Source organism: Perognathus longimembris, chromosome 16, assembly GCF_023159225.1.
Source record: "Perognathus longimembris pacificus isolate PPM17 chromosome 16, ASM2315922v1, whole genome shotgun sequence".
NCBI classification, from domain to species: Eukaryota; Metazoa; Chordata; class Mammalia; order Rodentia; family Heteromyidae; genus Perognathus; species Perognathus longimembris.
The window spans coordinates 393009-537187 of record NC_063176.1 but is presented as its reverse complement, the minus strand read 5'-3'; the positions used below and the strand labels follow the sequence as shown (position 1 = coordinate 537187).

The 144179-nt window shown below is 46.7% G+C and overlaps 1 protein-coding gene and 1 long non-coding RNA gene across 2 annotated transcripts; one reads left to right on the top strand and one right to left on the bottom strand.

The window, feature by feature from the left end:
* Positions 1-23063: 23063 nt before the first annotated feature.
* Shroom3 (shroom family member 3) lies at positions 23064-141628 on the top strand. Its single transcript, XM_048364846.1, is given in 11 exon segments — positions 23064-23873; positions 88214-88345; positions 104435-104566; positions 112484-114502; positions 114504-115368; positions 121653-121726; positions 123879-124677; positions 125580-126070; positions 128932-129082; positions 140242-140514; positions 140656-141628. Coding segments are annotated over 11 exon segments (5310 nt in total). The 5' UTR covers positions 23064-23868; the 3' UTR covers positions 141025-141628.
* Positions 68640-70572, bottom strand: LOC125364954. Its single transcript, XR_007213599.1, has 3 exons — positions 70562-70572; positions 69435-69441; positions 68640-69216 (listed from the first exon to the last, which is right to left on the bottom strand). It is a non-coding gene; the product is annotated as an uncharacterized LOC125364954 (long non-coding RNA).
* Positions 141629-144179: the final 2551 nt, after the last annotated feature.

Here is a 144179-nt window from a genome sequence, read left to right as displayed (position 1 = left end):
GATTCTGTGTCTGAGTTTGGGTGAGGTTGTTCTTCCCTAAACGCGAGTGTTCCCTAGGCTTGGAGTCTGAGGTTGGGAGGAGCCAGTTGCAGGTGGGATGCAAATGAGGAGCACGGCTGCCCTTCCGAATCCCAGGTCCTCCCGAGGCCCCTTTGCATTTTACTGCCCCCTCCTGGGAACTGGAGGGGGGAGGGCCTAGGCCCAGTGGAGGGTCCTCACTCCTCGTCCCGGAGGGGGGAGAAGCCCCAGCCACATGCAGATTGTGCTCGCCCAGCCAGGATGTGAGCGCCTGTCTCAAACCCTGCCCCCTCTTCCTTGGGAATGTTCCCGACGCTGGGTCTCCAGTCCTTCTCAGAGATTTGGATGAGAACTTGCCTCCCAAAAACTCTGTTGCTCCAAGTGACTTACCACAGACATGAACTCGTAGTGACGCTAGGGCAGGTCACAGGCCAGACAACGGCGGTGCCGGGTGAGAAGGTGGCCCTCGCGCCCTCCGCGGCAGTGCTGGATTCGAACCCAGCGTGTCTGCCGGAGGGCTTGTGCTTTCTCATTGTGTGTTGGATTTGCCCACAAAATACTTGGTCTCATGCCATTTGTGCAGTGTGTGTGTGTGCGTGTGCGTGTGTGTGTGCGTGTTGCCGGGATGGCACGCTGGCCCTGTTCATACTTCTGATGCGTCCTCACTGTGCTGTGCTGTTGATTTGAAGGGCAAGTCAGCTGGTGTAGCATTCGCCTTTATTGCTTCTGGGAGGGCAGAGAACAGACTGTTGATAGCCAGTGCCCAGCGTGGTGCCTGGTGCTCACAGATACTCAAATATTTGTTGAAAGAGTGGGGAGTGGGGAGCGGGGTGGGGGGTGTTGGATGAGTGGGGTGAAACATGAATAAACAGGCGGAAGGCCATGGAAACATCCCCCATCTCCATCACAGAGACCAAGGTGGGTGCAGAGTACCTGTCACCATGCAAAACCTTTACTCTGCAAAGTTAAAACATGGACACGTTAGATAGAATGGCACTGTTATTCAAAGCAGTGCCACAGTTCCAGCCCAGGTCTTGCTCTTTGAGATTTCACTTAGAAAATCACAGCATGCTGGAAGTAGCACTCCTAAAAAACCCAGATTTCAAGCTAACATCTGCCATGGGACATTTGGGGGAAGCATGGTCCAGGGGGGCTCTTGGCACACCCAGCATCCCACAGACTGTGTGGCTTGGGTTTGGTTCATTGAACCAGCAAGACAGTGTTGTTCCCGGATAAAGAAAGTCTAGGGCTGGCCCATGCCTGGTATTTGTGGAAACATGGGGGATGGGCGGACAACACAAATCACCGAGATCAGCTCAAACAATAAGACGGTTCTGTGAGCAGAGATGAGGGAAGGTTGTGAAATCTGACACGAGGGAGCCCGGAATACCTCAGCCCTGACCTAGTGGCCCAGCTGTGCAGTCTGCAGGCCTGGGTTTGAGCCCCATGTGTGACATGGGACGAAGGCTCTCTGCACCTTCTTTCCAAACTCAAAACTAGGGGCTACCTCAAGCGTCTACTCTGAGGGTGATTGTGGATTAAAATGAGGCCATATCATGGATGAAAGTCAACTCTGCAACGGGTGGGTGGAGATGGGAGAGAGTGAGAGAACAGATGACGATGTAGACAATCAAATGTGCTTATTTCTGGATGTATGTAAAGCTAATCCCGCTGTATATCACCTCCAAGATAACAATAAAGTAAATCGGGAGAAAAAAGGTTTTGGAGCGGGACAGTGGTGCCTCAGGCCTGTAGTCCTAACTACTCAGGAGGCTGAGACCTGAGGATCATGGTTCGAAGCCAGCCCGGGCGGGAAAGTCCATGACTCTTATCTCCAGTTAACCACCAGAAAATCAGAAGTAGCGCTGTGGCTCTAAGTGTAGGGTGCTAGCCTTGAGTGAAAGAGCCCAGGGGCAGCACTCAGGCCTGGAGTTCAAGCCCCATGGCCACTACCACCACCAACAAAAAGCCTTTGTGCAGCTTTGCACAGGACAGTCTGATCAAGCCTTCCTCCTCTCCGAGTCAGGGTTTCCCCCGAGCTCCAGGTCCACCCGCTTCCATGTCTCGCGTGCTGAGATTATAGAAGTGCACTACCACATTCAGCTTTCTATTCTGTTTCTACAAATTATCTGTCTGAGAACTTATTTCCAGAACAGTTAGTTTAAAAAAAAAAACAGCTCTTGGCTATGAAACAATATTGGGCAATATGAAATTGAAATACGTTTGTGGTTTTTGTTAACAACAATATACTTTCCAATAGTAAAAAAAAAAAAAAAAATGCGGTCATATGCCTAAAGCTCCAGGGGTGCTGCTGACTCCGAAGTCCTTGTAATTACTTAGAAAGCAGGCAGGATTCATTTTGTCTCTGGGTCACGTGGCTGCTGGTTTCGGTTTGTTCTGAGCAGGAGTTCCATTGCCTTCCTTGTAGCCTGGTTTGCTGTAAGCCCTGATGCCAAGGTGACATGAATGGCATGGCCATGCTGCCAAGACTCCAAGCTGGCCTGCATTTCCAGGCCATCGTGCCCACAGGGTGCCCTTCATCTTAAGTAAGATAGTGGCTCCAGCGCCAGACATCATGTCCTCACACAGATCCAAGAAATGAAAATAGTCCTGATTCTGTGTGTTTCTTAATCAAATATGAGGGAGGAAAGGGAGGTACAGCTCAGTAGTAGATCACTTGCCTAGCATGCTTGAGACCGTGGGTTGGATCCCAAACACAAGAAGGAATGGAAAAGGAAAAGGAAAAGGGAAGGGAAGGGAAGAAGGGAAGCAAAAGGAAGGGAGAGGAGAGGAAAGGAAAGAAAAGAAAGATAGAGAGGCTGGGAATATAGCCTACTGGCAAGAGTGCTTGCCTCGTATACACAAAGCCCTGGGTTCGATCCCCCAGCACCACATATATAGAAAACGGCCAGAAGGGGCGCTGTGGCTCAAGTGGCAGAGTGCTAGCCTTGAGCAAAAGAAGCCAGGGACAGTGCTCAGGCCTTGAGTCCAAGCCCCAGGACTGGCTAAAAAAAAAAAAAAAAGGAAAGAGAGAGAGGGGAAAGAATGAAAAGGAAAGGAAGGGAGGGAGGGAAGAAGGGAGGAAGGGAAGGAAGCAGGAAAGAAGCAAAGAAGGAAGGAAGAGAAAATAGTGAACACTCTTTCAGTCTCTCCTGCCATGTGCTTGGCTTTGGGCCTGATCTCATGCCTTGGATTGTGGGTTGTGGCTCTACAATCCCGCACCAGCCGTGGGCAGGGCGGTAGATGACAAGGGCTGCTGTAGAACAACCATGATTCATCTCCCGGGGTCAGGGAAGGGCTCACCTTCCTGAGCACACAGACACCTGATACCTCAAAGGAAGCAGGGTGGCACTGGTGAGGGATGGAGAGACATGGCCACTGAATACTTCATCCTAAGGGCTTGTCTTAGATGAACCAGTGTTTCAGCCAGGCAAGCCAGGGACTGTGTGTGGAAATCGATCATTTTCATATTCAGAATCTAAGAGGAAGCAGCACATTCTCTCTCTTTGGAAGTCATCAATCTGGGGTAAGATTAACCCCAGCTCCCCACTTTTGGTTGTTGTCTGTATGCTCCCCTCCTCATACATTGAATTCTATCAATCATAGATAAGTAAGCTATATGGACATGACTTTTACCATGAATAAGTAGACACAAACATACATCTAGATATCATAGGGAGACATGTCTAGAGAGAAAGGCACTCCTCTACCCTGCCTACCTGCTGGGGTAGGGTGCAGGGAGAACCCCACAATCTTTTGCATTCCACGAGGCTTCGCCATCGCAGGCCTGAACACAATTTCATTTCTGTCCACTTGCAGTAAGAGTAATACAATTCTGCCGGGTACACCTCCCCAAGATTCAGGGATCCTCCCGCTTGCTGGGTCTCTGCCATGCCCCCTACAGTCCCGAGGCCTCATCACCTGGCTGACTCAGCCTGGGCCTCAGCTCCAAGTCCTGTGGGTAGCTTTATCGTGAGGGAAGAGCTGGTCGGGCTTCAGCCCTACGGCAGGGCCTTCCTCAAGGTCGTGTTCTGCTAGAACGGATGTAGACCTGGCACACAGACCCCTGTCTGTTACACACACACAGGCAGTGTCTGCCTCAGTCCTTCCTGGGCCTTCTGCAGTTGAAAAGTACAAAGCTTGGTTTCAGATGCACCAGTGCCTTTACTAGGAAGACAAAAATGCAGTGCCTCTATTCCCCTCGGTTGAGTTAAATAGGAAAAGAGAATTCTGGAATAATTAGTGAAAGATCTGAGACATGCCCAGGAGAGCCGAGGGAAGGAAATCTTAAACAAAAAAACAGCATGGTTATCAGGGGCAGGCGAATTTTGTAAGAAAAATCTCATGAAAGTATGTGGCTTAGCATGAATAGCTCTTTAAAAAAATCAGTTTAATGTTTTTGTTATGAAAAACTCCCAACTTTGGTGGATGTAGAGATTTCCACACATGGAATCTGTGGGATGATGGGCATTAAGACACAGCTGAGGGCCGAGTGGAGCAGGGCCAGCAGGAATCTAGTATGGGACAAAGCATTCAGTGACAGGAGGGGACAGGAAGCTGAAATCTAAGATGTTTGTTCTCCTTAATCATAGGTTAATGAAATAATTGCTAAATGAGATCTGGCTTCTAGCTCTTTGAGTAGGGATTATGTAATTTGAGGAAGCTAGCCTCTTGGCCTAATCTCCAAATTGCTGGATAGGGAAGGAAAGGCCCCCATCATACGTGGAGACTGGACTAAGAAAGCAAGAGGCCTCATTCCATTGGTGTTTGGCAGTTAGTCATCTACCACCTGCGCCACAGCACCACTTCTGGGCTTTTCTATATATGCAGTGCTGAGGAATCGAACCCAGGACTTCATGTATACGAGGCGAGCGCTCTGACACTAGGCCATATCCCCAGCCCTGATATAGACCTTTGAATGTCCCAAGCCCCCTTGCCCCTCACTTTGTTTGCAAAGGGTTTTGTTTCTGATAGTGAACTTGCCACGGAATAATGGGTTTGCATCCCAAGTTCACCTATCCCTTGGGGCAGAACACGTCACACTGGAGCCACGTCTGTGAAATCTGGGAAGCTGCCTTCCTCTTGCTGCTGCCTGGAGGGCGCAGCGACAGGCTGGTCACCGCGGGAGAGGCAGGGTTTTAGACCCAGTCAATCCTTGGGGCTGCATGCGCTCAGTGAAAAGTAGGCATCGCATCCTCAAGCGTGAGCCACGGGACCCCAGCTTGGAGTCATTGCTAGTGACGCGGTTATGAGTCATTTTCACCCTTATTTCATTTATTTATTTATTTTTGCCAGTCCTGGGCCTTGGACTCAGGGCCGCAGCACTGTCCCTGGCTTCTTTTTGCTCAAGGCTAGCACTCTGCCACCTGAGCCACAGCGCCACTTCTGGCCGTTTTCTGTATATGTGGTGCTGGGGAATCGAACCCAGGGCCTCATGTATACGAGGCAAGCACTCTACCACTAGGCCATATCCCCAGTCCCTAACAATATATTTTTTGTCTGTGGTTTCAATAACTAGTAGCGCCCAAAGGAAATGTACTGTAAGTGAGGCTTGGTAGTATACACCTGTAATCCCAGCACTCAAGAGGCTGATGTGGTAGGATAATACATTCAAGGACAACCTAGTCTAAGACTGAGTGAGGCCAAGCGGAGATGGGTAGAAGAATGAAAGTGTGGTGGTGGGAGGAAGTGCAGGCAAGAATCCATTGTATATACGATAGAATTGGGAAATAAAAGAGATGGGGCATGTCAAAGTGGGGTGCAAATGTTGAAGTGATGGCACAGACCAAGGTGCGTTGTACATAGGAACTGCTTTGTTAAATGACAAAAAGAAATTAATACATAAGCTCAAATGAAGGGAAGGCAGGGTGGGTGGGTTGGGAGAGGTGGGAGAGAATGTTAAAAGGGTCACACGGATCAGTATTTACTGTATGCATACACTGCTTTGGTAAATGGCAACTCCTGCGTACCACTGCTTAAAGGATAGTAAAGTATACGTTTTGTTATCAAGAAACATGTGGTGACTGTGACTTTGGTCTGTGCTCTGGAATGTCCCGCACAGTCCTGCCAGTGTGTACTGCTTATAGCCATGGCAGGAAACCTGTAAGTATCCCCTTGTATACATTCACAGATTAAGAATGCTTTTATGCTCGTCTGTAACTGAAAATAAACTAGGGTGCTTCTGTCTCGCCTGGAAAAATAAAGCATTCAGGATAAGGAAGTGTTCACAGTAAACCTCAAAGGTGTGGCACTCTCGTTGGTATTGCTGGTGTTGGTGGCGCAGGGGCAGTGCTGGTGTTTGGTGTGGTTGGTTTCTTCCCGTGCTGGGAGCGACCCCAGGCCTCCAGCCACACCTCCAGTCCCAAGCATAAGTATTAGTAGTTTTGACTGTCATGAAATCTTCATAATGCTACTAGGAAAGTCAAACAGAGTAAAAGACCAGAAAAAGTAGCACATCTGTATTTCTGTGCGTCTCAAAATCTATTTTGCCTTGCAGAAAGAAGAAAACATGCTTCAAAATTAGTCAACCCTGGGCTGGGGATATGGCCTAGTGGCAAGAGTGCTTGCCTCGTATACATGAGGCCCTGGGTTCGATTCCCCAGCACCACATATACAGAAAACGGCCAGAAGTGGCGCTGTGGCTCAAGTGGCAGAGTGCTAGCCTTGAGCAAAAAGAAGCCCGGGACAGTGCTCAGGCCCTGAGTCCAAACCCCAGGACTGGCAAAAATAAAAATTAGTCAACCCTAATCTGTTGCAACAAGAGAGAAAGTAGACAGTTCAGCAACAGGAAGGTTTTGAATCAGTGGTTTCCAGATGGAGGATATTGTTCCTGAGGGGACCCCTACAAATGACTGGGTCCTTGTATTGCGCAGGTTTCAAGGTCATGGGCTGACAACTAATGAGAGGAGGTCAGAGGTGTTGGTGAACACCCTACAATGTGCAGGACATCCCCCATGACAAAGCATGATTGAGTCCAGAACGTCAACAGTGCTGGTATGGTAGCATACAGACATAATCCCCGTTGGAAGGATGGCGTGAAGTTGAGGCCACCCTATGTATGTACAGAGACCCAACCAAAATGAAAAGGGGGGCGGGGGAAGAGTCAACAGTGCCAAGCTTGAATCACTGAGTGGAATAAGGGGCGTTGTGGGCAGAGCTGAGGCCCAGTGGTAAGCATGGTCTAGCGTGGGCAAGGCTTTGGTCCCCAGTACTCCCCCTCCCTCCCCCAAAAAGGGAGGAAAAAGCAACAAAGGTGATGACTATCGGTAGTGACATCTTAAGAAGATAGCCTTTCCATTGGTTTCTGAGAAGTGAAATGATTTTCCATGGACTACACAGGGGAAAAAGTCTGCCAAGTGCACTGTGGTCTGGGCAGTTGTTTTTACACATAGGTCTCACTATCAGACAAATCAGGCCATGTGCTCAGAGACTGGGGGTGGAAAAACCCAGGTGGCTCCAGGCCTCCCTTGTCAGCAGGCTGCTCTAGCAGGCTGCAGGCGGCGATGGGTGGGGCTGCGGAGAAGTCCTCCTTCCTTCTCCTTCCCAGCTCTTTCTAGAAGGGAATAACCCCCTCCTGCTGTCGGCCATGGGTGAAGCTGATGGGGCCACTGCAGAATCACTCTATCCTTCCACCCTTCCCCTTGATTTCTCTCACAGGCCATTTAGTGAGTATTTACCGTCCCAGTCCCTGGAAACTCCAGTGCCTGACACGAAAATCCCAAGGTTAAGAGTAGCCAAAAAAGCCAGCTGCAGAGGTGGCTCACGCCTGTCATTCTAGCTGCTCAGGAAGCTGAGATCAAAGGTTCGAAGTCTGAAGCCAGCCCAGGCAGGAACGTCTGTGAGATTTTTATCTCCAGTAAACTACCTCCCCAAAAGCTGCAAGTGGAACTATGGCTCCTGAGGAAGAGCACTAACCTGGGGCAAAAAGAAGCGCCGGGACAGCGCCCAGGCCCTGAGTTCAAGCCCCAGGACCGGCGCGCGCACACACACACACACACACACACACACACACACACACACACACACACACTAGCTAAAATGACCAAGTCTTATCAAAAGTCGCCTAATCTCAATAACAACATGGTGAATTGTTGAGCAAAGGAGTTCTCCCTTAGACTTATTTAGGTATCTATGTCTTGTAGATTAGCTCATACTTTGCTGTGCTTTTAATTGTAATTATTGAAATCAGGAAAAAATAAACAAATTCATAATAAATGCTATAGATTTGTGTTAATTTTCCACCTCAGAAAGCTTTTACTTTATTTCTGAAAGATTTTCCAGGTCTGCAGTTTAGTCATCTTACTAGTGGAATGTATAGAATAATAATAGTTTAAAAAATAGTTGAGGGCTGGGAATATGGCCTAGTGGCAAGAATGCTTGCCTAGCATGCATGAAACCCTGGTTCAATTTCTCAGCACCACACACACAGAATAAAGCCAGAAGTGGCGCTGTGGCTCAAGTGGCAGAGTGCTAGCCTTGAGCAAAGAAGCCAGGGACAGTGCTCAGGCCCTGAGTTCGAGCCCCAGGACTGGGCAAAAATAAAATAAAATAAAAAATTAGTTGAATTAAATAATCCTGTTATTAGGAGAAAAGCACGTAACTTTGATTAATATGTACATGTATCAGCTCTTGGAAGTCTGGTTGGTTAGAATGGAGAGGTTAAGCCACAGGTGCAGTAGTACACACACAGTAGTACACACACAGTAGTACACACACAGTAGTACACACCTGGCATCGCATCACTCCACAGCTGAGGTAAAAGGACATCATTCCAGGCCACTCAGTCAGATTCTCTCTCCAGAATGAAAGAAGAAGTTAGACTTCAGAACTCAGGGCCTTGTTTACTCTCTAGAGGAAGTAGGAAATAAAGGCCTTGGGGTTGTTAGACAGTTTATGGGAGGGCCTGATCAAAGCAGAAAGCAGTTACTGGAATTGGGTGCCGTGTCATCAAACTTTGAAAGAGGCCAGTTTGCCAAAAAATAAAAAAAAACCAACCACAAAAACATAGTCTCACAGAAACCAGCTATAGAACAAGTCCCATTTGCCTGAGCTGGCAGAAAGAAGTCCCTGTGTGCTAATAACCCTGAAAGAAAACACTCAAATTAGTTATGTGTATGCATAAATTTTGCCTTTTTAACACGGTCAATGGAGCAGAAGGCTGGAAACATAGGGTGAAGTAGCAGAAGATAGAGAGAGACAGTATTGGAGTGTGCTGGTGCGTCTCTTCAGCAGTGCCGGGGATCCTCTCGGTAGATGCGTTCCAGTTCATCGTCAAGGTTTTGCTCCTTTAGAAAGGGAATTTAGCTGCCTTTAACTACTTTATCCTGCAGCCAGTGCAGCAGATGTGGGGGCCATAGTCAGACAGATCATAAAAACCACGTTCCTGAATAGCCCATAATTTACCCAAATCATGTAAGCTTGATGAATATTACAAGTAGATGCAGTGGAGATTTATTGCCAAGGTCAGCATTGACTTTTTGCAAGAGGCATAGAGGAAACAACGGATTGTGTGAAGGGGTTTGAGTCCCTCTTGTCTGGGGTGTGAGAAAGCAAGTTGATTTCCACGGTGGTAAAGCTCGTGCATTCTCCGGGACTCCAGCAGAACTCATGGTGTCAAGAAGAGGGGAGAGCTGGGGGTGGACTCCAGCTGGGAGGTGCAAATTTAATGAGTGTGCAAGCTCGGAGATAACCTCACTTGTTCCTGGTGCCTCAGTTTCCTCATCGGAGGCCCAGTGACTGTAATAGGCATAGTATTTTCTCAGAAAGGGACTGTGATGATTAAATGGGCTGCTGCCTAGTGCTCTTCTGGTCACAGTGTGTGAGCAAGGGTCCCAGGAGCCTGCAGCCCGTTCATGTCCCACGCGATCTAAACATGGCTGTTTTCTGTTTGTTTGTTTGTGCTGGTCCTGGGGCTTGAACCCTGAGCTTTTTTGCTCAAGGTTGGCACTCCACCACTTGAGCCACATCTCTATCTCTAGCTTTTTGGTGGTTTCTTGTAGATAAGATTCTCAAGGACTTTGCGTGTGTTGGCTTTGAACCTCACATCACATCCTCACATCTCAGCCTTCTAGGTAGCTAGGATTACTGACATGAGCCACTGGCACCGACTTTCCAAACACCTATGTTTGATAGCCTCATATTCTTTGAGATGGTTATCTTTTTTCTTTCTTTCCTCGGTTGTGGGCCTTGAACTCAGGGCCTGGACGCTGTCCCTGAGCTCTTTCACTCACGGCTAGTGCTCTACTGCTGAGCTATTAGCCCCAGTTCCAGCTTTCTAGTGGTTTATTGGAGATAAGAGTCTCATGGACTTTCCTGTCCAGATAGGCTTTGGAACTGCGGTCCTCAAATCTCAGCCTCCTGAATAGCTAGGATTACAGGTGTGAGCCACCAGTGCCTGGGAGATAGTTACCATTTAAGAACACATACACCAGAACTGACAGGACAGAGGGTTTCTTTTGGAGGGGGAGGTCATGAATACAGTGTATTTGGATCAATTTCACCTCTTTCAACATTTTCACCCATACCTACCAACCCACATCTTCCCTTACTTTTCTTAATTTTTATGTTATATATTGAAAAAAAATTTTTTTATAGCCGCTCCTTTTTTTAAAGCTCCTTTGACCTTCAGTATATCATACCTGGGGTACTGGATGATTGTCCTCTAAAGGATATATATTGGTTATATTTATTTTGGCATGTGGTATTTATTATATTTAGCTTTCTAAAGCAAGATAAAGTCAAAATGCTGTACACAAATAGAGGGAGATGGTTTTATAGCTTTGGCATTGCAGTTCCCTAGAAACATCTCTCACTTGTTCTCCTAAGTAAAGAGACACAATTGCTTTTCAGCCTAACTAGTTAGTTGGTATCTAAATTGCCTATGTGTTATCCCAGTAAACAGAAGAGCCTGACCCAATGATCTCTGCAAGTCTGAATGTCTTTGTTAAAAATGAGAACAGCCATGTTTTCAAATATCAGTATTGATCCCTATGTCTAAAACATTTGAAATCTAGTTACTTAAAGCAATGCAGGAAAAGTAAGGATGTAAAACCAAAAACACAAAAAGTTGCAAGTTTTCGAAGACAAACGTGGTATTGCATTCAAGATAAGCAGTCAGAGGATTCTAGGTTGGGTTGCTAACAAATAAGGAGTTACCTAAATAATTGGCAAAGCTGAGGATTCGTTTCTGTAGAAAGTTTTTTAAAATGTGAACTAGTTGGTCACTCCAGTGCATCTTGTCCCTAAATGTCAAAATCCATTTAATGTGTTTTTCTGGATTGAATTCTTCAAAGCAGATGTGCTGTGATACAGCGCTAAACCAAGCTGATTTGGATTTAAATTGTCTGTGTTTGATTGAGACATGGACGCTTTAAACATAGTGTGCCCTGGCCCTACAAACATCAGGGTGAGGGGCCGTGTGCCAAGCTAGGCCGTCCTGTCCAAGGTGACGCGAAGGATCGCTGACCTCTGTCGGGGTGAACTTTAACTGAAAACATGAGTGAAGAAATCAGGAAGCTGAAAAGTATTTGAGAAACAGGTGATCTCTAGCCCAGCCAGAAGAGTTACTGATTTATTTATGTTGGTGCTGGTCCTGGGGCTTGAACTCGGGGCCTAGGTGCTGTTCTTGGGTGTTTTTGCTCAAGATTAGCACTTTACCAGTTGAGTCAAAGCTCCACTCCTGCCTTTTTGATAGTTAATTGGAGATAAATGTCTCACAGACTTCGCTGCCCAGACTGGCTACAAACCACGATCCTCAAATCTCAGCCTCCTAAGTGGGTAGGATTATAGGCGTGAGCTGTGGCACCTGGACAGAAGAGATGTCTTAAAGTATGGTTCCATTGGTTGGTAGTGGAAGAGAATCGTTCTCAGTACAGACTTTCGTAATGAGCAGCATGAATTGGACAGAGTGGAATTTGTTCAGACATTCTAACCTCTACGCATTCTATTCCATAACCTTAACATGGGCAAGTAGAAGTTATGGTGCCACTAGGTAAGATGTGAACAGCGAATGAAGCAAATGGTAAAGAAATGTCAAATAGAAAAACCATCTAAGACAACAAACACAGCAAGATGGAAAATAGGTTGTCAGCACTACATATCCCAGATCCAAGAAGAAATGAAGAAACAAGATTGAATTTTACATGTGGGAGAAAATTCTAAAAACAACACTTCAATTTCTTTTCAATAATTAAACTGTTAGCTACAGAATCACTCCGATCTCCAAAAAATGAATAAAAGGCATAATAAGATATATATGGGTTTTTTGATGTGTCAACCTATTTTTTAAAATGGCTTCTATCTGTTTATACAAGGGTAGTTCACTGTTATATCTCCACACATATTTACACTGATACCTTATATTTGAAATATACATGTAACCATGCACACACACATTTAGTTTAGTATTCTTGAGACAGAGTCTTCCTATATAGCCCAGGTTGATCTCAAACTTGTGATCCTCCTACCTCAGCCTCCTGAATGCTGGGATTACAGGCCTGTACCACCCTACCTGGCTGAATCAAACCTTTTTCAGGGGTTCCCTTACTAATAACTTAGCTGCTGCTCAGTGTGGTGCAAGTTAATTGCCACAACACCTCAGTTTTCTTGTGTATATAGCAAAGCAGGAGTGCAAATGACTACCTGTAGAGCGAGCTGGGGATATTGATTTCATACATGTTACATCGAAGCACATACATTGTATGGTACTGCGGAGTTGCAGGAGTCCAATAAACGCTCTGGCACTGTGCAAGTAGTAGTAGTTTGGGGTTGATAAACTCTACACTGCTGACAAAATTTGCATAGGTTTACTACTGAATCAGCTTCCTGAGCCTCCATTTCACCATCTGCGGTGGTGGCAGGTACACAGGGATATGGGTTCACGCGTATGCGTTAGCAATGACCTCCTGAATAGAAAACCTGTTAGAAACAAAGGTGCCACTCGGGTACCAGTGACTGCTGTGACTTTGCTCACTTTCAAAGCGCCCGTTGCAACATCTCATCATTTCGTGTTTTATGGGGTGAAAACTGGATCCAACAGTATGTTTTGTGGTCTTCCTGGGTTTGGGAGGTGAACAGGCCAAACTGGAAATCAACAAAGCCAGGAATCTTAAGCCAAGTGTTGGGGAGACTCGTCACTCCCACTCCCCGGGGAATTTATGACCAGTGAGGGTTCTCTAATGAGCACCCAACCAGGGCCTGGCATCTTCTCTTAATTAGTTTGACAGATATCCATTTAAATGTGAAAGGCTTCCCAGGCTTGGGACAGCCGGGAAAGGACTCAGTTCCTTTTGAATCCTAATTGTGTTTTTGTTGTGGTAGCACCCGAGAGTGCTAGTATCTGAAGACAAACACCAGATGCACTTTCTGTTCGTTAGCGCCAGAGCCGCGGAGAGCCACACCAAGTCCCAGGTTGTTCGGGAACTCTGCTGGGCCTGCTTTCTAGGAAGGGTCGATTAAAAAAAAAAATCTTCTCATTACTAATAAAGAATAGAATTTCCTAGCAGGTCTTTGACTATCTAGGTTTACATCAGAATAAGTCACTACTTGGGCATCAGTAACATGAAGTGTGAATCCAAGTTGATGGCTTGACTAAGGGGAGCAATTACTTTATTACAGTATTACAGTGGTTATTGGTTATCCACAGGAATGAGGAACTAGGAGGGCCTCATAGACTCCAGGCCCGTTCCTCCCTCCTTCCCCTCCTCCTCCTCCTCCTCCTCCTCCTCCTCCTCCTCCTCCTCCTCCTCCTCCTCCTCCTCCTCCTCCTCCTCCTCCTCCTCCTCCTCCTCCTCCTTCTCCTCCCCCTCCTCCTCCTCCTTCTCTTCCTCCTCCCCCTCCCCCTCCTCCCCTTCCTCCTCCTCCCCCTCCTCCTCCTCCCCCTCCCCCTCCTCCTCCTCCCCCTCCTCATCCCCCTCCTCCCCCCTCCTCCTCATCCCCCTCCTCCTCATCCCCCTCCTCCCTCCTCCCTCCTCTTCCTTCTCTTCCTCCTCCCCCTCCCCCTCCTCCCCCTCCTCCTCCCCCTCTTCCTCCTCCCCCTCCTCCTCCTCCCCCTCTTCCTCCTCCCCGTCCTCCTCCTCCCCCTCCTCCTCCTCCTCCCTCCTCCCTCCTCCCTCCTCCTCCTCCTCCCCCCTTCTCCTCCTCTTCCTCCTCCCCCTCCTCCTCCTCCCCCTCCCCTCCTCCTCCTCCTCCCCCTCCCCTCCTCCCTCCTCCCCCTCCCCTCCTCCCCCTCCTACTCCCTCCTCCTCCTCCTCCTCCCTCCTCCTCCTCCCTCCTCCTCCTCCTCCCCCTCCCCCTCCCCCCTCCTCTTCTCCTCTCACTCTCTTTCTTTACCTCTTTCTCTTTTTCTTTCCTTTTTTTTTTGTGCTGTTACTGAAACTTGAATCCAGGGCCTCTTGCTCGGGCTTGGCTTTTTCCTCTCGAAGCTGGCACTCAACCACTTGATCCACACCTTCACTTCTGGCTTTTTGCTACTTCATTAGAGATAAGCATCTCAGGGATTTTCTGCCTGGGCAGGCCTTGAACCTCGATCCTCAGATCTCGGCTTCCTGTGTAGCTAGGAATACAGGCATGAACCATCAGCGCCCAGCCATTTTGCTTTATATTTATCATTTACAGAGCAAAGGTTACAGAGCTTTGAAGACCCCCGCACCCCACCCCCACCCCACCCCCCCCTGGAGGAAAGGAAAAGCATTCTTGGCCACAAAAGTTGATTGTACTTTGTCTTCTTTTACAAATGGCAATGAGGGCATCTCTGGCCCCTTGTGAAAGCAGAATCAAAGAAATGTGATGTGGGGGTTGCCCAGCAAAGGAAGCTACCCATTTCCCAGGGCGTTTGCTTGTGTCCCCATTGAGTGATATGCCAGCCAACTCTGAGTTAAATGCTAGCATTTTGTGGTGAGATTTTGTTTGTTCAGCAAAACCACAGCTATTCATTTTTAGCGATTCTGGATTTCCTGAATGGTGGTGGTAGATTTTGGATGTGGTTTTTACTAATCCTTAGCACACTGAGGGTTTTTCTGATTTAAAGATAGAGTTTTGTTTTAGTATTTGTAATCTTTTAATTACTTTCAGGTAGTTGTACAAAGGGGTTACAGCTCAACAGGTCAGTTTATGAGTGCAGTGCATCTTGACCAATGTCACACCTTCCATGGTAAGACAAAGATTGTGGAGCACCCAAAACAAAGCAGAAAATGCAAAATGAAACCAAAGAATAGAATGGTTACTATTTTATGTATTAATATAAAAATTGGGGGCTGGGAATGTAGCCTAGTGGTAGAGTGCTCGCCTTGTATACATGAAACACTGGGTTCGATTCCTCAGCACCACAAATACAGAAAAAGCCGGAAGTGGCGCTGTGGCTCTAGTAGTAGAGTGCTCGCCTTGAGCAAAGAGAAGCCAGGGCTGGAGCTCAGGCCCTGAGTTCAAGCTGCAGGACTGGCAAAAAAAAAAAAAAAAAAAAAAAAAAATGGAGAGCAAACCTCTTCTTTTACAGAAATAATTGCAATCCTTTGTTTTTGTCCATTCACATTTTATATTTACCCCATCCTCTCACTAGCGTGCATTAGTTGTAGAAGGGGGCTTCATTGTAACATTTCTATACATGTGTACATTGTATTCTGATCAACCTCATCCCCTCCATCACGCTCCATTATTCCAGAACAGTGAAACTGTTGAGATTGCTTTATTTTCATACATGCCCATACACGACATCAGCTATATCCACCCGCACTTACCCTCTGCCAGCCCTCCCATGCTTCCCTGGTACCCTTGCCCCACAGACCCTTTTTTACTTTCCTGTCATTTTTTTCCTAGTGTTAACCAACCCCATGAAGGGGTCTTACATGGTGTTCCAGATGTGCATCTGTTCTATTTTGATCAAAATATCCCTCTCCAAATAGTCACCTATCTTGCTGCACGCCTTCAGTGATTCTTGTTTTTGTGTGGGTAGGTATGCTTTCCAGGCCTCCACCCCTTTTTGTTTTCTTTATATTTGGGGTTTTATTTTGCTATCTTGGCATCCCTGAAGAGAATCTGGATCTGGGGGAGGGGTCCTCTTCAAGCCTAACGTCCAGCCTCTCTCCCTCCTCAGAGAGGTCTGGTGCCAAAGGTGAATGGGTGTGGCACTAATGAACAACTCTCCGGACCCCGCTAGGCACGGGAGGAGAAGGAAGGGCAGCGGGAAAGATTCTGGCAGTTGGTGGTGTGGATGTTGCTTCCATTGAAGTTGGCTTGTTTTTGTTCAAAAGAGAAACTGTTGAGATTTAACAACCCTACCCTTTTTTTGTTTGGATAAAAGTCTTGCTTAAAAAGAATTCTAGGGGGCTGGGGATATAGCCTAGTGGCAAGAGTGCCTGCCTCGTATACATGAGGCCCTAGGTTCGATTCCCCAGCACCACATATACAGAAAACGGCCAGAAGCGGCGCTGTGGCTCAAGTGGCAGAGTGCTAGCCTTGAGCGGGAAGAAGCCAGGGACAGTGCTCAGGCCCTGAGTCCAAGGCCCAGGACTGGCCAAAAAAAAAAAAAAAAAAAAGAATTCTAGGATCGTCTTTTTTTCTCTCTCATTAGAATAACTGTAGTTGTGCCCGGTGTTGTGGTTTGTGCCTATAATCCAAGCTGCTTGGGAGGCTAAGATTGGGAGGATTGAAGTTTGAGGCCAGTTCTGGCAGAACAACTTGTGAAAACGCCTTCTCAATTGATAGTTGGGCAAAATGGCATGTGCCTAGCACCCCGGCAAGGGCGGAAAGTAACAAACCCTGGAAGATCAAGGTTCAGACATTTAGCTGGGCAGGAAGCAAGACTATCTCAAAAAGAACCAGTGTAAACTGAAAAACCAAAAACTTATGGCACTGGAATAAATTTAGTATAAAGTAAATGCCAAAAAGGTGCAAAAAGTGGCTGGAGGTGTCCATGGCTTAGCAGTAGAGTACCGGTCTAGCAAGCACAAACCCTTGAGTCAAAACCCCAATAACACCAAAAAAAAGTGTCTAACTTAAAACTCTAAGCCATTTTAAGCATGCAGTTCAGTTTGGGGCAACCAGCTCCACTCTCCATTTCCTGATCTTCAAGATGATTTCTCAAAGCCAGTGTAGCCTCAGTGACCCCATTCCAGTTGACTCTGGGCACCCAGTTTTCCTCACACCCCTTTAATCATGCTCCTTGACATGATTCAAACCCTAGTAACACCAAAGACAGATAAATGAATGAATGAGTAAATAGAAGTCTGTGCCCCTTCCTGTCCTGATTATTTAACTTAGAGAAGTAGAAAGGATTTTTTTAACTTGATGATGAATTGGTTCCCGTGGAATTCAAACAATCTTGCTGTTTTCCTTATTTCTTATCAGGAATACTGATTTTTTTTCCCTGCCAGCAATGGCAGAGGTGAACAGGAGGCAACCCTTTTGTGAATCAGTTTAGCAAAAGAGAATATATGATGGTGATATTGCATCATTCCTGGAACTATATTCTGGGTGCTAATGAGAACCCCAGCTTTTATCTGGGAAAAACCTGTGCTTTCAGATTCCCTCCTTGGTGATTTTCCCTTTGCTCTGGGTGGATGAGAGGTTAAAGTCAAAGTGCCCCAGGGCAGAGGGAAGTTCTTCCCTACTGGCTTCCTGCTGTCCCTGAATTTTTATGCTCAAGGTTAGCACTCTACTACTTGAGCCACAGTTCTACTTCTGTCTTTTTTAGTGGTTAATTGGAGATATGAGTCTCACAAACTTTCCTGCCTAGTCTAGCTTCAAACTGCTATCCTCAGATGGTAATTTGCTGAGTAGATAGGATCACAGGATGAGACCAGTGCCCAGCTCAAACTTTGAGCTTGCATGTAGCTATTTCCATGTCTTGCTTCTCCTAAAGCAGAATGTTCTACTTAAATCTCTGTCCAATTAAGAATATAATATTAGAGCTAGGCACCTGGGATCCTAGCTACTCAGGAGGCTGAGATCTGAGGCAATTCGAAGCCAGCCCAGGCAGAAAAGTCCATGAGACGCTTATCTCCAATAAACCACTCAGAAAAAGCCAGAAGTGGCGCTGTGGCTCAAGTGGTAGAGCACTAGCTTTGAGCACGAAGGCTTAGGGACAGTGCCCCAGGCCCTGAGTTCAAATCCCAGGACTAGCCAAAAAAAAAAAAAAAAAGAATATATTAGATCTAGAACTGTTTAGCCAAACAAGATACAAGTGGAAGTAATGCTCACTCTACAGGAATTCTTAAAGCGCTGTGGGCATTCAAGGGTAACTAATAATGCCCTTTAAGCTGCTAATGAGTTCCAGGACACCATGAGTTGCTAAGTAGCTCCAGAGGCCAGCTTAGTTGGGCTTTAGGTGTTTGCTTTTGTCTGGAGTCCTTGCAGGCTGCATATTTTATACCAATTGCTACTATTAATCTTCCTATCTTGAAAAGAAATTTTGTAGGATAATGTGTGAGTAAGCTCTCCATCTCAGTACAACAAGTATTCAAGATTAATCAATTTAAGGACATAAAAGGTTTCTTTGGACCCACAGATTTGGAGGTTCGGTTATGTTTGGTTGGCCTGGTTTTGGGCCTGTGGTGAGGTTAGGGCCAGCACAGGCAGTGTAACAGAAGTCAGTGGTGGAGCTCGTCCTGTGACAGGGCCACCAAAAAGAGAACGAGGAAGGGACCAGTGTCCTCCTGGTGGGTGGGAGGGCAGTCATGAAAATGGAAAAAAATGGGACTGCAGTGGAAGTCATCCCTTTACCCCAGCTTCACCCTCATCTGACACTTGGTTCCTCTTGTTGCAATGTTCATGGCAAGGGAGAAAGCCCACTCCTCATTCTCATCACAGGGACTGTCGGAGGGGAAGGAGGCCTAGGTGAGCCAGTCCTTTCTCTCACTGGTCCTGTTGTATCTTCAAGCTCACTACTGAGGAAGGAGATCAAAAGCAGCATGAGGGTCAGTTGCAGTAGAACATGTCTGGAATCCCAGCATTTGGGAGGCAGAGACAGGAAGACTGTGAGTTGAAAGCCAGCCTAGACTACTTAGCAAGAGCCTGTTTCAAAAAACAACCCAACCAACCAACCAAACAACAACAACAACAAAAACCCAAAGAATCCATAAGGGCTGAAGGTGTAGCTCAGTAGTAGAACATGTGATTAGCAAGTGTAAGATCCTGGGTTTGAGCCCCAATAATCCCATATGATATCACTTTTGCCCACTAATCCACTCAGTCAAATAATGCGGAAGCTGGAAGGCCAACATCAGTATTTGGCAGATAGAAAACAGATATACTGGTTTTTTTGTTTTTTGTTTTTTTGCCAGTCCTGGGCCTTGGACTCAGGGCCTGAGCACTGTCCCTGGCGTCTTTTTGCTCAAGGCTAGCACTCTGCCACTTGAGCCACAGCGCCGCTTCTGGCCGTTTTCTATATATGTGGTGCTGGGGAATCGAACCCAGGGCTTCATGTATACGAGGCGAGCAATCTTGCCACTGGGCCACATCCCCAGCCCGATATAATGGTTTTTGACAGAATATTTATCTGGCTCATAAACTTAAATGGCCACAGGACCAAGGAAGAAACACAAATGAGTGACCTGAGGCGAGGCACAAAGTCAAAATGGTCCTTAGTTGCAGGTGATTTTTTGGGTTTGTTTTTCTGTTTCCATCTGCAAATGCCTCTTCTTGTCTGCCATTTATTATTTAAGTCCTCTTTTAGGCAAGCAGTCTCAGCATTGTGGAAAGATGCAGACGAGCCCGTACTAAGTGCCAGCGTTCTGTAGCCACAGCTCAGGTGATCGTCTGTCTGGAGCTGGAGTCACCTGAGGACATTGTGCTCAGTCTCCTAATGTCAGTGTCGGCTTTCAGAGATGCTGAGCTGACTTAAGCTGATTGAAAGAAAGCCGGAAGATGCAAGGAAGGATCTCAAGTAAGAATTATTTTATATGCTTCTCTAATCCCAGACCACACATCAGTTTTTTCACCAAAGAAAACTTGCACCATTGAGCTTGGAAGTTATTTATTCATGTATAAGGAAAGTTGAAGGTTTGTTTTTCTCTTCCTCGTTTCTCTTTCCACCTTAGGAGCTGTGTTATATTGTGTGTGTGTGTGCACGCGCGCGCGTGTGCATGCGTGTGCATGCACTCTTGCATGTGAGCACGTGTGTGTGTGCTGGTACTGGGGCTTGAACTCAGGTCCTGGGCAATGTCCTTAGCCTTGGGGGGGCTCACAGGGCTTGGATTCATTGCCTGGGTGCTGTCCCTGAGCTCTTCTGCTCAAGGCTAGCACTGCCGCTGTGAGCCACTTCTGGTTTACTGGTGAGTCTCGTGACCTGTCCTGCCTGGGCTGTCTCTGACCTGTGACCCTCAGGTCTCAGCCTCCTGCATAGCCGGGATGACAGGTGTGGGCCGCCAGCGCCCAGCTTGTCCTGAGCGTTTTTGCTGAAGACTAATGCTCCTTCACTTGAGACGCTTCGCTTTTTCCTGTTTAATTGGAGCGAAGAGTTCCCTGGACTTGCCTGCTTAGGCTGTATTCAGACTTTGATTCTTTGACCTCAGCCTCCTGAGTAGCCAGTCTTACAGACATGGGGCACCAGCCATTGCCAGTGGTTTGGGTGTAGCCTGTTTATTGCGATGAGTGCTCATGGGGCACTCTTCTACTTGAAACCAAAATGATGCTTTTCTTCCCTAAGTGCTTCTTTGTGCATTTGCCATCTTAGAGCTAGCTCCCTCAGAAAGAGCTCGTCTGACCCCACGCTGGTTTGCAGAGCTGTGGCCCCTGCTCTCCCTCCCATGCTATTCCCGGGGCCAAATCTTTTCCTGAATGTCCAGAAAATGGCAACGCTCAGCAAGAGAACATTCTTGAATCCTGAGGCAGGGCGAGAAGCCAGGCCCTGGGTACATTTGTTTTCAGATGAACTGATTCTTATGTCGTAAATATTTAACCATTTGCCATAGTACACCTACCAAAGTTTCTGTTTGCTTTTCAGATCATTCCATTTCTCACAAGCACGTAAACATGCTCACTTGGCAGCACGCTCTTTAACCGAGTATTGATGGATTGTCTTCCAGTAGAATTGGTTTGAGGAGGAGCAGTAAGGGGACGTGGAATTCCTCGAGGAAAGGTGGCTGTCATGAATTCAGCCTATTCGTGAAGAATCATGATGCCAGGGGAAATGTTCACTGGCCCTGTGGACACTTGTGTTGTTTTGCATAGTGGCTTTGCTTAAGTTGCTAGTGGTGAGGGTTCAAAGCCAAGGACGTTTTTCCTTTGAGTTCATGGGTTTGAGTTCAGTGAAGAAGCATTAGCTACAAAGCTACTGGAGAGAGCAGCGCAGCGTGATCTTTTTTTTTTTTTTTTTGGTGGCCAGTCCTGGGCCTTGAACTCAGGGCCTGAGCACTGTCCCTGGCTTCCTTTTGCTCAAGGCTAGCACTCTGCCCCGTGAGCCACAGCGCCACTTCTGGCTGTTTTCTATATATGTAGTGCTGGGGAATTGAACCAAGGGCTTCATGTATACGAGGCAAGCTCTCTTGCCACTAAGCCATATTCCCAGCCCAGCAGCGTGATCTTATCTCTTTAAGGAATACAGCCTTTTGGACCTGTGAGCGAGTCAGGTTTCTGGAAGCCAATTTCTCACCAGGATTTGCTCTCAGACACTAAGAATGTGTTAGACAGAAGATTTTGATTCATAACTCACCTCTGTTTACCCTTTCAGTGATTTGTTTGTTTATTTTAGGGGGAAGAACCCTTATAACACATGCTTTATGCCTTTGGCTTCATTTGTGACTCTACGTTAAGGATAGTTGGTCTTCAAGGAATGGATTCGGTCTTGGCTTTTCCCCTCTCTCCCTTCCTTCCTCCTTCCTGGCTGTCCCCAGTCTGTGGAAAGCAAGATAAGAAGGCCTGGAACACTGACTGGGAGGCTGACCTCTCAGTCCAGCCTGGAGGGATGTCTGGTGACAGTTGGATCCCAAATGACTTGTAAGGTCAAAGACCAGAAGCAGGACTCAGATTGGAAACCTTACCTTGTGCGCCTCACAGTTTATACAGCGTGACCACAGGCTACAAAGCGATTGTCAGAGGGCCCAAGGAAGCCCAGAGCTACATGCAGGGCATCCTGGGCCCGGCCACCCCAGCTTCTTCCAGGGGGTAGCAAGAGGATTCTGTGTTTGCTCATCCAACTGACACAGCATTTCCTTTAAGAAAGATGGTGCTAAAAAGAAAGAAAAGAAAGATGTTGCTTACAAAAATTACTGTTCAATGGAAAGTTCCTACATAAACTTATTTTTTCATAAATTAAACAAACACAATATAGAGCTATTTTCCTTCAAACTGTTTTCTGTCTCTTTCCTATTTAACTTTGAATTTGTACACTCTTGGAATTTAAGTAAGGGATCTTGGCAGAGGTGAGGGAAGAGCTCTATTCCTTGTACGATCTTGGTGTATTACTACTGAGGATGCTGAAGTAACTTCCGTCCCTCCCTCCCTCCTATCCTTCTTCCCTCCCTCCCTTCCTCTCAGTCTTTCTTTCCTTCCTACTTATGATCTTTCCTTCTATCTTGTTTGCTTGATTTTTGCCAGTTCTGGGTCTTGAACTCAGGACCTCCTACTCTTGCTTGACTTTTTTGCTCAAAGCTACCCTCCCCGCCCCCTCTCTTTCTCTCTGTCTGTCTTTCTTTCTTGTCCTGAGTCTTGAACTCAGGGCCTGTGCACTGCCCCTTAAGTTTTTCACCCAAGGCTACTGCTCTACCACTTGAATCACAGCTCTACTTCCAGATTTGGGCTGGTTAATTGGAGATAAGAATGTCACAGGGGGCTGGGGATATGGCCTAGTGGCAAGAGTGCCTGCCTCATATACATGAGGCCCTGGGTTCGATTCCCCAGCACCACATATGCAGAAAACGGCCAGAAGGGGCGCTGTGGCTCAGGTGGCAGAGTGCTAGCCTTGAGCAAAAAGAAGCCAGGGACAGTGCTCAGGCCCTCAGTCCAAACCCCAGGACTGGCCAAAAAAAAAAAAAGAATGTCACAGACTTTCTTGCCCAAGCTGGCTTTGAACTTTGATCTTCAGATTTCAGCTTCCTGACCAGCTTGGATTACAGGCATGAGCCACCCAGACCCAGCTTGAATTTCTTTTCTAAACTGTTCTGTAGAGAAAGTTCAGGCACAGTTTAGAGAAAAAAAATTATTTTTGTCTTGTCTCCAATATGTTAACATATGTAATTCATGTACCTGCATTTTAAATTTAGCTTATCTTAAATTTTCAAACCAAATATTTTTTCAAATACCTAATTATACTAGAGAGAAACTGACCTTCCAAAAGAGTTTGCCAATCACTTCCCAGTCTTCTAAGCCAGAATTACCCAGTATTTTTAAATACATGAATAGAATGATCATAAACCCTTCTCCTTTCCCATTTCTCATTAAGATGCCAGAGTAAAAAAATGATGGCAGGCCCTGCACTGGGGCATCCGGAGTGCGGCCGGTCCCAGGGCACCTGTCTGCAATCTGTCTCGTGCCTGCCTTGGGTCTGTGGCTTTGGCACTGAAGCACCGTTGTCTGTGACAGACGGTGCATTATAGCTCCCGATCGGCCCAGCTGCGGGCTTTGCTCTTTGTCACCTCATTCTTGGGAAGTTTCTGGGTCTCCCAGGAGATGAGGCAGGACCATTTGCTCCAGCCTCTGTGCTGTCAGAAGACCCCAAGTCCTGCTTTGTCCTTCAGGTTTACAGGGTGGGCGTGGACCATGACCACTCCATGTCAAAATAAGAGTCGCTCCATTTTCCTGAGTGTCATTTTTCTAAACAGTGGTTATCCAGGTGCTGGGAAAATTGGGCTGTGCTTCAGAAGTCAAGCGAATTATGAGGACACGTCTGAAATGAACCAGAGGGCCAACATCTGAGCTGAAATGGGGTGAGTGCCTGCGTTGCAGACTTCAGGATCCCTCAGACCCCACTTGACAGATAAGACTTGGCGAGTTTTTAAAACAACCCCCCCCAAAATCTTTGGACGAGATTTGTAATGAATATTAATATTTTTCTGAGTCAAAAGGAATAATAGTAACCAGGTACTGATAACTCATGCCTATAATCCTAGCTACTTAGGAGGCTGAGATCTGAGCAGCGTGCATTTTGTTTGTGGTTCAAAGTCAGCCCAGGCAGAAATATCTGTGAGGTTCTTTTTCTCTATTAAGCAGCAAAAAGCTAGAAGTGGCAGTGTGGCTCAAGTGGTTGAGCCCCAGTCTTGAGTGAAGAAGTCGAGTGAGAGCATGGTACCCCGAGTTCAAGCCCTCATACTGGCACGTGTACACACATAGACACACAAGGAATAATGGATTTATAACGTGTTCCTCATCAACCCCAATATGATACTGTTACATTATTAATGATTAGAATTGAAAAGGAATTAGCAACTCTTGCTTGGTAATTGAGGTACCCTGAATGGTCAGACTCCAAGCTCATGTGGTCCTTGGGGCTGCAGCTGCTGCATTAAAACAGATAATGAGCCTTAGCTTTGCCTTCCCAGGAGACCCAAATGGTATCCAAATGACAGTGGCAGTGCTGTCATAGATGCTGTCAAACATGGTTTAACATTTCCTTGTGAGAACTCACTGGCCTTCAATGTCTTGTTTGGGGTTTTAAATTTTGTCCCTAACCTTAAATAGCGACTTGGTTTTGCAGCTATGCCAGAGTGGATCCTACTAGGTGCTTTTTCTCAAATTTCTTCTAGTTCAGAAGGTAAACCCAGGAGCCTCCAGAGGGCGCCCTCAGCAGGATGCACATGTAGTTTAAGACTATACTATGTCTACATGTATATGTATACATATAGTCTATTATACGTAGTCCATATAAACTATATGTAGACTACCTATGTAGTTTGTATTGTTTATACAGTGTAGTCTTAGACTAGGACTCTAGACAGAACTGTCGTCTTTCTTCTTAGACACAATCCAGCAGTCCTTTCTTTAGAGACTTGTGGCTGAATCAGTTCTAATTTTGTAAGAAACTGCAGTTTCAGGACTTGTGGACATGCCAGTGAATACCCAATAGAGATTCTATCCAGTAAAGTATTCTCTAGTGTTTGTAGTAGGATCAGGATGAGGAAAGTAATAAGGATTTAAGGAAAACGTTTCAAACTCTCTGGAAGCCAGCTGCTGAAGGAAACCAGTCATCTCCCAACATTGCACAAAGCCTGTGATGTTAAATAGGTGAAGACAAGCCTTGGGACAAGGAGGTGAGGAGGGAGGAGGTAGCTTTGGGAACTCCACTTAAAGGAATGAATGGCCTGTGCAAAGGCCCTAAAGCAGGTTTGGAAGACTAAGAAGACCTCCCCCCACCTCCACACGTACAGCTGGGGCTGAGTAAGAGGACAGAACACAGCCAGTCAGGTCCAAGACCCCCATCCCAGCCAAGTAAGAAAGAGCAGATCCTAGCGGGTCTTGCAGAGACTTGTAACCACTAGCTTTAATGCTGAGTCGATGAGGTTATACAGCCAAGTTTTGAGCAAAGAATTGACATCGTTTACCCATGTTTTGGGAGAATCACGGGCACTGGAAAGACTGGAGGTGGGAGGCAAGGGTGGAAAGGCGTTCCCACGAGGATGCCGTAGCAGTGATGGCGACAAGATGGCGGCACCCTGGGCCTGGATCTTGGCAGTGGAGATGCTGTTGGGCTCTGGTTTGAAGCCACACGGTCTCTGGGAGATGAAATGTGGGGCTTGAAGAAGAAAGGAGCTGAGGTTCCCCCAAGAGGATGGGATGGCCCTCGACCGTGGTAGAGAATGGGGCATTGCCGGTTTTGAACACTTGACGTTGGCAGAAGCTGTTCGCCTCTGCGGAAGGTGTTAGGGAGGCCGTTTGGTAGCTGGCTCTGGTGTTGGGGAGTGGGAACGGTGTGAAGGTGAGACTCGTGGAGTCTTCAGCACACGAATCACAAAAAAGGCCCTGACATTCTTAGCTTTGGAAGCTGCGATGACGGGTTCTGTGCAGCCTTCTGGCCGCGTTGAGTAGCTAGGATTACAGCTGTGAACCACTGGCACCAGGCATCGTTTGGTGATTCTTGATGAATTGGAGAAGAAGCTAAAAAGGGCTAAAGGAATATACAATTGCAATCACTTTCATTTCACTGCGGTGGTGGTAAGATACATACCCTGATTCAATTTGCCCCCAGTTTCAGCACTTTAAAAATTATGGGTAAATTACTTGGGTTAGTCATCGGCTTCCAGTGGGCCACTCTGCATAATTTGCAAACTGCAGTTACACTTAGGGATAGCAAAGTCAGTGCACATGTCTCAAGGGGTACCTACCACCTGGCAGGTGTGGGGACGCAGTAGGAAATACCAAATAAGAGAAATGTGTTTTCATGGGACTTACGTTCTCCTGGGACACACAGACAAAAAAGTAAGGAAATGAAGAAAAGAACTTCAGAGAGTTAAAGAAATTGTCGAGGAAGAGGAATAGGAGCTATGTGATGGAGCAAGATTTGGTGAGCTATTTGAGTAGGAAGGTTCAAGCAGGATAGGTGGCTTTGAAACCGAAACCTGAATGCTAAGGAGCCAATCAGGTAAAGGCACGCCCCTCCCGAGGATCCTGACAGCAAGGACTTAGCATGATGGAGGGAAGGAAAGGAAGTGACACCCAGTGAGCAAGCTGATAGAGCCACACCCTATAGGAAGGAGTTGGATTGCATTCCAGGTGTGAATGACCACAATGTGTTTGGTCTGAATGACTGGGATGATAACAGTACTGTGATTTAAGATGAGGAAAACTGGAGAAGGGAAAGTCGGAAGGTAGATGGATGGGGAGTGGGTAGAAACAAGAGTTGTGTTTTATCAGAAAATGGATACTTGAAGGGGTAGGAGAAAGGGAGAATGCAGTCAAAAATTCAGTGCGTATGCTACAAAATTAAGAAAAGGGAGGGAGGAGATGGGTTGGGAGGAATGGGTGAGATTGTTGAAAGGGGTCACATTAATCAAGATGCATTGTGTTCATAAACTGCTTTGTTGAGTGTCAAGTCCTTTGTACAACTCCTTTTTTTTCTTTTTTTGGTGCCAGACCTGGAGCTTGCACTTAGGGCCTAGGTACTGTCCACTTTTGTGGTAGTTTATTGGAGATAAGAGTTTTGCAAACTTTTCCTGCCCAGGCTGGTTTCAAACCATGATCCTCAGATCTTGGGCACCCGAGTAGTAGGATTACATGTGTAAGCCACAGCCACCGTCTTTCCTTTCCTACTTAACGCTAATAATGATACTGAAAGCATTGTGTTTTAGATGGATGGTGTTTGGTATACCAATCAGATGACAGGGTAGGTGATTGTCAGAGTGTGGATCCCAAGGGAGAGAGCTGGGGAGATAACGGTGAGAGTCACCGAGGTGGTAACGTCTGAAGTCCTCAGGTGGAGATCACTCCCCTAAGGACAGTGACAGGGAAGGGGGAGGCCCAGGAGGCTAAGGAGAGGAGGAGCAGTGGGCAGAGGCTCTTTAGAAGAAGCTGAGTGGGGAGAAGGAAAGGAGAGTTGGGAAGAATGCGGTGCTGTTGCAGTTGGAAAAGGAAGCCTTTCAGGAAGGGACCAGGAAGTGGGTGTGGGGCTGGAGAGCCGGCGGGCGGATGAGCGCCACCGACAGGCCTTGGCAGGAAGCGAGCTGCAGCGGGCTGAAGGAAGAGCCGCGCCCTCGGAACCACGGCACGGTGCCCACAGCTGTTCACCTCCGCACTGACGGTCACCATGTAGGGCCTTGGCAATCGTGATGTAGGACTTCAAGAAGCATTGCTCCAAAGACTCAGGGCTTTAAAATGGTGAGTTAAAGCGGGGCACTGGGCTGGGAAGGTGGCTTCGTGGTAGAGCGCTTGCCTAGCATGCATGAAGCCCTGGGTTCGATTCCTCAGCACCACATACACAGAAAAAGGCAGAAGTGGCTCCACTGGTAGAATGCTGGTCTTGAACAAAAAGGCTCAGGGACAGTGCCCAGTCCCTGAGTTCAAGCCCAATCACTGACCACCCCCTCCTCCCAAAAAAGATGAGTTAAAGATAACACACAGCCTAAGAAATTTAGCCTGCTGTATTCACTTGGGAGGATGAAGTCAACCTTAATGTTAATGTGAGTGAGCTTCCCCAGTTGCCCTTTAGCATTACTTTCTTGGTTCTGTTTCTAGCAGCTCCTGCCCTCAAATAGAATAAAAGGCAATAAAATAGAAACTTATCTTTTATAGAGTACTGTGATGCTATGTAAAGGTGTATTGGCTCATTTAATCTTCCTAGTTTCTCACAAGATTGGAGCTGTTGTAATTCCTTTTCGATAAGGTCACATGGTCTCTCTCAATGTATAATTGAAATTGTGCAATACACTTTGTAATTAAATGGGGCTGCAGAGGTTCCTGTGTTTAGTTCCTCACCACCCACAGGATCTTTTCTTTTTACCCAAGTACAAATTCTAAAATGGCACTGTTAAGATTGAAACCCAGGCACTCTGAGAGCTGAGCCTCTGGTCTCGACCAACACTATCTTATTTTGTTTTATTTTTTTTGCCAGTCCTGGGGCTTGGAACTTAGGGCCTGAGCACTGTTCCTGAGCTTCTTTTGCTCAAGGCTAGCTCTACCACTTGAGCCATACCACTACTTCTGGCTTTTTCTGTGTATGTGGTGCTGAGGAATCAAACCCAGGGCTTCGTGCATGCTAGGTAAGCACTCTACCGCTAAGCCACATCCCCAGCCCCCTCACTATCTTTTAATTCTGGACAAATAGGAGGACTGTAAACAGGAAACGCAGATGGCATTTCATCTCAAGTTCATAAGCCTAGCTAGTCAAGAGATTGAGATTTCAGGATCAAGTTCAAAGGTAGCCCTTGCAGACAAATCCAAGAGACCCTTATCTCTAGTTAAGCAGCAAAAAGTTGAAAGTGGAGGCATGGTTCAAATAGCAGAATCACAGACTTGAGCAGAGAAAGCTAACCAAGACCATGTGGCCCTGAGTTCAAGCCCCAGTACTGGCACCAAAACCAACCAACCAACCAAAGCAACACGGAAACCAACCAACTAAACAAACAGAATTGATACAAAACTGAAAAAAAATTACAATACATTGAACTAGATTTGATTTTTTGACTCTGTGTGTGTGTGTGTGTGTGCGTGTGTGTGTGTATGCGCACGCGTGCTGGTCCTGGGATTCGAACTCAGAACCTGGGCCCTCTCCCTGAGCTTCTTTTGCTCAGGGCTAGTGCATTCTCACTTGAGCCACAGCTCCACTTCTGGCTCTAGCTTTTAGTTTTAGTAGTTTATGGGAGGTGAGAGTCTCACAGACTTACCTGCCTGGGCTGACTTCAAACCTAGACCCCAGATCTCAGCCTCCCAACTACCTAGGGTTACAGGTATGAGTCACTGGTACCTGGCTAGACTTGGCATTTTTCTTCTGGAAACTCCTTATTAATGGCATTAAAAAATCTATATATCAACAAAGCCTGTACTCATCCAGTGATAATTCTGTGTACTTATGACTCAGAATTTTGCCCCATGACTGATCTTCACCCTGCTAAAGAATTGCCCTTCCAAATCAAAATAAAAACTTCATGTAGATTTGCTACCTTTTGGGAAAGGATAACATTTTTTGGTACTTTTCTACCTGATAGCCTGGAAAACTGATGATTGTTTTGTGACCTTTCTTATCTTTAATTGCCCTTTGACCTGGCTGGGGTCAAGTGACACTAAAGGACATTTGCAGAGGACCAGTGTGCCACAGGAAAGTGCCCCATCACCCGAGTTAGGAAGGCCCCTAAATTGCTGCGCTTGGGAAGTGCCTCCCCTGGAATTATTTGTGTTATCCTAGTCTGGAAATGACAGCATAGAACACAGCCTAGGCAGGCAGCATTTTACTGGGGGAAGGCGGCTGTAATTGGTACGTAGGGTCATGCTTGTGGAATTAGTCCCGGCCTTTTGGCCAATCAGACCACTTTCAGCATTTCTCAATGGTTAGTTTCATCTTATAATTAAGTAACAGCGATCATTTCCTGGCAGCTAATGACTGGCTCGAGGAGTTAGAAGCCTCATTAGGTAAATAATCTTTATCAAATTCTAAGCTCTTCATCTGCGGTGTCGCAGAAAAGGGAAAGCATCCTCAAATCCCAGAATACTAAGGACAGCATCCAACTGTATTCATACATGTCAACATGTGTTGACGTGGTCTTCAAAGGCGAGCCTTATTTTCCAGGTGTTTTGTGGGTTGCTGTTTTTTTTGTTAGTTGTGGGCTCAGGGCCTGAGCACTGTCCCTGGATTCTTTTTGCTCATGGCTAGCACTCTACCTCTTGAGCCACAGCGCCATTCCCATCTTTTTCTGTTTAAATGGTGCTGAGGAATCAAACCTAGGGCTTCACGCATGCTAGGCAAGCACTCCACCACTAAGCCACATTCCCAGCCCACGTTCATTTTTATATCTTGATAGAGAAGCAGAAGTATCATCCAGGCTATGGAATTCTAGAAATATGGCACACAAACTTTGACTCTCCCAACCCAGAGATATACCCGATTAATAAATACCCCCACCATTAGGAACCCAAGAAAAAAGAGAAAACAAGTTAACTTCATTTACAAATAATTATTTCATGGACATTCTGTGTGCTTACTTTCACATGGAATGTAGTTAGGGATTCAAGAATGGACTTTATTTTAGCTCTGAAACCACTATATCAGTCATTTAAAACTTCCTTTCCTAAGGTGCCTAGCTGTCCCATTTGCCTATAATTGCCCAAGAATGATGATGGTCTAGGAATTCGTTCAAGGAGAGTATCTTGAATAAATAAATATATAAAGATAAATAAATACAAATAAATGCATATATAAACATATGAACAATATATATCTTTGAGTATATATGTGTGTGTATATATGCATAAACAGACACATATGTACATAGTGCCAGTACTGGGGCCTGAGTTTAGGATCCTGCCCTCTTGATTGGCTTTTTCACTCAGTGCTGGTGCTTTGCCACTTAAGCCACACCTCCACTTCTGGATTTTTGCTCATGAATTGGAGATAAGTATCTCATAGACTTTTCTGCCTGGTCTGGCTTCAAACCTGGATTCTTAGATCTCAGTTTCCTGTGTAGGTAGGATTACAGCGGATGACCCATCTTCTCTAGGAAGTTGTGGGAATGACGTTGATGGCAACTTCTCAATGGCTTGCACTGGGGAAACACCCTTGGCACTAAGGCCTGGGGATTAGGAACGAAAGCCAAGGACTCCAACCTGCAGTCTAGGAGAGTGTAGTGAATGGGAGCAGGCAAGGCACTAGGCTGACTACTTCAAATGCCGTTCCCTCCCAGTTCCGGAGGTCAGGACTGGAGCATGGAATGCTCCCAGGCTCTGCAAGGAGCGGCATCTGGTTGGCTCAGGAGAACTAGCACAGCCACCCACCCACAGAAGCGGGATGACTAAGCCAGACACCAGAAGGTCTGTGGGGGAGCTCGGCTCTGCCAAGCCTATTAGGAGAGTCACAAACAGAGCCTTGGGTCTCTGCCGTGTGTGTGTGTGTGTGTGTGTGTGTGTGTGTGTGTGTGTGTGTACACACACCTGTAATGGGGCTTGCAGTCTAGGCTACATGTTCTTGATTAGCCTTTTGGAGGGGGGGAGTCAGTCATGGGGTTTGAACTCAGGGCCTGGGTGCTTTCCCTGAGCTCCTTTTGCTCAAGGCTAACACTCTACCACTTCAAGCCACAGCTCTACTTCTAGTTTTCTGGCAGTTAACTGAAGAGTGTCATAGACTTTCCTGCTCAGGCTGGCTCTGAATGAACCAAGACTCTCGATCTCAGCCTCCTGAGTAGCTAGGATAACAGACATAAGCCACCAGCACCACTTAGCACATATGTGAAGTCCTGGGTTCAATCACCAGCACTACAAAAGAAAAACAAAGAAAAGAACCGAATTAAAGGTTAATTTTGTAGCACATAATGGAACCAGGCCAAGTGAGTTTAAAATTTTAAGTAGCATTTTTCATCCATAAAGACCACACCTCCTCATTCTCTCCCAATGCTTCTACAAAGCAAAATTCAAGAATAAGATGATATAGCTAACTTAAAAAAAATCAAATTCAAGAGCAAGAGAGAGGGCTGGGAATATGGCCTTGTGGTAGAGTGCTTGCCTTGCATATATGAAGCCCTGGGTTCGATTCCCCAGCACTACATATATGGAAAAATCCAGAAGTGGCACTGTGGCTCAAGTGGTAGAGTACTAATTAGCCTTGATCAAAAATAAGCCAGGGGCAGTGCTCAGGCCCTGAGTTCAAGCCCTATGACTAAGCAAAAGAAAGGGGGTGGGCAAGAGAGAGACTAGGAATCAGTGGTCACACCTGTCATCCCAGCTATGAGAAAGGCCAAGATCTGGAGGACCCAGGGGAGAAAAGTTGGAGAGATTCTATCAGCAGAAAAACGTTATGAGGCTATATGGCTCTCATCTCAACTACAGCAGGAAGTGTGAATAAGAGGATTGTGGTCCAGTCCAACCTGGCACAAATGAAGATCCCGTCTGACGAATAACAGAAAAACAAAACCAAACCTGCACCTTAGCTGAAGCTGTAGAGTGCGTGCCTAGCAAGCATAAGGGCTAAGTTCAAACCCTAGTGCCACTTTTCAAAAAAGGAACACGATGGACATGAGCCCATCCCTTGTAATCTAACCTAATCCATTCCCCCTGGAGTCTGACCTCAGGGAATTCAGGGAACAGCTCTCTATGAATGAGATTGGGAAGGAGGGCTAGTCCCTGCTTCTGAAGACCCAAAAGCTTTTGCCAACTCTAAAAGTGACCTCTCCCTCTGAAGGGAGGGGGCATTTGTGAGCCCTCCCCTGTGGAATACTGATGGGGCTTTATGGAAGAGAGCACCCTTGTCTTCCACACCCATTGGGAAGGCAGTCCCCTTGGGCAGCCAGAGCAAGCAGGAGTGCCAGAAGCTACCGTCACTGCTCCTACCTTTGGCTGGCACCCTTAAGCAGGCAGTTGGCTCTATTTACAGGAGAACAGGCTAAACAACCCCCAACAGAACTTGCCATAGCCCTTTATAAGTACCTCATAAATCCAACTAACTCCCCGGAACCTCCTGAACAAGGAAGCGACCTGTCCCGCAGAGCCATGTCATGACTTTCTGAGAGGTGTGCCAGGGGCTCACGGGCCATTTCCCATGCCCCTGCCCGCTTCCCTTTCATGCCCACATCTGGACCGGTGAGCAAGGTGGCTGGCAGGTGTGTCTCCCCGAGGGTGGTGAGTGAGCACCTCTTCCTCCTCCACTGGGCTGCTGGCCTCTCCACACCCATCTCGCCGCTGGCCTCTTCCAGACATGGTGGTGAGCAAAAGCGGCTGCCTGGCTCTGATGCTGCCCAGGCTTGGGACTCAAAACTCAAGAAAGCGACAAAGTTTGTAAGTGCTAAGGGGGCTGTGACCCTACCTGGGGCTTTCTGGGGAGGAGTGGCTGGCGTCCATTCTCCTTCCTGCTCCACGCAGGACATGGAAAGTGCTAGATGGCCCACAGGAGTAAAATGGAGTGACCTTCCTGTCACCAGTGGGCCGCTTCTGGATGAGGTGGTCTCTTCTCCACAGGAATCAAATTTCCAGAAGTTTGTCTTTTTAATTAAATACCATCTGTTTGCTCCTTACCTTTGAACATTACAATCTCGGAGTAATTATGAGCATCTGTCGTTGACTGGAATTGTCGCTATTTTTTTCATTCTGCTCATGGAAGAAGGGTTTGTTTTGGAGTTTAGCTACTTTCTTGTGTCTCGTTGCGTGTATTTTTGTCAGCAAACGGATTATGACACGCGTACAGAGAGGGGACTTTCTTCTAGAGAGTTCCTCATAGTCGTTGCTCCGAGAACTAGTTGCGTGTGCGCTGCGGGGGAATGTCACAGGTTTACGTGATTCTTCTCAGACTTGTAGTTTAATCGAATCCGCGATGCGTGGAGCTTGGAGGGGCCCTGTCCTGCATCGAGAGTGCCCCCCTCAGCCCCCTCAGCCCGGCGTGCGGCGCTCGCCCCCCTCAGCCCCCTCAGCCAGGCTCGCCCGCCCCCCTCAGCCCCCTCAGCCCGGCGTGCCCCCCTCACCCCTCTCAGCCAGGCTCGCCCGCCCCCCTCAGCCCTCTCAGCCAGGCTCGCCCGCCCCCCTCAGCCCCCCTCAGCCCTCTCAGCCAGGCTCGCCCGCCCCCCTCAGCCCCCTCAGCCCGGCGTGCGGCGCTCGCCCGCCCCCCTCAGCCCCCTCAGCCCGGCGTGCGGCGCTCGCCCGCCCCCCTCAGCCCTCTCAGCCAGGCTCGCCCGCCCCCCTCAGCCCCCTCAGCCCTCTCAGCCAGGCTCGCCCGCCCCCCTCAGCCCCCTCAGCCAGGCTCGCCCGCCCCCCTCAGCCCCCTCAGCCCGGCGTGCGGCGCCCGCCCGCCCGCTGGCAGTGTTTGCCAGCCACTGCCTGGGGCCCCCTGTGTGCCCCTGCGTTCTAAGTCCGGAGCCGCGCTCTCGCCTGACTCGAGCCCCCACTCGAGCGCGGAGCCCACATCACGGCCCGGCGCCGAGGGCCCATCGGGTCTGACTGCTGCGCTCGAGATCGCCGCCGTCTCTAGACGGGGCTCTCCAGCCCTGGCCGCGTCTCCGCGTCGGTTAACACTGGGCGCGCGAAGGGGAGCGGTCCTCTAAAGTGCGTGTGAGTGTGTGTGCGCGTGCGCGTGAAACTCGGCGCCCAAGTATTCGCCCTTTGCTTTTGCACTCTCAAGACTGACACTCTGCCACTTGAGGTGCACGTCTTATTTCCAGACTGTGCTGGGTAATGGGAGAGAACCACCTCGCCGACTTCCCTGTCCGGGCCAGCTTTGAGCCGCTCCTCAGCCCTCCGCCTTCTCTGCGGCTAGGCGCACGGGCAGGTGCTCCTGGAGCCCAGCTCAGGACTTGTCTGCTGCCGATGTAGCCGGGCAGGCCAGATTTCCCCAAAGCCAGGGATCTACCTGGAGCTGGAGTCAACTCCCTTGACTCTTCTCCAGTCCCGTGTTGCTGAAGAAAACGCAGCACAGAAAAGGAAAGCTAGACACTGTCACCGCTGGCCTGCTGTTGCCTGAGAATCATCTGCATTTGAACCACCCTCCAGAGGCCAAGAAAAACCAGTAGTTCCGAGCAGAGAGGGGCCGCTTGAGTGGACTGGGCACAGAAAGAAGGCTAAAGAAGAGGAAACTGATGACCTATGTCCAGGAATGTCGGGAATATACCGGAATATCTTTAATTCAGGCCATGATGCCTCTTTTGGCTGTGGGCTCTAAGATGCCAGAGAATATCTGATCTATAGAAAATAGTCTCCTCCTGTAGGGAAGGGGAATCAGAGAAAAACCAAAGCATAAAGTTAAATCACTGAGAAAGTTTTTATGGAGTGTCTCCCATGAGCCAGGTCTTGTAATACTGATCTTGGTATCCTCACTGCCTACCCTTCTGTAGATAAGACAGGATGGATGAAATGACGTTCGAATGAACATGCAATAGCTGGAGATTTTCTTTTGGAACTCTTCTCCCATCTTCCTCCCTTGGAACATCTGTACAACCCAGAAGACACCTGGCTCACCCCCTCCCCGCACCGCCCCCTCACAGGAAGGAGCATTTCCTTATGGGCCCGGAGGGAGGAAGCTCTCATGTACTTTTACCCAGATTGAATCAGGGAAAACTATGTTAGGAAGAAGGACACACCCTAACCGACTCATGGGAGTGACATTTGCATGTCACAGGCAAGTCAACACACAGGTGTATAATCTCTGGGCTGGATAATGAGAGCACATTTGCCTCTGTGGGTGTTAGCACTCCAGTATTCTTGTCTGCCTCCTAAGATCCTCGCAGACATAGCAGCCAGAATGGAAGAAAGGCTCACCAAACACCATTATTTATTGAATGCCCTCAATGCATTGGCCTCACACCAAATGCAGAATTAGATTACTGTACCTGACCAGTTGGTTCACATTTTAAACTAATAGGCAGATAGAAGTGAATTAAGTAGAAGGGAAGGTGGAAATATACTCCAGGGAGAGGCCAGTGCTGGGGAGGAGAAACCGGTCAGAGCCGGTCATTTTGAAAGCCTAAGTAGGACAGAATCTTAAAATATTCTAGATGTTTTGGAGCAGCCAGAGGAAAAGCAAATTCGATTGGGTGAGGAAAAGACAAGCTACATACTTTATGCCTTTAATAGTGAGTCCTTCTTTTATAATTGCTTCCTTTTGGGGCCATCATGTCTTTTAGATGTTTTGCCTCTAACAAAGCACATGGCCCAGTAATTAACAATGCCTGCACCAAAGTGACGAGAATCTGAGGGAAGGAATTTCAAGGTTCTGATTTATTTGGCGGGGTGTAGAGGGTTTTCTCACTAAATGAAGGTTAAAATGACCCTCAGAAAACATTTCACTGTTTTATTACATGCCAGTCACCATTCTAAGCATTTTTACAGTTTAGTATCTTCATCCATCATCCCAACATTCCTTTGAAGTACAATTATTAGTTCATTTGACAGATAAATCAACTGAGGCACAGAGGGATGTAGTAAATTGCCTAAGATCAGACGGTTAGTAAGATGTAGACCCAGGACTTAAACAGGATGTAAGCCTGAGCAGATCCAAGTCTTAACCGCAAATATTCGCTTCTCCGGGTTGTGGGAGGACTTACGGCATGATGAAAGAGATGTTCAAGACGTGATGTGTATTATCATCATTTTGGAAGGGGATCAGAGAGGTGTTTCCCACATTAGCTTATCTATCATCATCATTAATTCCCCACTGCTGTGCAGGATCGGCACGTTAAGATCTGGAATAAAATAACATGTTTTTCCTCTTGCCCTTTAAAAATTGATTCTTTTTATTTCAGCAGGAAGAGTATTCATTATAAAAATTCAAACTTTATAAATATAGAGAACCAGTGTCCCTGGTTATCCTAAGGCCCCTAAAGTGGTTATTCATAGTTGGGTAGAAATTCCCTTTTCTCGTGCATAGTCACTGATGATGTGTTGTCGTTGTTTAGGTTTGCAGTTAGTCTTTATCCCCCACAAGCGATCACATTGTTTTGAAGCATGTGTTTTTATTTAACTAATAAGACCTTCAGTATTGAGTGGGACACCCAGTTTTATTTCCTTTAAAAGTTGCATCGAGGGAGGGAAAAACTGAAAGAGAGCAAGGGAAGGAGTGACATTGTCCAAAAAGAAATGGACTCATTACCTGACTCATGTAACTGAAACAGCTGTGGACAGCACCTTTAATAATAACGTTTTTTTTTTAAAGGTAATCGAAGAAAGGTTTTTTTTTAAAGTTGCATAGAATTCAATTTCTCTGTGACCACCACCTAGTCTGGATATGTGTTCTTTTCCAATCAGCAGAGCAGCTGATCCAATGTGACCTAGACTCTTAGCTCAGTGCCACTCTTGTCCCTTTGTGTCTTAGGCAGGATTCAAGGAGAAGCAAGGACAAATGGAACTCAGTTTTCTGTTTCTGTGGAAATAATACAAGCTAGCATTGATCTAGCACTTAGTATAAGCCAGCAGCGATTCCTGGCCCATCGTAGAGATGACAAAACTGAGGCCTGGAGAGGTGAAGTAACTTCTTTGCTTCTTTTCTAGAAGTCAGAAAGTCTGAACTTGTACCCTGGCTTGTTGACTTTAGAGCTTGTACATTCAACAGCACACTGTTGTTACTGCTTTGATGAGTCTTTTACTTGAACTGATTGAAATGCAATGGTTTCCATAGCAACGTGTGGAGGTCAATTGGAGAGTAAAAGTTAATAAAGATGAGCTCTGCTACTTCTCTGTCTTGTACACTTCACCCTGGCCTTGAAAGAGGAGGGGTTGTCTGGAGGAGCCCCTTTCCTTTCTCTTGCTGTGTTTTGCAGCCCTTCTCTCGGGTGGCAAGTTATCCTAGAGCTTCTCCCGCTGCCCCTCAGTGTCTCCAGAAGTTACCTCTAGGACTGAAAGCCTTTGTAGCATCTGTGCTGCTGATAGAAGCCGTGAACAGCATTGCACGGTTGATAAAATGCCCTCTACATCCCAGCTGGGCTACGTGATAGTTCTAGAAATGCCGTGTCTTTCCACCCAGCAAAACTCACACGGAACCTTCCACGGAGCCTGTTTAGGTAGATGAGTACATTGAACAGTCTTAGGAGTAGAACAACCTCAACAGACCTTGATTTTTTTGTTTATGTGAACTAGACTGATTTGATATTCAGTCTCTTCTAACTGAATAACCTAACTGTCTTTAGCTACGATAGAACAGCCTACATAGATATATGAGCTAAGCCTTACCTGGTTCTATCCCTGAAACTAACATTTGGTTGTATCAAGTTTTGTTACATCAAATATTTCTCCTTAACCAGAAAATAGCTTTTCTATGTTCTTAACCCTTCTGATACCAAGTGGTTAATTATAAAGTGTATAACGCAGGAATAACCTAATAGAAGAGATGCACGAGTATGCCCAGCTCCACAGCTTCTTCAGGAAGACCGTTCTGCCAGAATCTGCCTTTACCATTCCAGAAACTCAGCTCTCAGTTCCCTTCTATTTGTTTGTTTACTGAGGTTTGAACTCAGGGCCTTTTGCTTTTTTGCTACACATCCACTTTTAGCTTTTTCCTGAGAAAAGGATTAATTGGAGATAAGAATCCTGCAGATTTGTCTGCCTGAGCTGGCTTCAAACTTCAATTCTCGGACCTCAGCCTCTTGAGTAGTAGCTAAGAGTAAAGGTGTGGCCACAGGTGCCCTAATTTCATATAGGGCTTTATGGAGATTCCATCACACAGTTAGAATGGATTGAATTATCAGCCATTAGTTTTGGAGTTCAATCTACAGAGCTTCTTTCTCCAGAGTTGTGTGTAGAGAAAAAACAAACAAACAAACGCTCTGAAAACCAGTCCTAATTCTCCAAGAGTCACCTCATTAGCATAAATGTGGGTATAGTGGGAGGGGCTTGCTTTTGAAGAGCAAAAGATGCTTTTCTCACCCAGTCACTCAAGTCAGAAATTTTAGAAACTCAAGGCTGTGAATTTGGGGGTGGAGACCACAAAATGACTTCTTATTTATATCATGGAAGCGTATTCCCCAAGGTAGGTATTTTCATAGAACTTCAGGGCCCTCTAAGCACACCACTGTATTTTCAGAAAATGTCAAATTGCAACTTCCTTCTTTGTAATAACTTTTTTTTTTTTGCCAGTCCTGGGGCTTGAACTCAGGGCCTGAGCACTGTCCCTGGCTTCTTTTGGCTCAAGGCTAGCACTCTGCCACTTGAGCCACAGCGCCACTTCTAGCCTTGTCTGTATATGTGGTGCTGAGGAATCGAACCCAGGGCTTCATGCATGCAAGGCAAGGCACTCTACCACTAGACCACATTCCCAGCCCCTTTATAGCCACTTTGTTTTCTGCTGTCCTCAAATGTGAGTTCTTTTGTCTTTGAATCAAACAGAAAACATTCCGCTTGATCGTCTTCCAACCTGTGGGAGCAGTCATCTTTCAATTCCAAACTTTGTCTTTTCCAGGTTACGACTACTTCATCCCTTTATTTGTGGTCTCTGCACATTGATGGATGGTCCTTGGCTGCTCAGGTCCCTCCATCTAGGCTGTGTTCTCAGTTGTCGCAGGGCATCTGTCAGGGGTACAGATAAGGACACTCTCTTTTGTTCTGGTGGCTTCTTTCCATTCATTAGGTATACTTACCTTTGGATTTTACCCAATGGAAACCAAGGTTTCATTTTTCTCCAGTCAATACTACAGGAAAAAGAAAACTATAGATATACATTTTTCTTATTATTATTTGGCACATTATACATCTTTCTTTAAAAAAAAATTTTTTTGCAGTACTAGAAATGAAGCTCAGGGCCTCCTACTTGCTGGGCAGGTTCTCTACAACTCTATTCTATATTGGGTGTTTTTGAGGTAGGGCCTTGCTCTTTATGCCAGGGACTGTCCTGTGGGTGCCCCCCTGTGTTACCATAGCTGGGCATACAGGTGTGTACAGATGTGCCTACCATTGGTTGAGATGGATGGAGCCTCCAAACTAGCCTTGAGCCACCATTCCCCAATCGATGGGCCACCAAGCCCAGCCAAGACCACAGTAGACTTGGGTGCACACTCCAGATCCAGATTAGTTTCGTAATACTAGAAGATGTGAAAGTAAAGTGACAGGTTTACCGCAAAGAGCCTTTGTTCAATTACAAATGGTGACTATGTACATGTCAGATTGGAAGATACTCTCAGAAGTGACTTTTGTGGAGAAATTACTGGTAGATCTACACAGAAGCATGTGTTGGTGGGATGCATGAAGGTGGCCAACACATGAAGGCTTTGTATCACTTTCCAGGACTCATGTGATCAGGGAGGAGGGTCTATGAAGGGGATTATTACAGAAAAGGATTGCACATAAAGGAATGACTGTTCAAATTCACAGTGCCATTCAACCATTGGCTAAATTAAAAAAAGAAGACTAACTCGTCAAGACAAATGAATTTTAAATAAAACCCACTAATTATAGCAGGGAATGTGTTGGATGAGAGTTAGGATTTGTAATTACAGAGTAATTATGATGAAAATGTAATCACATACCACTAGCTATCTACTTCAGCATTTTGCTAGCGTACAAGGCCCCCCCCCTACCCAGAAACCCTTCCCTTTTCATCTCAAGATATGTGATATGATTTCTTCTTCTTAGAAGAGGTGACCTGTTCCTAGCCAATTAAAAGGTGTTGCTTTGGGGATCATGGAACCCATGTTCAAAGGGATAAAAGGAAATTGAAACTTCTATTCAAAGGAGCTAATGATGCCCAGAGCAGTTGGGATTTAAAAAGAACAAAGTCAGTTTTTAAAAGACTCCCCAAATCAAAGAGCTACTTCTCTCATCCATTACCAGGAAAAAGCAAAATGACTTTTAATGAAATAAAAAAAAATAGGGCAATGGAATTCACCTTTGCCTAGAACTTGGGACTTCAGTCAAAACTCATGACAAATTTTGAGCAAAATCCTTTGAATTTTTAAAGGAGAAATATGCTACACAAATTTATACTAGTGTCCTAAGAGAGAAACTACTTTTTCTTCCAAACTAGATCAGACATTCCAAAATTTTTTTTTCAAGAGTAACAATTTTTAAGTGTACAGATAGTGTGTGTGTGTGTGTGTGTGTGTGTGTGTGTGTGTGTGTGTCCACTGATATAAAATAATTTTTGGATTAAAATCTAACATGGATGATCTGTAATGTGGTGACAGTTGTTAGGGAACCACAATGACTGTAACTAATATAACCTTGGTAATTTGTACATTCCTCCTTATTATAACCATGTGCATAGTCTGCTGGAGTAGCCATATAAAATACCATAGACCATGTGGTTTAAATACCAGAAATTTATTTTCCACAATGCTAAGGCAGTAAAGGCCAAATTCAATGCTCTTGAACGATTTGGTTTCTGGTCAGGGCTCTCCTCTGTATAAATGGCTACTTCTTGTTATGCCTTCACAAAACTTGATGTAGGCGGGTGAAGTTGGATAGACATAATGAGCTCTCTAGTGTGTTTTGGTTTTGCCTTTTCGTGGTACTGGTGACCTAACCCAGAGTCTTGTATATGCTAGGCAAGTCTTCTACTATTAAGCCACATCTCCAACTCTAGTCTTCCTTATCCAATCCGTCTGATCAGAAGCCTACCCTAATGACCTCATTTGGTCTTGTTAATGTCTTAGTGTCCCATCTCCAAATTTAACCACAGTTTGAATTAGGACTTTCAGGTGCATTTGGAGGACACAAACATGTATTTCCCAATACTACCCAACAATAAGGAATAGATCATGAAACTCTTGGGCTTGGTAGGGGAAAGCTTCCTCTACTGACTCCTGAATCAATGGGGAATGCTTTTGCCATTTAAAGGGTAGTTAAGTGGGTGGCTGACAGGTAGCCAGGAACCTAAAAGCCAGTTAGTGCTACATTTATTTAAATCATAAGTGAATTAATTGTCCTACCCAAAGAACATAATCAGCACAAGCCTCTTCATGATAAATTTGCTTGAATTCCCTGAAGATACGTTTAATAGTAGCATGGCCAATGGGATTCTCCATTATAAACCATCGCGTTTGAACACTGGCTAATTACCCAGCAAGTCAAGCATTGGGAAAGCAAGTTCCACAGGGTCCAACTTTACAACTTCTGAACTTCCATCTGGTTTGGGGTATAGTGGTGGCTCAAACTATCATTTTAGAGTTGTAAAAGTTTTCTCACATAATAAGGTTATTCTATTTATACTAGAACTCTAAGCTACCTCATAGATTCCAGGATGCCTTATCTCAACTTGGAAATTCTAGGATAAATTATGTGTCTGCGGACAAGTTAAAGTGTTAAATTCAACTTCTACAAAAAAAGAAGAAGGTACACAGTCACGTTTGTGTCTGTATGGATTGAGCAGAGGCAAAGTTCATCAGTGTTGGCAGGTGGTTTGGGCAGTTCAATAATTTGAGCTAAATAAACAAAAAGGGAGGTTCTGAGATGAGAAAGATGACTCTTTCAAAAGTTAAAGACATCTGGACTGATAAGAAGGCCACTGAGTGAGGAGCTAAAGATAAGCAGGACACTGATCATAAATTTGCCTCGGGGTTCAGACAGGAGGTCATGCAGTGAGTTATAGGCGAGGCTCATTGTGGTGGTGGTGGAGCTTTTGTCCTGATTTTGACACCTCTAGACAAAATCCTTCTTCATGCATGCTGTCTCCCAGCCTTATCAGGTAAAATAGGCGTAGATGAAAAGAATGGCTTATGATAAAAAACGTTATGGGTTATACATAGTCGCAAGTATGAGATCCTCAAGAAGTGATTCAGACAGGGGACGGTAGCAAGAGTGCTTTTGGTTCTTCATTGCTGTTTTTGTTTTCTTTCCTTTTTGTCTTGTTTGTTCATTTATCTGTCTTTGAGAGGGCAATGGGGCATAGAAATGGAGGGACAAAGGGTGAACAAAGGCACCAGTGATTATCACAAGATACTGTATTGAAAACGAACTATACAACTTGTAGGTGGGGATGGGAGGGAAAAACTGGAAGAGAGCAAGGGAAGGGGTGACATTGTCCAAAAAGAAATTGTACTCATCACCTGACTTATGTAACTGTAACCCCTCTGTACATCACCTTTATAGTAACAATAAAAAAAAATTAAAAAGCAGTGACTCAGGCTCATGCCACCTCTGCTGCCTTACCTACACTATATGGATAGCCAATAAAACTTACCCAACAGCTTAACCATTTTAATCTTTGCATGTCCCTATAATTCCAGGTAGGCCATAACACAGGTTATGAAATGCATTTGAATCTTCCTCTGCATATTTTATTTTACTTATTTATTCATTTAATTTCTTTTTTGATAGTCCTGGGGCTTAAACTCAGGGCCTGTGCACTGTCCCTGAGCTGCTTTTTGCTCAAGGTTAGCACCTGAGCCACAGCACCACTTCTGGCCTTTTCAGTTTATTTGGTGCTGAGGAATTGAACCCAGGGTTTCATGCATTCTAGGCAAGCACTCTACTGCGAAGCCACCTTCCCAGCCCAAGCTCTCTGTATATTTGTTTTGTTTTGTTTTTTGGCCAGTCCTGGGGCTTGAACTCAGGACCTGAGCACTGTCCCTGGCTTCTTTTTGCTCAAGGGTAGCACTCTGCCACTTGGGTCACAGCGCCACTTCCGACTTTTTCTATGTATGTGGTGCTGTGGAATTGAACCCAGGGCTTCATGTATACGAGGCGAGCACTTGACTAGTAGGCCATATTCCCAGCTCCTCTGTATATTTTTAAATGGCCCAAATTGTCAGTTGGTAAGTGAATTCTTTACTCATATAGTCCGGGCATTCAGGCTGACTGTGCAGGGGTACATACTGATTCTGTCTTATTTGGAGTCTGACTTTCAGAGTAAGATTGAACTTTCTTAGTGATTTTACAAACTAAGCTAATATGCAGACTCGCTCAATAAACTTAAACAGTATACCACACAATTCTGTGAGTTACATCTGATAGTCACTTGACCTGTAGTACCAATGTTTCCAGAGTTAAAAATCCTCTTCTAGAGCTGAGTATTTCATTGTTGGTACCATTAACATTTTGGTCTGTATAGTTATTTATTATATGTAGAGGGGTTCTCCTGGACCTTGTAGGATGCTTAGGCGCATCCCTGCTTTTTCCCAGCAGATGTGAAAAGCATCCATTTTCCCCAGGTGAACGGACGCCCATTGTTTGTGGTCATACATTTGCAGAATGTCCGCTGGGAGAGCCCCATTGCCTCTGATGGCAAAGCACTGCTCTAGACACAGGATAGCTTGAGATACGCAGAAAGTCTGAGTCAGACAGTAACATTTTTAAGTGCCAGTTCTGGGGCTTGAACTCAGGGCCAGGGCACTTTCTCTCAGCTTTTCGTTCAAGGCAGGGGCTCCACCATTTGAGCCAAACCTCCACTTCCAGGCTTTTTTTTTTTTTTTTTTTTCTAATTGGAGATGTGTCCCACGAACTTTTCTGCCTAGGCTGGCTTTGAACTGTGATCCCCAGATCTCAGCCTCTTGAGTAGCTAGGATGACAGACGTGAGCCACTGGCACTTGGCCATGTCTTTGTCTTATTGCACCTTTGCTATGTGTCATGAACTGCTAGGTGAGGGGGACACAAGAGTGAGTCAGAAGTGCTTTTTAAGTCTGGTAACGAACTACGTTAGCAATATACTCCGTACATTGAAATAAACATGCACTGGAGCCTGGTCCAGGGCAGAGAGCTTTTGCCCCACCTGGGGTAGATCTGGCTGGCGGCTGTCAAGAATGCTTCCTGGAGTTGCCTAGTCTGAGCTGAGTCTTGAAGGACTCAGGAAATGGAGGGAGTGAGCACACTGAAGCCGAGGCATGACTGAGGGTTATGGAGACCTCACCGGAGCGGGAGGCACCGGGCGTGCCTGGGGCGCCTGGGGAAGGTTAAAAGCACGGAGAGGTAGGCGGGGTGGCCTGTGTGTGTTGAGAGCTTGTACTTTAGGAGTCGGGAGCCACTGAAAGGTCTCCAGGGAGGGAGTCACGTGTCTTTGTCCGACTGTGGCTTGGGTTGGCATGCGGGGAGTGGGCATCCGGGCTGCAGGAGTGAAAGCCGGGGGAGCAGTGGGATCACAGATAATGAGGGCCTGGACGAGGTCAAGGGGAGTAGGAGAGCGGTTCAAGATAGTGCAGAGATCAAACAGCATGGGTTTAGTGACTCTGTTTGGTTCTTTGTTTGCTGGGGTGGTACTGGGGTATGAACACAGGGCTTCTTGCTTGTGAGGCAGCCGGTTTACTACTGGAGCCATGCTTTATCTCTGGTTAGATTTTGAGATATGGTCTTTCCCCCCCACCCCCCTCTCCCTACCCGTCCTGGACTTCGATCCTCCTAGTTATGCTTCCCACTGTAGCAAGGATAACAGGAGTGTGCCGTCACATCCATCAGCTTTTTCTGTTGAGATGGGGAAGGTCTCACATTGTTTAATATATATATATATATATATATATATATATATATATATATTTTTTTTTTTTTTTTGGCCTGGACTGCCTTAAATAGCTATCCTCCCAATCTCCACCTCCCAAGTAGTTAGAAGTGCAGGCATGAGCCACCATACCTGACTGGCTTAGTGACTGTTGGTACAGGAAATGAAGAGTGAGGTGGAGCCCTGACTGTGTGGGTGTGGGTTGTCATCAGGGAGCATTCTCATTGTCTAGCCTGTGGAAAATGCCCAGTGAGGAGAGCCACTGCATTATGCTATCATATTAATTTCCTATCCCCTCCCAGTGAGAAAATTGAGTAAAAATGAGTTCATCCAGAAAGTAGACCTGATTACAGTTGGCTTTTATGCTTGGCAGATGCTCAGTAGCTCCTGAGGAATCATTTCAGTGAAAATCTCTAATATATTTGCATATCTTTTCCATGCATTTTGCATGAGAGGAAAAATAGCCTACCAAATATTACATGCAAATTATCACACATCTGCACTGCAGCTTTAGTCTCTCCTTAGGTTCTGCATATATATGTAAAGTCAGCAGGCCCCATAGTGTACTGTGCTTCTCTGAATATTCACCATGTTTCTTTAGACATAATGGCAAGGAAATAGAGCAAATAGTTGTTAAATTACACACACACACATACATACACACACACACACACACACACATATATATATATACCTACCACCACCACCCCGGTCCTGGGGCTTGAACACAGGGTCTAGGCACTGTCCCTAAGCTTCTTTTACCCAAGAATAGCACGCTACCACTTGAGCCACAGCACTACTTCCAGCTTTTTCTGCGATTCATTTTGGAGATAAGAGTCTTATGGACTTTCCTGCCAGGCTAGCTTTGAACAGTGAGCCTCAGCTCTCAGCCTCTTAAGTAGCTAGGATTACAGGCATGAGCCACTAGCACCCAGCTTACTTACATTCTTTTATAAGCCTCAATGTTATATTGTGGGAGAATAAAAAGATGTATTTTAATTTCTGTCCAAAAATATTGAATGTAACTGAGACCAAAAAATGAGCATTAGGCAAGAAAATGGGTAAGAAAGTCACTGGAGCAAAGGTAGAAACCGATACGGATGTTGGTAAGATAAACACAAAGACATTCCTGTGTTAGTTCATCTATGGTTGCTCCCTTAATCTTTCCTTCCTTAAATCTAAACTTCAAAGCTCCTAGTAAAACCAGGATACAGCAGTTTAGGATTAGGTGCCTAATTTACTCATACTTTAACCAAGTGTCCCAGGTATCTACTTAAGCTTGCTTGACAGAAATGACAGGACTCTTCATCAGAAAGTTTGAGAATGATTATAGTCTGTGACCTATGATGGCTCTAAAAGCCTGGAGAATTTGCCAGGGAATGTCACTGGTGTTTATGTCTCAGGCTCATCTTCCCTCCCACTCCCAGGGAGAGAATGGAGGAAGACAAAGCAGTCTGGTTGTTTAGAGCTGCTCCTTCCCTGTATCTGTGTATTGTGGGGCGTGTTGAGTTAGAGCTGAAAACGTAGATGGTCACAGGTCTGTATTTGAAATTAGATTAGCACAGGCCATTCTGTTATGGCCTGCTTTCCCTGCAAAAGCAGATATTCCTTGATCTGAGTCAGAACCTTAGGTAGGTGAATGTAGCGGGAGAGCCAACAGAAGTTCTACATTCCTCATTTCTCTGCCCCTGCGCACAAGCGCGTGCGCATGCGCACCCCCCCCCAACCTACTATTGAAGCCAGGTGTCAGTGGCTCATGCCCGTAATCCTAGCTACTCAGGAGGCTGAGACCTGATTATCACAGTTTGAAACCAACCTGAGCAGACAAATCTTATTTTCAATTAACTAGCAAAAAGCCAGAAGTGTGTGACTTGAGTGGTAGAGCACCAGCCTTAAGTAATCAGGGATAACAATACCCTGGCCCTGAATTCAAGTCTTAGTACCAACACATGCACTGACATACCCACATGCACATAAACATACACACATACACACACACACACACACACACACACACACACAAATAAAAGAAAGAAGAAAGGGAGGAAGCAAACAAGCAAGAACTATTGAACAGTGGGTGGCTGAATAATTTGTTCATACTCAGTCCAATTTAACCACGCACATGCACACACATACACACACAGATTGCTCCTTAAAAAAAGATCTCATCCAGACACCCATGTTTCACGCCTGTAATCCTAGCTAATACTCAGGAGACTGATTTCTGAGGATCATGGGACAAAGTCAGCGTGGGCAGAGAAGTCTGGGGACTCTTAGCTCTTACCTACAGTGGTTTCACTAGCTATCCCTTACCTTTGGTGTTCACTACTTTTTTTTTTTTTTTTTTGGCCAGGCCTGGGCTTGGAGTCAGCGCCTGAGCACTGTCCCTGGCTTCTTTTTGCTCAAGGCTAGCACTCTGCCACTTGAGCCACAGTGCCACTTCTGGCCGTTTTCCATATATGTGGTGCTGGGGAATCGAACCCAGAGCTTCATGTATAAGAAGCAAGCACTCTTGCCACTAGGCCATATTCCCAGCCCTGTTCACTACTTTTATCTCTACCTTTATATAATTTCACTGAACACATCCAAGTGTTTCACCAATGTTGAGTGTGACAGGTACTCAACATGGCCAGATTACCTAGCGATATTAAGATTAGATCATGTGCACATATGTTTAAGTGATTTAACCTTGATTTTTTTGGGGGGGGGCTATTTCCTTGAGTCTCTTATAACTGATTGCACAATGAAAAAAAAGCCCAATATTTTAACTTGGAACTAGAATAATAGAATTTCAAGCTAGGAAGTTCTAACTATAGCCCAAGTAAAGATAAGACAGACTAATTTACAGTTGGCTAAAGTCAGAGATGGCTTAGAGTGGCATCCCCAGGTTTCTGGTAAGAACATTGCCTACTGCTCCCAAAAGCTTCCCTGAATTAGATTAGAGGATGTGGATGGTCTCAAGGGCATTGGGGTTGTAGGCTTAAGTCATCCTACAAATCTGTGGTTATCGAGAAGCATTTGCTGAAAGTCATGTGTGGAGCATCTTACTTGGTTCTAAATCAGAAATTTTAAAGTGGCCAAATCAATTCTAAGAGCAGGTATGTAGCAGGGGCTGACATGCTCATGTTTAGATGATAGGGTCTTTCTAGTCCCCATTCTGTCCTTGATTGTGTGCATAAAATACCATAGACTCAGGCACTCTGCATTTCCCCCAGTAGAGAATAAAAGAATCAGATCTGACCTTGAAGACCTTCAACATAAATCCTTTTTGTTTGTTTGTTTATTTGGGTTTTGTAGTTGTTCTTTTGCGGGTCCTGGGGCTTCAACTCCGTGCCTGGGAGTTGTCCTTGAGCTTTTTTGCTCAAGGCTAGTCTCTACCCACTTGAGCCACTGTGACTCTTGTTGTTACTGTTGATTAATTGAAGATAAGAGTCATACAGACTTTCCTGCCCTGGCTGGCTTTGAACCTCCATCTTCAGATCTCAGCCTTCTGAGTAGCTAGGATTACAGGAGTGAGCCACTGGTGCCTGGCAAGTCCTCTTGTTTTTTGAAAATAAATTCCAGAGAAATTGGTTGTGAACTTTCACACCTTTCCAACTTGTGCCTGCATTGCAGGTTCTAGTTTGTGGCTGCTCCCTAGATAAAAAAAACCAGAAGCAAACCAGTCTCTCCTGTAGCTAGGCTACATTTGGCCCATAGAGTGGCTTTTGTTTGTTTAGTTGGTTAGCTTGGGATTGTGGAGTTTTTGTTTTTCTTGAGACAAGAGTCTCACTATATTGCCCAAAGCTAAACTTCACCTCGTGGGCTCAGGTAATCATCCTGCCCTAATGTCCAAAGGAGCTCGAACAACTGGTGTGTACCATAATGCTTGGCTCAAAGATTCACACACACACACACACACACACACACACACACACAGCCTTGTGAATGGCAAACAAGCACTTTAATGCTGACTGAATTCCCCACCCAGATGGTTGCTTACTTGAATCAATTTACAGTACTTAAAAATTGCAATTTGTCCAGCTGTTTCCTGAGAACTTGGGAACCCTCACTTCCCTCAAGGCAACAAGGTGGTTGGATGGCCTCTTTTCAGAGTTCCACCCAGTCCACCTCCCACCTTCCCTTCTCTGCTTCTGTAGGAATCGGTGTCCTGACGCCTGCCTTCCCCTAAGCCCCAGCTTTAGACGCCTTGTCTAACTGTCCAAACACTTTCTTATCTGGACTCCATGCGCCAGGTATGCTTGGCCCTCACTTCCTGGCAGTTGAAGATAACAGACCAGATTTTGAAAGTGGGTGAGCTACTTCTTGGCACTAAGCTTGGCTGCGTTCTCTTTAGGCAGTCATCATTTATGACATGGGATCCTTGTGGCATTCTGCATCCATATGACTTCAGAAAGTATCCTGTCTCTTACTCATCACAAAATTCTGATGTCCAAAAGACATTTGATGTTTGTGAAGTTAAAGTGTTTTTATTTTTAGAAAATACTTTTTCACTTAAGGAGCTAACTGAACTGCATTTCTTTGAGGGAAGCTCAGTATAGTTTCAGTAAATACATGTAGTAGTTGTTATTGGTGATTCTTTTAAGTTTATATAGCCAGATTCCATAACTGATGTATAATTGTGATTCTCAAAGAACATGACTCTCTACATAGAAACAAGATGGGAACTTTCAGAAATAGTGTTGTCCACTGGGTGCTGGTAGCTCATGCCTATAATTCTAGCATCTCAGGAGGCTGAGATCTGAGGATTGGAGTTCAAAGCCAGGAAAGTCCATGAGACTCTTATCCCTAATCAATCACAGAAAATGCTGCAAGTGGTGCTGGGGCTCAAGTAGTAGAGTGCTAGCTTTGAGCAAAAGGAGCCCAGGGAGAGTGTCCAGGCCCAGAGTTCAAGCCCCAGGACCAGCCAAAAAAAAAGAATAAATAAAAAAAATAGTGCTCCCCATACTACTACTAAAACACTCATGACTCTGGACATGATCTGTAATCCTAGCTATTCAGAAGGCTAAGATGTGACGATCATGGCTCAAAGCCAACCTGGATAAGAAAGTCCATGTGACACCCATCTCTAATTAACCTAACTAACAAAAAGCTGGAAATGGAGCTGTAGCTTAAGTTGTAGAGTGTCAGCTTTCAGTGAAAAAGCTAAAGGACAGCACCCAGGCCCCGAGTTCAAGCCCAGTACTGGCCTACATCCACAGACAGCAGATCGTAATGAGCTAGTGGTAATGCTCAAGTTATAGAATGCGTGCTCAGCAAGCATGGTACACACCCCAAATTCAAACCCAGTGCTGCTAATGCAATGGAGATGATGATGGTGCCTAGAAATCATAATTCCGTGCCTCTGGTATTTGAACTTTCTTGTTTTGTTTTATTGTGGTAAACAACTAACATATAACATTAAATTTAGCATAGTGTAACTGTATAGGTCAGTACTGTTAAGTATACACGTTATGCGTGATGTGTGCATCTCCAGAACTTCTTCATGTTGGAAAACTGAAATTTTACACATATTAAAAAGTAACTGTTTCCTCAGGCCCAGGCCCCAGATGGACCGTGTGTGTGCCTGTGTGTGTTACACTTGAACTCAGGGCCTGGTGCTACCCCTTAGTTTTGCACTCAAGGCTAGAACTCTACCACTTGAACCACAGCTCCATTTTCAGCTTTTTGGTGGTCAAGGAGAGATAAGATTCCCAAAAACTTTTTCTCTGAACTGTGATCCTCAGGTCTCAGCCTCCTGAGTAGCTAGGATTACAGGTGTGAGCCACCAGCAGCTGGACCTTGATTTTAAAGGCTTCCATGTGATTCAGATGAGCACCAAACAGGACCACTGGAAAGATTTCCTACCCCAAAGGAGTTCTAGGCTTTCACAGTAATCACCTGGGTTTATATGGCTGCCAACGCCATACAAATGTGGGAAGGGCTGATTGCTGCATCCTAGTCTCAGGACCTTCTGCGTCTTAGAGGGATAATGCTCTGCCTCCAGCCTAAAGCGGCGGGATCACTTCAGTTTGGCTGCGACACAGCTTCACCTGGGTGGCCTGGCAGGGGTCCAGGGGGTTCCCGCTCGCCTATCTCCCGGCCTCCAGTAGGCTGTGTTTAGTTTCTGGACCCACCTTCCATACCAGCAGTGGGTGGGGCACCTGGAAAGCTGTGGCATTCCTGGGTCACCCTGGGCCTAGTATGCGGACCTTCTGGGAGAATCAGCCATCTGGCAGAGAGAGGGTTCTAGAAGACCCAGCTCTATATGGCTTTCTTGAGCTGACCCACTTATAACCGGAGAAGTTCTTTTGTCCCCCGGTACCACGGCTTGGATTCATTTTTCTGCCGAGGCTTGTTTTGATCTGCAATCCTTAGCTCACCCACTTTCTGGAGACGACTTGTAACCTTGTCTGGAGTGCTGAGTTAGTCCATAGATTTGATGGGATTTTTTTTTTTTTACTACAACTCCTGCTGCCATTATGCTAGTGTTTTCTGATGTTTATGGCTATTGAAGCTTGCTGATTTTATTACTTTAATTCCTGGCATGACTCTTCTGAGACTGAGAGAACAGGAACATTGCCCTGTTCTGGCATTTTCCATGAATTGCCTGCTTTGTCCCTATGTCGGGAGAGCAGCAGTTTTTGTTTTTTTTTAATTTTTTGGCCAGTCCTGGGCCTTGGACTCAGGGCCTGAGCACTGTCCCTGGCTTCTTCCCGCTCAAGGCTAGCACTCTGCCACTTGAGCCACAGCGCCGCTTCTGGCCGTTTTCTGTATATGTGGTGCTGGGGAATCGAACCTAGGGCCTCGTGTATCCGAGGCAGGCACTCTTGCCACTAGGCTATATCCCCTGCCCCCGAGAGCAGCAGTTTTGTTGTGTTTTTTTTTTAAAGAAACAAATACAAGAGCTGGGAATGTGGCCTAGTGGCAAGAGTGCTTGCCTCATATACATGAAGCCCTGGGTTCGATTCCCCAGCACCACATATACAGAAAATGGCCAGAAGGGGCACTGTGGCTCAAGTGGCAGAGTGCTAGCCTTGAGCAAAAAGAAGCCAGGGACAGTGCTCAGGCCCTGAGTCCAAGGCCCAGGACTGGCAAAAAAAAACACAACAAAAGAAACCAAATACAAGTTGATGACGCTTGAACTGTGTGTCCTTCCTTTGTATTACAAAATTCAAACCCTTTCCCCCTTTGCTGGTGTGTGCCTGGTCTTTCTCTCTGCCAACAGTGTGATGCTCTCACCCCATATGTCAAAGCTCCGTTCTGATGAGCGCTGCCCTGCCCCACCTAGCCTGCTCCAGAAAACTTAAGGTGCAGCACCAAGATCCAGCCAGACCCTTTATCACAAAACCAAGCAGAAAATGGGTCACTTTCTTGGCCTTATAGATTATGGGGTGGGGAACAAAAGAGAGAATTTTATGAGGAAAAATTGAGGCTGAAATATTTACTGATTTAAGGTGATATGTCCAAAAAAAAAGGTATAATTGCCTACACTGTCGGTCTAGAGTTGAAAGCAAGTCCACTGCTACCTATCTCTTAATGCTGGCCAATCAACGCTACTGTGAACATTCATTTGAAAATTGACAGAGCAGTGTTATTCACAACAGACAAAAGAATAACCCAGTTATTCACAACCTAGATGTCAATCAACTGGTAAGTAAAGAAAATGCTGGGGGGGGGCTGGGGATATGGCCTAGTGGCAAGAGTGCTTGCCTCGTATACATGAGGCCCTGGGTTCGATTCCCCAGCACCACATATACAGAAAATGGCCAGAAGTGGCGCTGTGGCTCAAGTGGCAGAGTGCTAGCCTTGAGCAAAAAGGAAGCCAGGGACAGTGCTCAGGCCCTGAGTCCAAGGCCCAGGACTGGCCAAAAAAAAAAAAAAAAAAAGAAAATGCTGGGGGCTGGGAATATGGCCTAGTGGTAGAGTGCTTGCCTCGTATACATGAAGACCTGGGTTCAATTCCTCAGCACCACATACATAGACAAAGCCAGAAGTGGCGCTGTGGCTCAAATGGCAGAGTGCTAGCCTTGAGCAAAAAGAAGCCAGGAACAGTGCTCAGGCCCTGAGTCCATGCCCCAGGACTGGCAAAAAAAAGAAAAGAAGAAAAAAAAGAAAAGAAAATGCTGTACATGTGTGTGATATAAAGAGATATACTATTGACACCTGTTTCAACCTGATGAGTCTCAAATCCTGCTTAGTGAAGGGAGTCCAACATAAGAGATGTAAAATTGTATGACTATTTACTTGTGTGTGCGTGCCAGTGCTGAGGCTTGAACTTAGGGCCTGCGTGCTGTCCCTTAGCATTTTTCCTTAAGGCTGGCACTCTACCTTTGAGCCACAGCTCCATTTCTACCTTTTTGCTGATTAGAGATAGAGTCTTAGACTTTTTCTGAGAGTCTCAGATCACAGCTTGCTGAGTAGTTAGGATTATAGGAATGAGCCACTGACACCTAGCAGATACCATGGGCTTACATAAGTCAGGGAGAGGATGTCCATTAGCTGTTTCTTTGATCAAAAATCACCAGTTTCCAAAAGAAGAACAGCGCCAACCAAGGCTAAGATTTTTTTTTCTACCTTACAGGTAGAAGTCATAGGAGTATCAAATTGGAAATACACAAGGGACAGTGTAACAAATAAGACAAGAAATGTTCTCACTACCTTATTATGTAACTGTAACCCCTCTGTATATCACCTTGTGAATAAAATTTAATTTAAAAAAAGGAAATACAAAATATGTATATACAGTTGGGCACTCGTGGCTCACACCTGTAATCTTAGCTACTCAGGAAGCTGAGATCTAAGAATCTCATTTCAAAACCATTGGGACAGACAAATCAGAGACTTTTATATTTAATTAACCCACAAAAAGCTAGACATGAAGGTGTGGCCCAAGTGGTAGACTGCCAGCCTTGAGTGAAAAAGCCAAGCAATAGTGCAAGGTCTTGAGTTCAGACTCCAGTGCTGGCACACACCACACAGACACACACAGACACACACACACACCCCCCTATATAGTTTACAGAAATTTGTGATAAGTTCTAAAAATGTAGTATACCATGGTTAGAACAGTTGAGGAAAATTTCTGCAAGAATGAAACTCACATCAACAAAGGAGGTCTAGGACAACCTAGACTCAACAAAAATAAGAAGATGGAGGGCCAGGGATGTAGCTCCGTGGAAGAGCACTTACCCAGCATGCACAAGGCTATGGTTCAATCATCTGCACTGCAAAAACAAAGTAAACAAAACAAACAGAACAACAGAACAACAAAAGATGGTAGGTCTGTGTTGACTAGCATGGAATTTCTTTTTAAAGATAAGGTCTTTGTATGTAGCCCCCTAGTGGCCTTGAATCAATTGTTAGTGATCATTTGTTTGATTTTTGATTGCTTGGGATGAAGTCGCCCTGTGCATGCTATGTAAATGCTCTACCACCACGCTACATACTTAGCCCAAGAGAGAACCTTCATTTAACCGTATCTGTGTGCGGCACCATCAGCATCCAAGATGAACGAGTCAGAATCCTACTCTGAGGACACAGTGAGACTGGGGGGGGGGGTGGTTATTGTAATAACACTTACAGTTTCCTTAATGGGAAAATGAGGTGAAGGCTATTGGAACTGATTGGATGATGCAATTCTGAACATTCAGAGGAGAGTATGTTTGGGGTAGGGATCATAGGAGGCCTCCGGAGAAAGAATTACATGTTGCAGGTCCGAGGACAGCATCATTTCCACCCAGGAGTTTGGGGTTAAGGAAGAGATAAGAAACCAGATAAAGGAAAAGGTGAAGCTAGCACCTAGGAGGGAAACCAGATCTTATTTGCAAAATGCTATTTGATTCTTTCTTAAAGGTCCCTAGGAACACTGTCCTTATAGATTCCCCAATCAGGATGGAATCCATTTATTTAACAAAAGCCATGCTATTGAAGGGCGGGGGGGGGGGGGTGGGGTGGGTAATACTGTTTCATGTGCTGATGGGATAAATCATTCTGGAAAGATCTAGGGCTTTTCTCATCCTCCATTAAATTTATGAGTCAAAGGTTTGTAAGTTGCTTTCTTTTGATGACTGAAGTGCAGTAGTATTTACCTTCCTTCCTTCGTGCTCTAAGAGACAAGCAAAATTTAGGACTATCTTGGTCAGGCAGACATCTAATTCCTCTTGTGTTTATGGGTGACCTTATGTAATCTTGGCAAGCTGCCGCAAGATGGGTTTTGTTTTGTCTTCTATGAAATAGGTGTGACTAGAGATGCCTGGAGCTAGGATTGTAGGAATTAAAAATAAAGCACGTAAAGCTTGTCGAGTGGTATAGACCAAAAACAGACATTGAGCTCCGGGTGAATCAGGTTTTGTAGTGATTCTAACATCCGGGCTCTTAGAGCTGCTTTAGATTCTGTTATCTTCTTGCCTTTGGCCAATACAAGCACACTTTGGATACTTCCCAAATGTGCTGATTACAAGACCTTTAAAAATAAAATTTCTCCCCCATCTTATCTTCTGGTTCCTAGGCAAGAACTCTAAAGTATGCGGAATAAGGCTGACATCCGGCTTGGAGTAGAATAGTTTCCTGAACGCCTACTGGGAGAGACTTGCACTTAAAAAATAAATAAGCTAGGAGAGAAAAGAACAGGTTTTCTTCTTGCTGAAATCTGCTTGTGGACATTTACAAAAACAAATGTGGGATTTGAGGCAGGTGAAAGAGATCCTAGAGATTTAACGGCTCTGAAAAAAGCCATCTTGATGGCTGGGGCTAGAATCCGTTTTTGAAATGTGTTCTCTGCAGGTCTTTGAAGAATAAGGGGGTACGGAGAAGATTGGCTTCCTTAAGTCAGTCTTAAAACCCAGACTGCCAAAAAAGTCAGCAGGGACTGCATTCAGATCCTGCTTTCCTTTTGAGAACCAAAGAAGCTAGTCCTTCAAGACCCACGAGGCTGCCAACTTGCTGGTGGAAAATGTTTTTTCCAAACATAAATACAAAGGTTTACAAATAAAGATGATAAAGTGTGTCTCTTAAACCTAGAGCGCCAAAGAAGTTTTACCTCCTCCTGAAATATGTACACATTCTGTACCATATTGTCTGAACCTTTGTAGCAGTGAATTATCAGCCACTTGCATATTAAAAAAATCCCACATAGTTTTAATCTCACCTATTCTCCTTGCTTTCCCGCTTTCTTTTTAAAAAAGTAGTCTAACTACCTTAAATCTGTTCACTTAAAATTATCTTCAAATAGTTGTACAGAGAATTATTTTTATCTCTTGAAGTTACTTTTCCAGGCACCTCAGGTTATTCTTTTGTGTGTGCATGAGCACCAGTACTAGGGCTTGAACTCAGGGCTTGGGTGCTGTCTCTTTGTTTTTTCACTCAAGACTGGCACTCTCCCACTTGAGCCACAGCTCCACTTCCAGTATTTCAATGGTTAGTTGGAAGAGTCTCATGGACTTGCCTTCCAGGGCTCAGCCTTCTAAGCAGCTAGGATTATAGGTGTGAGCCACTGGTGCTCAGCTTTCCTAGGTTGTTCTTAAATAAATGACCATAACAGTAATGTCAATGACGATACAATACTTAAAATACTTCAAGACTTCATAATGTACAGTCTTAGTGTTAAGAAAAAAATAGAACAGGTGTCTTGATGCTATAAATAAAAGTAGTAAGAGATCCCTTTTGAAAGACTCAGTCTGACATGATACAAAGATATGAAGTACAAAAGCATGGGCAGGGCTGGGATGTAGCTCAGTGGCAAAGTGCTTGCCTAGCAAGTGCAACGTCCTGGGTTCAATCCCCAGTACCACAAAAGAAAAAAGACAAAAAAAAAAAAAAAGAAAAAAGCAAAGGGCAAGTTCTTATGTTTTTTTTAAGTATTGTTGGTTTGGTGTTGATGGTCTGTAAAAAAATCATTGTTGGTGTCTTTGATGAGCCATAGGAACAGTGAGTCACAAGTCTGTAAGCAGTAGGAAAACTTGATACCAGTTGTTACTAGGTAGATCTTCAAATTTCTTTATATATTAAGAAACATGGATTTTTTTCTGAAAAAAAGGTGTGTGTGTGTGTGTGTGTGTGTGTGTGTGTGTGTGTGTGCGTGTGTGCGTGTGTGCGTGTGTTGTAGCTTCTATCAGAACTTACGGGGTTATGTTCCAGGAAGGACTTGAGTTGCTTCTTCAGTGGGAATCCTCATTGGCTGGACAGACGGTAGCATTCCGGCTCCAGCCCAGCCACCAGTCCTGCCCGGCCTGGTCCTGTCCACCGCTGTGCACTCTGCCTCCCTGCCCCTGCGCACATTTTTCTCCGGTGACAAGGACATACCAGGATGTGAGTGCACTCCTGTTGAACTCCGGCTGTGAAGGACCTGTCACTGGTGGGGTTTTACCTTTCAGGCTCCTGGGCTGGCAGCACTCTTTGTCACCTGGGTCACATGCCTTGTTCAAAGTCAGTGCCCTTCACATGCCAAACTCGTTTCACCTTCATCCAGAGAGTCGCTGCCTCTGACGGGAGGTGGCAGCTGTTAGTGGCTTGTGGCTTGTTCCGAGCTTTAAGCATGAAAAGGAAAAACACTTTTTCCTGCCCAAACCACCAAAATCAGGTGTACGCTGATTATCTGAATCTAGCCTCATTTTTGCCTTTAGGGTGTACATTTACAAATTTACTTTCTTCTCTAACATTTTACTCATTAGCCAAAATTGAAACATCATAAGTGGAAGATTCTACAACATAACTGGTATGCTTCCTCATACAGCTTCAGTGTTCAATGAGGATTTTAAGTACTGCCTAATTAAAAGAGGTAAAAATCCAACAGATACTTTATACTAGGCAGAGGATTTTTTTATTTTTGGTGCTGGTTCTGGGGCTTAAACTCAGGTCATAGACACTGACCCTTAGCTTTTTTTGCTCAAGGCTGGCCGTCTATCTTGAGCCACAGCTCCACTTGTGACTTTTGGACTGGTCAACTGGAGATAAGTGTCTCACAGACATCTCTATCTGGGATGGCCGTGATCCCCAATCCTCCGGTCTCAGCCTCTTGAGTATCTAGGATTGCAGATGTGAGCCACCAGTACCTAACTTAGGCACACTCCTAAGTGTTTCATATGAACTACTGTGGCTCAGATTCGGTGTCTGGATCCCATTTGACAGGTGATAAAGCTGTTTCCTGGAGGTAAATGACTACTAGCCTAAGGTCACCCAGCAAATGCCATCGCCAGCCCTCCACCTGCCTCTGCTGATTTTAGGGACTGCCCTCTGAACCTTGATGCAATGCTGGCCCCCTGCAGGCCATTTCACCTCGCTGAGGAAGGAAGGCTGTCCAAGTCAAAGCCCAGCGCCTCCCATTCAGCCCTCATCCACTCCGGTCCTTGTGACTTCACTGATTGGATGGTAGCACTGCTGAAAAGTGTTAGTGATCTCTCTGCCTGTAAGATTAAATCTAAATCCTGCGGGTCTCCTGAAAGTTGTCGTTTCTCATCATCTGCTTCTGCATGTACGTTGAGGGCCCCGGGCCCTCACGCTAGTGCTGTTACACACGTTATCCCAACTGGCCATGACTGAAAGTATGCTCCAGGTGCAGTGTCGAGCTTGTCCTTTGAATGTCTCCTGGGTACCAGTCTCTTGAACAATAGAATATGAGAGAAATTTAACGGTTTCTTCTTAAGAAAATGGACCACAATTTCTATTTTGAGACCTCTTTCAGCTGGGGAGACAGAAACTTTCATTCCATTAACTCAGGGTTTCCTCTCGCCCCTATGGGATGCAGCTGCATGGTAAGAGGCCAGCTAATGCAGGGGGTGCGGGTGGGCAGGGTGGAGGGGTGTGTGAGGCTGGACCTCTGGTTCTGGGTTGCTGTCTCCCCATGCTGGTGCCTGGTGGGCCCCCAGCCCCTGTGACACACACACACACACACACACACACACACACACACACACACACCTATTCCTGGTGCCTCTGTACATGTCTGAGAGTTGTTCTAAGTTTCTAATACTCTTTTGTTCCCCCGAGGACTCTGTGCTCTCTGCTTCAGTCTTAGAAAACTGGAAAGTCTGCTGGTGAGAAAAACTGGCTATGACTGAATATGTTTCTAAATCTTAAGTCTTGTGCTTGAACTGCTTTGTTTTATGAGATCTGATGAGTCAACTTCTCCTGGCCAGTAAACAGCACCAGCTGGAGCAAAGACATGGGCTACCAGGCATTCAATAGAAGGAATAAGAACAACCAAATAGCTCACCATTACGCTCCCCCCAAACACACACACAGCAATGATCCAATATAATCTGCATTATAGCCTGCTGCAGGAGGCAGAGGTATAATTATTCTTACAGAGAAAAACTGAGGCTTTAGTGAGTTCAACTTACCTTTCCCTAAGCTGGCAAGCTGTTGAATCTAGTTAATGTTCTTAACCTTTCCACTTAATCTTTATCACATGAGACTGAAATAATTTAAGAACATTTTTTATTATCTTTAGATAAATAAAAGGGATTAAATAAAAGGGATTTCAATTGAGCATGTCAATTTATGTGTATAATGCACCTTGGGTTTTGTTTTGTTTTTGAGACAAGACCTCACTAAGTAGCCTAGGCTGGCCTTGAACTCATGATTCTCCTGTCTCAGCTTCCCAAATGCTATTATTATTATTATTATTATTATTATTATTTTTGCCAGTCCTGGGGCTTGGACTCAGGGCCTGAGCACTGTCCCTGGCTTCTTTTTGCTCAAAGCTAGCAATCTGCCACTTAAGCCACAGTGCCACTTCTGGTCGTTTTCTGTATATGTGGTGCTGGGGAATCGAACCCAGGGCCTCATGTATATGAGGCAAGCGCTCTTGCCATTAGACCATATCCCCAGCCCCAAATGCTATTATTTTTAAAAGAGGCCTCAGTTTCTGTGAGCTTTGTGAAGCTTGGGTTGGGATTTCCATCTTGATACCCCGAGATCTGTCACATAGCAGGTACATAGTAAGTAGTAATTGAACTGAAGTGGGACAATGAGAGAGAAAAGGGAAGACGAAGGGTATACGGGACAGTTCCTTTATCTCAAGCTATTATGGAATTATTCTTCTTTTCTGAGACTGGAATCCAGGGCCTCACACATGCTAGGCAAGTGCTATTCCCATTGAGCTTCACCTCCAGCCCCTGAAACTATTTATTTTTTAAATCTTTCAGTAGTTATGCAAAGGGGCTTCAGTTCAACATGTTACTTTATGAGTACAATGCATCTTGATCAGTGTCACCCCTTTCATCATTTTTTCCCATCTTTCTCAACCTCATGCATCCTACCTAGCTCCATTTTCACATATGAACATTGAATATTAGGACTTTTAAATTTTTTTTTCATTTAATTTTTATTTTATTTATTTTTGTTGGTCATGGGACTTGAACTCAGGGCCTAGGCCCTGTCCCTGAGTTCTTTTTGCTCAAGGTTAGTGCTCTACCACTTTGAGCCACAGTACCATTTCCAGTTTCTGAGTGGTTAATTAGAGATAAGAGTCTCATAGGGACTCTAGTTCCAGGGCTGGCTTTGAACTGTGATCCTCAGATCTCAGCTTCTTTTAGTAACTAGGATTGCGGGTGTGAGCCCCTAGCACCTGGCCTATGACTATTTTCATCCACTCTCCCTCTCTCCCCGAGCTCCTGAAACTTTTTGAATGATACAAAAGTTTCATGATAGTACTTAAACCATGCCCAGAACTGGACTCTTCAAAAATTATTCTGTTAGATTATACTCTTTATACATTATATTGTCAGATTAATTTAGACGTAAAATTCTTTGTATCCAGAAAAGTGTCTAATGTGCTTGCTGACATAGCAATGACATAGATAAGCAGGGCCAGGATTGTTGATAGCTGCTATCAGTAGATGTAGTACAGCTTGATTTTTTTAGTAAATACTTTCAAAAGCTTATGAATTCTACAATTTTCTACTAAATTTGTCTGAAGGTTCTCGTTTTCCCTTCCCTTCCCTTCCTTCTTCCTTCCTTCCTTCCTTCCTTCCTTCCTTCCTTCCTTCCTTCCTTCCTCCCTTCCTTCCTTCCTTCCTCCCTCCAGTACTGGGGCTTGAACTCAGGGCCTTAAACACTTGCTTCACTCTCTCACTCAAGTCGGTTCAAGGTGTGGCTATTTACCGCTTCAGCCACTGCTCCATAGCTGGCCTTTTGCTGATTGGTTGCAAATAAGAATCTCGGGCTGGGGATATGGCCTAGTGGCAAGAGCACTTGCCTCGTATACTTGAAGCCCTGGGTTCGATTCCCCAGCACCACATATACTGAAAATGGCCAGAAGGGGCGCTGTGACTCAAGTGGCAGAGTGCTAGCCTTGAGCAAAAAGAAGCCAGGGACAGTGCTCAGGCCCTGAGTCCAAGGCCCAGGACTGGCAAAAAAACAAAACAAAAAAACGAAATAAGAATCTCATGAACTTTCCTGCCCAGGCGCGCTTCAAATTATGAACCTCAGATCTCAGCCTCCTGAGCAGCTAGGATTACAGAGGAGAGCTCCTGGTGCTTAGCCACGTAAGCACTTCTGATAAAGAATACCATGTTTATTTGAGCACGCACACGGGTCAAGGCTTAAAGGTCTCAGGCTGGAATGCCTAAGTTACAGTCAACGTAGGTTTGCCTAATAATGTTTTTTTTTTTCTTCTCCAAGATCATCTATTCATGTTTTATTTACAAACATTTCTTTACTTGATGTGATAACAGATACTACAACACTATAAATACAGTGATAAAGGCAATCACTTCACCACCCCCCATCCTCCAGAAATCATATATGCATAGCTTGGTGTGTGTTCTTCCGGGTCCATTTAATACATGGGCTCTAGCACACACATTTACAGCCCTTCTTATACTCTTTCTCCTTTGGTATCATTCTCCCACTGGCTAACACCCTTTCTTTCCTCTTTCCTCTTCTCCATTGAGTTTCCATCTCGTTTTTTTCTCTGCCTTCCGCATTTCTTCTCTTCCATTTTCCACCTTTTTCCTCTTTCTTTCATTGTAGACCATAGAATACATACATTCTAGGGAAAATGAATCTACCTTAAAGTATGATTGTTCCATCTGTGTTTATGAGTGTGAACTTTATTCTCAAGCTGTGTTATACCTCAGTATAACAGAATGAGAGGAAAAAGATGGGCAGAAAATAAAAATATCCAGCTAATTAAAATTAATTTATTTGGCTGAAACATTTCAGAATCTAGGGTGCTTTAAATTTTTTTAAGCCAGAAGCTGATGGCTCAGACCTGTAATTATAATTGTAGCTACTCAGGAGGCTAAGATCTGAGGATCAAAGTTCAAAGCCAGCCCAGCAGGAAAGTCTGTGTGACTCTTATCTCCAGATAAACACACACACACACACACACACACACACACACGCGCGCGCAGGAAGAGGAGCTGTGGCTCAAGTGGCAGAGCATTAGCTATGGACAAAAAAGCAAAGCCCAGGCCCTGAGTTCCAGCCCCAGGACCAGCACATATACAAATTACTAAGTTCTATATTGTATACAGTCAACTCATAAATTGAGTTACTTGCTTTTTTTTTTTTTGCTTTGTTTTGTTTTTGGTCAGTTATGGGGCCTTGGCTCAAAAATTGAAACTATTGCCAGACACTGGTGGCTCATACCATAAGTCCATGAGACTTATATCCCCAATTAATTACTGAAAAAAGCCAGTAGTGGAGCTGCAGCTCAAGTGATAAAATGCTAATCTTGAGCAAAAAACACTCCTTAAGGCCAGGCCCCTGAGTTCAAGCCCCAGGACTGGCAGAAAAGAAAATAAAAATAAATTATTAGAGTAAATGTTACATGAGAAATTATGTAATGTCTCCTTGAAAGCCAAAGACTTATTTGAGAAAGGAGCACACTCTACATTTTTAACGTTTCCTTTATAAAGCAAAGAATCTGTTATGGGGTTAGAAATGTTACCAGGTTCAGGGGAGGGGTATCCCCGTCTCTCCAAGAGTCCACCACTCAGACAGTATCAAGCAAAAAGATGGATTTATTGGGGAAGCAAAAGGTGAACTGACCAGCCAGGGACGCAGCACAGACTCGGGAGCTGAAACTACACCTCTGAAAAACAGGCTGACCGGCAGGGACACAGTGCAGACACTGTGACCCCAAGCAGCCCTCAAATTGGGGTTCATAAAGGTAAAAGCGTAGCACAGATGTAGGGGGTTGACGCAGGGGGTTTGAGCAAGCAACAAACAGGCCATTTACAGAAGCAGAATTTTGGGGTCAGGTTGACCTAATAATCAAGATAGAGTCAGCTGTACTCCCTACAACAGAATCCATATTTCAGATCTGTGTTTTTTTTATATTGACCTTTGTACTGTCCCTAGAATTGATTTTACTGATATTTTATTTTTGAAGTATTCACATTTAAAAGAGAACAGATGAACCCAGGATTTTATTGTATGTTGTGGAAAGAGAAAAGTGCTATTATGATTCTGCACAGATGCATGTTTCAAATAATACTTTTAAACATCATAACTTTTATTTGCTTGGGAAAATAGAATGACAAACCACATTGGGCAGACTAATGGTGATTCTTTTAAAGTAAAATTGACTTTAATATTTTAAACTCTATAAGTAGTGGTAGACTATTTTTACGTGCAATTTAGTTTAGTATATTATCTTGTTATTCATTTGTTGATGTTTTGACACTAGGATTCTAACTCAATACCTTGTCCACAGGCAAGGGCTCTACCACTTGAGCTACACTGATAGCCCAGTAGTCTTTTAAGGCATAACAGTGTTATAAAGCTATAGTATCAATATACAAAATCTAAATAATGAACATGAGGTTTATTTTAAATGTAGTTCATTAAATCTAGACTAAAGTGGAGCAATACAAATAATATTTGGGTGTAGGCTTTAGAGTCATATGCCAGCCAGTACTTGTAAATGTCTAGAACTCTGTGCTTGATAAAGATCCTCATTCTCGCACCAGCACCCCGGGACCCTATGCCTTGCACCTTGGCACCGTGGAGTGTCTCTCTGATGGTGATTTAACTCTCTGGTCTTTTGCGCCCACTCCAGTATAAAGAAGGTAGGGGAGGCGGAGGAGCACAGACATCATGCCTTTACAAAAGTGTACATGTAAATAGTGTGTGAATTTTATCTCCATTAGGATGCTCACAACAAAAAAGAAACATGACCTTACCTGAAAGGGAAACAATGCAGACAGCGGGTTCTAGGCTGACTATGGATGCCCTTTCTAGAGGTCAGCATTGGCTTTGTCTGTGAGTGTGCACTTTCTGAGGAAAGTATTCTATCTTAAAGCTTTTCTCCTTCACCAACATGACTTTTTTTTATTGAAAAGAAGCTTGGGAACCAGGTGCTGTGGCTCATGCCTGTAATCCTAGTTATTCAGGAAACTGAGGTTGAGAAGATCGCAATTCTAGGCTAGTGTGGGAGAAAAGTTTACAAGAGTCTAATCTCAACCAATAAAAATCTGAGTGTACTGGCATGCACAGTGTTGTGAGAGGTTTAGAGAGACAGATCATAGTCTATGCCAGCCTGAACAAAAAAGCAAGACCTTTTGGGAAAAAAGTCACTTTTGATGAAGCAGAAGGGGTAGGGAACTTGGCTCAAGTGGCAACTAAATAAATAATAGGCTTAGCATGCTAGTGTATCGCTTCTAAACACAGTACAGAAACTAAATATCAAGTGTGACTGCACAGGGACCACCTTGAATAGCCGGCTTGTTTCCACATTTGCACACTGGATGTGTGTATGGCTGCCAGAAGGTAGCAGCGTAGAATTTTACAGGAGGACTGAGGCACCAAATGAGGGGGTGGCCCTAGCTCACAGAGAGAGGCGTTGGCATAATTTGTACTGCGGCTGAAATTGCCTCATGCTTCACCTTTGATTCCATGAAACAGCCTGCTTTCCTTCCTCCTACAAATTATCTGCTGATGTCTCTAAGTTACCAATAGAAGAAGAAAACATTTCTTGCCTGTCTTAGTATGTTCTAATCTCAGCACTCAGAAGGCTGAGACAGGCAGATTGTGAGTTTGAGGCTAGGCTTGGCTATGCTGTAATAAGACCATCTTAAAACAGACACGCAAGAAGTATTTTACCAGAAGTTGTGACACAGTGGAGGTCCAGAAACCCCAGATCGTAAGGATGAATTTCACTAGTACAATGCAGGCTGTGTGGAGAAAACTGGAACCCACATTTCCAGTCCCCAAATGTATTTTCTCTTTTATTTTTTTCTTTTTTTATTTTTCGCTTTTTTCTTTTTTGTTTTGTTTTTAATTTCTTTTTCCCAAATGTATTTTGAATCACCATTTAAAGTGATGTTTTAATCAGGCACCAGGGGCTCATATATGAGACTGAGATTCAGAGGATCCAAGTTTCAAGCCAGACCGGGCAGAGGAGGTCTGTGAGACTCCATTTCAGTGGAAGGGAGCTGAACACGGTGGCACACACCTATTATTCCAACAACTACGGGAAGGTAGAAAGGTTGCATGCAGTCCGGGTGTACCCTTGCGTAGGAAGCAAAACACCATCTCAAAAATGCCCAGTAGCCAGGCGTCAGCAGCTCTTGACTACCTACTTGGGAGACTGAGATCTGACGATCCACATCCAAAGCCAGCCTACGCAGGAAAGTCCATGAGACTTATTGCAAATTAATGAGCACGAAAGTTGGAAGTGGAACTGTGACTCAAGTGGGAGAATTCTAGCCTTGAGCAAAAAAAGCTCAGGGACAGCACTCAGAAGTAGAGTGCCAGGCTAACAAATGCAAAGCCCTGAATTCAAACCTCAGTTACCCTCCCCACCCCCTTGCAATTTCACACAGGCACAGAGGGATCTCTTTCAGCCTTAGGAGATTTACCTGACCCTGAGCACCTCGAATACAAAATGAAGCAGTAGAACACCTGGTCATTTTCTAAGCAGGTTGGTTCAAAAGCAACACAGTCTATAAACCATAAAACTTGCTCCAAGATTCAGTTCTGGTCATCATTTGCCTCTTCCTAGCCTGGGAATCTCACAGAACAAGTAACAGTACCCTTGCTGCAACAGTGTGGGCGCCTTGTCACTGTGTGAGGGATGCTAGGTGCTGGTGCCAGCTTGGGATACTCAAGGAAAGCAGAATTCACTTTTAACAGGAATAATACCTTGGGTGACTGACTGTGCAAGAAGGCTTCCATAAAAGTCTGTGGCTGCCAGTACTCCTACAGTCCCCACCCCAACAAAGCAAAGGCATGTGACACTGTCTGGAGCGGCCAGTTCCTGTGAAGCATCTTAGTGTGCCTACCTGCTGCCGTAGATACAGAGCCTGGAAATGTAACAGTGGGGTTCCGCTCGAGGAGCGCAAAGCCAATTGAAGTTGTTTTAGTCTCTGGAGACCCCATGCGAAAGCCGTGGGAAGTACTGTCGGAGGAATACAGGATCCCACCAGCTTCGGGAGAGGTCCGGAGAACGCCGCAAGATCCAACTCAAAGTCCCACTCACCCGCAGAGTCTCAGCAGAAGCATACAGACCGCGGAGGAAAAGCAAATGCAAGTGTGTGCACTGCCTGCCCCGACCGCCTTCCGCTGGAAACCCAGGCCGCGCGTCTCCACGAGACCAGTGGACACCCCTGCGCGGATCCCGACCCGGGCCGCTGGACCCCGGGCCGCTGGACCCCGGGCCGGCCCCGGGGGCGGGGGTGGAGGGGGGACTGACGGTCACGGGGGGGGGCTCGCCGTGGGGAGGGGGGCTGACGGTCACGGGGGGGGGGAGGCCCGCCGCGGGGAGGGGGGGCTGACGGTCACGGGGGGAGGGAGGCCCGCCGCGGGGAGGGAGGGGCTGACGGTCACGGGGGGGGGGCCGCCGCGGGGAGGGGGGGCTGACGGTCACGGGGGGGGGAGGCCCGCCGCGGGGAGGGGGGGCTGACGGTCACGGGGGGGGGGGAGGCCGCCGCGGGGAGGGGGGGCTGACGGTCACGGGGGGGGGGGAGGCCCGCCCCGGGGAGGGGGGGGCTGGCTTTCCTTCCTTGAAAGGTGAACTTTCTACCTCGCGTCCTCCGGTCAGTGACTCACCGTGCGGCCGGAGAGGCCGGGCGGGGTTCTCAAGCCCGACGCCCGGGTCTCCTCAGAGCGCGGCGGCCCCTTCGCGCGTGGCCGGGCGCCCCGCCCGCCGCCTTTGTGACTGACGTGCAGATCGCGCCCGCGCGCGCGGCCAATCCGGACGCTCCCAGCGGGATTACCTGGCGGCGAGCGCGCCCCGGGCCGTGCGCACCCACCCCGGGCGGGCGGGCGGGCGGGGGGCGTGGCAGGGCCGGGCCGCACCCTCGGCGCCCGGGCGCGGGATCGGCGCTCGCCCGCCCGCCCGCTCGCTCGCTCGCTCGCGCGCCCCAGGTCCGCCGCCGCCGCTGGAGCCCGCGCGGAGCCGCCGTGCGCGCCGGGGCGCTGGGCGCGGCCGGGTCGCCCAAGGTGGAGGGCGGCGGAGCCGGGCGGGCGATGCCCCGCGCCCCCTGCCTGCTCGCTGCGGCGGCGAGGTTTGAACTTGGCGTCGGCGCTCGGGAGGAGCCCCGCGCCCCAGGGCCCAGGTGGTGAGTGCGGGCGGGCGGGCGGGGGCTCCGCGGGGCGGCGGGCGGCGCGGCTCCGGGGCGGCGGGCGGGCGGGGGCTCCGCGGCGCGGCTCCGCGGGGCGGCGCGGCTCCGGGGCGCTCGCCGTGTCCGTGTTCGGTTCGCCGCGCGCCCGGCGCGGAGCAGGTGGCCGGTTCCCGCGGGGCCGGGCCGCGCCTGACACCCCGGGCCCGGGCCGCCCCGCCGGGAGGAGGCCGAGAGGACTGGGCCGAAGGAGCCCCGCGGCTGCCCCGGCGTCCTCCCCGTGCGGGGGTCGCGCTCCGGGCGGAAGCGGCCTCCCCCCGGCCCCCGGGCAGCCCCTCTCCCCCAGGGTCGGAAGTGCGTTCCGCGTCCGGGGGCGAGCGCGTGGAGCGCCGGCCGCCGCGGGCTTCTGGGCGCCCCCGGAGCTGCTGGGCCCGGCGGGCGCGGCTGTAAGCCTCCCACCTACCGGCCGTCGGGGGGGGGGGGGGGACACGGGTCCCTGCTCCGGAGTCGGTGGCGCCCTCCTTCCCCCCCGCCCCGTGTGGTTGGCAGGGTCCTTGTGTGCGGGGGGGGGGGTGCGCTCTCTCTGTCTCCCCTCCCCCTCGCCCCCCTCCCCCCCTCCGCCCCCTCCCTCCTCCCCCCCTCCCCTGCCCCCCACCCCCCCCTCGGGTTGGGAGCGAATGGATTCCCACACGCCTAGAATCCACACAGCCGCCGCCGCCGCAGCTGCCTTGCGGCCCCAGACCGCAGATGCTTCTGTGCACTTTCTACTTGGTGATTTCTTTCAAAGGCTAGCGGAACGACCTGATTTATATTCTAATTAAAACCACATTGGCCAGACTTATGGCTGGTCTGATAGTTTCATCCGAAGTTGGTTTACAGGTTAATTCATTTTGCTAGTTCTGTCTTCTTTGTTTCTCTCCCTCCCCATCCCATTCTAACACTGATCCACGATCGTGGAGATAAGGTGGAATATACCGGAGAAATAAGCAAACATAATAGTAGCATGTTGATTGGCTCAGACTAAAGGTTCCCTAGAAACTTTACTGTTTTTTACAGGTATCAGCTTTTTTGTTTCATTGCCGACATACCTGGTTTAGGGACTAAGTAAGGGTTGGCAAGAAAATACATTCACTTAAAATGTTCTAAGTAGCAAAAACTTAGTCTCATTGTCCTCAGGTTGGGACAGAGTTTATTATGGCAATTTCTCTTGAGCCAACTTTCCACATCTGCCCCTGGCAAATGGTTCCTGTTTGTACAGCCTGTTTTGTAAATATACCCCTCCATCACTCAGGCAGGCGCAGAGCCCATGCCCCTCCCTCCTGTCGTCCCCCCCCCCCCCACAGCTTGGCCCTTAGAGTTCATATTTTTATTGGTTTCTACATCAGTACTTCCTCACCCAGCCCTTGATAAAGCCCTGGAGAAGGTTACCAAGGGATGTTGTAGAGAATCTACTTCCCTGGAGATCTTAAGAATAGAATAAACATCCATCTGCCTTGGATGGCTTCCTCACAGTACTGCCTGGATAAAGCAAGACCCTTCCCCTCTCAGAAACTCACAATTTAGGAATTCTAAACAAGTTCCCCTCCTCCTCCCATTAGAAACAGTTTTTAATTGACACACAATTGTACATATTTATATGACACCATGTGATGCTTGATACCTGTATACAGGACATAGTGTTCCAATCAAGGTAAGCATTTATCTTTTCTTTGTAGGTACATTTTAAAAAATCACACTTTCTCCTCAAACTTCCTTCATACATTCCTGACAAGCATTTTTTGTTGTTGTTGTTGGTCATGGGGCTTGAACTTAGGGCTGGGCACTGTCGCTGAGCTTTTGCTCTCAAGACTAGCACTCTATCACTTTGAGCCACAGCACCACTTCCAGTTTTCTGGTGGTTAATTGGAGATAAGAGTCTCATGATTTTCCTGCATGGGCTGGTTTTGAACCATGATCCTCAGATCTCAGCCTCCTGAGTAGCTAGGATGACAGGTATGAGCCACCAGTGCCCAGCTCTGAGAAGCATTTCTGTTAGAGGAAATTCCCCTGGATGCCAGCAGGGCTTGGGATTTGCTGGTAACTTGGAGAAGGGCAAGACTTCCTGGGTTGCTGCTTCCTCTGTCCTCTTTGACAGTTTCTGTAATTCTAAACCCTGTGCATTGCTCAACTGCAGTGACACCTTTCTCCCTTCCATAATATCACATGAACAGGAGTTGCCACTGTGTCTTCCTATAAGACTCCTTTCTAGCAAAGGGCATATCCAAAGGAAAGTTGAGAGGTCTTGAGCCTCCTGGAAGGGCATTCTGTTACCTCCCCCCAATGCCCGTTGCCTTCACTGCTCCCTTGGCAGCTTGTTCTCCGTGCTGGCACCATGTTCATTTTCTTAGACTATAGGAACACTCCCAAAAGACATGAAGAGCTTGAACAATGGCCATGTATTCTGCAAACATTTACTATGTGGGAGGCATCCCAGGAACCGGGATGGGTTCCCCACCCTCGGGAAAATAAGCTGGTACCATTCAAGGAAGTATAGTACAAAGGTTAAGAACATCCACTTTCTGTAAAGTTAAATGTATACTGATCTATGACACAGCATTTCCCTCACCTAGGTATTTATCTAAGATACTTGAAAACAAGTGCCCAGGAAAGAGACCTGTACACAGTGTTCATAGAAAACTTATTCACAGTTGCCTACAACTGGAAATGCCCAGGTACCTGTCAACAAGAAAATGGATAAACTGTTGTATATCTATACAATGGAATACTACTCAAGAGTATTAAACACTCAGAAATCTGGATGAATCTCAAAAATGTGTTAACTCACGCCTGACACGAAAGAGTACACAACAGTTCTGTGTGTGAAGGCCTGTATAGGACAAAGTAATCCATGATAGTAGAGGACAATGGCTGCTGGGGGAGAGGGTCAGGGGAAAGAGGTAAGGAGGGACTTTCCAGAGTGATGGACATTTTCAGTGATAATGACAGGTGCAGTTAACAAACGCCACTGAAGAGCACCGAAGAACTGTGCATCGGCTAGAAGGGGAGCCTAGGTGGTACAGAGTTGTGCAAGCACACTCCTCATTTCTCTGCCTCCAGGCCAGAGATATTACCTTGGGCAAGCCAGGAAAAGCCTCAGAGTTGTGGAGTGGAGCAGTGAATGATATTAGCAAGTCTTCTGGAGTGGTTGTGAAGACTGAGTTAGATGATGATTAAAAGTAGTTAGCACCCGGTGCTAGTGGTTCACACCTATAATCTTAGCTACTCCGGTGGCTGAGGTCTGAGGACTGCAGTTCTAAGCCAGCCTTGGCAGGAAAGTCCCTGAGAAACTCTTTATTTCCAACTAACCACTCAAAAACTGTAAGTGGAGCTGTGGCTCAAAGTGGTAGAGTACTAGCCCTGAGCAAAAAGAGCTCAGAGACAGATCCTAAGCCCTGAGTTCAAGCCCCACAACTGGCAGAGAGAGAGAGAGAGAGAGAGAGAGAGAGAGAGAGAGAGAGAGAGAGAGAGAGAGAGAGAGAGAGAGAGAGAGAGAGAGAACTTAGCTTGGTAAAAGCTCAGTAAATAGCATCTCTTATTTTCGCTAAATTTCAATAAATTTTTGCTTTAGCATTAAGAGCATTTATATGTTATATAAGCAGTCAGACTTAAGGCTATCAGGGGTTTTATAATTAACCAATATTCCCTAACATTTCATATATCTTCATTTTTGTAGGTCTTGTTTTGAGCTTGTAGGGAATTGAAATCATAAGTTTATGCCTATCTAATGAAAATATCAAAAAGAGCTTCTCTTTGAAAGTAATCCCTAAAAGAGAGGCAGGTCAACCCTTCTTTCCTGAGTGCTGGGGTAGTGCCAGCATTTGAAGCTGAAGCCCCATACTGAGGCTCCCAGGATCTTGTGGGAATTCAGAAGAAACATTTATATGTTACATTCTCTTTCTATATAAAGTGAATAGGTAGAAGAAGGAAATCTCTCAACCTTTATGCTAAATGAATACTATGGGTTTTTAAGGAAGTAATTATGTCATTAAAGTTTTCAGTAAAATATGACAGATTTATCAAGTTTCAGTTCTCTTATTTAAGTTCAACGAAGGTATAGATTTTGCCTACTCCTGTTCTTGGATTGGTTTCATTCATTCAGTAAACACTTAGCAAACATTTCTTGAGAACTATTAGCATCTGGCAATTCAATGATGAACTGTAAAGACATTGTCTTCCAATTTTTGTGGATATTCTGATTTTTGAGTGTGAATGTTTCTTTTGGGATGTTTTGCACAACAGAGCGAGCTGTCTTTGGTTAGTCGTGTATGTGTGTGTAAGTGTGTAAGTAAACGTGCCTTGTTTCCAAAGCCTATGGCTTAAAGTGGAGATTGAAAATCCTGGTTGATTTTCTCTGGTGCTTAAATACTGGAGTTTCTTACTAAGTTTCTTCTTGTTATTCTTTACTAAACATAACAGAATGGGCCTCTATACAGGTGGTTGAGTGTAGTAGAGAGGTCACAGACAGTGGAAACATTGTGACTTGTGTGTGAGTATGAGCATTGCTGGCTAGACTGGTGATGTGGGGAGCCCCATTAAGCCCTCTGCATTCACAAAATGAGGTGTTACCTTGAAAGAGACATGGAAGCCTAACAGATTCAGACTGTTTGAAGCATTCAGTGACAGAATGCATGTCAAACAAACTAGCCCGCATGTGGTGTGTTAATTGCTAATATTTAATAGTTGTTAAGAGTCAAACTGTCTGTAAATGCCTTTGCATTGTCTGATTCCATCTTCTCACACTATTGAAAGAGGGACACTTACTTTCTTTGTGTGTGTGTGTGCCAGTCCTGTCCCTTGAACTCAGGGCCTGTGTGCTGTCCTTGAGACTTTTTCTCGACTAGTGCTCTACCACTTGAGCTACAGCTGTGCTTCCTGTTTTTTTGGGTAGTTTAGTGGACATGAGACTCTTTCAGACTTTCTTGCCAGGGCGGAGCTTCAAACTAGGATCTTTAGATCTCAACCTCCTGAGTAGCTAGGATTATAGACATGAGACACTAGTGCCTGCCTCTTTTTTCTTAATGCTTGAACATAGGTGGTAGGGTTAGAATCCTGTATTCTTTCTCGCCCTCTGCCCCTCCCCTTCCTCTGTCCCTCTGTCTCTCTCCTGTTTTTCTTGATGACATTATTGTTTAGATTTAATGATTATGGGACAAAAGTAACACTAACAAGTGGTCCTGAGAGTGTTCTCTTATTTTCCAGACAGAATCTTTCCAGGCCCAGAACCCTAATTCTCCTGACTCAGCCTCCTGAGTGCTGCACCCAGTAGGTAGAGGAAGTTTCCCCATGTTGCTGGAGGAGAAGGTGGTGTTGGAAAAGCACCGTGAACATGGGTTTTCTTCCCGAGCCCCTCAGATGTCTACCTGTAATTGACCCTTCTGCCATTGAACTCCACTCCTTACCCCAAGGACTTTCTTATAGAGGTTCAATTAGAAGTTCAAGTTGTGAAGGAAGGGAGGAGGGACCAAGGGGAAGAGACTCCAACCTCTAGGCTTTGTGGAGGCTGGGTATGGGTTGACGTAGGCTTTCTTCACCTTTGGAGAAGGCAGGGTTGGGGCTCCGGAGAACTGTTACAGTAGAAATAAGCTGCTGACACAGAGTACTCTATATTCTGTTGGCATTTACTCAGCTCCCAGGTTCTAGAGAAACTTGAACTAAAACTTTAAATGAGGACGACTTGCAAGGTCAAGATTGAAAATCATATGCCAGTTGCAGGAAAACAGGTAGCACTGGAGATCATCCTGTGAAGCACAGTGAGCCAGACTTGGAGACAAATACTGCTTTTTTTTATTGCCTTATATGTGGAATATAGAACAAAAAGGAGTATGAATGTAAAAGAGGAACTATTCAGTGGGATCCGTGGGAGGAGAGAGGGGAAAATGGGTAAATGGGGAAGAGAGATCCAGTTATATCTTATTCATTATGAAAATACCACAAGAAAGCCCACTAAAATTGTTTAAAGTCCATGTGATTCAGGAGGGATGAACATTATCTGCGTGTAGTAGAAATACCACCATGAAACCTATTATGTTGCACAATTAATATATGCTAATAAAATAAAACCCTACTAATGGCCTAAAAAGCTCTATTGGCCAATTTACTAAAACTATAGAAGCCAAGGGGGAAGACTGCTAAATAAATGCAATACTATATGGACAGTACTATTTGCTTTATATTTATTTGTTAGGTTTTCTCTGTTTTGTGGTACTGGGGATGGAATCTGTGGCCAACCATTGTATACCACTTGATCTACACCCCCAGAACCTATGTTTAGATAGGAGACTTTACCTCTCCCTGCCAAAGTCTTTATTGTTGGGCCAGATACTCTGGATTATTAATCTCTACATCTAAGACTTTGCTTCTTAAGACAGGGTTCGCTAGACATCTGGAATCTTAGGGCCACTTCCTCAACCACCCCAAAAGTCAGTTTGCAGAGGCTAGGAGCTTGCCGAGTGGGAAGCCAGGTGGGGCAGGGAGCAGGGGGGAGGGCCCTGTGTTTGCAGGAATGCCGTGGACCGGCCCTGTGCATCCTTATGAGCCGCATTATCCCTGGGAACGGGAACTGGCCACCCAAATTTAGGGTAGAAAAGAAGGGGAAAAGAAATCTGGAAGAAAACTCTACAAGGATCTTGGCTCTCTGGTTGTCCCTGACCGCCTTCTGTGAGCTGTGCACAAGCTCCACTTTAGTCTTGGTGACTCACAATGGAGGCCAGGCTGGTTAGGAGAATGCAGAACTGTCACTGGAGCCCCCCTCAGCCTCTTCTCTATCCCCTCCAGCCTTCCCTCTCACATGAGCCCTTTGTGTCTGTTTCCATGGTTACCTCTTCACTTACCCGCCGCTGGAATGTGTGGTGAGAGGAGGCTGCCTCCCCTACTGAGCCAGGTCTGGCTGGGGCGGAGGCCATGGAGGCCATTGATCCACAGCTAGATTCATGAAATGGGGTCACAGCCCAGTACCTCTTCTTTATCCTGGGCTCTGTACCTTTCCCGAGCTTCATATATCGGGGTTACAGAGGGAGGAGACCCAGCTGTCACATGACCTGCCAGGCTTCTGCTTAAGGCAGCAGCTCTTGGCATCTGAGGCCGGCGAGGGGGAGGGGCTGGCCTGTCCACTCAGTGGAGCTGATCACCCACTTCCTTACCTGCTTTCTCTTGGACTTTGTTCCCCCAGCCATCTGCTTAGGAGTTTCGTTGACATTTATAAGGCGGGGCTCCAGGGCTGGAGGAAGTGGGATGAGGAGCAGGTTGTCAGCCTGGCAGACCAGGCAGGCAGGCACTGGGAAATGGGAAAAGCGTGTGGTCTTAAGGTTTCAGTGAGAATAAAACCAGCCAAGAGTTCATCTCGGAGCTCTCTCCTGCCACTCTTCGGGGCTACTCATTTGGAGTCCACTTGGCCCCCAGGGTAGACAGGACTGGTTAACCGGGGAGGTTGTCATGAGTAGAAACCACCCAAAATCATCACTCCCGAGGAATGCAGAACTGGAGGAATGTTATGTTCTTCTGGGATTAGGAAACGTCTAGAGTCTCAGGCCTCACAGATAGAGAGCTGACCACGGCCGTCCGGATATGGTGGATGGGGGTTAATGGGGATCTTTGGAGCCTTGTGTGGTTGTCCCAGCTCTGCTAGGTTGTGATCTTGATCAAGTTACTCAAATTACCTGTGTGCCTCAGTTTCCTGTAAACATGTCATAGGACTGTTAGAAAGTTGAAACGTGTTAGGTAAAAGTACATCATGTAATATTTTTACCTGGTGTTTTTGACAGTTCTGTGCTAAATCGGGCATAGATTTCAGCTGACCTACTTTTTGTGTCTACAGGCCGAGTGCCTCTTACCTGAAATCCTCAGGATTAGAGGTGCTTCAGGAATATGGCGTCTTTGGGGTTTGGGAATCCTCAGGTGATTTTCACCAGTTGAGTGTCCCTAATCACAGAAACCTGAAGTGCTCTAGCATTCCAAACTTTTGGAGCATCACGGCAGGGCTCAGGTCGTTTTTGAGTTCTGTGACATTTTGGATTTGAGATTTTCAGATGAAGAAGTTTAACCTGGATATGGCAGTGGGCCCAGAAATCCCAGTGATTGAATGTGTAAGTAGGGATATACAAGGAGAGCAAAAGGACGGTGCAACCCATACTGCATTATCCTGTAGTAACCATAAATGACTGGGGAGGTAGAACTCTGTTTAGGGATGTCTAGTTAGAAATTTACAGCAACAAACAATCATGTCTCTACATCCTGGCTTCAGTCTTGGTCTCACTTTCCATGTAAATTGTCATTCCACAGAATTAAAGCAACTTAATTGGGAAACAGAGCATCTGTTTTGGATGACTACAAAGGTTAGGAGCCTTTGCATTTGAGATTTGGAGACATGAAATAACGTGGAATGCCTATTATCCTACAGAGCAGATAGCATCTTAGATATTGTGGACATGAATGCAGTTGGCACAGGCATTAACAAGGTGCAGTGAGATCCGTTCTAAGACCCAGTAATCCTCTTGGGTAAAGTAAGGATTAGGCTCCTCACAAACAAGGCAGTGGGTTCCTGCTAAGATTTCTCAGCCATTGCCAGATTTAGCAAGAGCCTTGTTTTCTCCCTGTGAATGACAGCCTCCATTTCCTTGTCTGTGTGTGTGTGCGTGCGCACACATGCGTGCACTAGAATTCAGGACCTGGACACTGCCCCTTAACTTTGTCTCTCAAGACTGACACTCTACCTCTTCAACCACAGTAGCATTTCCTGCCTTTTGGTGGTTAGACCTTACTGCCCAGGCTGACTTTGAACCATGATCCTCAGACCTCAGCCTCCTGAGTAGCTTGGATTATAGGCTTGAGCCACCGACCTCTGGCTCCCTTTGCATTTCTAACATCCACTACTCTTCTCTCCGCTGGAGCAGCTTATTTTGCATCTAAATAGGAGGGAAGAAGTGTGGCTGAGACCAAAGCCCAAGTCCACCTTGCCTGGCTGCTTGGGAGAGCGTCTCACCCAGAGCCTGAGATGGGCAGGACCTGGGCTGCAAAAACCTGGGCCCCAATTTAGGATGTTCTCAAAGTGTCCACAAAGAAACCTCTGACATGCCATCTCTGCCTGGGCCTGAGGCTCCCTCTGATTTCTGAGTTACTTCTCTCTCTGTGACCTTAAAGGAGTGTTTCTTTCTTTGTTTTTTACAATAAACACCACCCCCATCCCCAACAAAACATGTTGCAGGGTTTTGTTTTGTTTTGCTGGTCCTGAGACTTTGAACTCAGGGCCCGGCTCTGTCTCTGAGCCTCTTTGTGTTCAAGGCTAGCACTCTACCACTTGAGCCACAGTGCCACTCCTGGATTTTTCTGAGTAGTTTATTGGAAATAAGAGTCTTATAGACTTTTCTGCCCAGGCTGGCTTTGAACCGTGATTCTTAGCTCTCAGCCTCCTGAGTAGCCACTGTGTCAGGCTATGTGCTGCAGCTCTTGAGGCAGCATTTCTTTCTCCACACTGTGTGTGTAATACTGCTAGTTTGTTAGGGGCCTGTTACCCCATCACACCAGCACCCTGTCACAGTCCAGTGGTGACGTCCCACACTCAGCTGTTTCGTATGAGTCACAGTGATGGAATGGCAGTAGCGTGATGCCACAGGTCGCTCAGAGCAGAGTGAGCAGACACCAGCCGCCCCCATATTCAAACTTTAGCCATGTGCTTCTGAGTCCTGTGTGTGTGTCTCTAGCAGGACTAGCTGCCAAGAGATGTCCTTTATTCCACAGAGATTGCAGCGTGGAGCCTGAGTATTGAAAGTGCTTATCACAAGTGGTGTAGATCCTTCCGATTATGTTTTCTCAGGGTTTGTGCTGTGTGCCCCTTTCTGCTTTTGCTTGTAACAAAGTCGTCTATACCAACACCTTCACGTCACACAGAGGAAAAGCCCAAGGAGCAGGTGACCTGCCGTAGTGACATAGGGTGTGTTGTGCTAAGGTGCACACAGAGGTAATTGATTCTACTGGTTGCTGTCTCCCCCCCCCCCCACCCCGCCTAATGTACTCAGGATATTTATTTGTTTATCTATCTATCTAATTACTTATCTATTATTTTTTGTCCATCCTGGCACTTGAACTCAGGCCTGGACACTGTCCCTGAGCTTTTGTGCCCAACGCTAGCATACTATCACTTGAGCCACAGCTTTTTGGGTGGTTAATTGGAGGTAAGTAATATGTCAGCCAAGACTGGCTTCGAACCACAACCCTCAGATCTCAGCCTCCTGAGTAGCTAAGATTACAGGTGTGAGCCACCAGCTCCGGCTTCAGGATCTTTTGTTTTTAAATAGTGTCAGGGATTGAACCCAGGGCTTTGAGCATGCTGCATAAGCACTCTCCTACTGTGCCATATGCCCATTTCTTGGTCTGGTCTGATCTGGTCTCGTCCGTGTGTCCTTCTTTCCTTCCTTCCTTCCTTCCTTCCTTCCTTCCTTCCTTCCTTCCTTCCTTCCTTCTTTCCTTCCTCCCCCCCCCCCCCCCCTTCTCTGTCTTTTGAGAAAAGATCTCATGACATAGCCCATGCGAGCCTTCAACTTGCTATGTAGCCTAGGCTGGCCTCACCTCCCCGGGCCCCTAAGCACAGCAGTGCTGAGCTTACAGGCACACACACCTGGCCAGTTGCTCAGACTGTGATCTTATTAGATATGTATTGAGCATCATCTTCAAGAAAGGAATCCCAAATAAGATTAAGACTATGGAATAGTGGTCAGGAGCATAGGCTTGGCTATCAACCAGATCTGGTTTCAAATTCTTTAATTTTTTTTTTTTTTTTTTTTTTTTGGCCAGTCCTGGGCCTTGGACCCAGGGCCTGAGCACTGTCCCTGGCTTCTTCCCGCTCAAGGCTAGCACTCCGCCACTTGAGCCACAGCGCCGCTTCTGGCCGTTTTCTGTATATGTGGTGCTGGGGAATCGAACCTAGGGCCTCGTGTATCCGAGGCAGGCACTCTTGCCACTAGGCTATATCCCCAGCCCCTGGTTTCAAATTCTTTTTCTATCTGAGCTTGAATGTTTCCATTTCATCATCTTTAAGGGGGTAATAGCACAAAGGCACCTGCCTTGGAGATTGGTCATCAGGACTACAAGAAGCTAAGTGGGTTATAGTTCACACCCAGCCTGGCTTGAAGCACTGGGTGGAGGGGATTGGAATTCTGTCAACTGCTGCTTTGATTTCTGTCCTCTGGATATCACAAAGCATGTGGCTGGGGAATGCGAGAGTGTAGACAGACCGCCTAAGAGTGAGTGAGAAGCAACACACTGAGATGACTTCTCTCATGGTTTTGTGTACTCTCCTCCCACTACCCCATCTTGTTTTATAAGTGTGTATTGTATACTTTGGTTGCCTGCCTTACCCTTAGTCTATGAAGACACAGGGGGAGGGGCTGTGTCTGTTTTATCTCCATTCTAAGTCTAGTGCCTAATCTGTGGGTATGCCATGGTTGGTTCTTAGGGAATGCAGGCTGAGTGAATGACCAAGCTGGGTATAGAAGTGGCCTGACTTTGGGCCTCAGTGTGACCAGTGTTAGACTGTTCTTCGGAGGGCAGAAGTGCAGCCTGGGAGGGGAACCTTTCAAAAGCAACATTATTTTTAGGGACCTAGGAAACAAACTTGGGAGAAAAGGGTTGTCTCTAGATAACTTTCCATCATCTTTTCTTTTTTTTTTTTTGCCAGTCCTGGGGCTTGGACTCAGGGCCTGAGCACTGTCCCTGGCTTCTTTTTGCTCAAGGCTAGCACTCTGCCACTTGAGCCACAGCGCCACTTCTGGATTTTTCTATATATGTAGTGCTGGGTAATTGAACCCAGGGCTTCATGTATGGGAGGCAAGCACTCTTGCCACTAGGCAATACTCCCAGTGTGGGTATTAAATATTTGCTAGTTGTATCAAAGGAGTTCTGGGATTGTAGAGTGCAAAGGCAGTATGAGATAAGAGAAAAGGCACAGTTATTGGAGCTGGCGACTTTGCTGTGTCAACTGTGTTAGCTTACAAGCCATGACCTCGGGGAAGTAACTATCCCTCTCTGAGGCTGTCCCTACATCTCCTGCTCTGTGAATCCTTTAGGGTTGTCAGGAGCCAAGTGGAATAATGTATGGGAAAGCACTTTGCAAGCTGTGGTGTCTATTATTAACAATGGAATTATAGCTTGCTTTGAATGGTTCTTGCCATCAATGGACCCAGAGGCCTGCATTGAATCTTATCAGCAGACACTTACCCTTCTCCACTGACCCTGCTTCTCCAGCGAGTCTTGTCTTTGTGCATATGTACTTGTGTGTGCCAGTACTGGGGCTTAAACTCAGGGCCTGGGCACTCACTGTCCCTGAGCTCTTTTTGCTCAAGGATAGTGCCCTACCACTTGCCATTGAGCCACAGATTGCTTCTAGCTTTCTGTGGTTCCTTGATTTTAAGAGTCTCACAGAGTTTCCTGCCCAGGCCAGCTTGAACCATGGTCCTCAGCTGCCATTCCCCTGAGTAGCTAGGATTATAGTTGTGATCCACCAGTGCCCAGCTCAATGAGTAGTTTTTGAAACTCCCAACGTAAAGACCTCCACTAGCATGAATCTCTACTGCCCAGGGCTGTCCACTTCCATTTCCTGACCTTTTACTTTAAAATTAGTGTGGTAGCCAGGATTATGCCTGTAATCCTAGCTACTGAGAAGGCTGAGCTCTGAGGAACAAGGTGCAAACTCAGCCCTGGCAGGAAAGCCTATGAGACCTATCTCCTATTAACCACCAGAAAATCAAAAGTAGTACTGTGGCTCAAAGTGGTAGTGTGCTAGCCTGAGTTCAAGACCCATAACCAACAATAAAGAAAAAAAAATAGCGTGGTAGGTGGGCATCAGTGACTCACACCTGTAATCCAAGCTACTCAAGAGACTGAGATTTCAGAACTGCAGTTCAAAGCCAGCAAAGTCCAAGAAACCCTTATCTACAGTTACCCTGTAAAGAGCTGGAAATGGAGCTGTGGCTCTAGTGGTAGATCAGTAGCTCTGATTGAAAAAGCTAAGGACGGTACCCTGGCCTTGAGTTCAAGCTCCAGTACTGGCATATACACTCACATGAAAAATAATAATATGTTGCGAAAGAGACAAAAAAATGTGGAAAAATTTAACCTTTGACTCAAACTAGTGAGAAAAATAACCAAAAACCCACCAAAACGAATCTTACATTCTTTATCTACTCACTCGAATAATAGAAGATCCTTGTAAACAAGTGACAAGATGTTAAAAGGAGGAAATCATGTGTACCTTTCACTTAGCATATTCTTCTGGGCCTATTTGCTGTTCCTGGTGTCCTGCGCCTAGTTTTATCTCCTGAACAAGAAGGGTGATGTGGAACAACTAAGCAGCATATGTGGCGCAGAGCTGAGGCCTGAGAAAAAGGGTTCAACGTGTAGATCCCAGTAGGAATTTCATGAGGTTTGTGGCTAAGAAAACATGGCTTGAATTTAGGGTGTGGGCCCTGTCCCTGAGCCTCTCTGAGCTCAAGGCTAGCACTGTACCACTTGAGCCACAATGCCACCTCCAACTTTTCCTGAGTAGTTTATTGGAGATAAGAGTCTCACGGACGTTTCTGCCTGGGCTGGGGTGGAACCATGATCCTCAGGTCTTAGCTTCCTGAGTAGATAGAATTACAGGCGTGAGCTGTTTTGCTAACTTTTTGGCTCAACGGGGTGCAAATTGTGACCCTCCTGTCGGTACCTCCCAAGTGGCGGAGGTTACCCGTTGTGAGTCACTGTACTCGGCCCCAAGTACTGCTTTCACAAAATTAATTCATAGGCTCATCTAGAAAGTGACTTACAGAGACTAGAAAGTGACTATAAAAGTGTGATGTGAACAAAATATGCTCCACGAACAATGTAATGCCCTTTACAAGAGTATAAAGGTTTATTTTGGAAGCGTTACACAACACGATACATTACCCAACATTATACAGTGCCCTGAAATTCATTTAGCAAATATTATAAACCGTTCACTCCCCATCCATGGCAAAAAGTTGGCAAGATCCTATCTCAAAGAACAAGCAGGATCCAGGGTGGCACATGTGTGTGATCCCAGCTATGCCTGCCTTAGTAGGCAGTAGTTTAGAAACATCAACGCCAGGTGGGGACCGTGGCCTGGCTGAATGTACACTCTTAGGGAAGCAGGCCGTGTGCAAGTGAGCATTTCCACCAGGCCGTAAGCACAGTGGACAGAAACATCACGTGGCAGGAAGGAGGGGAAAGAGAAGGCTAAGGAGCAGCCAGCTTTAATAAAAAACAAAACACCGAGAAGAATGTTCCAGATGGGAGGAAGCCTGTGTGGTGGTTTTGGAGAAATTTGAGGTGCAGGTGAGGTTGCAGCACAGGGACTCGGGGGAGAGGGGAAGAAGGCAGCCACTTGAGGCCATGGAGACAAAGATCAGGAACCTGGAATTTACCCGAGTGCTGGGAGAAGCAGAGGAGGATAGCACCCGGGCATCTTTCTAAAGGTCATCTTGGTTGCTAACAGACCCTGGGCCAGAGGGCCAGGCTGCCGCCGCCCCGCAGCAGCACCTGAGCCATGCAAAAAGAAATGACAGCCCAGGCGGTACAAGCCAGCAGATTCCAGTGAGGAGCCGTGGCTCTTACTCACCCCCACCCAGCAACTCCAGAGAAACCACGGGTCAAGAGACCTGCAGGTCCTCCTGCCTTCTGCCTTCTGCCTTCCTGTCCTGTATGTTTTATAGTGTTCACCCAGGCCAGGGGAACAGAATGAGCTGGAACATTCTCTTTTATATTGGCCAAAACTCAGATCAGAAAGCAGTTAATGGCCTCTGTTAATATACAGGCAGCTCATATTCAGGAGTTATGATCACAAAAGGTGCAGAGTGTGCTCATCACTGCAGACAGAAATGTTGGGGGGGGCACAAAAACCACATCAAGGCCCTAGCTTTTCCACTCAAGACTGGCGCTCTCTCCCTTGAGCCACAGCCCCACTTCTTTTTGCTGGTTAACCGGAGATGAGAATGTCTCAGACTGGCTTCCTGCGCTGCTCAGGTCTCAGCTCTGGAATAGCTAGGATTACGGGTGTGAACACGAGCCTGGCTGCTGGCTGGCTTCTTCAGTGATGGGAGAGAGACGGGGAGCAGTGGATTTTTGTGGCCACGGGGAGGCCAGCAGCAATGTCCTCATCAGACGGCCCCAGGAAATGTCTCGTTCATTTTGCCGCGTCAGGGAGTGAGTTAAAAGGCAAAAGGTGGCAGATATGTCCGCCTAGCCTGCTGGTCATTAATTCAACAAGCACTGGCCAGGTACACACCAGTCCTGGTGGTCTTTGCTGTCGTGGTGAATTGCTTGGACCGCTGCTTTGTGTGCCTAGCGTGGGACGCGCCTGCCCTGCCCACCCTGGCTGTGTCGGGCAGGGTACCCAGAGGGAAAGACGCCCTTCCCACCAAAGTGGCCACCGGGTATCCATTCCTCCCGCGTGCCGGGGGAGGGGGAGGGGCTGTAGCCTGTGGGAACGTCTGCTCTAGAGACTGAGAGGATTTGTTGTGCAGGTGAGGCAGGAAGAGAGGCCATGATAATTCCAGGGCTCTGAGGTGAAGGGCCTTCCCACTTCATGTCAGGACTGCCTTCCATCTAAATTCACCATGGGATTTCTTTTGATTCAAACATAGGGATTTTTGAGTGGGGCACTGAAGCTCACACTATAATCCCAGCTACTTGGGAGGCAAAAATGAGGAGGATCATAGATGGAGGCTAGCCTGGGCAAAATGTTTGTGAGCTGCCCTATCTCAATCAAATCAAGCTGGGTATATAGTGCATACTTATCTGTGGAAGATAGTATAAATAGGAGGAAGACAGTCTAGGCTGGCCCTGGGCAAGAATGCAAGACCCTACAGTATGTGAAAAACAACTTGAAAAATAAAAGGATCAGGGGCATGGCTCAAGTGGTAGCATACCACCCTGATGTCCTGACTTCAAACCCCAGTACCACTAAAAAAAAAGAGGAAAATATGTCCATTTTAAATATTTACTTGTAGTAAGGTATAATGATGTATGCCTGTAATCCAGGCGACTCAGGAAGCCAAGGCAGGAGGATCTTGAGTTCCAGGCCAACCTGGGCCAAGGTAGCAAGACCCAGTCTCAAAAACAAAAGCACTGGGATAGGGCTCAAGTAGGTTCAATCTTCAGTAGAGGGAACAGCAACAAAAATCCAGATGATTCCCATCGAGTAGAAGTGAGGGAAGGTGTGCCCTGGGTGCTGGTGTTCTTCTGGCACTCTCTGCAGCCTGACTCCTGGATCACTGGTACATCTTCCATGTGCCCACTTGGGTTCTTAGACCTCTTTCTCTCTGGCATCCATGAGCAGCCCATTCCGGGCAGCAGCAGGAGGATTAGCCCGTGGGTTTCCAGAGTCTCAGCTGGCTCTGAGGTGGCAGGTGACAAGACAGCATGGCTGTGGGGGGCAGCGTGCCTAAGCGCAGGAGGACCCATACCCTGGAAATCTCCAGGGGCGGAGGCACCCTGGCGTTCTTCCTTCTCTTTCCAGGCCTGCTTGTCCTGCCAGCCCTTCAGCCCCAGCCTCTCCCTGTCTCTAGGAGACTCCCAGAAAAGGAGAGGAGGAGGAGGAGGCCAAGTCATTGTGCAGAAAGGACAGAGCCGACAATTGTGGTTTAGGCAAAAAAATGAGGAAGTTATTAAATGCCACAAAGGCTTTGTGAAAGTCAGGCCTGGCCCTGATTGTTTTCTCCTAACTGATGACCTTCCCGTCTAGAGACCTAGAAAGTTAAGTCTGACTCTTGCTGTCCAGTGGATGCTACCTACCGGTGGTCTTGGAACATGTTTTTACATTCATATTCTCTTTACATTTGGGTATTAGATGATGGGTTTTCTTTTGTTGTTGTTGTTGTTGTTTTTGGTAATGAATGGTACTGGGATTTCCCAAGTATTTTACCACTTGAGCCACACACCCAGACCTTTTGCTTTAGTTTGTTTTTTCAGACAGTCTCATTCTAACTTGCTGGTCTGGTAGCTAGGATTATCGGTGTGAGTCACCATGCCCGGCCAGGTGAGGTACCTTGGAGTCTACCTTTCCTCCTCAATTTGAGCCAAGTGGACTTCAGGATTGTTGCCTCAGAGGATTGTGTGAGAATTTCTAATTAAAGATTACATGGTGGATTTTGCGACAAGCTTCAGCTAGTTGACTACTCTTCCCAATAGAAATTAGGTCTTTTTGGTAGTAATTGTTTTACATGATGTCTTTTTTTGCCCATCCTGGGGCTTGGACTCAGGGCCTGAGCACTATCCCTGGCTTCTTTTTGCTCAAGCACTCTGCCACTTGAGCCACAGTGCCACTTCTGGCTGTTTTCTATATATGTGGTGCTGAGAAATCGAACCCAGGGCTTCATGTATACAAAGCAAGCACTCTTGCCACTAGGCCACATTCCCAGCCCCTACATGATGTCTTTTTTTTTCCCCCCAAATTTTTATTATCAAACTGATATACAGAGAGGTTACAGTTTCATTCGTTAGGCATTGGATACATTACTTGTACTGTTTGTTTGTTACCTCGTCCCTCTCATACCCTACATGATGTCTTTTTTTTTTTTTTTTTTTTTGGCCAGTCCTGGGCCTTGGACTCCGGGCCTGAGCACTGTCCCCTGGCTTCTTCCCGCTCAAGGCTAGCACTCCGCCACTTGAGCCACAGCGCCGCTTCTGGCCGTTTTCTGTATATGTGGTGCTGGGGAATCGAACCTAGGGCCTCGTGTATCCGAGGCAGCCTGCCACTAGGCTATATCCCCAGCCCCCTACATGATGTCTTAAGGTGACAATTACTCTATAATGAAGAAAGTATGGGCTGGGGTGTAGCTCAGTGGCAAAGTGCTTGCCTAGCAAGTGTAATTAATGCCCTGGGTTTGATCCCCAGTAGCAAAAAAGAAAAAAATACGAAAATTGCTTATTAAACATATATTATGTATGCTAGACAATCAATATGCACTCTAGAAATCTTGTAGCGACTCTGCAATGTAAGCGTTATAATACTAGCTAATTTACCGAGTGAGTGATGTGGCCCAGGCTCTGTGAAATGCTTTCCTGGTGATGAACAAACAAACACAGAGAGTCCCATCACCCACCAGAGGGCCGATGTCCAGGGCGCTGCTCCTACCTGTTACTCTAATTTATGTTTTACTACGGCTCAGAGTTTGTAAGTCTTTAGATTTCAAGTCTAGAATTACGTTGAATGTCTTAGAAGCCAAGAATCCTAAATTTGAGAAAGGTGAGGTCCAGAAGAAGGTGGTAATGCATTTGTATAATGGAATCCCCAAGGCCGGCTGACGTCCTAAAGAAAAGAGTTTGGCTGTGGGGTCAGTGCTGCAGATTGAGGGCTGAAACAGGCCCATGGATGTGGCTTCCATTGAGGCTTTTGGCTGCACCGTGTCCTGGCAGATTGCATCCTGTGTTGAGGATCTGCTTGGCTATACCCTATCCAAGTAGGTCGTGTCCTGGCAGGAACTGGCACAAGGCAGATTTCCTACCTGAACACCAGAAACCAGAGAGCAATTGAGGGGCCCAGCCTGCTCTTCCAGCTGTTTTGGAGAACTACCTTAATTACTTCCCAGGGCAGGGTTATCAGTCACCTGCCCCAAGGTTGTACCCCTTAAAGGTCCCGCAACCACAATCAGTCCTTTGGTGACACGCTGAAACACTATCCATACCATGGCACTAAAGCAGTGAGCAAAACGTGGCTTGGAAATGGACCTGCTGGCCTTCCGTTCATCCCCTCTGTACCCTAAAGAAAGAGATCCTTTTATTTGCCTTTGAATTTAAGAAGGAGAGCCCTTTCGCTCCCATTCTGGGTTGCAGAAAATTGGAGGCCAGCTGGACGGCTTATTCCTAACAGCTGCTAGGTAATCCTGACATTGGCAGAGGAGGGGCGCCCTCATTGTGCCCTCCCCAGATTCCTGCTTGCTGGCTGGCCAGCTGGATCTCAGAGGCTTAGAAAAACCCTTGAAGACAGAAACTGAACACACACCACCATACTCAGAAAACTGGGATGGTGACAAAGCTCACTTCAAAGCCTGAGGCGGATGACAGTGTGATTAAAGAGCAGAGGCTGCAAACTCTGGGCCCCGAGATTCTCCCAAGTAGCAGAAATGCACTTATTCCCCTGGGAAGAGGGAGGAAAGCCGCTATGGGTGGGAGGGTGGGCTGAAACGGACACACAAAGACTGCCTCCCAGCACAGTGGACTCCAAACAGTCTGAAATGGTGGGAGCTCGGGAGTTGGCATGTGCTTCCCAGCTGCCTGCCACCCACTGACGAGACAGGGCTGTTACACTTGGAGATCCGAGTGCCTCCCACTGAACTTGAGATGGGAGCCAGTGATTTGGCTTCAGGGAATCACTTGATTGATGGTTTGCATCGCTAGTTGTCTTTCCCTTATTTGTCAGTATTAAAGTGTAGGAGAAAGTAAGTATTGGTTGCTCCCACTTGCTATCCTAGCTATTCAGGAGGCTAAGATCCTAAGGATTGAGGTCCAAAGACAGTTGGGACAGAGAAGTTCATGAGTTTTTGTTTTGTTTTTTGCCAGTCCTGGGGCTTAGACTCAGGGCCTGAGCACTGTCCCTGGCTTCTCTTTGCTCAAGGCTAGCACTCTACCGCTTGAGCCACAGCGCCACTTCTGGCCGTTTTCTATATATGTGGTGCTGGGGAATTGAACCCAGGGCTTCATGTGTACTAGGCAAGCACTCTACCACTAGGCCCTATCCCCAGCCCCTCATGAGGTTCTTATCTCCAGTTACCCATCAAAAAGCTGGTGGAGGTGTGGCTCATGTGGTAGACCTTCTTTCAGCCTTGAGGGGGAAAAAAAGCCAAACAAGAATGTGAGACTCTTCTTGAAGTCAATCAGCTGTGTAGCACAATTAAGTAAATAAATTCAGTAGATCCATTAAGTGTAGGAGAAAGTTTCTTCAAAACAGTTTATATGAGGTTGTACATGAAGTCCAGGTAGAATGTTTGCTTAACATGCCCAGGGCCCTGGGTTCCACCCTCAAAACTACAAAAAAAAAAAAAAAGAAAAGATTAAATCAAGCAGTTATTGTTTCTTCCTACCTCGTGAGGTAATCTGAGTTTCAAAGACAGCTCACCGAACACGAAGGCAGAAGACCCAGCGGCCTGCTCTAGGGCGAAGCGCTTTGTCCCGCCCGGGCTCAGGGGTCCATTTTCCTGTTACATTGATTTGTTACGTGCGTTGTTATGGACGCTCAGCCTGCTAGGGACCACCATTATGCTCAGTTTCCTCTTTCCCTGGTTCTGGCAGAGATGTGTGTGCAGACCCAGGCCGTGCAGATCCTGGTGCCGCTGACTCCCCCGGCTCAGCGCAGCTCCCCTCTGGCCTCCAGCACAAGAAGGCAGCGTGGCCTGCAGGGGTTAAACTTCGGCAGAAGCACAGGTAAGAGGAATGCAAGTGAGTGCTGAGCCTGGCAGGATGAACAAACACAAAAACAACCAGCTCCTAGAACAGGGTGTAGGGCACGAATGGTTGGAGACACAAATGGAGGGAGGGGGGCGCGGCGGGTGCAGATCAAGGAAGAAGCCAGGGACAGCTCAAGAGTTTTTACTCCCTTCTGAGGAACTCTAAAGTTTCTAGGAGGTCAGGTGTATGTGAAGCAAGTCCCCCAAATCATGTAGCTCAACTATTGTTTTAAAAATACAATTACAGGGCTGGGGATATGGCCTAGTGGCAAGAGTGCCTGCCTCGGATACACGAGGCCCTAGGTTCGATTCCCCAGCACCACATATACAGAAAACGGCCAGAAGCGGCGCGGTGGCTCAAGTGGCAGAGTGCTAGCCTTGAGCGGGAAGAAGCCAGGGACAGTGCTCAGGCCCTGAGTCCAAGGCCCAGGACTGGCCAAAAAAAAAAAAAAAATACAATTACAGGGGCTAGGGATATGGTCTAGTAGCAAGAATGCCTGACTCATATACATGAGGCCCTGGGTTCGATTCCCCAGCACCACATATATAGAAAAGGCCAAAAGTGGCGCTGTGGCTCAAGTGGCAGAGTTCTAGCCTTGAGCAAAAAGAAGCCAGGGACAGTGCTCAGGCCCTGAGTCCAAGCCCCAGGACAGGCAAAAAACAAACAATTATAGCCCCAGGAGCCAGTGGCTCAGGCCTGAAATCCTAACTGCTTGGGAGGCTGAGAATGGGAGACTCACAGTTGCAGGCCAGCCTGGGCCGAGAAGTTCACAAGACTCCATCTTCATAGAAGGAAGCTGGACACGATGGTGCCTATCCGTCGTCACCTCAGCAGAGAGTGGAAGCCTAAAGTAGGTGGACTGTGGCTCAGGTGTGCACCTGAGGGGGAAGCGAGACCCTATGCTGAAAATAACCAGTAAAGAACAGGGCTGGAGGTGTAGCTTAAGTGGTAGAGTGCCAGCCTAGCAAATGTAAGGTCCTGAGTTCAAAACCCAGTGCTGGCTCCAAAAATCAAATAGCCCCACATTTACAGTTGCTCTTAAAACTAGAATTTAATAAGCTGTATACAACTCATCCTTGAACTACTCTCTAACACTTAACCATTTCTAGCTGAGGAATATCAGGCAAAGGTGGTGTTAGCCTAACAGATCTGCTGCCTGCACCTCTGTGGGTCAGGTTGGAAAGCCAGTGCACTGAGTGCTTTCTAGGTGTGAGGAGATGTGTGCTGCTGCTCTGCCTGTCTCATGAAATCTCACACCCATACTGTGAGGCATGCACTTAGGAGAACATTTGAACTAGGTGGCGGTGAGGCTGAATTCAGGTGTTTGGGCCAAGTCTGTAGCACTGCGTTCTATCACTTCAGCCTTGGAAGCGGTGAGAATTGGGTGAGATACAGAACTTGGAGGGCTGGGCATGTTGGTAATCCCAGATTCGCAGGAAGTAAAGACAGGAAGATGGCAGCTATGCAAAAGGAGGGTGGATGTGGAGGGGCATGCCTGTGGTCCCTTCCACAGGCAGGAAGATCAAAGGTCAAGGCCAGTCAGGGCAAATTCGCTTGAGATTCCATCTGAAAAACACAAAAAAGCAAAAGGATTGGTGGCTCAAGAGGTAAAGCTTTTTTGAGACTGAGTCAATCTCCAGTAAAGTGCTTTATCGGAAGCTTAGTCATAGAGAGTGAGAAATAAGTGTTAATGATGGTTTGATGCCGTTGTAATGTGTCAGCTTTCCATCACTATAAGAAAATAACTGGCATAATTAATTGACAGGAAAGGTTTGCCTTGGCTTACAGCTGTGGAAGGTCCGGTCTAAGATGATTGCTTTGCGGCCTCTGGGGGGGTGCTGGATGGCAGGGCTGGGAGCTCAGCCTGGGGTGGAGCAGATTCCTCCATGGGAGGTCTCCAGGAAGAGGCAGCCTCCCACAGCTCCTTTGAGGGCACACCCGTGTGACGGAGGACCTGCAGGCTCCATCCCTCCCATCAGCCCCACGCTGGGAGACATAAACCGTCCAACCCATAGCAGGCGGTCGTCCCTGTCAGCGCTGTGTTCATCAGCACACGGAAGCCATGTGCCAGCAGGAAAGAGGGCACCATACAGGGCATCGTCCTGGTCAGTGAGACCGTCCACAACTCCAACCTTCTGCCTCTCCCTGTGTAACTTCCGCTTGTGTGTTGAGCTCTCTCCACCTCCAGTCTGTAAAGTGACCGACCTTAACTGAACCACCTTCCAGGGTTACTGAAAGGATCAAAAAGCAAAGACACTAGTACATGCTTAGGATTGTGCCAGGCATGACAGATACTCAGCAGGTGTTGGTTATGATCACATTTTGTGTTCTCTTTGTGCTGGTATGGACACTTGGATTCAAGGCCTGGGTGCTGTTTCTTAGCTTGTATTTGCTCAAGGCTGGTGATCTACCTGTGCCACAGCTCTACTTTTGGTATTATGCTGGTTAGTTGGAGTGAAGGGTCTCAGGAACTTCTCCTGCCTAGGTGGACTTTGAACCTCAGTTCTCAGATCTCAGCCTCCTGAATAGCTAGAATTACAGGAGTGAGCCACCTACACCCACCAGTTACCATTGTTACCCAATGTCCTGGTTCAGGAAGTGTTGCCTATAGCCATGTTGACCTGCAGGCCTCAGGACATGAAGTCTGGGAAAGGCCCTGAGTACTACAGAACAAAAATAAGTGTGTGGACTTGCATTATCTGCAGGCAAGCATTACAAATTAATATTTATGCTAATCAAAATTTACATGCTTGAATTGTCTACATTTAGAATATACAAAGATACCTCAAGTATCTGTTACATAGAAACATTTGAGTCCTGGGTTTACATTGAGATTCTTTGTAATACTTCATTTGAAGAAAAAAAGATTCAGAATCACTTTGGTCATCAGAGGTATAAAGAAACAACTGCTGTTGGCCCAGGGCCAGGTTGGAATCAGTGAGAATCTCCGTGGCGGCAGAGCTAGCGGGCAGGGTTGCCCCAGAAGCAGAAGCCCCAGTGCCATGGCTCCACCCTTTGGCCCACTGGTGCCTTCACAGGGCAGGCAGACTTGGTTCCTCTACAGGCATCTTCTGGGCCCTGTAGGTTAATTTCACTGGTTTCAGAGCCAGTGTGGAGACCTCCAGTCAGGAGGACAATGATCAAGACCCTGCCCTGAGCCAGTGCACTGGGACACAAAATGAGACAGAATCGGTACCAGAGGGGAGGTGGGGAAAGAAGAAAAATCCCTATCGCTAAGCATGGGGACATGTGTTGGACCACTAGCCAGCACTGGGAAGGTAGACAGAGCAGGAAGTACCCTGGGTAAAGAGCACACATCACACAGACTTAGTTGTGAGCTTCCCACACTTTAAATATTTTCTAAAAGAACAAATGAATGAAATATACATTTGTACAGTGTCCTAACCACAAAGAACTGTCTTTAAAACTGGCAGGGGTGTTGAGCCTAGTGACACACGCCTGTCACCTCAGGACTAGGAAGCCCGAAGTAGGAGGATCGCTTGAGTCCAGGAAGTTTTATTTATTTTATTTATTTTTTTTTTTTTGCCAGTCCTGGGCCTTGGACTCAGGGCTTGAGCACTGTCCCTGGCTTCTTTTTTGCTCAAGGCTAGCACTCTGCCACTTGAGCCAAGTGCCACTTCTGGCCATTTTCTGTATATGTGGTGCTGGGGAATCGAACCCAGGGCCTCATGTATACGAAGCAAGCTCTCTTGCCACTAGGCCATATCCCCAGCCCAGAAGTTTAAAATTTTTATATATACTTATACATATATTATTATAAGTAGTTATGTGAGGGAGTTACCATTTAACAAGTCAGTTTATGAATAGCATGCATCGTGACACCCATGTCACCATTCATCATGCTCCCTCTCCTCTTCCAACTCCACCCCTTCCCTCCCTCAGTTGAATGCACTGAATTTTATGACTGCATTTTCCCCTTCTTTCTTCCTCTTTTCATTCATCTATCCCTTCCCCTTGGTGCCATCCTCCTGTTCAAGTGCCAGCTTCCTGGTATTCATTTTGCTGAACTGTGACTGTCTTTCTAAGGGATACTATTTGAATTCTCCTCTGAAAATTCCATAGTTTGGTCAATGAACATGGCTGTGCAGGTGAAGCGCAGGAATTTGAGCCCAGCATAGAAACGTGATACTCTCTCCCTTGCTTCCCCTCAAAAGCCAGAAGAAAGCTAGTAGGGCTGTCGTCATCATAGTCAAGTCCAGCCAGCAGTGCTGTATTAACGGAGTAAGTAGAGGAAGGGTGCAGGTAACCCCACCATTGCTTTTTAAACAGCCGTAAAGCTAGGCTAGGTGTTGCTCACATCTCATTGGCTGGGAACTGACTAGACCCATGTGCTAAGAATTTTTCTGTGGGTTTGTTTTGGCTCTGTTGTAAATTGTAAGCCTTTATAACTTCATAACTAGCTCCTACCTGCCAATGTCTCTCCGAAATCCATGTGCTCTTGATGGTGGATGGAACTTGCAGACTGGAGTGATTCTCTGATTAACAGTCAGAACAGCTGTCCTATTTATTCTATTTTCAAACCGTTTAGACTCAAAGCCAAGTTGTAAAAATAGTATGAGCTTTCCCAAACCCCTGCCACCCAGCTTTCGCTATATTAGTGTCTCTTACAAGCATTGTAGGAATGTCAGATTAAGGAATTAGTGTTAGTAGTTGGTGCAGTAAGAGCCTACATTGCCTTTGCCATGCATCCTCTCATTTGTCAAGTTTTCTCAGCCTCTCCTTGGCTCTGTGACCATCACGTTTTAAGTGATCTGGCCAGCTGATTTGTGTAGTGCCTTCAGCCTGGAATGTCTGCAGTTCTCATGATGAAATTGGAGTTTGTGTATTTTTGCAGAAATTCCACAGAAGGGATGAGTGTTTTGCCTATCCGATCACATCCAGGTTACTTTGTGGCGAGCCTTCATTGTTGGTGACGCTCACTTTGACGACTTGGGTGTCGTGAGGTCTGCCAAGGTTCTGTGTTCTCAGGGTACTGTTTGTCCCTCTGTAATCTAGTAGTGTGTTCGGAGAGAGAACTGGGGTGATGCAAATGTCCGGTTTCTCCTCAACCTTCCTGACTAATTTTAGCATCTGTTGCTATTCTCTCTGACAGTGATGACTGTTAATGTTCCTGAAATAATTCTCCGTTCTTGTGACATTTGTTCATCGGAATTCTTTCTGTGCAACTTACAGATTGGTATTATTTCTTTTATCCTGTAAGCTATAACCAAATATTACTGCTGGTTGGCTGTGATGTGACCCCTGTTTGGAGGTACATGAAGGGGCGGGGCTGTGCCCTCTTGATCTTATTCCTAGAGAAAGCTTGTTATCAGAGGGGTCTTACAGGTGCTGAGGTGGGAGGTAGTGAGGGGTCACAGAGACCTGTACACTGATTTTTGAATTGAAAGTTCTGGGGGTAATGACCAAACCCAAGAGGACTGAAGTATATCCCCTAGCCCCTCCTTCATTTAGAAAAGAAGCTAGGAAGGATTTCCTCACTTGTTCTTACGAAAAAGGAAAAAGCACAAGAGAGCCAGGTCCCTTCTTCCAGGAGGACCAGCCAAACCACCAACTTCTAGACGGATGCCTTTAATGGCCTGGGGTTTCTATTCTTGCAGACATAATCCCAGTCTTCTTTTCCAGATTAGATTTTCCATTCACTCTTATTTCAGTCATTAATAAGAATTCTTATGACCTAACATACTATCTTGGCAGAAATCTCTCCTTAAAAACCTCAAGCCTCGGGTTAAGACAGTTCAGGGAGTTTTTTAAAAAAGACAGGATACTCTAGTTTACAATGAAGATTTTTCCAAGCCAGATTTCCTCTCATTCCTTCCTTACCTTCTCTCACCAGTCAGCACCAACACTGAAATAGTGCAGATTGGCCAGCATCTACCCACATACGGTAAAATGTCATGTGCTCTGTAAAGCGATTCTGGCAGGATGAATGGATAAGGAGAAGCTCAAAGTCAGACTCTCAGTTGAACAGCAGGGTGAGTTCTGCTGGTGTTTCTCGTGGCCGTGGGTCGGGCCCAGCTGGCTCTCTGTTCTCCGGACAGTGTGCCTCAGAGAGCCCAAGAGGAAGCTGCTGCACCTCTGCCCCACTGGGGGAGGCTTGAAGCAGTTAGCACACACTTTTGCAAACAGTAGTACTTTTGCAAGTGCACTGGGGCCTGGTGGAGTTTGGCCTAGAGGATCCCTTAAAGAGATTTCCTGTGTGTGGTCTGAATCAGCTTATCAGCAGATGCTTTTCCTCGTTTCCCTCCTCCTCTTGCCCACAAAATAGAAACCCAGCATTTCAAAGCTTAGCCAACATTGTGGATCTTCACAGGAAAAGTTCCTTCGCATCCTCTCTTCCTCACTCTTAGAGAGTAGGAATTGGATTTTAATACGCCCCATTTACAGAGGCGACTGTAGTGAGAGTCCCTTGCTTGAAGTGAGCTCAGTGGTTCAGGGTGGTTTAGACCATCTAACAGCACAGAGAATTGTGGAAAAGCCCACATGTAGCTTTTTACTCCACGCTGGATTGTGCCCTCACATTGCCCAGAGGGGTGATTTGCCACAAGGGAACTCCCAGCAGTGTTGGAATGAGGTTCCATATTCTTTCATCACAGATGCTCAGCTATCAGGTCTGTAACAGAGCTTTTGGGGGCGGGGAGGGGGAGGCAGTGCCTGTACTGGGGTTTTGAACTCCAAGCCTCTTGCGCTCCTTGACTTTTTGCTCAAGGCTAATGCTCTACCACTTGCGCCACAGTTCCCCTTTTGGCTGTTGATTGTCTAATAAGAGATAAGGGTCTCAGTTTCTTCTCTAGGCTGGATTCAAGTCACTGTCCTCAGATCTCTGCCTCCTGAGGAGCCAGGATTACAAACATGAGTCACTGGTGCCTTATTATCCAGGCCCCATATCTGCCTTTAAGAAAAAAAAAAAGATAGAGTCTCACCTTTGTGTAGGCCGGCCTTGGCTGTGATCTCCTAGTCACACTTCCTGTTGTAGCTGACAGGCACTCGCTCCGCTTTTTCTTTTGAGATGAGTCCTGAGAACTTTTCTGCTCGAGTTGACCTGGAATTGTGATCCTCCTGATCTCAGCGTCCTGTAGCTGGGATGACATACACATGCCACTCATCCCTGCTTGAACTCATCCAGCTTGTACTGAACTTTTTTTTGTTTTTTGTTTTTGCCAGTCTTGGGCCTTGGACTCATGAGGTGTGGGGAATCGAACCCATAGCTTCACGTATATGAGGCAAGCACTCTTGCCACTAGGCCATATCCCCAGCCCCTGTACTGTACGTTTTAAAAGAAAAATAACAAACCATCTGTTAAATTGAGGCCTAGTTCTCTAAATTGTCATGCAGCTTTTCAATGACTTCTGTTAGGAAATAGTTTTTCTGGCATTTATCTAGCTGTCAGTTTGCAATCTGACATTCAATTGGAGGGGGTTTTCAGTCATCGTTGCAAATATTTCTTCTGTCCTTTTTCCCTCTTGCTTCCTTGCCTGGGCCTCTGGTGAATAGATGGCACCTTTGGGAGTTGTCTCGCAGTCCTCGGGTGCTCTGTGCTTCCCCCTTCCTCCTCTCCGCCTTTTAGTTGTACAGGTTTTGTTTTAAATAGTCTTGGGCTTAGCCCCCCTTTCCTGAGTGAGGTCCTGCATGCCTCTGTGGGGAAGAGGGTTGTGTGAGAAGTCTGTATCTTCTGCTCAAATTTGCTTTAAAAATTAAAGTCAATTTAACAGGAAAAAAAAAGGAAAAGAAAGGCAGGCATAGTGTAGTAGTACACACGTGTAATACTAGCATTTGGGAGGCTAAGGTAGGAAGGAGATGACAAGTTGGAGGCTAGCCTAGACTACACACTAAGTTCCTGGGCAGCCTGAGTTATGCAGCAGTTCTCTACATCAAAACAAAACAACAACAACAAAGGAACTTGGGAGTATATTCTCGGTGTTCACCTGGAGGTTGTTGTACATGAAAGGAAGTGTTGGCTGAGATTCCACATCCACTCTGACGCAGAGAAAGTTCTGCCACGTCGTGATCTTTTCCACAGATATTTGAATTCTGCTTTTATCCTTACCCTATCTTGATTTGAAATATGTGTCCATGTTTAATGCCAGTTTCTTTAGGGATGTTTTTATCTGAAATAAAATATAATGTGGAGAAGAGCAGGGTAATGGTCTAGATCTCCAGCTGACCTGAATATTTATTTTATTATTATGCCTTGAAAATGGCAAAAAGATATAAACTACGCTATGAAATACCCTCACTTATTTATAGAGAGAGCGGTGACAGGGCTTTTTTTTAAGTTTCATTTGGAGGGTATTGTTGAGTTCTATGGGAGTAGTCAAGTTCCATGAACCAAGTGCGAGGGTCTGTGGCGGCAGCTGTGGCGCTGGCTAAACTCCTGTGGCAGAATGGAGGGTGGAAACACTGGTCAGCAGAAGTGGAGGAGCCACGGAGCGTTCTTGAAAGTTTCTGTCTTGTCAGCTGCTCTGCCCTGAAACCTTTTCATTCCACATTTGAAACCTTTATATTAATGAATAGTATCTTTTATGATGCTAACATCACTTCCAGTATGGTTTTAATATATTTCTACTTCCGACCAATGTTGAAGGTCGTGAACTCAATTAAGTGCCTTCTGCCCTTTGTTTTCTTATAGTTCCTCCTTGTGGCCTTTTCCTTCACAAGAGGGAGGAGAAGATGATAGATAACCACGCCATACTTGTCAGATTTGCTCCAAAAGAGCACCTGTTTGTTTAGGGGTTGGGGATGTCCGTGTTTAAAGGAGTGGTACTTAGAAGAAATCATCACCACACAAACTAGGCAACTCTCTTTTCATTTGATTCAAGAAAGACAGCTTCTGCTTTGACATTGTGTAAAATTAGTTCGCTTGATTTTTTAACTATTTTGGTTGACTTTTAAACTCTTGAAGGGCAAGAGATATCCAGCTGGGGCAGCAGATAGCCTTCCCCAGCCCTCAGCCCTGTGGAGGGCTGGAGGGGGGAGCGGGGGGCGGGACGCAGGGACCTGTGCCCTCTCCTGTGCTCTGGTGAGCCCTCTAGGAAGGAAGGTCCCAGGCGTCTTCTCACAAAAAGGCACGTGCCAACTTTCAAGTTCCTGTAGATCTGAGACTCACAGATAGCCAGTCTGTGTGCGTCTGTGTTGGAAGACACAAAACAAGCAGGGAGTGCTTTCTCTATCTGAGTTCTAGCATATTCTGTGACACAGAGAAATAGTAGGGAAGAAAATTTTTCCATATGAAGAAGAAATCAATTTCTATCTCCTTTCTTTCTCTTCCCTTCCCTCCCCTCCCTTCCCTTTCCCTCTTCCCTTCCTTTTCCCTTCTCTCCCTTCCTCTTCTCCATCCTTCCCTCCTTCTTCCCTCCCTCCTTCCTTTTCCTACCTTCCACAAACAAAATGCATGGTTCCAAGTTGAGAAATAAAGTTACTTGCTAGCATTTCTGCTGTCCACATTATTCTGTTGTATTTGAAAGCCAATGAATGACAAAGAATTATAGTGAAGGGGCTGGGAATATGGCCTAGTGGCAAGAGTGCTTGCCTCTTATACATGAAGCCCTGGGTTCGATTCCCCAGCACCACATATATAGAAAATGGCCAGAAGTGGCGCTGTGGCTCAAGTGGCAGAGTGCTAGCCTTGAGCAAAAAGAAGCCAGGGACAGTGCTCAGGCCCTGAGTCCAAGGACCAGGACTGGCCAAAAAGAAAAAAAGAATTATAGTGAATTATAGATCATTACTACTGCAGTTTGCATCAGACTTTGCCCTGACTCATGTGCGAATGTTGACGTGTGGGAAGAGGGGTTGTGTATTCCGATGCTTCTGTGTGTCTGATAGTTCAGGGGGAGGTGAGAAGAAAGGAATATTGAGAAAAAGAGCATTTCGACATTGCCTACGGTGACTAAGTGAAAAACACCCGCTCCACTGCTAGCCCCTCTCTTCTGTAGAATATTTTCGTGGCAATCAATAAAAATATTGGGGAATGAAGGAGTTAAATGCAAAGTGGAAAGGACCCGGGAGGGGTGTGTGGTAATGGGGACAGCTCAGTACACGGAAGGGGGTTTCATCTTGAAGGCCAGTTTCCAGTGGTAGAATCGTTACTGTCTTATGACAGCAGCCCTCGCTGGTGGTTCAGTCATCAAAGCCAAAAGTCCCCAGGGCATGTGATGAGGATGTGACATTTAAAAAGAATGTTTCCTTTCAGAAAGGGCTGTGTGTGCCTGTGAGGCTGCCTTACCTAAGGCAGGCCTTTCCACCCAGAGCCATCCTTGTTTCTAGGGCTGGCTGAACCCAGTGCCTCCTGCATGCTAATACCTCTGGGGACAGCCCCAGGTCCTACACCCCCTTAGAGAGAAGACACAGTGTTCCTGTTCACTCTCTTGTGACTTCGGACAGTCCATGGGGGACCCCTGGGAAGGCCCCCGAAGGAGTCCTGGGAACTGAGGTGAGGAATGCTGTAAAGCACTAACCAGTCTCCAAAATAAAACCTTTGGCTAGGCACCAGTGGCTCTCCCCTGTAATCCTAGCTACTCAGGAGGCTGAAACCTGGAGGACGATGGTTCAAAGCCAGTGTAGGCAGAAGAGTCCTTGGGATTCCCTCTCCACCTAACTAAGAGAATGCCATACTGGAGGTGCAGCCCCAGTGGTAGAGTGCCAGCCATGAGTGAAATAGTTGAGTGGAGAGTGTGGGTCCCGAGTTCAAGACCTCGTACTGGCAAGAAAAAAAATCTTCTTACCAACAGTATGTTGTTGGATCATATTTCCTGTAGACAAAGGAAAAGCATGGAGTGAGTCTCATTCTGGAGCATTTTGACTGGGTTTATAAATGGTGCTATGTTACAAGTGCAGCTAGCTCAGTGTCGCATGACTTACTTAGTCCTAGGTTTCAAGTGCTGTATGTTTTCATCATTGGGGTTTGGGACCTGTCATTTTCTATTAACAGAAAAATGCCTAAAAAGGGATTGTTATTCAAAAATGAATCATCCGTTCTTCTAAACTAAGGACAAATCAATCACCCTAAAATTATTTAAAAATGGCCCTTGGTTCTTCAAGCTGAACTTGTTTGTCTTGGAAGCTTCTGTGTGCATTTGTCCTTTGAGTCACCTGTTCCAGTTCTGAAACTGTCTATAGACATATGAGCCTCCGTAGAAAACAATACAGCCTTATAACTAACAGCAAAAGACAAAGTGAAAGCATGTCCCCAGAAAGGGTCTGGCTAAGTAAATATGACATACGCATGCAGTGGAACCACAGGCAACCAAAGGAAAGAAGGTCTGCTACAAAGCAGGGCGCCCGTGACTCACACCTGTAATCCTAGCTACGCTAGAGGATGAGATCTGAAGCATCACGATTCAAAGCCAGCCTAGTCAGAAAAGTCCCTGAATGGCTACCTCTAAAATAACCAGCAAAAAGCCTGTCTGTGTCCAGGGCTCAAGGGGTACAGCACCCACCCAGGCAAGGAAGCTGAGCAAGGTATGAGGCCCTAAGTTCAAACCTTGGTACATTTATCCATTGTAGACCAATCCTTTCTGGCCAGTTAGCTAACTCCAGATCCCATTCATATGAGGTTTTGGTGCTTGATTCCAAAATGCCCCTCCAAGACCCTTCCTTACAAAGGATCTAAGTGCAGAACCGTCAGCTCTTCACTCCCAGGCTGTGGCTACTACTCCAAACTCCTCCCCACCTCAGAGCCCCTGCATTCCTTGTCCCTTCCCTCCTGAGTAAACCTCCCTCTAGTTCTCACACGACAGGCTCCTCCTCGTCATTTAGATCTTGGGTCTAATGTTCCTTTCTCTCTTTTTTTTTTTTTGCCAGTCCTGGGCCTTGGACTCAGGGCCTGAGCACTGTCCCTGGCTTCTTCCCGCTCAAGGCTAGCACTCTGCCACTTGAGACACAGCGCCGCTTCTGGCCGTTTTCTGTATATGTGGTGCTGGGGAATCGAACCTAGGGCCTTGTGTATCCGAGGCAGGCACTCTTGCCACTAGGCCATATCCCCAGCCACTAATGTTCCTTTCTCAAAGAGGTTGTTCCTAACCTAAACAGAGGACCTCCAAACGCTCTCATATTAGCCAGTTTTCTACCCTTCCGAGTTTAAATATCATCTTTGCTTTTCACTACCTGTGTGACTGTGGACAGTTAAGTTAGTGCCTTGCATTCATCCTATTTTCCTCATTTTAGTTCTCTATTTTAAAGAGAGTATAAAGATTGAGAAAATTCCCAGATGCCTAGAAGGATGATTGGTATTTACTAGGCGTGCAGACAATTTTTTTTTATTTTTTTATTGTTTTATTGTTATAAAGGTGATTTACAGAGGGGTTACAGTTGTATAAGTCAAATAAAGACTACATTTCTATTGGACAATGTCACCCCTTCTTTAAGCTCTCTCAGTTTTTTCCTCCACCCCCCACCCACAAGTTGTGTAGTTCATTTTCAACATAGTATCTAGTGAGTACCACTGCTACCTTTGTTTAGCCTCTGTCTCTCCATTTCTGTGCCTCCAACATGCAGGCCCTTTTTAAGTGACTAGTTCTCTTGGAGTTGTTTAATGCATCCCAAGTCTCCACAGCAAGACTACAGGCACAACGTTAGCAAGGTAAAAGGCGCATAGCAAATGATCAGTGAACATTGCTTGAACTAAGCAATACCTGATCAGCTCATTGTAGATTGTTCAGAAACATGGTTTGCGTTCCTGAACCTTTTCTGCCAGGGCACGATTAGCTACGCAGGACGCCATGTCACTTGCTCAGTCCAGTTTCACTGGCCTGTCCCATCCCACACAGGCAAACTTCCTTCTTTGTGGTTAGGAATGCAACAAAAGGATATTGTTTGATTTATACCCATACCAAACTTAGTTTGCTGAATTTTAAAGTCCTTGACAGTAGCTCATGACTATAATCCTAGCTACTCAGGGGGCTGAGATCAGGGTTGCAGTTCAAAACCAACCCACACAGATGAATCTGAAAAATTTATTTCCAGTTAACCAACAAAAAGTTGGAAGCCAGAGACTTAGCTCAAGTGGTAGAATGCCAGCCTTGAGCAAAAAAGCCAAGCAGTAGTACAAGGCCCTGAGTTCAAGTCCCAGTACCAGCGTGCATGTGCCTGTACACACACACACACACACACACACACACACACACACACACACACACACACACACACATCTTCTGATACTTAGTATGGTCATTAGGAAAAATATTTATCTTTCTGAAGATGAACATAATCTTAAAATGTAAAAGTATGCTGTATCCTTTAGGAATGTTCATTATTTGCACCACCAAAAAAGTCATTGACCAGGTGGTATCACATCCTTCAGTCAGCTGTGGGTGGTGGGTGGCTCTGATTTGTAATCACTACTCAGGAGGCTGAGATCTGAGGATCATGGTTCAAAGCCAGCCAGAGGAAGGTCTATGAGACTCTTAACTCCCGTAAACCACACACACATAAAGCTGAAAGTGGAAGTGAAGTCATGGCACAAGTAATAGAGCACTAGCCTTGAGCACAAAAGCTTAGGGACAGTGCCCAGATCCAGAGTTCAGGCCCCAGGACCCCAAAAAAAGTAAACGCAAACAAAACGAATCCTAAAATTCAAAGGGAGGTATAATAGACCCCAACGAGCAAAAGAGCAGTGAGTGCTGGAGGTATCACGATCTCAGACGTCAGATTATACTACACAGCCACAGTCACCCAAACTGTGTGGTACTGGCCTTGAGCAAAAAGAAGCCAGGGGCTGGGGATATGGCCTAGTGGCAAGGGTGCTCGCCTCGTATACATTAGGTCCTAGGTTCAATTCCCCAGCACCACATATACAGAAAATGGCCAGAGTGCTAGCCTTGAGCAAAAAGAAGCCAGGAACAGTGCTCAGGCCCTGTGTCCAAGCCCAGGCCTGGCCAAAAAAAAAACCGTAACAAGTACATGAGAAAAGCAACATATGAAGAATAGGCTTCAGGGACAGGTATAGTGGTTCACACCTATGATCCCAGCTACTGGAAAGGTGGAGATTGAGAAGGCTGTGGTTAGAGTTCAATCCAGGCAGAAGGTGAGATCTTCCTCAATCGATGGAGGCCACGCTACGTCCATTTGTCTTCTCTGTATGACTTTCAGCAGTGTGTCTGACTACTCCTCCCCCCACCGCCAAGAAGGAGAGGCGCCTACTGATACCTGGTCTAGAGAGCTATATTGTCTCCTATAGGCTTTCACATTAGAGAGCTTCTCTGGAACCTGCCATTACCCCATGCCTTGTCTCCTTGCCCAGGGGATTCACCCGGGCCCGTTTCCCTGGGATGGTACCAGCCAGGCTGAAGGGTACCCCAGGGTGATGCAGCCACTGGGGATCCATGGAGTTCCAGCTGTGCTGTGTGCGCATTGCCTGCCCAAGTCCCCTCAGGCTACTGGCACTGCCAGCCACTTCTCTAAATAGCCAGAAAGTGGAGAAATCCAGTGACAGTTTCTTCCTTCTCCTCACTATTGGGCCCTTTTTTGTGTCCAGAATTATTTGGATATGAAGTGCCTCCAAGTGTATCATCCAACCTTTTTTCTCATTCAACCCCTAAGTCTCTATATATTTGTATTTTGAAAATAGTTATTTATCCTGCAAAGCCCATCAATTTCACTCACGTTTTAGAAGTTATTTCAGATAAAATGAGTCTAGTCTTGCCTGTGATGAGTCTCTTCACATTGGACATAAGCAGAGGCTGAGAGAGAGTAAGTGACTTACAGTTTCCGCAAGAACCCAAGTGTCCTGGCACCTGGTCTAGTATTGTCCTGATATGCTCAACAAGTGAAATGCTGGCATCATGGAGTCAGTTCACACCCCTCTTGCACGGTATTAGTAGAACAGGCAGGTACTGGTAGCTCACACCTGTAATCTCAACTACTCAGGAGGCTGAACTCTGAGGATCACAGTTTGCAGCCAGTCCAAACAGGAAAGACCGTGTGACTCTTACCTCCAATTACCCACCTAAAAACCTAAAGTCGAGCTGTGGCTCAAGTAGTGGAGTGCTCACCTTGAGCACCAGGCCAAGTTCAAGCCCCACAATTAAAAAAAAGAAAAAGTAGGCACAAGTCACAACTATTCTCTTTACCTATCCAAGTGTGTTCTTAGGTCCCATCGGTGTCTGTGAAATGCTTGATGACTCACCGCCCTCAGCCCCAACGCACAGCGTGCGTCTTCTCAGCGTCTCCTCACGTCGGCCTTCTGTAGTAGCATCCTCCCCTCAGCCCGGTAGCCGCAGGACACCCACGATTTCCGGCTGATGTTTAAAAGTTGAAGTCACTGACTTGCAAAATGAGAAGCTGTTTTGGAGATCTTGTTGTTTTCAGGATTTTGCATCTTAGAGCATTGTTAACACAGAAAAGCTGCAGTTTTAAGAAAGTAAAACAATAGTGTCATTTACTCAGCATCAGGATGTGATAGCAGACTTCACCACCCCCCCACAAAACCCCGCTACCATATGTCCACACAAGCTCTCTTAGGCATGGGAAGGAAGGAATCAGTGATCCCATATTCTTATTTTGTTTTATTTAGTTATTAGTGCTGTTACTGGGGCTTTAACTCAGGACCTGGGCACTGCCCCAAGGGTTTTTTTGCTCAGGGCTGGCTGGCCCTATTACCACTTAAGCCACTTCTGGCTCCACTTCTGGCTTTTAGTGATTAATAAGAGTCTCACAGACTTCCTTGTCAGGGCTAGCTTTGAACTTTCATCCTCAAATCCCAACCTCCTCAGTAGCTAGAAGAACAGGCATGAGCCACGAGCATCTGACATTACTCCCATTTTTGTATTAGGAGAGAGGCCCAGAAAGATCAAGGCAAACTCTGTGTGCTTCATATTCACACAGTGCTAAATATCAGCCTGTAGGAAGTCCAGCTGAACTTTGGGAGTTCATTTTACTGATTTGGCAACATTTCTATGTTATCTGAAATATCAAAATAAGAAGTAAAATAGAAATATTTGGCATGAAATAGCAACCACTGGGATATAATAGCTGTACCATCTTTTTTGCAATAGTGGGAAACTCAGCTGAGCAGCTGCTAATGTTGACGGGTCCCCCTTCTTGTTTCCCCAGGCGCAGTGAACCTACAGGCCGCCCTCACTCTTGGCATACAACCAAATTTGGAGAGTACCAACCTGATGCCAGCATGATGCAGATATCTCAGGGCACAATGGGCCCTCCTTGGCACCAAAGCTATCACTCCAGGTAAGTGTCCGCACCGGAGACCGGCAGGTTGGTCTCAGATGTCATATTCCCAGACAAGAACACTTTCTGTGGCTTGAGAACATTGTACCCTGAGTATCACGTCGCTGTCTGCTACTTTCTTTAGCCCCTTAAACTCCATCTCCAATGAGCAAAAAGCCTGTCTGGAGCCATGGCTGAGGTATTAAGCCGAGAGAGAGCAAGGACCTAAATTCAGCAACAGATTGTGTCTGTTTCTTAATCTGATTGTTGCTGCACATACACTTAAACTCTCTATTTGGTTTTTCTCCCTTTGCTAAAGCAGTTTTCTCAGCATAGCTCAGCAACAGACTCAAATAGGAGAGAACATTTTAGTACATACATAATTACATGTAATCGTGTGTGTGTGTGTGTGTGTGTGTGTGTACACTTGTATGCATTTGTGCCATTACCGAGACTTGAACTTGAGGCCTCTTGATCTTGTCTGGCTTTTGTGCAACCACTCTTATCACTTGATCTATGCCTCTACTCCAGCTTTTCTGCTAGTTAATTGGAGTCTCTTTCTGTCCTGGCTAGCTTTGAACCTTGATCTTCAAATCTCAGTCTCCTGAGTAGTTTGGATTACAGGCGTGAGCTGTTAGTGCCTAGCTGTGAGTTTTCATTGAGGGGGTCTTAGAATCCCCAACATTTCATGAAGTTTTGTAAAGCAAATATTAACTGTTTTACAGATGAGGAAATTGAAACTTGGAAAGATTAATTTGTCCAAAGTCAAACAACTTGATCAGTACTTGACAGGAGCCAGGTTCCAAAGTTTTTGTATATAACTGCTAGGTTACACTCCTGTTTTCAGGTTTTGCTGTGCTGGTCGGGGCTTAGTCAAGAAAGATCCTATACAAATGAAAGGACTTAAGCGAAAGAGAAAGAACCTAGCCATTGAGTCATAAGAAAGAGAACTCAGGACTCCTCACTTATTGAAGAAACAATCTGATCCCAAGAGCCAGATTCCACAGTGCGTCACTTTCAGGAAATGGTATTGGTGGGGAGTGGAAAGGTCAAAAGGAAAATTACTACATACAAATGAGATACAAGTATTGGAGAGAGAGAGAGAGAGAGGGAGGGAGGGAGGGAGGGAGGGAGGGAGAGAGGACATGCATGTAAGCTTCTGCCATTTGGCAAGGCCAGAACTAAACCAGAGCCTGTAATGCTCACGTCTGCTCAAGAGCCAGGGCCCTCTCACTGGTGGACACTGGATAGAAGACCCAGCATATAGAGTAAGCTTCCGGCCACAGGAGGGAATGATTTCTAGTGCCCCCTCCCACGGCAGGTACGGCACCCTGGATTTATATACTTGGAGGTAGTCTTGAGGAGGTGAGAGGTAGGAGGGAAGAACAACACGGAGCTAGAGAACTGGGTTTTTAAGTCAGACCTCAGTTTAAAACTCATTCACCTGCTATTGTATGAGCTTTAGCAGGTCACTTAATCTTTTTGATCTTAGCTTCATTTTCTACCAAGTGAAATTAAGCCGAGTATTGGTGATGTGAGCTACCAGCTACTCCTCGCTACTTAGGAGGTTAACATCAGAAGATCACAGTTTGCCACCAGCCTGGGCAGGGAAGTCCATGAGACTCTTATCTCCAATTAATCACCAAAACAAAGATGGCTGTGGCCCATCTGTGGTAGAGCACTAGTCTTGAGTGAAAAACCTAAGGGACGACCGACAGGCCCTGAGTTCAAGTTCCAGTATCAGCACAAAAACACATTATTACATACTTAGCTAGTAAGACATCACATTTACTCAGGCCTTGAGTTAAAAAAAAATAGTGTCTTTTTTGTTGAATCATTGTGAAGATTAAATAAATAATAAATGAAAGTTATAACTATCAGGCTGAGGGCTTACACCAGCACACACTTACAATTGTGGGTGTGTACTAACAGTCCTACTACAAGGGGGCCCTTTGGAGCCTCCTCACCCCTGACCTTCTTAGGAAGCCTCAAATATGAACTCTTCCTGGGACTTCTGACCCCCAAATAAAAAGACACCTACTCTACAACAGAAACAAGACCACTGCCATCAATTCTTGTGGTCCCTGCTTGCGGTTATTATAGGGAGCTCCGGCAGGCCTCGGGAAGCAGTGGAGCTGGCATCACAAGTATAGGGACCATGCCAGTCCCCACAATGCAAGTTGATGTGCCCTGGTACCATGTCCACCACCTGCCCCTCTGATGCCAGGCTGTTGACATGGAAGTACCCAATCACCACAGAAGGGGGACAGGACAGCCTAGATGACCCCTACCACCACAGACACGTACATCCTATCTGGCCCCAGCTCAAGTCACCCTGGGGGCTGTTCGTTCCATGCTGTGAGCTCGCAGCTCTGGCATAGGCTTCATTGCCCTGGCTGTGCCCTAGGGCTCTGGGAGTGGCAGTGCAGGTGGTGAAGTGCTCCAGGTGTGTTCTGAAGAGCACTGGGCATCTAGAGGTCTAAGTCAATTGGCTGCTTTCCCTCTTTCAGCCCTAGTTAGTTCCCCAAACACAGTCTCAGGCCTAAGTTCAAGGATATGTTTCTCATTAGAAAAGGAGAACAAGGATAGGAAGGGTGGAGTAAGGCAAAAGAGAGAGAGAAATACAGAGGTACTGAGGAGGATGTATTTCTTGGTCTATAAACCAGGCTGGACTTGGAGATCACACACACACACGTGTACTGGGCTTAAACTTAGGGCCTTGCTTCCTCACTTGGCTTTTTTGCTCAAGGCCGACACTACCGCCTGAGGTTACACTTTTGCTTCTGACTTTTTGCTGGTTAACTGGAGATAAGAGCCTCACAGACTTTTCTGTTCTGGCTGGCTACAAACTCAGATCTTTAGATCTTATCCTCCTGAGTAGGTAGGCTTATAGGCATGAGCCATTAGCACCCAGCAATTTCACTGAAATTTTCTCAACTGCTGAAGCCAGATCATTGCCACTGTCTTTTTGCTGCCTATGCTACTACTGTATTAAAATGCTGAAGGATACCATAACATGTATGTAGTTCAGCCCTCTGATTAGAGAGAGACAGAATTACATTTTCAAAATATTAACCTACCAGCCAGGCGCCAGTGGTTCACACCTGTAATCCTAGGTACTCAGAATCGCAGTTTGAAGCCAGCCCCAGCAGGTGTCTGTGAGACTCTTATCTCGAACTACTCAGAAAAAGGTAGAAGTGGCACTGTGGCTCAAGTGGTAGAACACTAGCCTTGGGCCAAAGAAGCTCAGAGACAGCACCTAGGCCCAGAGTTCAAGCCCTGGGACTGGAAAAAAAAAATACTAACCTATCAGTATGTAGTTAGTGATTCATTCATCAGCAGAAATGAGTCCCCACTCTGAAATGGTTTCTTGGTCTGAGAGTAGAAGAGAATGAGCTATTAAAGGCTCCCACCCTGCAATGCTTGTGTTTCAAAGTGTGACTCATAGAGTGATTACTCCTTAATGCTCCTTGGAAAAAATTGCTAGGGACAAATAATGTAGAAAATATTGCTTAGTATATTTATTTGCCTCTCAAGATCAACATAAGACTCAGAAGTCTTACAATAAATAAAAGTGTTTAGCTTATTTAGCTCACTGTTTTCCAAGCATATTTAATCATCTAAGGAATTGATTTTCATTAAGTACATTTAGGGAAATGTTTCCATATACTCTATTTAAAAATACTTTGAGACACACAAAATAGATGAATATACGTGACTGCATTTATCTGCCACCAAATTAACAACGTATTATTGTGTATGCTTCAAATCTTTTTTGGGTTGAACTGAAGTCTTCCATCTAACCAGAATTATAACCTTTATTTCATAATGTCAAGTAGTGCTCAGGAATACAAAGAAAACAAAGAGACAGAATGTAAGCAGAACAAGGATGGTATTCAGTGCCAGGAAAAGTCTGGTTGAAAGCAGCTAGTACAAAGGCTCTGGGGCAGGAATGTATCTCATGTGTTTAGTTACAGTTAGGAAGCCATTATGCTAGAATCCAGTGAACAAGAAGGAAGCAGTGGACCGTGTGGTTAAGGACTGTGATGCACCTAAGACAGCCTCGCTGTCCTCACGGTAGGAAGGCTGTTGGGATTGTGACAGTATTGAAACCACCATCCCAAATTATTCTACTCCACCCCCACCCGTTAATGCCACCACCGATGCGGGAATGGTAAAGTTAAAAGAAAACAGTTTTTCCAGACAGTAGTGGGAACACGTGTTCCATATTTCCCAGGCAAAATCTGGCTATAATTTATATTTCTAGGCAGTTTGTAGTTTGAAATATTCGTGATAGCATTTTAGCCATTCAGTTTTGTTGAGAGAGAGAGAGTTTCTAAACTAGGTATAAATTATTCTTTCAGTAGAAGACTGATCAAATTTGGGGGCGAGGGGCAGATTCAGTAGTAGTTACCTCCTGAAATTGGTGAGTGAGGCAGCCCTCATAGACCAACTGCTTCCTTTTCCTGTGAACATAGTTGGTCTGAATCTTCTGTCGGAAATAAAAGGAGGCATAATGGGTAATATAGAATGTTCTCCAGCTTGGCACTCTTGTAACACATTTCCTCATATAGGGGGGAATTGGGAAAGTAAAAGAGGTGTTCAACAAAATCTAGTCATGACTCATGCCTTGTAATTGAAGGCCAAGTCTGACTTTTCCTAAGCTGGCCAGTTTGGGAGCCATCTCCCCCCTCTCTTTTTGAGTTTAGTATCTGTCCCTCTAAAGGCAGAATGCTCCTTTCAATGAGTTGACTTTCTCTAAGAAGAAAATTGCATTCTGTTGAGGTAACTTGCTGAAAATGAGTGTCTTTTCATTGAATTTCATCATTAGTTATGACTCAGAATGTGTTTTTTCAAACCTTTTGACATTCTCTAGAGACATTTCAACCATCAAACACCATTACAAAGCTGGGCACTGCTGACTCATGCCTGTAATCCTAGCTGCTGCTCAGGAAGCTGAGATGGTTCAAAGCCAGCCCAGGCAACAAAAGACTGAGACTCTTATCTCCAATTAACCAATAAAAAGCCACAAGTGGAATGTGGCTAAAGTAATAAAGGGCTAGCCTTGAATGAAAAGCTAAGAAATAGTACCCACGTCCTGAATTCAAGCTCTATTATCAGCACAAAAGCATCAATAAAAAATAAAATACCCATACATTATTATACACCTCCAAAAAGACGTCATTATTTACTTACATTGAATTTAGAGATGTAATAACTCCATGAATTTTTAATAGTCTTAAAAATACCTTTTCACTTAAGAATGTAAATTCTAGGTAAGAACTTAAAATGATTTACCTTTCTTTGGGGAACAGTAAATTACAAATGTTGGAAATCTAGAGATTGCTATTGATTGTTGAACCATTTATTCCTTCCAATATTGCATATGGGCACATATATACACACACATACATATGTATATGAGTGTGTGTGTACACACACACGTAAACACATACTTCTTTCCTCCCTTCTCTTCCTCTTGCTGGTTATTGAACCCAGGATTTTATACGTGGTAGGCAGGTGCTCTACCACTAAGCTTATACTCAGCCTGGCACTAGTAGATATTTTAGAGCACTTTGGAGTTTGTGACAAACCTGAAAGTACAGAGATGTCCCACATACTCCCTGGCCCTGACACATGTGCACTGTCCTCCATATCGACACGCCCTCCAGAGTGGCACTTCTGCCAACAGTTCCTAACAGTGACCGTGAACCTGAATTATCACTCCAAGTCCGGAGCTTACATTGGGGTTCACGGTTGTACATTCTATGAGTTTGTACAACTTTTATGATGACAGGTATGCAGTGTTGTTAAATAAACATGACTGAACTATTTCATTGAGCTAAAAGTCTCATGTTCTTCTAATTCATCCTTCCCATCTACCTTGGAAACCACTGGTCTATTTACTATCTCCATATTTTTTGCTTTTTCCAAAATTGTATAAAGTTGGAATCATACAAAATATAGCCTTTTATCAAATGGTAGAGTGCTAGCAAAGAAAAGCTCAGGGACAGCACTCAGGCCCTGAGTTCCAAGCCCTCGGGACTGGCCAAAAACAAAACAGAATATAGCCTTTTAAAGTTGGGCTTGCATTTGGTAATGTGCATTTAAATTACATGTATGTCTCTTCAGGGATTGACAGCTCATTTCTTTTCAGAGCTGAGTAATATTCCATTGACTAGCTGTGCCCTAGTTCATTTTTTCACCTGTTTCAGGACATCATGGTTGGTTCCAGGTTGTGTGGTAAATAGGAAGGAAATGCTATAAATATCCATGTGCAGGTCTTGGTACCAAAAAAAAAAAATTCAGCTTCTTTGAGTAAAGACCAAACAGAGTTTTTATTTGTCAGATTTTCCTTATAACAAAATACCTGAAGCAAGCTACTTTCCAAAGAAATGGGTACATGTAGTACAAAGATGTGGAGGCTGAAAGTCCAAAATTAAGCCCTTAGTTTGTCTTTGGTAAAGACCTAACTGTAGATGGCAATACAACATGGGGAAGGCATGTGGGGGATAGAGGTCACACATCTTGAAACAGGAAGCCAGAGAGAAGTTCCGGGATTAGGTTTGTTCTTAGAACAACTCTCCACAGAGCTTCCAACAGAAATAGCTTACTCTCTTCCATAGGTAACATTCGACGACTCCCACTAGGCCCTCCCTAGGAATCAATCTTTGAACACATGAACACAGCCCAAAACCCATGGCAGAGGGTGATTGCTGGATACATTCAGAAATCTAGAGTATCTTTAGTGGTGTAAAGAACTGCCAGACTGTCTTTCAGAATGGCAGCGCATCTTCTGTTCCCAGGTAATGAGTGGGTGTTCCTGTTGCTCTACATCCTGATCAGAATTTGCTGTCTTATATATAGCTCCTGATCTTAGACATTTTAGTTACTATACAATGGTATCTTACTGTTTTAACTTGGCAACTCCCTAATGACAAATGGAATAGAGCATCTTTTCATAATGTTTATTTATCAACTCTTGTCTCTTCTTGGGTGGAATCTTTGCCCTGTTGTTTTTTTTTTTTTAATCAAGTTCATGTTTATTGTTGGGTTTTGAGAGTCCCCTGTTGCAGTATATTTTGAGTTTATGATTAAAGCTCTTCATAAGTAGTATTGTTTTGAGGGAACTGTCTGGGGTATACAATGCCTAGATGAAGATTCCTTTCCCCTCTCCCAAGCCAGGGTCAGAAAACCCACCTGCAGAAACTTGTTAATGCAATTCTGATCCTCTTTAATGGATATGGGGGCTTGGGAAGTCATTCATAGGTGATTAAGACTTCTTTTAAAGCCTTCTTATCCTTTCCTCTGTCTCATCATTTTCTGATTCTCATCTCTGTATTTCTCTCACTCAGCTTTGGGTTAGCTTCTCACTGCAAACAAATTGTCTCTTATACAGTGTTAATTCCAGGAATATTGCCAGGATGTAGCTTTCAATTCCTTAAAAAGGAAAGATATTAACTAAAGTCATACACCCCGTGCTCATAAGTTTTCTTCGGCCCTCACGTGCCTGTTCTCTTACTCAGCTTGCCTCCTTTTTCCTCTCATCCTCAATAGACACAAAATTTCAGCCTCTGTCACTTTCCCTCCCTCCTCTCTTTTCTCTCTCCTCTCTCAGCACATGCAGAATGTTGATTCCAGCACGGCAGATCACATCAACGTGCTGCCTGTATCCAAGGCCACATGACTTCCTCTGCGCATCCCTTCTCCTAGCTACTCTGGATGATTCATTAGCGGTACACAGGCTACAGCATTGGGTAGTTAATCCTAGTGATGACACAGTGAAGCTGAACAAGGCCCAAATATGGCCCTTTTTACCAACCTTTTCAAAATCCAAACATCTTACATAACAGTACGTTTATAAGCTGGGTCTTGTGCCTGGGGACCTACTAAATAGCTCCCCAGAGGTACTGACTGCTTTGTCTTCCTTTCTTCTAGCTCCTCTACAAGTGACCTCTCCAGCTATGACCATGCTTATCTGAGGCGGAGCCCTGACCAGTGCAGCTCCCAGGGAAGCATGGAAAGCCTGGAGCCCAGTGGGGGATACTCGGCCTGCCATCTTCTTTCCCCAGCCAAGTCTACCAGCAGCATTGACCAGCTCAGCCACCTCCATAACAAGAGAGACTCGGCCTACAGCTCTTTCTCCACCAGTTCTAGCATCCTAGAGTACCCGCCCCCTGGTGTCACCAGCCGAGAGCGGTCAGGCTCCATGGACGCCACTTCTGCTCGAGGGGGCCTCCTAGAGGGGATGAGACAGGCAGACATCCGCTATGTTAAGACAGTCTATGATCCCCGGAGGGGGATCTCAGCAGAGTATGAGGTCAACTCTTCAGACCTGCTGCTTCCAGGTCGGGAGGCCCGCACACCAGCAGATGATCAGGGCCATGATAAATGGCATAGCACTTCTAGGAGCAAGGGAGCACCAGCCCCGTCCTGGAGCCACCAGTGCACCAGTTCCTTCGAGACTGGCCCTGACAACCTGCCCCATAAAGTGGGTGCACCGCAGCCCCCAACTCGGAGCGACAGTTATGCAGCCTTTCGGCATCGAGAACGACCTAGCTCTTGGTCTAGCCTTGATCAGAAGCGCTTCTGCCGGTCTCAGGCAAACTCTTCTTCGGGCTCCTTGAAATCTCCATTCATAGAGGAGCAGCTGCATACCGTCCTAGAGAAGAGTCCAGAAAACAGCCCCCCAGTGAAGCCCAAGCATAATTATATTCAGAAGGCCCAGCCTGGCCAACCTCTGCTGCCAACTGGCATCTACCCCGTACCCTCCCCAGAGCCACACTTTGCCCAGGTGCCCCAGCCTTCTGTGAGCAGCAATGGTACGCTCTACCCTGCACTGGCCAAGGAGAGTGGATATCCAGACACCTCTCAGGGAGCTTGCAACACGATGGCTGCCTTTGATGAGAATGGAAACCAAAATGGAGCTAGCAGACCTGGGTTTGCCTTCTTCCAGCCCTTAGACCCTGATTCACTGTCCCCGGTGGAGAGGAAGTCAGAAACCACAGCCAAATATGTCCCCTACAAAGTCCATTTTCCTTCAGTGCCTGAAAACGAGGAGGATTCCTCCCTAAAGAGACATCCCATAGCTCCCGAAGGCAACAGTGTTCACTACAATGAGAGAGCGAGCACTCACAGCCACCAACCGTGTTCTAATCACCACAACCTCAAATCTCAGGCCCAGGCCTGGCAAGTGGGGGGCGACAGGAGGGCTTCTAGGCTCCCGGAGCCCTGGGAGAATGATTTCCAGGAAGATCACAATGCCAACCTCAGGCAGAAGCTGGACAGAGAAGGCCTAAGCCACGGCCAGCCAGGTAGCTTTGGCAGGACCAAGTCAACCTTCTCATCTCTCCAGAACATTCCAGAGAGTCTGAGAAAACAAAGCAGCCTAGAACTGGCCGAGGGAGCCCCGGAGAGTTACCCCGCTGGCAGGGCTACCTGTGCAGTCCACACCCAGGTGGAAGACTCTGGAAGGAAGGCACTCCCTGAGCGCCGAGGCCACCAGGACAGGCCCGTGTCCTGTCCCAGGCCCGAGGGGAGGCCCGGTAGCTCACCCTCCACCCGCCACGCGGATCCGAGCTACCAAGAGCCTCCCACCCCGCCGTACCAGCCGACGGGCAGCCTGGGCCGGAGACTCAGCTCCGGCAGCCTGTCGGCCCTGCAGGGCTTCCAGTACCGGAGCCCCCACTGCTCGGTGCTGGAGAAGGTGTCCAAGTTCGAGCAGCGGGAGCCGGGGAGCCGCCGGCCGCCCAGCGCGGGCGGCTCCGCCCAGGGCCTCCCCCACCGGCGGGCCCCCACGCCCCGTGCCTCCGGGGGCGGCCCCGGGGAGGCCGCGGGGCCCCCGGGCGTCCAGGGCCGGGAGCCCGGGCGGGAGGCGGCCGCGGGGCCGCGCGAGGCCCGCCTGCTGCGCAGCCAGAGCACCTTCCAGCTGTCGGGCCGGGCCGGCCGGGACCCCCGCCGCGGGGCCCGAGGACGGGCCGCCCGACGCGCCCTTCAGCCGCACCTACCGCAACAGCATCAAGGACGCGCAGTCCCGGGTGCTGGGCGCCACCTCCTTCCGCCGCCGGGACCTGGAGCCCGGAGCCCCCGGCGGCCCCGGGCCCGGGCGGCCGCGGCCCGCCTCGGCCCACGTGGGGCTGCGGGGCCCGGAGGCGCCGGCCGCGGCCTCGCCGCACACGCCGCGGGAGCGCCACAGCGTGACCCCGGCCGAGCCCGCGCCCGCGCCCGCCGCCCCCCGCCGGGGCCCGCGCCGGCGCCTCACCCTGGAGCAGAAGAAGCGCTCGTACTCGGAGCCCGAGAGGATGAACGAGGTGGGGGTGGCGGAGGAGGCCGCGCCCCGCGCCGCGCCGCGCCGCCCCGAGAGCAGCGTGGCCGACCGGCGCCGCCTCTTCGAGCGCGACGGCCCGGCCGGCTCCACGCTCGGCCTGTCGGGGCCCGAGCTGAAGCAGTTCCAGCAGAGCGCGCTGGCCGACTACATCGAGCGCAAGACCGGCCGGCGCCCCGCCGCGGCCCCCGACGCCCCGGAGCCCGGCCGGCAGCCCCGCCCGGAGGCCGCCCTCGCCCCGCCGGCCGCCCTCGCCCCGCCGCCCGCGCCCCGGGACCGCAGCGGCTCCTTCGCCTGCGCGGGCGCGCGCGCCCCCCGGGCCCCCCGGGGCGCCCCGCCGCCCGACCGGAGCCCCGGAGCGCCCTCGCCCTGGGGGGCCGCGGCCCGCGGGGCCGGGAAGTCCCTGTCGGCCGAGGACCTGCTGGAGCGCCCGGCCGCCCGGCCCGTCCCCGTCCACGTGCGGTCCAGGTCGTCCCCCGCCGCGGACCCGAAGGGCCAGGTAGGTGCGGCCCCGGCGGCCCCTCGACGGCCGCGTGGTGGCGAGCACACCGCCGAGCCTTCGGGGGTTAGGGACGGAATAGTGCGGCCCCAAAGTGGCCGCGGAGCTCCCCGCCGCGCCTCAGGGCTTCCCCGCCATCTGTCCCTAACTATGGTCCACGTGGAGTAACCCTCATCCTCACAGCACACCCGTGCGGGGGGAATAGACTGCCCCTCTCCTGCCTCTCTCTCTCTCTCTCTCTCTCTCTCTCTCTCTCTCTCTCTCTCTCTCTCTCTCTCTCTCTCTCTCTCTCTCTCTCTCTCTCTCTCTGTCTCTCTCTGTCTCTCTCTGTCTCTCTCTCTCTGTCTCTCTCTCTGTGTCTCTGTCTCTCTCTCTCTGTCTGTCTGTCTCTCTCTCTCTCTCCCCTCACCTGACCTCTGAAGAAGGAAAAGTAGATTTTTAAGATCTCATGTTCATTTTCCAGTGAAGTTTCTAAACGAAGCAAAGATTTCATCATGTTCTCCCCCCCCCCCCCCCGAAATTTCAAGCGAGCCTGAGTATTTGGACTCGAGAAGTTTGTTGGTTTTCCCAATCCTCACTCCTTCTCTGGCTCTACTTTTGGACATCAGAGGCCAGGCCCCTCAGTTCCCTTCCCAGCGAAGGTGTTAGGAATTCCTGTGGGTTAGCCGGGGGAGAAAGAACACCCCTCCATTACTCCTGGTTAGATCTGCCTGTGTCCTCTGCAGAAAGTCAACCGTTCCTCAAGGGTTTGCGGAGCTTATGTTGTTTGAAAAAATGCCGGGTTCGAGGGTTGAAGGAAACACAAAGAAAATAGAACTTGTGCTTTGCCAGGCGGACAACTGAGCAAAGAATATACTGGAGGAGTAGAGATAAGCCTGATGAAACAAGAGAGGAAGAGATTTATTTTAACTGAGGAAACTTCTGAAGGAGATTGGATTTGAACCAGGTGCTAAAAGATGGGCAAGACATGGACAGGGATTTGGGAATGCACTAACAGGAGGAAAGCACTTTTAGACAAAGATTTAATAGTTGGCAACTAGGAAGTACGCATTGTTTTTTGAAATACATAGTCACACACATAGCCTTCTGAGAGAAAATTCTGTTCTTTGCCAGATACTTTCTGCTCAGAATTATCCAGAGATGTGTTCTTCCAGTATAAATCCACACCCCACCCACAAATACACATTTTTTTTTTTGCCAGTCCTGGGCTTGAACTCAGGGCCTGAGCACTGTCCCTGGCTTCTTTTTGCTCAAGGCTAGCACTCTGCCACTTGAGCCACAGCGCCACTTCTGGCCTTGTCTATATATGTGGTGCTGAGGAATTGAACCCAGGTCTTCATGTATATGAGTCAAGCACTCTTGCCACTAGGCCATACTCTCAGCCCCTCACAAATACACATTTATAAGCCTTCCATGGCCTTTTTCCTCCCTTCTGAGTGAAAAGCAGAGCTAATTTCCACTCCTTACTCTACCATTAAAACTCATGTAAAATTCATATGTATACTATGATATTTTAGCTTTATGGACACCAGTATTTGACTGATACCATGTCAAACATTTTCTCTCTGTCTCCCAGTATTGTAAAGAAGATAGAAATTCTTAGGTGAGAGCCCATTAGCTTCCATTTTTCTGCTTCCGAAAATTGGCTGGATGACCATGAATGCTATTTTTTTTTTTTTTGCCTTTTCCTCTAAATATTTCACAAGCCTGACTTGTTGGGAAATAGAGTTAAGTAAAAACATAGGTGTTATAGAAAATGAACAGACTCCCACAAGCCCCCACTAAGTATATTATTTGGAAAAACTTCAAAATAACTGAATGCAGAATGTCTAAGATGGCCTTTAAATAAAGAGAATACCACACATACATATGCCATTTAGGAAATATGAAGCCATGGGGGAAAAGCATTCAAAAGGAAATACTGTTTTTGTGCTGCTTTGTACCAATACATTCTGGAAAAAATCCTTGTGCTTCCTTCTCTCATTCCCTGCCTCTCCCCCCCCGCCCCCCAACCCGGCAGCCTGCACTTAGCCTGAGAAACAGCCCTCCAGGGTCTGCTCTTCCCATGCTGTTCCTTAACTCTTCTTATCTGCAGGTAAAACAAAATAATTAAAACCCATCCAGCAACCAGCACTAGCCCAAGAAAAACAGCCTCCCTCCCCTAGGGTTTGCTCTTTGCAATGCCCTAATTCCCTTATTTGTGCTTAAAATAAAATAATTAAAGTCCATCCAGCACTAGCCTAAGAGACAGATTCCAGCCCCCAGGATCTGCTCTTCGCATACTGTTCAGTAACTTCCTTATTTGTGATTAAAACAAAATAGCTAAAGGTGAAACTAGGGGCTGAGGATATAGACCAGTAATAGGACACTCAGTTGATGCATACAAGGTCCTAGATTTCAATCCCAAGCATTAACAACAAAAGAAATGAATCTTATCCTGTAACTAGTTACTTGTTCAAAATATATTCTGATTTGATTTTTTAATAGATTCTAAGAACTCTACTATCACCAATAAACTTTTGTGAAAGTTTATTATTACATATTTTTCTCATCATAGAGAACTTCTACAAGTTGAGTGACCTTGTAGAGAATGAGTTAAAATGAAAATGTGGGTTCTTCTTTGTGGTACTGGCTTATTTTAAGTGTCCCCAACATCTTTGCTCTTGCCAATCAAATGCTAATGCAGCAGGGTTTTTATGAGTTTCTTTTGTTTCTTACTGGACTTTGTATTTTAGGCTTTGTGCTTGCTAGGCAGACACTCTATCACTTGAGCCACTTCTTTAAGCCTTCTTTTTTTTTTATTTTTACTTTCTTGGTATTAGAGTTGGTATTTCTTGTTATTGTCATAGATATTCAGCAGGTACTCTGCCATTGTCAGCATTTGGTGAGGGACTACTTCTCAGAATTCCCTTAGTGTGGACACTCTGTCTCCAGAAGCAAGTCATGATGGGAATCCGTTCCCCATATGACAGTTGTTCTCAGCCTCAAATAATGACCGAACTGCAAATAGCCAGAGATCTGCTCATATATTTGGCAAGGTTGAGCCTCTCCCTTTAGCTAGCTCGGTGTCCTGTCTAAAACATTTTTTGGCTTTAAATTCCTCCTCATTTGAACAGTGTAATTATAGAACCAGGTAGATAGTAAGGATGAAGCTTAAGAGCACGCCTTACTAACTTTGTGTAGACCTTGGAAAACTTAAACTCTTGAAAGTGGGTAGGCCCTGCAGAGCAGTAGAAAAAGACTCAAATGTTCTCCTTCAATGTTAAATTTGCCCCTCTTTTTTGCATAGACGAAAATATAGCAGAGCATCTAAATAGCAGCCCTTGGGAGAAATAAGATCACTGGTGAGAATTTATTTCCAGATGCTGAGTGAGCAGCTTCTCTGATTCTCAGTATTTGGGAGGACAGACATTCACTTTGTGATGGTGTAACAGACCTTGTTTAGCTGCTGAGGAAATTGTCCAATCAACATTGGGCACCAAAGGGCTGGATTCTAGCTCAGCTAGTAAGCCCTTTCTAGCACCTCTCAATACGCAGTCATTTAAGTTTAGGCATAGTTAACAGTCAACTTCCTACAGTTACGGGGCTCGAGGGAGGGGGTTCCACGTTCCTCCAAGAGTCCACCACTCAGAGACAGTCTCAAGCAAAAAGATGGATTTATTGGGGAAGCAAAAAGCGAACTGACCAGCCAGGGACGCAGCACAGACTCAGGAGCTAACACTGTGACCCCGAGCAGTCCTCAATTTGGGGTTATAAAGGCAAATACCACATGGTTATGCCAGGCCACACGCAGGTGGCCAGTGAGGTTACAACACTTACAGAGAAACTGCATAGTCATGCCAGGCCACAGGCAGGTGGCCAGTGGAGTTACAACCTGCCACATAGTATCTGTTTGAACTAACCTATCATTGTGGTCCAAATTGGGACACATCTCTGGTGTTTGGTAAACAAGTGTTTTCAGGGTCCCCTCACAAAGCAAGCGGACGGACGTGAGTGGGATTGTTAAGCCTCAACTATTGCACTTACTCATGGGGTGTGTTGGAGGGATTAGGTCGCTCCTTCCTGGAAGGGCACAGGTTTTAACCTTGACCGTTCCACAATGCAGGTGGTCAAGCAGTTTACATAGTCTTACCCCAGCGAAGGGGACCTTTCCTGGATTTGGAGCAGATAGGGCACACATCTCTCAACCCTAAAGCTCTGGGGTGGGGGAAATCTTAGTGAAGATGGAGTCAGCTTCTGCTCTCCTTAACTAATCTGAGATAGAGTCAGTCTGACTCTACCCTCAACACTATGAAGTGTGAAGATACAAGTAGATTAACCATAATCAAATTTTTACCGTGTGCCCACCAGTTGTTATACTAAGCATAAAGTATAACACCCGTAAGTGCTGTGGCTTAAGTGGTAAAGGACTATTAGCCTTGAGCAAAAAAGCAAAGGAACAGTGCCCAGGTGCTGAGTTCAATTCCTAGTAATAGCTCTGTGTGTGTGTGTGTGTGTGTGTCATTAGTGCAATTACATATATCAGTGTAACTATATATATGCCCTAGTAATAATATATACATACATGTATTATATGTATATGTATCAGTGGAATTACTTATGTATTATTACCTCTGTGTTAAAGAAGAGGATTAGAGGTCCAGGGAAGGTAAGAAATTGGCCCGAGTGGGTTGAAAATCATGATTTGACCCTATACACTGACCTCAGAGTCCTTTAAGTCCCTATGCTATGCTGACTTGCGAATAGAGGCTCAAATAGGGGAGGGAAGCGAGAATCAAACAGCTTACCTCCTGTCATACAGTGAAATTATTTCATGTTTACACTTATCCATTACTATAACACTTAAATGGGATTTTTCATATGGATGTCTTAATTTTAAAAGATTTCTATGCCATGGAGATATTAGAATGCCTTAACATGGGACCAAAGAATGAGGATTGGGATTCAATACACTTACAATGCTAAGTTTGCAAGTATTTTTTAAATCAGTTTTGAGATAATTGACAAAAATAAATACCCACCAAGTTGGTATAATTCTGTGCCTGATATTTCTCTCATAATACATTTCTCCACTCTAATATATTCTTTATAGAAAATATCGAAAATGCAATGAGAAGTTGGGTGCCAGCAGTTCATATCTGTATTCTAGGTACTCAGGAGGCTGAGGTCTGAGGTTTGATATTCAAGGCCAGCTCTAGCAAGAAGGTCCATGAGACATCTCTAGTTAACCACCAAAAAGCTGGAAATGGAGCTGTGGCTCAAGTGGTAGAGTGCTAGCCTTGAGCAAAAGAGTTCAGGGACAACACATGGCTCTGAGTTCAAGCCTCAGGACTAATTCCAAAAAAAAAGGGGGGGGGTATGAAAAGGAAAAATACAACGAGAATTTAGACTCCATGGGCTTTTGGTTTGGAAATGCATTTTCCTTAAGTTCAAATGGTTTGGTTTACAGGAAATTTAAAGAATTTTCTCTCCAACCTAGTACTAAATCTGACTTCCTTTATTTTATGCATACTCAGATAAACAACAAAGTTGACACTCAGGGGCCACATCATTTGGATACAGAAGTTAGGTTCATTTCATACTAAAATGCAAAGGATATAAACATATATAAACTTTACTGCTCTGGGAGTTCAAATGGGGCTGGGGCTTATTCCAGATGATGACTGACAAAGTGGCATATCCATGTCAACAGAGGATAGGGGAGAGGGGGAGGGTATAAAAGACCAGAAGGTTTTATGAGGCACAGAAATTTCTGTAGGCTGATTTTCTTCTCTGAGCAAGTGCTCAAGCCCCCCCACCCCCCCCCCCACCCTCTCTCTCTTTCCAGGCGCATAACTCATAGATTGCAAAGTACTTAATGGTGCCTCAGAATACTTGAGATTTTTCTCAGGATTCAATAATCCTCCATTTCCTGTCAGTTCTCATGCTTCCTTCCTGCCATTGGACTTGTTATTGTCATCTGCATTTCAAGGAGTGCAGTCATTTGAACTCTGGGAGATAATCAGACTTCTGCTTGGAAACATTTTCTCTAGGGTAGATACATAGAAGTTCAAATCCTGACTGCCACTTTGGGTCTTGAGCCTATCTCCTGGTTGGTGCTGTGGAGATAGTAATACTACCTAGAACTTTAACAACTAAAAGATACAAAGTATATGGGAGTGCTGCCACAGTACTTGACAATACTGAAGAATAAACTAAGCTTCCTTCCTCCTCCCTGCACCCTACTGGCTAATTGCAAACACCTATTTATTGGTAATTAGGCTGTGCCTTTGTTGTCTTTCAAGGATGTGCTCTTGGGGGAGGACAGTGGCTTTGGTTTTGTGAAGAATCCCTGTGACCCGGCTGACTCTGGATCTAGGTATGTATATGTGCTTCTGATGCCCTCTGCCTGTGCATGCTCTCGGGGTTAATCTACTCCTGGTCCTTTAGACGGGAGCTGGAAATGGGACATGATGTTGAATAACATTGGAGGCTGCCTTTTCAATAGCCTGTGGGAAACATTTCATTTATTTATAAGTTGAATTTTTCCAAGAATGACCAAATGTCATTCTTAGAAATGGGCTTTGAGTGAGTGCTGTTGAGGAAACATTTGATTTCTATCAAATTGGCTGTCAAGATTGTTAATGGTGATGCTTCTCTAATAGATAATTGGTGACTTGCACACATGGGGCCTTGCTTGTATGGGCAATCTCTCTGGGGGGGGGGTGCGTGCGCATGCGTGCACTCGTGTGCACGCGTGTGCACACGCGCAGGTCAGATCTGGTGACAGAAGATCCAGAGAAGGTGTAGGCATTCCCAGAACTGCTTCATGGAGCAAGACAAATGTACAGGAAGCCACCTGAGTGAACAATGACCTCTCATAATCAGGAGAGAGAAAAGGCAGCAAGAAGTCATTTAAGAAAACCAGTTTGCCTTCAAAATCATGTCTTCTGAGTGGAAAGGTTTAATAGACAATTTTTTAAAAACAATTTGTACTATGTACTCACAGCTTAGTAAATACAGATGTCCCAAGAAGGTTTTCCTTGGGGCTTGGGATGTGGCCTAGTGGTAGAGTGCTTGCCTCGTATGCATGAAGCCTTGGGTTCAATTCCTTAGCACCACACATATAGAAAAAGCCAGAAGTGGCGCTGTGGCTCAAGTGGCAGAGTGCTAGCCTTGAGCGGGAAGAAGCCAGGGACAGTGCTCAGGCCCTGAGTCCAAGGCCCAGGACTGGGGAAAAAAAAAAAAAAAAAGAGGGTTTTCCTTGAACTACAATCCATAGTTTTATAGTTTTAGTGCTACAGCCTCATAGAGCTGTCTGCTATCATAAATTATTATTAGTTATAATGTACTTAAACCTCTGCTACTTTGCATGGTTGTTCAAGTCAGTTTTTCCATTTTTCTCAATTCAACCATGCCGTGAAGTAAAGACCACCCCCAGAGGATCTGCCTCTGGGTGCCCAACTTCCTCCTTGTGGAGTCCTCTGTCCTCAGAGGCCACACTGCCCTTCTCCGGTGTGGAGGGGTCAGTGAGGGGGAGGGAGGGCTGCATCCAGGAGGGAGATGGGCTGTTGCTTAATCAATCACCCGCATCTTTGGCGTGGAGAAGAGCTCCCTTCTGCAGGCTGCGTGATCCGCAGCTGTGGTGCTGTGATGGGGACTGGCTCACAGCTCCCTCCTAGGAAGGAGTGTCATCTGTTCTCGAGTCAGGGACTACAGATATGGCACTTACAAATGATTTGTTGGAGATTTTTAAAATCTGCCTGTTAGCTCTTGTGTTGCTAGCTGCCAGTGCTGCAGTCTGTTTTCTTGTTCTTTTGTTTCCATGTTTGAAAGGAAAAAAATATTGCTGTCTAGAGAACAGTTTGAGTCATCATGCAGCATTTTTGCTTCTTCGTACCCTCGTCTTTCTTCAGAGGTCACTGCTTTTGATGAGCTCCTCCGTTCAGATCCCCTCTCTGTTGTTCATCTTAGGAGATGAACACACAAGGAGACTCAGAGAAAACTTTGTAAAACTAAGTAAAACTGAAATTTACCAGGCACTAGTGGCTTGTGTCTGTAATCCAAGAGGATGAGATCTGAGAATCATGGTTCACAGCCAGCCCAGGTAGGAAAGTCCATGAGACTCTTGTCTTCAGTTAACCACCAAAACACCAAAAGTGAAGCTATGGCTCAAATGTCAGAATGACAGCCTTGAATGAAAAGGCTGAGGGACAGCACCCAGGCCCCGAGTTCAAGCCCAGTACTGGCAAAAACAAACAAAAAAAGGCCCGGCACTGCTCCCCAGGTGCCCCTCCCTCAAAGCCGCGGGGGTGGGGGGGGGGGCGGGGATATGCGCAGGACATGCCCTGAACGTCGGCATGGCATGGGACATTTTTTAGGCCTTCATCCTACTTTGTTCTGACTATTAAGCAGCCAGGGGAAGAGCAGCGAGTAGCTGCTGTTTGTGGTCCTTCCCATTTTGTGTTGTTCATCTACAGCTGTGTGAACCTGAGTTCAGTGCCTGCCCTCTTGTCCGTGCCCTATTCCAGGTTGCTCAGTTGTTCCAACAGAGACCGAGAAGAGACTCCGGTGCCCCTCCATCCGCCCGCCCCACGTTGGGACAGCTCAGCCTGCAAAGCAGCTAGTGTTTGTTCTGTTCCTAGGGAGTGTGCCAAAGCCAGCAGAATGCAAGAGCACCTCCCAGACACTCGGGCTGCCACCTTGACCCCACGCAGCTCCCCTCTGCCTTCACCTGTCCCCCCCAGTTACTGCTCGCAGCTGGCCTCCGATCCGCAGAGTGGCAGAGACGGTCAGGCAGGGCGGCAGCCTCTGGCACCCTACACCCCCAGAGGGACCCACCGAAGTGACGGTCTGCTCCCGCCTCCCAGCCCAGAGCATGGGGTAGAAGAAGGCACGCGGAAGAGGGCCAGTCTGCCCCAGCGGCCCCCTCCCCCTCGGGTGAGGTGGGCTCCCCTAGCGACAGAGGACAGCCTCTCCCTGGATGCCTCGGTACCCGAGTTTGCAAACCCGAAGCACTACCACAAGCAGCCGCCCAGTCTTCCAAGTCCACGCAGCACTTGGGACCCAGACACCGCCGGGAGGGTCTCGCTCCGCATCTCCGAGTCAGCCCTGCAGGCCTCCCCACCTCTCCGGGAGGACTATGAGGACGAGGTGTTTGTGAAGGACTTACACAAGGCCACCTCCAGCCCTACATTCGAAGCTCTTCCCCCACCTCCTCCTCCAGTGAGCCAGGAAACCCCAGTGAATCCTGCGGATGACTTTCCTCCACCTCCTCCCCAAGCGCTGTTTGAGGCCCTGGTCAATAGCCAGGCCCACGAGGAGCCTGGCCACAGGTGAGTGTCATCTCCAGGCCTGTAAGCCATGGTGGAGAAGGGTCAGGGCTGCCCTCACTAACAGAAATCCACGTACAGGCCTCCCAAGTCCTGCTGCTGCCCATGGAAAGACCTGGGCTTTTCCCGAGCTCAGCTCGGGTCACTGGCAGAGCGGATTCCTTGGCTAGCCCAGGGTGGTGAGCCTGCCAATGTTTGTTAGGCACCAAGGAGCTAAAGTAGTGAGAAAGAAAGAGAAAGGAATATAGAAGTGAAAAATATTACCTTTCTAATAGAATGTCACTCTTCAAACCCCAAACTAAGTACATTTGTCACAGGCTAACACACACACAAACACAAATTAGGTGCATTTGTCACAGGCTAACACACACACACACACACACACACACACACACACGTAGCCTCCTTTCTGTCCAAAGCCACTCTGTGTCCACAGGCAGGATAGGAACAAAGAGTTGCGCTAAATATCCATGATGTTTAGGGGAAGCTCTTTGGAAGCCACAAGAACAGGGGAACAGGGAAGTAGCATTTCCTGACATAGGTGCTGGGAATAAGTGAACCCTCCTACCAACAGAAATCAAAACAAATCCCTTGGGGTAGTAACCCCAATACCACAACTGTGACTTGCCACTACTACTTTCTCTTCACCTCAATCTTTCAGAAAATTCTAGCATGTAATGGCATCCTTCACCAAAACTGATTCCCATCAAATCCATCTTCTGTAGATAAATGAGACTGAGCTTCGGAGAAGGTCCTTTGTAACGCCCAAATTGGGGGAGGATGACCTCAAAATCAATTCCTTTCCCTTCTCCTGATAGGGGAAGTGACTCTCTCGCTCCTCTACCCTCTCGCCTTCACCTTCTGCTGACTCTTCCCTTACCTCTCTTTTTTTATACCCTTAGCAGCTCCAGCAAATTTTCCAAGGTGACAGTTACAAGGGAAAGACACATGCCTGTTGCAGCTCCCATAGTAAGCAGTCAGATCCTGGCTTCCAGACCCCAAAGTTCCATCAAAGGGTCAGAGACCAGTGAGGGCAACCCATGCTCCATCATGAGTGTTCAGCCCCAACTTGCTGACTCAGAGCAGCCAGCTCCCAGCCAGACCCGAAGCTTCCCCCATGAACCCGTGGGTGGAACTCAGGATAGAGAAAAGAATGTCAGTCCTGCTCCTCAGAAGACCTCAGAAGACAGCCGAACAGAGGCGCTGGCCAAGGAGATTGTCCACCAAGACAAATCTCTGGCAGACATTTTGGATCCGGACTCCAGAATGAAGACAACGATGGACTTGATGGAAGGCTTGTTCCCTCGAAATGTTAATACGCTGAAGGAAAATAGCACAAAGAGGAAGGCCCTGCAGAGAACTGTCAGCTGCCCGGGATGTGAAGGCGAGAGGTAAGGCCCTGGCAGTGTCCCCAAGGCTCACGCTAGACCTCCTTCCACAGGAGAGCGCTCAGGCAAGGGATGTTCATCTGATGTTCTGTTCCCACACATCCTGAGCCCAAGAGTGGCACTCCATCTCAGCCTTAGGGGAGCGGTGGCAGAGTGGAAGATAGGGCAGATGTCCAACAACAGAGTAATTGCCTCTGATACCATCTTCCCCTTCTGTGTGTCAGGCACTGTGGCCATTTCTTTACATATTCTCTCATTTCATCTTCGTAAGAACCTCTCTGAAAGAGCTACCTCTCTTAGGTGTTTTACAAAGAAGGGACCTGACGCCCAGAGGGCCATGCTCTACCAAGGTCACGTGATGGAGGGCACCTAGATTTGAACTTAAGCCTCCCCAAGGCCAAAGCTACGCAGTCTTTACAAAGAGGATGGGTGGGGACCTGGAGAGTGTTTCTGCTGTGGTACACTGAGCATTCACCTGCTCCGATTCTGACTGCTGAGGGTGTAGTGGTGCTCCTGCCTCTGGGCCCCGCTCTGCTCTCATCGTCCTCTCGCTCATCCACTGCCACCCACAGGGTGAGAGAACAGGACAGTCTGCGTCTCACTCCTTCCTCTGATGCTTGCCTTCCTTAAAGGACTACTGTGGGGAGGATCAAATCTTCATTTTCAATGAAAATTGTGTGTATTGGCAGATCGCAACTGAGCAGCAAGTAGCTTCCAGACTAAATAAAAGCAGAACGTTTCGGAAGTGGCACTGTGGCTCCAGTGGTAGAGCACTAGCCTTGAGCTGAAGAGCTCAGGGACAGCACCCAGGCCCAGAGTTCAAGCCCCACAATTGACCAAAAGAAAAAAGAAAAGCAGAACGTTTCATCCGTATTTGAGCCTGCCTTTTAGAAATCTCCAGCTGACCACAAGTCTGTTGCTAACAGGAACACCATGTTTTGCAGGGAGAAAGGGAATTTAGTACTTCAGGCTATGGAATTCTTCTGTTAGCGGCCATCCTCATGTAAGGTCCCACAGTTACCTTGTCCCTCCCTTTATTTTCAGATTTGGGAAATAGAGGCTAATTGAGATGAAATGACTTATCTTGGGATGTGGTGGCTGTCATGTGGTCATTCTGTTACCTGATCACGACTAAGCACAAATGCACTCCATGCAGTTGCATCAAAAACCTAATTGAAGCCAGGCTCCTGCCTATAATCCTAGCCACTGAGGAGGCTGAGATCTAAGGATAGTTCAAAGCCAGCCCAAGCAGGAACATCTATATGACTCTTTTCTCTGAAATAATCAGAAATAACAAAACAAAGACAAAAACAGAAGCAAAGGTGTGGCCCAAGTGGTAGAGCACCAGCCTTGAGCAGAAAAAGCTCAAGGATAGCACCCAGGCCCTGATTGAAGCACTAGTAATAATGGCACATTCATGCAAAATAATTTTTTAAGTAATTTTAAAATATACCCTTAGAGGGTTTAGTAGTAGAAAGCTTGTTGCCTAGCACACACAAAGCCAGAAGTTCAAATCCCAGTTCAAAACCAAGGGAGAGATCCTTACAAGTATCCCTAGAACTCTTCTCAATCAATTTGGAAGTGAAATGGTACTGCCGCCTTTACTAAAACCTTCCTAAGGATTTCAGAAGGATAGCAGGCGCCATCTCCTGGTGAAAATAAGCTTGTGCAAGAAGATAGACAGCCATTGTAAGGTTTAATCAGATACCTAAGAAGCCCATTTGCAAAGCATCAGAAAACACAACGTGTATAATAAGAACTTTTCCCTATTTTCTCATCAACTGGGTTAAATGTAGATCTTCTACTTAGATGGCGGTCATTAAGCAGAAAACCAGTGAAGATGATTCTGTGTGTGTGTGTGTGTGTGTGTGTGTGTGTGTGTCCCTAGTTAAATAATACAAGACTAAATAAAATTCCTCTCCAGGAAAACTTATCTTATTCTGTAGAGTCATTTAGTGAGTGGTATCTGAATTCCTGTCTGGGTTTGGGCGCAGGGGTAGAACGCTGCCTTGCATATGTGAAGCTCCAGGTTCTATCCAGCACCACGAAAAAATAAACCATGGGCTGAAAGGTCAGATTGCAGTAAACTAAGAAAGCATAAATAAGTTTCCCGCTTATACTCATGCATGCCTGGTACTGGAGCTTAAACTCAGGGCTTTTTTGCTCAAGGCTGGCTATTTACTCCTTGAGCCATACCTCCACTTCTAGCTCTTTGCCTGCTTATTGGAGATAAGTATCACACAGAGTTGTTTTCTGCCTTGGTGAGCTTCAAACTGCGATCCTTAGCCTCCTGAACAGCTAGGAGTACAGGCCTGAACCTCTAGTGCCTGGTCCCACTCTTTAAAAAAATATCCTCTTCTTTTCTGCAACCTTGAAACACCTGTGTACTCCATGAGTAGATTTTACATTTTGTATTAGGCAAGCACATTCCAGATTTTCCATGCTTAGATAGGTATGCAGCTTAAGGTGAAAACTTACAAGTATCTAAGCAACGATACAATAGGCATCAGAAAGATGGTAACTGCAGAAAACAAGGAAATAGTGCAAAACCTGGATGTGAGCAGCACCTGGAAATACCTTCCCCATTGATGAAATTATTGCTCCGTCTTGGCGTTTTATGAAACAAGGAAACAAATGGGCTGACGGGCTTGCCTGAGTGCTGACTCCCACTGCTGTCTCCAGTACTGCCAGCGTGCTTCACTTCAGAAGTTCTGGACACAGGAATCACTCATTAGTAAATGTTTGTTAACCCATCCCAACTTCTGAGAAAGATATCCAATAGACCTTTTTATGTATTTCTGGTCAGATGATGCCCTTGATGTGCACTGTGTATGTGACTGTCCTTTGTGTTCTTTATGGTCCAGAAGTGTAGACAAGGAAGCAGCAGGCTTGTTGGTCAACTGCCCTGCCTACTACAGTGTGTCTGCTGCCAAGGCTGAGCTTCTGAACAAAATCAAAGATATGCCAGAAGAGGTGCACGAAGAGGAGGAGCAGGTGGATGTCAATGAAAAAAAGGTATGTAAGGAATGGGGCTCCTTGTCCTGCTTCCCCCTTGTTATTAAGGCCAAAGGTCCCCAAATCAGGAGGGAGAAGACTTCTAGCAGTGCCAGACCTTGCCCAAACCATCATTATTAGACTTTGGAGTTACTTGGCACTCTGGTTTCCTGTGAGTAGCAGGTAAGCTCCTGTCATTTTTATTTCTTACAAATGACAGAAGGAAGCCTCTTAACATTGTCTTAGCTACAAGTTGGACCTGAGCCTCCCACCTCCTAGGCTAAGGGTCCCAACAACTGTTGTTGGCAGCAGTGCATGTGGTTTTCATAGCATAGTTTATGATCAAAAGGAAAATTGGAAGCTAGGGTTATAGTTCAGTAGTAGAGTCCTTGCCTAGCATTGCACAAGGCTCAGGGTTTCGTCTTCAGCGCCTCAATGAACAGTACTGAAAATCTATTCTGTTTTCCCTTTTTGAGGTGTGGGAAAAGGGGCACAGGAACAGAGGGAAGAAGGGTAATAAAATGTAGTCATTGAACTCAAGATATACTGTGTAAAAAATGAAGTGTAACTTGTGGGTAGGGATACAAGAGGGGAGGGTTGGGAAAGCAAAGGGAGGGGTAACACTGACCAAGAAGAATATACTTGTAAACGGACTTACAAAATTGTAACCCCTTGTTACAACTTCTTAAAGAGAACGATTTTTTTCCCCCCAGTCCTGGGGCTTGGACTCAAGGCCTGAGCACTCTCCCTGGCTTCTTTTTGCTCAAGGCTAGCACTCTGCCACTTGAGCCACAGCGCCACTTCTGGCCGTTTTCTATATATGTAGTGCTGGGGAATTGAACCCAGGGCTTCATGTATAAGAGGCAAGCACTCTTGCCCCTAGGCCATATTCCTAGCCCAACGATAACGATTTAAAAAGTAAAAATACTGAATACAAAAGAAGAGAGTCTAGCCATGATCCATTCCCCAGCTCTCTTTGTAATACTTCAATGAAGAGCTTAAAGAGCATAGTTGGAAATTCAGTTGTTAGCATTTGGTCCTCCTACAGAGATTTTAAATGTCAAACATTTCTAAAATGACCATGCTACTCCCACATACCATGGGCCGGGCCGGGCTGTGTCTCAGGCAGACGTTCCTGCCGTTCCCCTTTCCTTCTGCCCTCCACCTGGCTGACAGCTGTCCTGCACCCAGACACGCATGCTCAACGGACATTTCAAGATTGCTTCGTGTAGCGAATCAAAGAGGTTTTCAGCGAAGCTTTGTTTCTTTTGCTCTTTGTCTCCCAAGGCTTACTGGATGAAGCGTAGGACATAAAACACCAAATAGGAAGAGATTGGAAGCATTCTTCTTCCTAGCACTCCCGGTCTGGGGGGCTTGGGATCATGGGCCACCTCGAAGATACAGGTTTCTACCCAGATACTTCTCTGTCCCCATCACTCTATTCAGCACCCCCGTTCTCTGTGTTTGCCCCAAGGACAGAGCCACATAAACACCATTGCATGGATCATGTTGCCATGGCAACCTAAATATTTATAGAGATGTCTGTTGTCCTCTTTTCAGCTATCAACATACCTGAATTACAGTAGCAAGTTACTCATCTTAATGTTAGGTTTTAATCCCTTTTTCATCATTTTATTATCACTGTCTCTGATGATAATGTGGCAAAATGTATTTTTAGATTTTAAGAATGTGAAAGGATATAGGACTACTTAATTTTCATAGGAAATTCTACTTATGTTTCAGGTGTGGGCTGCGTTTTTCTATGTAGTACTGTATTTTGTTTGTGGTAGCCTTGGAGCTTGAACTCAGGGCCTAGGCACTGTCCCGTAGCTTTTACACTCAAGGCTGGCGTTCTACCAATTGAGCCACAGCTCCACTTCTGGCTTTTTGCTAGGAATGGAAGAGTATTGTGGCCTTTTCTGCTGGTTGTGAACCATGATCCTCAGATCTCAGCCTCCTGAGTAGCTAGGATTAGAGGTGTGGGTCCCCAGCTCTCATTCAGAGTTTTTTTGGTTTGTTCTTCCTCCGATTTCTTTTTTTGGCTAGTCCTAGGCCAGCTTAGGGCCTGAGCACTGTCCCTGGCTTCTTCTTTTTTTTTTTTTGCTCAAGGCTAGCACTCTGCCACTTGAGCCACAGTGCTACTTCTGGCCGTTTTCTATATATAGTGGTGCTGGGAAATCGAACCCAGGACTTCATGTATACAAGGCGAGCTCTCTTGCCACTAGGCCATATTCCCAGCCCCTTCCTCCAATTTCTTTTTCTGAGGCTGTAAATGGCTTGGAGCTGAAGTGAATTTGTAAGATGATAGGTTCATAGGATGGGTTCACTGAGAACACACATTCCTGCTTCCAGACCCTTCTTTGCAAACCTGAGCAAGCCCTGGGTCTGTCCTGGAGCCCATGGGCTGGGGCTGGAGCTGGATGCCTTCAGGACAGCATTGAAAACCTTCTGATTGACACGCACACTCTAACTGCTGCGGCAGAGGATGGAGGTGGGGAAGGCTACCTGGAGAAGGGAGAACTGAGCTCTCTGGGAGAGGGCGTCCACCTGAGTCTAGAGAGAAAAAGACATCGAGACGGGGAAACTTGAGAGAAGGAAAACCAGGTGCTGTGAGAGGAAGGAGAAAGTGTTGGCAATTAGGAACATAACAATAAAAGGCCTCAAGATTAAATAAAACATGATCAAACAGAAAAATTATAAAGGAAGCCCCGTGGGGGAAGTGAGGCTGAGAAGGTCGTCTGTGGCACAGGGAAACGGCGTGGCGGTGCAGAGCTCTTTGACATTTTGTGTTTGTTTCAGCGTATGATTACATGTTCCTAGCTATGTCCTGGAATTTCCATTGGTGTGACTTCATATATCTGATTTGGAAACCACATATGTGAGCTTTAAATGAGGACAGTGTTGATGGCTCTCATGACATATTCCGCGTAAAGTTGGAAATCAGCTGCTTCCTGATAGCCAACATAACTTTTCTAATCATGGCTTTAAAAAGTGATGTTTGGTCAATAGTCCCTAAGACTATTTCAAGACAGAGTGTAGCCTTCCAGCAACTTCTGTAAAGCATTAATTTTTGTTGCCTTGTATTTGGTTATTAATCACCTAAAATGTAATGGAAGATACTAGTATGCTCTTGCATAGCATATGAATATTTTTTAAAAGCTGATGCTAGCATTTCAAAGTATCCCTCCCGTTTTCTATTTAAACAGCCTACCAAGATGGTGAGCATTATTTCCTCCTTAAAGTCCCACATTCTGAAAGCCAGCAGAAGAATGGTGTGTACTAGGTGGCTTCTCCAGTTCTCAGCTGCTCCTCATTCCTCAAGTTCCAGGTTCCTCTGCGGTCTTCTTTTCAGCCTGCCCAAAATTCCTTGCACATTTCTTTCTGATTAGATCTTCTGGTGGCAAATTCTTCATCCGGAGAGAGAGAGTGTCTTCGTGGCACTTTCATTCCTGAAGGACATTTGGACTGCATCTGGAAATCTGTGCTCAGCATTCTTTATTCTTCCCGCAATGTAAAAAATGCTAAGCCTCCTTCTTACTTCATTTCTGGGAAACTGCTAGTCATCTAAATGCCTGCCTTTCTTCATGCCTAACGATGATGTTTATGGGCACGATCGTCTCTGTGTTTGTTCTGCTTGAAGTGTGCCGAGCTTCTTGATTCTAAAAATTTTTATCTTTGGGATGTTTTGAGCCATCATGTCACTGAATATTTTTATGCTTTAATCTCTTGCCTTCTCAGAAACTCAGTGAGACAAGATGAGACCTTTTCATAGTACTCCTAAAGCTTAGGGGGTTTTGCCTTTAGTACTTTAGAGTGGGTCATTTCTGTGGATCTGCCCTCAACTTCACTCACTTTCCTACCCATTCAGCCAGTCATTTTGTCAATATTTCAAATATGGTAATATTCTAGAATTTCCTTTTATACTTTTCCTTGCCTAAAATTTCTGTCTTTCCATTCATTTCAGGAGCATATGCTTTTACCCTGGGACATGCCTATATAACCTGCTTTAAAGACTTTGATCCTAATAGCAGGATTATCTTATATTTAGCACATGTTGACTCCCTGTTCTGAGAATTGGTCCTAGTGTACTGCTTCTTTGTATACCAAGTAACTGTGTTGTATTCTGAGCATTTTCAGTATGCTTTAACTCTGAGTTCTGTTACAGTCCTTTAGAGAATTATTGGTTCGTTTGTGCGGGTTTCAGGAGGCAGTGACCATAGTCAGGTTTACACCAAAGCTTTTGTCACCTTTGAGTGGTGGCTCCCACGTCCACGCCGTTTTCAGAGCCTGTATTATTATGCTGTGCCCCAACCACTTTTCGAGGCTAGTCTGGAACTCAAGTTCATCATTTCTATTACAGTTCAGTTCTTGAAGCCTTTGCTGTGCTGTTGTGGACATGCCCCAGGTGTATACAACTTACAAGTGAGCGCAGGACTCACGAGAGCGCCTGCACAGACTCCGAGTGCCTTCCTGTCCCGCTCCCTTCCTTCCCTCTGGTGTTTTCCCCACCCTGGCGCCCCAGGGAATGCTGGTCCTACCCTTCTCAGGAGTCAGAGCAGCCTGCGCAGTGCCACACCTACCTGGGAAGACCCTCAGTGAAGAGGGGGCTAGTGATGGGACGGACACACACACACACACACACACACACACACACACACCACACACACACACACACACACACACACACACACACCACACACACACCACACACACACACACACCACATACACCACACACACACCACACACACCACACACACCACATACACCACACACACACCACACACACACCACACACACCACACACACACACACACACACACACACACACACACGTTTCTCTGAGCAGAAAGGAGAGGTTTCTCCTGGACAGACAGTGCTGGACCACCACTGCTCAGCTACGAACACTTAGCTGAGCAAAGGGAGACAGAGCTGGGAGAGGAAAGAGGACAAGAAGAGGGGGTTGGAAAGGACCCCACCTCCCCTCACTGGAGCTGAAGAAAGCAGCTTTTCCTGTCCCCTGGCTCTCAGTGCTGTGGCCCTGGGGCTGTCTCAGGTCAGAGTTAGAACATAAAAAGCCGAGGCGACGGGAAGCCCACGTATCCCGGCTCTTCTTCAGGGTACAGTCCTTGCAGTACCTAACTTTCCAGAAGGCTTAGCATTTTAATTGTAATATAAGGCGAACAGAGGCTGGCAGAGCCTCATCTGCCCCCACCTTCCAGAACCATCACTCCAACCGCTGTGCATGGAGGAAGGCAGGAGGAGGAGAGGCCTGTTGGCAGGTCATTGAGGTGAGAGGTCTCCTGACCATGATATGGAACGTGGCGACAGCCTCCATGCAGAGGAGTTTAAAAGCAATGAGGAAGAGAGGAATTGGAGAAAAACAAACAAGGACTGGTGACCAACTGAGATGGAGAATGGGAGAGAAGAACAGGACCAGGGCTCACTTCCTAGCTCCTGAAACAGGAAAAATGGGGACACCATTTGGGAGAGGGAACTTAGAGAGATTTAAATACAGCTTCTAGCCTGTTGCCAAAGATACTTGGGACCAAGAGAAGGCACCCAGTAGACATGACCGCATTCTGGCTGCAAGCCTCCTCCAGAGGAAATGCTCATGGATTCTTTGTGGAGAACGTTTGCCGTTGCTCAGGCCCTCTAGTCTTTGTGCTTTGATCAGGTCACACAGCCGGCAATGAAGGTTTAGTCTAGTTGCTGGACAGAAACTGCCCTGAGCCTAATCTTGGTTGAAATTTAGCCAAAGACAGCAATGGTGTGCATCAGCCTGCTTTTCCCACTTAGAACCAAAGAAAGAATCAAAGCCTATGAGGTAGAGGTGGCTTTTCCCAGTTTTGGCTGTTACTAGCAGAAGTCTAAACCCCACTCTGCGTCTTTCTTTTTGTTTCTTCTTTTTCTTTGTTGGTTGTGGGACTTGAACTCAGGGTCTGGGCACTGTCCCAGAGGTCTTTCACTCAAGGCTAGTGTTCTACCACTTTGAGCCACAGGGCCACTTTCAGTTTTCTGATGGTTAATAAGAGATAAGAGTCTCAGGAACTTTCCTGCCTAGGCTGGCTTTGAACCACAATCCTCAGATCTCAGTCTCCTGAATAGGATTACAGGCGTGAGCCACAGGCATCAGCTCCCTACTCTGATTCTGCATGCTGCCAGTAGGCCTGAATTTGTAGATGAAGACCAACAGAAGCCAACTGTGTTTGTAATGATACCATTGGCATCATTGTCAGCAAAAAGCAAGCAGCATGTGTGGGGAGAAGCTGGGTATATCTACCTAAAATGAGTACAGCCTGGTCTTCAGATTGTGTCCAGTTCTTAGGCCAGCACACACATGCACACAAAATACCAAATATGTGTGATACTTTTGTGCTTGGTCAAGTGCTTGCATAGCCTTATTTCATCTGAGCCTTCATTTTACTGTAGTGATTACAAGTCTGAGCCTGGAAACCAGACAACCTGGATTTGAGCCTGGCTCTGTCACTTAGTAGATTAGTGTAGGCCAGTTCATTAACCTTACTCTCCCTCACTTTGCTTATCAGTGAATGCAGATGACAAAAATACCTACCTCAACCAAGTGCCAGTGGCTCACACCTGTAATCCTAGCTACTCAGGAGGCTGAGATCAGATCATGGTTCAAAGCCAGCCCAGGCAGGAAAGTCCTCACGTTTCTTATCTCCAAAACCACCAAAATGCCAGAAGTGAGGGTATGGCTCAAGTGGTAGAGTGCTAACCTTGAGCAAAAATGCTAATAAGGGTCAGTGCCCAAGCCCTAATAAGTTTTAAGTCTCAATACCAACACGCACACTAAATACCTCATGAGATCGTATAGAGGATTAATAGTGACACTTAAACAGAGCCTGCCAGGAAGGAACTCAGTGATTTAGCAAATGGTATTAACCCTTTTGTATGGGTAACTGAGGCACTGACAGTCAGTTAGCCTGCTGGCTGATTTTATGTCAGTCCCAATCTCTGACTCAGACTGAGTCCATCCCGGAGCCACGAGGCAGAGAAAAAGGTCCCAGCAGGGCTTTCTGTGTGCAGATGGTGAGGTAGGAGGGAGGCCTGTTAACCTATGTTTGGAAACATACTATCTTATAGTATCTCATGCAGACCGAGTTAACCATTGATGCCAGATAAGAAGTGGATATTTCAATGACTTATCAAATTAAGTTGTTCCCGAGAGACTGTTATTAATCTACACCATGCCTTTCTTCCCCAGCAAATTGTGCTGGTAGAAATTAGTAGTTTGGGAAACTTTTTTTTAATAGAGATTTGCCTGGCAAAGAAATGACTTTTTATAGCCAACTTTTCCCGATGCCATCCTTCAGTTATTCAAAATCCTTCTTCACTGCATTTTTAAAATCCAAATCTTCATAGTTAAGGGCTTGGTAGAATAAAGATACTCTTTAAATGCTATCCAAATGTGCGCCAGTGAGCCAGGAGAGCCTGCGGTGACCACCCAGGAATCCGCGGGTTAGGCCTTGGCTGAGCTGTGAAAAGCCGCACAACGTGTCTCGGTTCCCCACTGCAGCCTCGCTCTTCTCCTCGCTCTAGACATTTTCTTCTCCTACCGCTCCTTAGACCACAAAGTCCATAGAGCACATGTGAACTCCTGACACATACTTATGTCTGACCAGCGTCTGTGCCTGTCAAAACCAGAACTGGTCTGGAAAGGAAAGCCCTAGTAGATGAGGCTCTTGCGTCTGATCCCCGTTTGCTATGCCAGGCCCTTTGGCAGTCCTGCGTGCCGAGCCTTGCCTACTCCACGGCTGCCCCTTGCACACTGCCGGCGGCCGAGGGCCCTGAGAGGAGCCTCAAGAGCTCAAGTTCTCCCCGCCTCCCCCCCCCCCCCCCCCGCCCGCCAGGGCCATCTGCTGGTTTCTGCTCACATGCCAATGGATACGTGTCACCTTTGTCCCTTTTGAGTCCCGCCTCAGAAAGCCATTCATGAGTGCTCTTTCAAGACATGAATTAAATTACTAGCAATGCTTTAAGGAATAAGGACGTACAATGTTACTTTCAAAACAAGTCATTTGGGCACTAGTGGGGTACATCTTAATCCTAACTACTCAGGAGGCTGAGCTTCTGAGGGCCACTGTTCAAAGGCAGCCCAGGCAGAAAAGTCTGTGAGACTCTTCTGTCCTGTTCAGCAGCAAGAAGTGGAAGTGGAACTGTGGTTCAAGTGTTAGAGCACTAGTCTTGAGCAAAAAAAGCGAAGGGACAGTGCCCAGGCCATGAGTTCAAACCCCAGTACCAGCCCAAAAAGGAAAAAAAAAAGGATGATAATGAAAACCATGAGGCTGTTACCTGTTACTTTCCTTTCTTCACACAATTCAGATTTAAAAAAAAAAAAAAGAAAAAGTGTTTTGTAGAAATTTTCCTCCTTGGAATACGAGGTTGTAATGGATGCCAAAAAATGGAATGAGCAGATGGCCTTCTCCTGAGAATGAGCAGAAGGCCTTCTCCTGAGAATGGGGTTTGTGTGGTTTGTTGTAACCCAGTTTTCTGCAAGAAAGTGTTGTCACAATATTTAGAGTGAGCACCCTAACAGCTCTACACTACAAGGTTAAAAACTTCAGGGCTGGGCTGGGAATATAGCCTAGTGGCAAGAGTGCTTGCCTCGTATACATGAAGCCCTGGGTTTGATTCCCCAGCACCACATACACAGAAAACGGCCAGAAGTGGCGCTGTGGCTCAAGTGGCAGAGTGCTAGCCTTGAGCCAAAAGAAGCCAGGGACAGTGCTCAGGCTGAGTTCAAGGCCCAGGACTGGCCAAAAAAAAGAAAAAAACTTGAGGGCTGCCAGCGGGTAGCTGCCAGCGTCTCATGAGCTACCTGAGGAATAGCAGTGACATTTGGCTGGTCTTTGCCCTGTCCCTCGGGGTCCTGGTGACACCCAGCCTGCAGTGCTGTTTCCTGCTGCTTTCCATTCCAGCGTCCGTGCTTTTCTCCTCGGAGGAACTTAGCCCGTCACCCTGCTAGGCCTTCTTCCGGGGTCCCTGCCATGCTGTCTTGCAGGCATACACTAAGCCACCAGCCAAACGTGCTTGTTTCCAGGATAAGGAACAAGGATCTCAGAGGGGCAGATCATGGAGAAATAAAGGTTTTTCTGGATCGCCACGATGGTGTTCCTAACTGCTCACGTGAAGAGACTACAAAAAGCTGCCGAATGTTTGGTTCTCCCAGACACAAGGACTGACACCCCGCTCCCCGGTTGTTTTCCTCAATTTTAAAAATGAAAATAGAATCAAAAAGTTGATTGGAACCTTGATTCCTTTTCTGGCCAAATTTTCATTGGGAGTCTTACAGCTTGGCTTATTAAAGTATGTGGCTTGAGCTGGAACGTGTGGTTTGGTTTTGGCTTTTGTGTTGAATGGAATCAAGCCTAGGTACTCAAGTATGTAATGCAAGCATTCCACATCCCTCTTCCCTAAGCATGCTCAAACTTGTATTTGGTTGGGGTTTTTTTGTTTTTGTGTTTGCTTGTTTTTTGGTTGTTTTCTTTCCTGGCTGCCTTAGGCTATGAAAAAAATGAAGTCACAAAAGTCAAGTTGAATTTCTCTTGGAGCAAAGTAGTAACATCTATTAATGCAAATGAAGTCAGGCTTGAAATCACAAGGACATTTCCTTCATTCCTTCTGTTAGATGTGCTGGGTATTTGTGTAGCCTGTTTTATAGGTGTATGTGACTTGGGATTAGGGGCAAAATTGTATTTCCCTCGCCACTTGAGACAGGGAGGTCAAGTGAACCCAAGACATGGGCTTCGGTGTGTGTAATGGTGGTACAGGAGAGGCCCTCAGGCCACCTGCGCTCAAGACAGTCTACCTGACCCATGTGACTTGGCCGTCTCTAAGTCTTGCTGGCCTTGCCCGTTGTGTGAGGGGGAGTCATCTCTGCAGGATGGGGGGAGGGGCAGTGCTGAAGCGTGCTGAATGAGGCAGCACAGGTTCTCACACCACATGTGACGTGTAGCGACTGCTCTACGAAGGGGGCTTCATAGTAGTCAGCTCGCCTCTCAGACCTTGGGAAGATCCAGTCATTCTTCTTGTGTTTGTAAAACAAAAAACAAGTTAGCCTACCTGTTAGAATATATTAGACATTGCCAGACACCAGGAGACATCCAGGTACCAAAGAACAAAGGCAATGTTTATATCCAGCAAAGAGACCGGCAAGACCCTTTCTCCCTAGGGAGAAGTGAGAAATGCCAGCTCTTGTCTGGGGTGACAGATATAACCTAGGAAGTCTGGAAGGTGGGGGCCTCACTCAGTGTGGATGTGTGGACCAGGGGCTTCATCATGGCGGGCTAGGATTGATGGCTGCTGTCCAAATGGTAGATAAGGGATCCTGCAGCCTCCCGGGCCGGAGGTCACTCTGAGGGGATCTTGTTGCCTTCTGTGGTCGTAATTGCCCTAAAGGAATGCCATCTCAAGGGAAAGGGGGTGGGGGCTGATGATTCACTGCCCTCTCTAGATGGGCCTCGTGTTGCTTAGGAAAGGAGCATGCTAAGCTATGGGAGAGGAGGCTGTTGGGCCTACACTACCTTCCTGTTTACCCAGGATAATCGTTGTATGAACAAGAACATGCCAACAAAGGGACTTTCAGTGTGAGTCACTAGCAAACCACCTGGGAAGGCAAAACTGCAGTACAGCCTGACCGTTGGAAAACATGCCGAGGACGAGAACACGATGTGCAGTCAGGCAGGTGTTAGCTTGTGAAGGCTGAATAGGTTTCAGAGAAAGGCAGGTGTAGCTGCTCAGGAAAAGGAGAGACTGGATGGGTGCTGGTGGCTCATACCCTGTAATCCTAGATCTGAGGATGGCAGTTTCAAGCTAGCGGGGGAAGGAGAGTTTTGGCAACTCTTATTTTCACTTAACCACCAAACCGCCAGAAGTGGATCTATGGCTCAAGTGATAGAGTGCCAACCTTGACTGAAAAAGCTAAGGGACAGTGCCCAGAGCCTAACTGTGAGCTCCAGTACCAGCGCACATGCGTACACGTGCACGCGCGCACACACACACACACACACACACACACACACACACACACAGACTTACAGCTTGAGTTGGGGATAGCGGGGGGTAGGAACATTCCGCTGTGCCCTGATAACGCACACCATGCGTCTGTGAGCTGTGAACCCTGCTGGCTCATCTCTACGCGTATGTCTTCCGCCATAGGCTGAGCTCATCGGAAGCCTCACCCACAAACTTGAGACCCTCCAGGAAGCGAAGGGGAGTCTGCTCATGGATATCAAGCTTAACAACGCCTTAGGAGAAGAGGTGGAGGCTTTAATCAGTGAGCTGTGCAAGCCCAACGAGTTTGACAAGTACAAGATGTTCATAGGGGACTTGGACAAGGTGGTCAACCTGCTGCTGTCCCTCTCGGGGCGCCTCGCCCGGGTGGAGAACGTCCTGAGTGGCCTTGGGGAAGATGCCAGTAACGAAGAGAGGGTATGTAGCCAAGCAGCACGGCTGAGAGAGCTTTCTCTGAGCCTGTGCACGCATGAGAGGTGCAGTCACACAGTCTTTTCTCCCCTCCCCTCCCCGCCCCTCCTCACGCCTTGTGCTCATCTTCCCATCTTGCCTTGGCAGAGCTCTCTGAATGAGAAGAGGAAGGTCCTGGCCGGGCAGCACGAGGATGCGAGGGAGCTCAAGGAGAACCTGGACCGCAGGGAGCGGGCTGTGTTGGCCATCCTGGCCAATTACCTCTCAGAGGAGCAACTCCAGGATTACCAGCATTTTGTGAAAATGAAGTCAACACTCCTTATCGAGCAGCGGAAACTAGATGACAAGATAAAGCTGGGCCAGGAGCAGGTCAGGTGTCTGCTAGAGAGTCTTCCCTCCGGCTTCACTCCCAAGACCGGGGCCCTGACTCTGCCCACAGACCTCCCGAGCTCAGGGACCCCTGTTGGGAGCTGCGCTGTCACTGGCCTGCGCCCCACATTAGCCTCTCCACTTTAACCTCTCCTAAGAGACCCCACCTAACGATCCTCCCTTCTCTCAACACTATTTAATCTACAGTGTTTCACTGTCAACCACCCTGTAAACTCTGGGTTGTAGGGGCTTTCCTGGATAGCACAAAGAAAATTCTGTCCAGGAAGAAACCTGTTTTTCCTTCTTGCCTTTCCCAATTGATCTGAGAGCTTGGATGCTGCTGGAAACTTCCCCCTTTCTATTGCCCCTTAGTAGCAGAAGGAAAGTTAATGAAACTGTGACCAGTGGATGGCTCCTGTTTGGTCGTGTCGCTTTTAGCAGGCCGAGGCAGCGAGATGAGCGTCACCCTCAGGAATGTCCCCCGTGGCCTTCCTCGCTGGTGGGCAGTGTGCCCTGATGACAGGGCCCAGTACCATTCAAGGAGGGGTCAACAACGCAACGCCTTAAAAAGACACACACGCCGAGAAGACCGTTGTAAAGCCTTGAACTTTGTTATTTATATTTTTTAAAATGAAGATCACTATGTCTGTGTGCTAACCACTTATTTGATTCTATCTTGTGGTGGATGTAGACAATTATGTTTGAGCTTTGTATTTTGTGAAAACCTTAATGAAGAATTCCAAAGACAGTCGCACCAAGCGTGGAGACTCATTTTTTTCTTTTCTTGTTCTTGTGAATTGTCTGATTCTATTTTATAAATATCAGCAGGTATTCTGTAATTGCATTCAACGGAGGGAATCCCAGTTCCGCTGCTGTGGCCACAGTTCTCCTGTGCCAGCCAGAACCCCCTCCTTTTCGCAGGGGGGAGACTTGAAGCAACATGCTCACCACAGTATTTCCTATGGCTAAATTTTCAAACCTATACAACTGGAGAAGGAAGTTCAGAATCCACACGAATGCAAAACATCCATGCAGTCATCCCACACAATTAGATCTAAGGATTTCTTACTTAGTGAGATATATTTATCAGGCTGTTTCAGTGATGGTTTTTAAAAGTTGGTTTTCCTAAATTGTCAAACCTATCAATTATACTTTTGGTAAAAACCTCTGGATTTGTACTATGGTGGTTTTCTGGTGGCAACTTGGGATTCTGTAGTCCAAGTTGGCAGCCTTTTTTTTTTTTTTTTTGGCCAGTCCTGGGGCTTGGACTCAGGGCCTGAGCACTGTCCCTGGCTTCTTTTTGCTCAAGGCTAGCACTCTGCCAACTTGAGCCACAGCGCCCCTTCTGGCCATTTTCTGTATATGTGGTGCTGGGGAATCGAACCCAGGGCCTCATGTATATGAGGTAGGCACTCTTGCCACTAGGCCATATCCCCAGCCCCCTGGCAGCCTGTTGACACAAACCGGGAGGAGGAGGAGGAAGCCATGGCCACTCACCAGGCTGTTTCGAGCCGGAGGATGACGAGAGCCTCATTCGGTGAGCAGGTGGTACCTCCTGAGCTCTGGCTTCTCCCACGTGTTGGATCAGACCTCGCCTTCCTCTACTGATTAGGATTTGCAAGTACTGTAAGTAACCAGTCAGAAAATTCAGAGAAGAAAAGGTGGTGTGCCAGTGGCTCATGTCTGTAATTCTAGCTATTCAGGAGACTAAGACCTGAGGACTCGAGCTTGAAGCCAGCTCAAGCAGGAAGAGTCTGAGATGCATCTCCCATTAACCAGCAAAAAGCCAGAAGTGGAGCCGTGGCTCAAGTGGTAGAATGACAGCCTCCAACGAACCAGCTGAGGGGCCGCACCCAGGCTTGGAGTTCAAGCTCCAGGCCGAGAGCACGCGTGCACACCCGCTCCCGGTGTGCCATGTCCTTCCTTTCTTTAGTTATATCTTAATTACTTACCTAATGGCGTTTTTTTTTTATCATCTGGTTAAGAGATTAAGACTTCAGTTTCATCCCAGGACAGATGGCTTATGATTAACTTCTAAGTTAATCCTCACACCCCAGAGTTGCTGGTAAACAACCAAAGCTATGTCTTTGCCATTCTGGTGGCATGCACGGTGGGCACCTGAGTAGAAAGGGATCGGCCCCTTGCTTTCCCAGAGATGGTTTCAAAGGCTTCTCATAGGTTCAGTCCCCATCTCCCAGGAAATCGGGAGAGTGGAATATGGCCTAGTGGCAAGAGTGCTCGCCTCGTATACATGAAGCGCTTGGTTCGATTCCCCAGCACCACATAGATAGAAAACAGCCAGAAGTGGCGCTGTGGCTCAAGTGGCAGAGGACAGTGCCCAGGCCCTGAGTTCAAGCCCCAGGACTGGCAAAAAAACAAAACAAAACTGCATCTGAGTGACGTGTCCTCAGAGTTGGGGGAGCCCGGGGACCTGCAGTCCACCTCCGTGCGTCCTCACACCGGTCCTGCCGTCAGGGCAGGCTGGAGCTGGCCAGCATGCCGGCTTCTCAGGGTTGACTGCGGAATGTGTGATGCATGCCGTTTTCCTGGTGACTTTTCTAGTTCATCCGTGAAGTGACCCCAGAGCAGAGTGACAGGTGATGATTGACATGCCACAGCACATGTCCCTCCTTTTCATTACAGTGTGTTGTGGGAAATGAGTCAGGTTACCAAGTGGGGCTTTGAAGTCTGATTCTCCGGTAGAGGTGACATGGAATGGGACTTAACCTCTGTGCTTTGAAGAAAGCACTAACTCTGCTTTCAAAATTTACCCTTGATTCCTGTAGGCAAGAAAAGAAGTCCATGTTCTGCTCATCACTTCAACATTTTGCATTCTCCCTCAATTAAAAAGTTTTACAACAGAAGTCCTTCCCCCTAACAGGATCCCCTAGAGAGACCATGAGAACAGCCACAAGGTGCGTTTCAGGACAAATCTGAAATCATTGAGAATGCTTGTTGGGCATCATTTCAGAGCTATGCTTCTATTACCAATTAGGTGGGATGTTTTGCAGTGCTCAAATAATGAAAGTAGGGGGAATCGGGAAAGGACAGTGTCCTGCCACCAAGTCAAGAGATCTGCTCCCCAGGGCCGCTTGGGAAAGTCCTGGGCCTGTCACGACCTGCCCCTGCCGGGTAATTCCACCTTTCCTCCTGCTGTGTGCTCAGCCCCAAAGAATGCAGCGGGGAGGCACAGTGGAAGGGTCTGGGTTTCCCTGAGACCCTATTGAAACCAAACAGAGAAGTTTTACTTTGCTCCTAGTGAACATTTCACGTTTCATTTTGCTCAGTTGACAGATTAGCTA